This window comes from Dipodomys spectabilis, unplaced genomic scaffold (assembly GCF_019054845.1).
Source record: "Dipodomys spectabilis isolate Male_0828 unplaced genomic scaffold, ASM1905484v1 ptg000219l, whole genome shotgun sequence".
Lineage (NCBI taxonomy): Eukaryota > Metazoa > Chordata > Mammalia > Rodentia > Heteromyidae > Dipodomys > Dipodomys spectabilis.
In genome coordinates this window covers 4247815-4391993 of record NW_024870896.1, presented here as the reverse complement: position 1 = coordinate 4391993, position 144179 = coordinate 4247815, and the positions used below count along the sequence as shown (strand labels likewise).

The 144179-nt window shown below is 43.2% G+C and overlaps 1 non-coding gene across 1 annotated transcript; it reads right to left on the bottom strand.

Moving 5' to 3' along the window:
- Nucleotides 1-34255: 34255 nt before the first annotated feature.
- Trnae-uuc lies at nucleotides 34256-34327 on the bottom strand. The gene has a single exon. It is a non-coding gene; the product is annotated as a tRNA-Glu (tRNA).
- Nucleotides 34328-144179: the final 109852 nt, after the last annotated feature.

Here is a 144179-nt window from a genome sequence, read left to right as displayed (position 1 = left end):
TCTCAGACCAGAGCAGCCAGCTGTTATATTAATTCAGTCCAAATTGACACGATCATCACCCCAAATTCCTGGTTTACATTAGAACTCACTCTTGGTATATTTTACATTCCATAGACTTGGGTGAAAGTATGATTTATAACCACTACTGGAGTGTGATGTCAAATAGTTTTATGGCCCCAAGTTTCCTTGTCCAAACCCCTTGAAAGCCAAGCAAATATCTATAGATCTACATATCGAATCTATATGTTTCTATGTAATCTGTATCTATACCTATCAAATAAATGTGTGTGCGCATATGCGCGTGCGTACACTAGTATCAGAGCTCGAACTCTGGATATTTCACTTGACTCTCTTGTTTCCAGCTACTGCTCTACCACATGAGCCACAGCTCCAGCTCTTTCTTGCCCAGAACTGTGATCCTCATATTGCGTATAGATAGGACTTCAGAAACTTTTTTTTTTTCAGTCGTAGGGCCTGAACTCTGGGCCTGGGTGCTCAGCTCAAGGCTAGCTCTCTACCCCTTGAGCCACAGCTCCACTTCCAGCCTTTTCTGCTTATGTGGTGCTGAGGAATTGAACCCAGGGCCTCATGCATGTGAAGCAAACACTCTACCACTGAGCCACCTTCCCAGCCTGAAACTTTATTTTTTTTTAAATTATTGTTATTATAAAGGTGATGTAAGTCAGATAAAGGATACATTTCTTTTTTAAAAAGATTTTTTTTTTGGTCGGTCGTGGGGCTTGAACTCTGGGCCTGGGCGCTGTCCCTCAGCTCTTCAGCTCAAGGCGAGCGCTCTACCACTTGAGCTACAGCACCACTTCCTTAAAAAAGATTTTATTCTTATCATGTGGTACTGAGGAGTTGAACCCAGGGTCTCATGCATGCTAGGCAAGCACTCTACCACTAAGCCACATTCCCAGCCCCTGCTTCAGACACTTTAGACAAGGACTCTCCCACGGTGTTGCACCCTCAGCCCTACAATAGCACTTGGAGATAATTGGGAACATAAAAAAAATATGAATTGGGTATCATAGGAAGTTAAGGAATTATTGTTAATTCTGTTGGTTATATCATAGCTTGGCTACCATATATATATAATTAATTTAACAAATAATTCAACTGCTTTTGCTGGAAAACAAACAAACAAACACTGACTCCTTGTTTGGGCACATGAGTTCACTAATGGAGGCCTTAGCAGGCTCCATTTGTGTAGAATTTCTGCCTTGGGTTCTAGATCATCTTGAAATCCAAGGAAGGCAGAGGTGATGATGTCATCAAATGCCCCCCCCCAAAAAAAAAAATGGAAAGGAGCAGCAGATAGACCACAGGGCAAAAGCCACAGGGAATAAACCCCAGTTTATCCTGTTAGATGCTGGTGATAAGTTCTCAGGGCCTCTCCCTAAAGACCCACCAGAACACCCCCCCTGTAAGCAGGGCTGTTTATGCAGCTCTCTTTCCCCCTGCCTCTAATTCTTCTAGTTAACCCCAAAGCTCATGTCTATAATCCAAAAAAAAAAGAGACCGAGCTGAAGTGCTTGCTTTGCTTTTCCCCATAGCTGTGCAATAAATCTTCTCTCTCTGACCATCACCATTACTCTTCATTGGTCTCTTTATTTGGCATATGGAGGCAAGTGATGGGTGGTGTGAAGTAGAACCCATAGGGTGTGAGCCTCCTGTGCCTGCTTCAACGTCGACTTTCATCAGATGAGCATAACGTGAAGTGTTTTCACAGGGTGATGTGACATATCTTATAAAAGTCTCTAGCAAATAATCTGACACAAAACTGAACAAACAGGAAATGGGAGTTGAGAAGCAGGTACTGGTGGTTCACGCTTGTAATCCCAGCTTCTCCAGAGGCTGAGATCTGAGGATCTTGGTTTAAAGCCACCCAGGCTCAAAAAAAAATCTGTAAAACTGTTATCTTCAATTAACCAGCAAAAAAGTGGCATTGTGGCTCAAGTAGTAGAGCACTAGCCTTGAACAACAACCACAAAAAAGCTCAAGGGTAGTGCCTAAGCCCTGAGTTCAAGCCCCAGGTCTCTCTCTTTCTCTCTCTCTCTCTGTTTCTCTGTTTGTCTGTCTGTCTCTCTCTCTCACACACATACACACAGAGTATGATCAAATAAAGCTATCAAAATAACATTCACTGTTGAGGCTAGAAGATGGGTGTATAACAGACTTATTATATTGTTTTATCCCTTTCCCTTATTTGAAATGTGTATAACAACAACAAACATTAAGCCATCTAGAAGGAAAAAGAAAAGGTTTCTTCCTGGGAATCTTTCCTAGTAACAGACTTTTCCTGTGTCCCCGTGAATGGTTCTTAGACTAGTTGCTTGGGTTTCCTCATTGCTGAATGGAGTTTCTACACAATCTTGTATCCAGGTCAAGCCTGAGAGCGTACCAAAGAAAACCAGGAATCGTTGCTGGAGCTGGAAAGCCAAAGAGCTACTGTCCCCCTGTGAATGAAATGTTCCCTTTCTTCCCAAAGTCACACAGTCAGGTGAGGTGAGTCGTTCAACGACTGGATCAAATTCAGTTCACAGAGAACTAGAACACTCTAGAATATTCTCAAGTAAATACGACAGGGCTTCATAGCCACAGAAACCAACAGCATATCATAAGGAGAGTGTATAGCTGGGGGGGGGGGCGGTAGGGGGTGCGAGGACTCACATACAGTTAAATAGCTAGGAAAGCACATTTGCTTAAATGGTGATACAATTTGGAATTGTGTCTTAAGTACTACTGTACTGTGAAATTTCAATTAGGAGCTAAGTGCTGGGTAATGGGCTGTGATGAAGGACTTTGGCCAGCTATTAGATTATGCAGAGAGAGAGAGAGAGAGAGAGAGAGAATCAGACAGAACAATGGTAGTGATATTCAGTTTGGATCAAATTGTAAATCTAATGCCTTTCCTAGGCATATGTCTTTACTATACGGGGAGAAAGTTGATCGTACCTCCATACACAAAAGGTACTAGATGTTGTAGAAAGTGTCCATCTGGTTGTCAGCCAAGATGTGGGAAGTTTCTAGAAGCTTGACCCACTTGGTTTCCTCTATGGTCTCTTTCTAAAAGGCACATCATTTGTAACACTCACGATCAGGGTATGCAGGGAAGGCACGCACGTTGGAGAAGCACGTTGTTTTACTGTGGATCCCAGCTCTCCTGGAAGCAGCTGCCCCAGAAAGGAGTGGAAGAGGAAGCAGTTCCATCACCTGGTTCTTTGGCTCTGTCTCTGGCAGTGCTAGAGGTGGAGGGTCATTTCCTCTCAGGAGATGGTGAAGTTTGCTATGATGACATGGCGTGAGCTGTCTCTCAGTGGCAAGAATGCTTACCACTTCCTGTATGAGGGCCTATGTTTGGTCTTTTTTTTTTTTTGGTCGGTTGTGGGGCCTGAAAGCTGGGCCTGGGCGCTGTCCCTCAGCTCTTCAGCTGAAGGCTAGCGCTCTACCACTGAGCCACCTTCTCAGTCCCCCTATGTTTGATCTTAACCCCTGTAAAAAAGTTATTCTCTCTCTCTCTCTATCAATCTATCATTTATGTATGTATCTATTACCCATTTATCTATCATCTATTATATATCTATTATCTAACATCTATCTATAATCCATCATCTGTCTAATATCTATCAATCTTCTATGTGTAGATCTACATTCTTTATCATCTTATTACCTATCATCTACCTATTATCTATCAATCTCTCATCTATGTATATATCTACATTATTTATAATCTATTATCTATGACCCACTAATCTCCATTATCTCTCTAACATCCATCTATCTATTCATCTATCTATCTGTCTGTCTACCTAGTCTTTTTTTTAAAAAAAGAAATTATGTAACATTTTTATTAAAAGTTATACATATTAGTCCCAGAAAAAGCTGTAAATTACATTTAAGGTAATCAGTGTCATGAGCTTGCGTTGCTTATTTAGCTCAAAGATGCTTTTCTTTTCAACTACTATGTTCTAGGGGCCAACAGTAAGAGTTTGTCTGACTAGTCTTTCTGGAATCTCAAAAATGGTATAGCAGAAAGGAAGTTAATTTTGTCGGCTGGTGTTGGGATGGTGAAAATCATTTTGTTGGGAAGTCATGGAAGGCTGTTATATATTGCTGAGATATACTTCTATCCATTCTCTAGAATCTACTATAAATCTGCTCTCAGGATTCATGCAGACAACAAATAAAGCCAGTTTTTTATCGATTTAGTGTTGGTATTGGGGCTTAAACGCCAGGCCTGGCCACTGTCCCTGACCTTTTGTACTCAAGATTAGTGCTCTCACTATTTGAGTCATAGCTCCATTTCCAGTTTTCTGGTGGTTAATTGGAGTAAAGAGTCTCACAGACTTTCCTGTCCAAGCTGGTATTGAACCATGATCCTCAGCTCTCAGCCTCCCAAGTAGTTAGGATTACAGGTGTGAGCCATGGGTGCCTGGCTTGCATTATTTATTTATTTACTTACTTAGTTATTTCTGGCCAGGGTGAGGAGGGTACTGAGGATGACAAATGCATCTCTTAGCAGCTGATGTGGTGATTGGGAGGCGAGGTGAGGCAGGCAGGGTGGAAAGGTAGGAGAAAGGAACGTCGCTCTTCCTGAGTAGGATTAAGTGAGAAGGTGGATGATTGGTCCCGAGTTTCTCATGCTCCTTAGAATGTGGCATTCAACACTTACAAATGGCTGACTTCTGGAAATTTCCCAAGTCAGAGCTTCAGACTACAAAAAGAGAAGGAAGAGGAATGGGAGTGTACATTTTGAGGTCCCTGATTCAGGTCTCCTCAAACAGAACCCCTGCTCATAGTACTGGTGATGCGTGGTACTGACTTGTAAGGTGGTGGTGATTGTGAGTAGGTCTCGCTCTGTGTGAGACTGTGAGGGTCTGGAAGACAAGGTTTACCTGACTTGACTGGGGAAGAGCCAAATAGATCATCAAAGGAAACCACTGTCCCAGGACAATACGAGCAAGAAGAGCTGCAGAGGGACTATTGGGAGAAAATTGAGGTTTGATCTCTCTCTCTCTCTCTCTCTCTCTCTCTCTCTCTCTCTCTCTCTCTCTCTCTCTCTCTCTCTCTCTCTCTCTCTCCCTGTCTTTCTTTCTCTCTTTGAACTGTAAGGTAGTGTCTTGAAGAAGTTACACCATTGCAGTCCTCCTCCAATTTGTTCGTGTATGTATGTGCACACACGATCCTGTATATGTCTTCATACATGTTTAGCATCTACACATCAGAGAAAACATGAGCCCTTTGTCCCTCTTTTGCCTGACATCTGTCATTCAACATAGTTTTTCCCCAAGTCTAACCATATCCCTATAAATGACAAAATATTATTTTTCCTGATGACTAAAACTCTAGTGTGTGTGTGTGTGTGTGTGTGTGTGTGTGTGCATGTGTGTACCTGTTCTTGAGCCATTCATATCTGGGCTATTTCCATAACCTGGCTTTGGTGACTAGTGCAGAGGGCACATGAGTGAAAGTATTTTTTTTAGTTGTTCTCACTTGGAATCTTTTTTTTTTTGTCAGTTGTGGGGCTTGAACTCTGGGCCTGGGCACTGTCCCTCAGCTCTTCAGCTCAAGGTGAGCGCTCTATCACTTGAGCCACAGCACCACTTCCAGTTTTCTGAATGATTTACTGGAGATAAGAGTCTCACGGACTTTCCTGCCCGGGCTGGCTTTGTACCTCAATCCTGAGATCTCAGGCTCCTGAGTAGCTAGGATTATAGGCATGAGCCACTGTTGCCTGGCTCTGACTTGTAATCTTTTGGATAAGTGCCCAAGAATGACATCATTGGAGCATAGAACAGGCCTATCTTTAGTTTTCTGAGGTATCCCCAGGTTGTAAATCCATTTCATGGAAAAAGAGTGATGAAGAATGACATCATAGCAAGGGGAGTGGCGTCTTTCTGTGGCTCTGGTCGAATGCAGGGTTGTATACAGACGTAGGCTGTGTTTGCAAGGAAAGAGGAGTTGGTTGTGGCTAAAACCTTCCCTTCCAAAGGGCCACATATCCCCTGTGTCTGGAGGAGGGGAAAGATCTCTGTTTTAAGGCTACCTGGAGATGCCTGAACAGGTAGGTACCCATGTTTTAAACCACATTATCTGGGTGATCAAGAGCAAGTGCTCGCTGCCTAAGTAACCATGGCGACCAGCAGAGGATGTTAGGCACTGGGGGCATGTGGTAAGTGCTTTACACACACTTCATCCATATCATGTTCTCATGGCAACCCCGGGACAGCCCAAGAATAGAGCCCGAGTCTCCCTGACAACCAGATGAGGTGGCGAAGCTTCAGGAACACCATGGAGGGTCACTCAAAAAGATCCGCATTCCTTTGTCTAAGCAGATGCCCTCCCCTGAGATCCGTCATCCCCACCATCATCCTCACACTTGGGAACACCCTGATCCAGGCACAGTGTTGAGTCACCCCCCCGCCCCCCGCCCCAGGAACCTTTCCCACCAATCACAGATGGCTTTGGCCAGTTCCAGTTTAAGATGGAGATTTGCTCTCTTGTTGGAGAGCCACACAAGGCAAATCAAAGTCTGCCCCAGACACAGATACCAAGATTATCAGAAGGCTGGAAGGATCATCTGGAACTAATAAAATACAGTTGCATGTCCATAATACACATCTGACAAACAGTGTGTGTGTGTGTGTGTGTGTGTGTGCACGCTGGCCCTCGGGCTTGAACTCAGGGTCTGAGCACTGTCCCTGACCTTCTGTGCTCAAGGCTGGCTAGTCAGTGGAGCCACAGCTCTGCTTCTGGCTTTTTCTAGGTGCTTCATTGGAGATAAGAACTTCATAGACTTTCCTGCCCAGGCTGGCTTTGAACCATGGTTCTCAGATCTCAGTCTCCTGAGTAGCTAGGATTATAGGTGTGAACCATTGGCACCTGGTCAACTTATTTTCTTTCTTTCTTCCTTCCTTCCTTCCTTCCTTTTCTTTCTTTCTTCCTTCCTTCCTTTCTTTCTATTTTAAATAGATGATCCATGAAAAATAATGAACAATGGCATTCTGGGTTAAATGGATGTTTGCTTTGTGTTCTGTATTTTACACCAGGAAACATGGAGTTTGTATTTAAGCAGTTTCTTCTGGAAGATAATAGGGTGCACTTTGAATTCCTACCTAGCCTCTTCTGCTTGCTGATGAGAAAAATAGATTATAAGTAGACATGAATAGAGGAAGGCAGCCTATGGTACAAGATGGTGCATTCGTTTATTTGCTTGTAGTTCATTTCTTTGTTATTCAACACATGCATTTATTTATTCATTATTTTATTATTTTATATATTTTTAAGGATGTCAGGGAAGTTTCTAGATCCTGGAAATTCAGCCACAAGCAAATAGCCAGAAAGCCCTTCTATTTTGAGGTGTGGGGAGGGAGGTAGAATAAAAGACTGATTATATACCGAGTCCTTCAATGATCATAACAAGGACAGGGAAGAATGAGGGGTTGATGGAGGATGTGGGGAACACAATTGTCCTGCTAGCTGCTATACATACAGAGATAATCTTGAACCTTGACATTGTAGGAACAGATGTTGAACTCAGGGCCTGGGCACTATCCTTGAGCTTCTTTTGCTCAAGGCTAGCACTATTACCACTGGAGCCACAGCACCACTTCTGGCTTTTCCTGTTTCTGTGGTACTGAGGAATTGAACCCAGGGCTTCATGCATGCTAGGCAAGCATTCTACCCCTGAGCCACCTTCCCAGCCCCAGAGTGGCATTTCTAATGTCAGGGGTCTCTAGCCATGTTCCCCTGTTTCTCTACAGACAGAAAGATGGTAGATCTATTCAGGGATGTTTGATGACATTCTCTAGATTTGATGAGCCTGCATTCAGCCAACACAGTATCTATGAAAAGAAGGAGATTTATGTCCTTTGACACCTTACACAGCGGCTTCCCTGATGGATTCAGTGTGGGGGCAGGCACGTTGTGAATGATCCTAGCCCCCTCCAGCCCCTCTCTCAATCTTCCTTCCTTTTTTTTTTTTTTTTTTTGCCAGCTTCCTGCCTGCTCCATAAATCACGGCGGTATGCAAATTGAAAAATCTGCCTGCAGCTCTGGCGAGATCATCCACCGAAGTGGATTTCCATGGAAACCAAACACGGAATGCAAGTTGGAGAGGGAGGAGAAATTAGACAGGCATTAGCCTTCTTCCCCACATTGTTTTAGTGTGCTCACTTTTAGACCAGAGTGGGGTCTCTCTCTCTCTCTCTCTCTCTCTCTCTCTCTCTCTCTCTCTCTCTCTCTGTTCAATTTATTCAGTTTGGGCCAAAAAGAAGGACGATTTATTTGAGTGCTTACCTTTGTGAAGAAGCTAGTCTAGGGGAAATGGTGGCCATCTCTTTTTTCTTTATTACTAAGGGAAGAAGAGGAATGTTCCTCTCAGGAGGAGAAATGTAGATAAGAAATGTATATGAAAGAAGCATTTCCAATGGGTATTGCTGCCACATACTATGTAAGGATGGATGGATGATATAGTATAGTTTTGTGATCGCATCACATAATGAATCTGCTAGGCTTGCTATAATCAAGTCCCACAGGCTGAGGAACTTAAGCAATAGAAATGTATTCCCTCCCAGTTCTAGAAAGTCCAGGATTAAGATGATGGGTGCATTCATTATTTTTATTTTCTGCAGGTCCTGGGGCTTAAACTTGGGCCTATGCACTGTCCCTGAGCTTCTTTGCTCAAGGCTGGTGCTCTACTACTTGAGCCACAGCTCTACCTCTGGCACTTTGGGTAATATATTGGAGATAAGGGTTTCACAGACTCTCCTGACCAGGCTGGCTTAGAATCGTGATCCTCAAGATCTCAGCCTCCTGAGTAACCTGGATTACAGGCATGAGGCACCACGCCCAGCTTACATTCACTATTTCCTTTCTCTTTGACTTGCAGTCCGCCACTTCTTTACCAGATCTCCCTCTACCCCTCCACCTGTGGTCTTTCCCTCCTGCATTACATACCTGCTGTCCTTTGTGTATCTGTATTTTCCTCTTACATTGACACTGGTCAGCTTCAATGAAGATCTGCCCTAATGTCTGTCTGTTAACTCCATGGTCTTATATTTATTTTTTTTTAAAGACCCTCTACCTACACTCAATTCCATTCTGGGGTACTGGGAGTTAGGGTTTCAATGAATGAATTATGAGAAGATATAATTCAGCCCATAACAGATTCCATTTGGAGATGATGATTTGCAATTTAGTACAAAAGAGCCAAAGAGCCGGAGGTAATCTTTCTCTGAAAATAGGTCTCACAAACAGCACATTGAAGCCCAGGGTTCCAGGAGGCCCATTTGATGGGGGCCAGGTTAGTGGCACTTGGAGGGGGTGGTGCTCCTCCTAGCCCAGACAGTCTACCCTTTGTACTGTGAAACACTCCATAAAAATGAGCTTCCTAGCTGGGCTCTGGTGGCTTCACATCGTGTAATCCTAGCTACTTAGGAGGCTGAGATCTGAGGATTGTAGTTCGAAGTCAGTCCAAGCAGGAAGACTTATTTTTTCTGTCCTGGGACTTGAATTCTGGGCCTGGGCGCTGTCCCTCAGCTCTTCAGCTCAAGGCGAACGCTCTACCACTTAAGCCATAGCACCACTTCTGGCTTTTTCTGCTTATGAGCTGCTGAGGTATCGAACCCAGGGCCGCATGCATGCCAGGCAAGCACTCTACCACTGAGCCACCTTCCCAGCCCAGAGACTCTTACTTCAATGAACCAACACCATCACCACCAACAAAAAAAGCCAGGGACTGTGGCTCAAATGGTAGAACTGTAGCCTTGAGCACAAAAGCTCAGGGACAGTGCGTGGCAGGGCTATAACTCTCTAGAAGAGAAACTTGTAGCTGATACATTGATTCAGTCACTGGCTCTGTGTGTGTGTGTGTGTGTGTGTGTGTGTGTAACCAGCTTCATGTTTACAAATAAAAATCAATACCTCTAATTCTACCAGGAAAGAGAATCACCACAAGGTACAGAGAGATTATTAATTCCCCTCTCTCTGCTTCTGCAGCCATCTTGGAGGCAACTTAGCATGTCTCAAGGAGTGTTATTTGTACTCGTAGGATCATTAAGAAGATTTAGCGACTTCTCACAACATCTGCTCCCCTGGAAGCAGGAAACACAGCCTAACTTAATCCTTAAGGGGGCTGCTGCTGGCTGTATTCGAATCCTGACTCTGAATACATATCAGACACAACCAAGGCATCTATTGTGGTAGCCCTTAACTACCTTAACGCTCCCCAGCAATGGAAAGGCTTTATCTGATCAGCTACACTGTGTAATCAGAGCCTCATTAAATCATTACTTAGGAGCAGATTTGAAAGGAGGATTTTTTTTTTTTAATATCTCACTCTCTGCACAGAGGAGAGTGTTAATGTCAGCTTTCTCTTTTCTGTAGCTTCTCTAATTTTATTCTGCTCATTCTCCTCTCTCCCCTTGTGTTTGCATGGGGCAGAAGTGGGAGTGGCCTATGGTGTTTTTAAATAGCAGTTTCAACATACTCCTCATTCATTCATTCATTCATTTGTTCTCATCTCTTTGTAGCTATCAAGACCAGTGCTAGCAAAGCTTTACCAGACTACAATGCCGATCGGAGAGCCCCCTTTGGAGGCTGTCCTTGGACTGTAGGTCAGCCTCATCTCTAGTGCTAAACAAATGATTTTTCTTTTCTCAGTACCTACTTATACATAACTGGATTAGGATCTTAACCAATGTCTTCTTTTTTTAAAAAAATTATAGTTATTATAAAGGTGATGTACAGAGGGGTTACAATGACATACATCAGGTAAAGAGTACATTTCTTTTTGGGCAATATCCCCCCTTCCCTTTCTCCGAATGTCTTCTTTTTGTTGTTGGTGGTGGTGGTCATGGGGCTTGAACTCTGGGCCTGGGCGCTGTCCCTCAGCTCTTCAGCTTGAGGCTAGTGCTCTACCACTTGAGCCAGTGCCCTACCACTTGAGCCACAGAGCCATTTCTGCCTTTTTTCTGCTTATGTGGTGCTGAGGAATCGAACCCAAGGCCTCATGCATGTAAGGCAAGCACTTGACCACTGAGCTACCTTCCCAGCCCTATAATAATTTGATTCTTTTAAAATGTCCTTTTGGCAATGGGGGTCATGTGCATATTTATGTACATTTTGGTTGGTAGTGTGCATTGAATGTACACAGATGTATTTGGAAAGATTAAGCATCTTAAGCAATATGGCCTCATCTTCTTACCCACAAATAGCACATAGCTCCATTATTTCAGGTGTTTGGTTATGTTCGTATTTGACAGAGGTGACATAGGTTCGTTACTTATTGTAAGCGTTTTGAGATCCAAGGTGTCATTATCTTACTCTTGTTTTCGCTCTGAATTGTAATTTTTTTTTGCATTTTCAAGATCACTCCTTTAATTTGCTGTTGCTGTTAATTTGGCAGTAATGGTAGTTGATTATAGAAAAACTCTACAACTGAAGAACAAAGCAGAAACATCATTATGAAGAAATGCATTCTCTGGGATCAGCAGCCCATTAAAACCTGCTGACTCTTTTAAGTCATAACCCTTTTGATTAACTTACAATAGCCTATCTGATATACAATAAAGTTCTGCTAAGCAGACCATTTCAATCTAAAGAAATTAGGGGATCACAATCTGGCATTCATAACACCGTGCTTTATGAATGGCTAGGTTGGAGAGAAACAAAATTCTTCATTGCAGATATAAGGGAATTGCATTTTGTAGAAGGAGAAATAAATTAGGTGTCAAAAGGCTTGGGTTTGGAGCCAGAGCCTGCTTCCCGCCAGGTGTTTATGGAGTGGGGAAGGGCCTCTGATGATTTGGAGACTGCCTGGCTCTTTCCCTGGAGAGCAATGAGGGGCAGCATAGCTCCAGAATCAATCAACCCCTCCTTGGGGTGTCTGTTTTCCATGGGCCCTTGGGCAAACTATGGACCTACACATACCTGTGTGTTCATCAGTGAGATGCAAATAGAAATAACATCTGAGCCTGGTTTGATCTATATAGTGAAATTCTGACTTTTTTTAAAAAAAAGGAAGGAAAGAAAGAAAGAAGAAAGGAAGGAAGGAAAGAAGGAAAAAATAAAGAAGGAGAAAGAAAGGAAAGAAGGGGAAGGGAGGGAAGAAGAAAGGAAGAAAGAAGGGAAGGAAGGGAGAAAAGGAAAGGAAGGAAGGCAGGGGAAGAGAAGTAGGTAGGCAGGATGTAAAGAAGGAAAAGGAAAGAAGGGAAGGGAGGGAGAAAGGACATCTTATGTATAGGGTTGTAAAGATTACTGGGAGAAAGTGTAAGTCACAAGCTTAATGTAATACCTGGATAAAAATAATAATTATTGTTATTACTGTTAATATTACTTCATATGCTATAACATTCTTAAGGAGAAACATTACTATTTTTTTTCTTCTGGACCTGGGACTTGAACTCTGGGCCTGGGCACTGTCCCTGAGCCTCTTTGTGCTCAAAGCTTTGTGCTCTACCCCTTGAGCCACAGCTCTACTTCTAGCTTTTTCTGAGAAGTTTATTGGAGATAAGAATCTCATGGACTTTCCTGCCTGGGCTGGCTTCAAACTGTTACCCTCAGATCTCAGCCTCCTGAGTAGATTAGGGTTACAGATGTGAGCCACTGGCGCCTGGCTATTCTACTTTTTTATTTTTGTATCAACTATGACTTTTCTGGCAAAATGTAAAAAATTCTAAGACTGTAAAGATGGACTTTGTTATAACCCAAATCTAAGACTGTAAAGATGGACTTTGTTATAACCCAAATCTCTCTCTATCTTTCTTCTTCTTCTTCTTCTTCTTCTTCTTCTTCTTCTTCTTCTTCTTCTCCTTCTCCTTCTCCTTCTCCTTCTCCTTCTCCTTCTCCTTCTCCTTCTCCTTCTCCTTCTCCTTCTCCTTCTCCTTCTCCTTCTCTTCTTCTTCTTCTTCTTCTTCTTCTTCTTCTTCTTCTTCTTCTTCTTCTTCTTCTTCTTCTTCTTCTTCTTCTTCTTCTTCTTCTTCTTCTTCTTCTTCTTCTTTTCTTCTTCTTCTTCTCTCTCTCTCTCTCTCTCTCTCTCTCTCTCTCTCTCTCTCCTTCACCTTAAATTTCTTGGTTCAGTTTCTTTGAGCTCTTATTTTGCTTTCTCTTATTACAGAGGTAACTAAACCTAGAGATGGTCTGCTTACTTGTAAATAAGTCCCTTGTATAATTTTATAAAGCATACAACATTTTGTGATTATTTATTTATTTATTATTTGTTTTTTGGTCACTCATGGGGCTTGAACTCTGGGTCTGGGCACTGTCCCTCAGCTCAAAGTGAGCACTCTACCACTTGAGCCACAGCACCACTTCCAGTTTTCTGGTGGTTTATTGGAGATAAGAGTCTCATGGACTTTCCTGCCCAGGCTGGCTTTGAACCGTGATCCTCAGATCTCAGCCTCCTGAGTAGCAAGGATTTCAGGCTTGAGCCAGCAGCGCCTGGCTTCCTTCTGGTTTTTATGTGGTTAATTAAAGATAAGAGTCTCATGGATTTTCCTGCCCTAGTAGGCTTTGAACCAGGATCCTCAGATCTCAGACTTGTAAGTAGCTAGAATGACAGGCATGAGCCACCAGCCCCCAAGTTATTATTATTATTATTTTTTACCCAGTGTTTAGCTTTGTTTCGCTTTTGTGATAAGACTCAACTAAAAAACAACTTGAGGACAATTTTTGGTGTCATCATGGTGGGAAGAGAGAAGAACTGAGTTTGCTCTCCTTTACACAGTATAATGAGCAAAAGAAATAAGATGAGGGGCAGAGCGGTATGCCATTATTAATAAGATAATTGCTAACGATTACAATAACAGTCATTAGGTTGAATATCATTTTCAAATGTGTCAAAACACATTTTAAATTCTCCAGGTCGTCTGCTCAGGGCTTGTAATCACCCAGTGGAGGGAGAGTTTTTCTTTCTGGAAGATGTGTGGGTCCTATTGAGATCCTGATTATTACAACCCCAGGCTGGCCTCAAACTACAGATCGCCCAAGTCATCTTAGAGAGGACATCACACGGGGCCTCCTCACTCTACACTGGACCCTAGTGCTGTCAAAAAAAATAATTATCCTGCAAGATGGAGTGCTGGTGCATCATGCCTGTAATCCTAGCTACTCAGGATGCAGAGATCTGAGGTGTACAGTTCAAAGCCAGCCTGGGCTGGGAAACTCTTATCTCCAATAAACTACTCAGAAAAGGCCAGAAGTGATATTATGACTCAAGTGGAAGACCGCTAGCCTTGAGCACAAAGAGGTTCAGGGCTAGCTCAGGCCCTGAGTTCAAGCCCCAGGACTGGCAAAAAAAAGTCCTGCAAGTTGAAATGATGCAAAGTGATCATAATAACCAGGAACCTTTAAGACTTTTCTGGAAACATGAAAATCTCTCTTGCTGTAGGTGATAAATGCGCGAGGAAATTTAAAATGGGAAGACTAATATTTATTTAGCATATGGTAATTTGACACCTTAAAAATTCTGAGAATTGAATTTTTTTTTTGAGTAAAGTTTTTCGAAGTACTCGTCATTATCCTGTGGATTCTGTTTATATTTGTTTGGGTTTTTTTTTTTTTTTTTGGGGGTCTGGTCATGGGGCCGGAACTCTGGGCCTGGGTGCTGTCCCTCAGCTCTTCAGCTCAAGGCTAGCGCTCTACCATTTGAGCCTCTGTTTATATTTGTACCTTCATTTTCATTCTCAGATTTTATTCATTTGGGTTAGTTAGATTGGCCTAAGGGATTATCTATTTCATTTTCAGGACAAGGTTTTGATATGTTATCTGGACTGACTTCAAATTCCAGGCTCAAACGATTATCTTGAGCAGCTGGGACTACAAAGGTACATCACTGTACCCAACAAATGGCTCTTTCTTATATGCCAGTCCTGGGACTTGAACTCAGGACCTGGGTGCTTTCCCTGAGGTCTTTTTGTTCAAGGTTTGCTCTACGACTTGAGACACAGTTTCACTTCCTGTTTTCTGGTGGCTAACTGCAGATAAGAATTTCAGGAGCTTTCTTGCTGAAGCTGGCTTCAAATCGTGATCTCAGATCTCAGCCTCCTGAGTAGCTAGGATTATAGGTGTGAGCTACCTGTGCCAGGCTGTGAGTTCTATTAAGATCCAGCCTATAGCCAGAAGGGTCTCTATACTGGCCTTCTTCAGTCTCTCCAATGGATAGCTTCCAGGGCCTCTGTGAATACCCAAGTCCTTTCTATACAACAGCATCTATTGCATGCAACAGGTGTGTGTAAAGTCTACACACAGACTTTATGTCATCTCTAGAGGGCCAATCATCTGAAGAAGGAGAAGAAAAGACCAAAAGGCAAGAACTGGTGGCTCCCATCTGTCACCCAGAACTACTCAAGAGGCTGAGATTTGAGGATCACAGTTCAAAGCCAGCTTGGGTAAGAAATTCTGTGAGACTCTTATCTCCAATGAACCACCAGAAAACCAGAAGTGGATCTGTGGCTCAGAATGGTGGATCACTAGCCTTGAACATAAAAACTCAGAGACAGCGCTTAAGCCCCGAGTTCAAGCCTCATGACTGACAAAACAAACAAAAAGACAGAAAGTGTTGGTGTGTACACGTGATCAGCCACCAGGACACTACAGGTGACACACCCCGGGGCCCCTGCCAGATGGAGAGGAACACCATCTGACACCCCAGGAAAAGACAGACAGTGCCTACTAACACATCAGCCCAAGTAGTTTTGAGATGAAATGCATTTCGGAACTGAGCAATATCGAAGCATCTGGTTTAAAATTTTTTATTTTTTTTTTCTCTTGCTAGTAGTACAAAGTTGCCACCAACGGAGGCTTGAAATGCTTGCCTTTAACAAAGGCTGCCTGCTTGAATTTTTCGGTAATTAATCATGCATAATACCGTCAATTCCACATGGGCAGCTGACTTGAAAAAAAAAAATCCTTCAGGGATTACTGCCAGTGGGTGCTGAAAAGTCAACTCCCACTCATTTAGAGAGTGGGAAATATCAGAGTGACATTTTTTTTTTTGCCTGTTTTTAATGTCAACATCAGTCACTAGGCAAGTGTGTGATCTTTGCTGGGAGCATCCTTCATAGTGACAACAGGAAGTTGTAGATTGTGTGTGTGTGTGTGTGTGTGTGGACTTGAACTCAGAGCCAGACGCTGTCCTTTAGCTTTTTCAATGCAAGTCTGACGATGTGCTACCATGGGAGCCACAGCTCCACTTTCAACTTCTTTATAGCTACTTGAAGCTAAGAGTCTCATGGAAGTATTCTCTCTGGGCTGGCTTTGAACTGACATCCTCAGATCTCAGCCTCTTGAGTAGCGAGAATTATGACTCAGGTGTAGGCCACTAAGGCCTGGCACTATGAATGCTATTTAATGAGGGGTGAGGGGGTGGTTTGAAGACAATGCTAGGACATTCAGAGATGCACATGAAAAAATGATTTAAGATTGACTATGGATATACGCAAACAATAAAACAACAACAAGTTAAGAAAAATGTAAGATATCTGCATGAACTTTCAGGAAAATAGGACATGTTGGGCCTGAGCAACTGCTTGGCCTGAAGCTGGGGGTATAGCTGAGAGGTGGAAGGTCTGCTTCTTATGCACAGAGGCCCTGGGTTTAATTCCCAGCCCTAAAAGAAAAAGAAAAACTCAATACCTCAAAGGGATGATCTCAGAAGCCATCGTTCTCTGACCGTCTGCCCTCTTTCTTCCTCGGAATTCATTCTCCAAGGCAACCCAGAGAAACAACTACTCTTTTCTAAAGTGAGTCCAAGAAACCCAAACTCTTTTTTTCCTCCCAAAGTCAGCCATCCTAGCTAAAAATACGTCTATAACCCTCCTTCACCTTCGTATGGAAGAGTTAGCCATAAAGAAATCCTTGCACCTGTCTTGTTGCTAGGTCAGAAAACCCTCAATCTATAAATGGCTTTTCTCCTACACCCAGAAGGAGGGAATGCTTCCCAGACAGGCCAAGAAGAATCTGGACAGACAGGCCTTGCTAGGAGGCCTTCACTGTATAAATATTAATTGATGCCCTTTTTGTTCAATACTATCATTATACTGCCATACATATTTCATTGAACCTCAGCTTAAAAAGTGATCGTTTTCAAACAGTTTTAGGCCCCAAGACCCCCGAGCTTTGGATTTTTCAGTCTCAAGCTTGGACCCGTGTGGCATAACATTTGATTAAAGTTGGGCACCGGTCGCTTGACAGTGTGTCATCCCGGCAGCTCAGGAGGCTGAGATCTGAGGATCGTTGCTGGAAGCTAACCAGGGCAGCAAAGTCGATGAGACTCTTATCTCCAATGAGCCAGAAAAAAAAAAAAGGCCAAAAGTAGAGCAGTGGCTCAAGTGGTAGAGTGCTAGCCTTGAGCGATAAAGCTAAGGGGAGAGTACCCAGCTCTGAGTTCAAGTCCCAGGACCTGCACATGTGCACGTGTGTGTGTGTGTGTGTGTGTGTCTGTGTGCGAGCATGTGTGTGTGCATGCACATACAAGCACACACAAAAATAAATACATACGTATAAAAAGACAAGCCATACACTGGGAGAAATATTTATGACAGATGTTTAAGAGAATTTGTATACATTATACTTCATAGCTCTATATATGAAACATATGTATATACTGATACATATGTGTATAGACAGATACATATGCATATACAGAGACATATTTCTCATACACATCTATGATATGCTTGATGTATATTTATATAACATATGCTCTCTCTATATGATTTATATATATGATATATCAATATGTATGCCAATACATGTGATATATAGATCGGTGGTAGATATCTATTTACTTACCTATCTCTCCTCCCATTTGCAAATAGTCACTGTCTAAATGCCATGGAAGTCCATAGTCTCAGAGCAAAAATGTCATTGGGAATTGTAGATTTATTTTTATTTGCCAGAACTGGGGCTTGAACTCAGGGCCTGGGCACTATCCCTGAGCTTCTTTTGCTCAAGGCTAGTGCTCTACCATTTGAGCCACAGCGCCACTTCCAGCTTTCATCTGTTTATGTGGTACTGAGGAATCAAACCTAGGGCTTCGTGCATACGAGGCAAACATTCTACCACTAAGTCACATTCTAGTCTAGGAATTGTAGATTTAGTTGCACTGTCTTTAGAACGCTCATTCCCAGGATGCATCTGTGCGCATCAATAGGCAAACATAGCATCTAGCAGAACAACGGATACTTCCAATCTTAAACAATGCCTCAATTTTCTTCCATGCTGTTAAAAAGAACCTCATAAGCCAGAAAATCCAGCAGGGGGTGTAGAATTCTAGTTTATAAGACATTACATATTTCTTCGGAAAGAAAAAAAAAGTGTTCTTTATTGTGACAACTGACAACTCTGATTCATATTGACTAAGGAATAAAGAAATCTTAAATGTTAATGGCACTTGAGCCATTAAGTGGCTTTCTGCTCTGAGAGGGTCGTCAGTTCCTTTCTTGAGTTACTTAAAAAAAAAAAAAAAAGAATGTGTTTCGTGGTTGTCTTACAAGCAGACATTGGTCAGACTGAAATCCCTTTTAAATATTTACAGTGTTTGGGTGAGTCGCCAATATTATTTAAATATTTATGAAAATAATCAAATGCGGCACCGTTTGTTTTTCTTTTTATAACAGCACCAGTTATTTTCAGGGACTAAAGCCTATGATCATTTGCTAGTTTCAAGGTCTCATACACTCTGTTATATGCATGATAATAGTAAGGGCCAGCGGCTCATGCCTGTAATCCCAGCTACTTAGGAACCTGAGATTTGAGGATCATGGTTCCCAGCTCAAGTAGGAAAGTTTGTGAGACTCTTATTGCAGTTAACTACCAAAAGCTGAAAATAGAGAGCTGTGGTTCAAGTGGCAGGGCATTAGCCTTGGGCACAAAAACTCAGGGACAGAGCCCAGGCCCTGAGTTCAAGCCTCAGGATGTTTTATAGCATATATCATAAAATATTCCTTTAAAATAACATTTTCATCCAGGTATTGGTGGCACATACCTGTAATCTACTTATTCAGGAGACTGAGAGCCCAGGAAAGAAAAGGCCATGAGACTCTATCACTAATTAATTAGCAAAAAATCTAGACTAGAGGTGTGGCTCAAGCGGTAGAGCACCAGCCATGAGCATAAAATTTCTTGAGCAAGAGTGTCAGGCCCTGAGTTCAACTCCTAGTGAGGGAAGAAATAAAATGTTCACAATGAAAGTTATTTTGTACAACTACTTAAAGATTAAAAAATTAGAAAAGATTAAGAGATTTCTGGGAGTTAGGCAAAGTAGAAAATTAGTCAATAATGGGACTATTATAACAATTCCTTTATTCAGGTTTATTTGAATATGACACCTCTTGAAAGACTCAAGACAAATCTTAATATTTTCAGAGGGCTGTTGGACATAGAATTACAGAAGCACGGACATCTAAACCATAGAAGGGAGAACACTTCATTTCCTAATGGTTTCCAAATAGTTATTTCCTAATAGTTTCACTTCTTTGATTTTCCCCTTGATCTAATGAAGTTCAGAGATATTCATATGTAGTGTAATGTTATTTTCAAGGAGATAGGCCATTTAGACCAGTGTTACCAATTGTAACATAAAGCAAGTCTATGTACGCAATTTAAAATGTTCTGTGTCGCATTAGAAAAAGCAAAAAGAAACAGGATAAAATCCATTATAATAATATTGAAATATGGCATGTATTTTGTGCTTATAGCACATGCTAATCCTTCCCCCCTCCCTCCTGTCTTCCCTTCCTCCCTCCTTCCCTCCCTTCCTTCCTTCCTTCCTTCCTTCCTCCCTCCCTTCCTCCCTCCCTTCCTCCCTCCCTTCCTCCCTCCCTTCCTCCCTTCCTTCCTCCCTTCCTTCCTTCCTTCCTTCCTTCCTTCCTTCCTTCCTTCCTTCCTTCCTTCCTTCCTTCCTTCCCTTTTCTTTTTGTGCTGGTACTGAGGCTTGAACTTTGCACCTGGGATTTGTCCCTTAGCACTTTCTTAGCTTTTATGCTCAAGGTTGGTTCTCTAACACTAGAGCCACAGCTTCACCTCTTACTTTTGTACTAATTAATTGGAGATAAGAGTATCATGGACTTCTCTGCTTAGGCTGGCTTTGAATCTTGAGCCTCAGACCTCAGCCTCCTAAGTAGCTAGGATATAAGCTTGAGCCACGGTCATCTAGTTTAGCACATGTTAATTTCAAGTAGTCACATTCAAGGGGTACTTTGTGGCTTGATTTCCTAATGGTTTCCAAATAGTTATTTCCTGTTAGTGTAGGATACGTACAGATCCAAGTCAAATGCAAAGTAATGCCACTCATTTAAAAAAATCTTCTTTGTTTTGTATTTAAGAACTATGTACTTTCTCTCAGCACAGACTGAAAAAAAATGTTAGTGCTATTTTGCTCCTATGGGATTATAATGATTTTATTAGTAGCAGGTACCACGTTATTTAAATTTTATCAGGGTTGCCTTCTGTAGCATTTGGTTTTTATGCTTTCAGGGTTTAAAAAAAATTTTCCCATCAAGCTGGGAGCTGGTGGCTCACGCCTGTAATCCTGGTTACTCAGAAGGCTGAGATCTGAGGTTCACAGTTCAAAGCCAGCCTGGGCAGGAAAGTCCATGAGACTCTTATCTCTAATAAACCACTGGAAAACCAAAAGTGGCGCTGTGGCTCAAGCGGTTGAGTGCTCGCCTTGAGCTGAAGAGCGCAAGGACAGCACCCAAGCCCAGGGTTCAAGCCCCACAACCGACCAAAAAAAAAAAAAAAACAAAACCATAGAAAACCGTCCATAGAGGAGATAGATACAAGGTTATTGGTGAGGGAGACCATGGCATTGCTGGTAAAGACGTGATAGATGGGCCCAGGGACAAGCTTGAGGCTCAGTGATGAAGGAGCAAATGAGACGCTGAAATGCCCTCTGAGGGAAGCAGGCCTGTCACTGTCGTTTTGTTAAGTGCTTTTATTGGGATTCACATTTTTTAAATTTATTTTTTATTTTTATTTTATTTTTTTTGAGTCAGGTCGTGGGGCCTGAACTCTGGGCCTGGGCGCTGTCCCTCAGCTCTTCAGCTCAAGGCTAGTGCTCTACCACTTGAGCCACAGTGCCACTTCCGGCTTTTTTATTTTTGCTTATGTGGTGCTGGGGAATCAAACCCAGGGCCTCAGGCATGCAAGGCAAGCGCTCTACCACTGAGCCACCTTCCCAGCCCCCCACATTTTTTTTTTAAAAAAGTGCAGTAGTGGAGCTTTAACTCAGGGCCGAGGCCCTATCCTTTACGATTTCTTTTTGCTCAAGGCTGGAGCTCTATCGCTTGAGCCACAGCTCTACTTGCAGCTTTTTGCTGGCTAATTGGAGAGGAGAGTCTCACAAACTTTTCTACCCAGGCTGGCACTGAACTACGATCCTCAAGTCTCAGCCTCTGAGTAGCTAGGATTACAGGCATGAGCCACTGATGCTAAGCAAACAGTAACAAATACACATATATACATATATATACACACATATGCATGTATATATATCCTTCCTTGAATATATATGTATTTATGTATGCATATTCATACATATGTGTGTAAATACTTATACTCACACACATATGTATATATGAGTATGGTCACAAAGAGAGAGCACAGGATATATGATTGACAGTGCAGGAGCTTAAGGTTTACCCCTTAACACTGTCCTCTCTCTGCAGGAAAGGGCAGGCTTTGCTGAACTTTTCTGTTTTTTGTTTGTTTTTGTCAAAGAACCACGGTAGGTCTGGCCAGTGGCTTGACGAATCCATGATTTCATTCCGGTGGAGTGTTCTAGGGTGGCAGGAGCAGGTGGTTGGAGATGAGCGCAGATTCATCGAGTCCTGTTCCTTCCTGGGTGCTCTTCCCCAGGGTCCATCCTCTCATCCTCCAGGAAGCTCAGTGGCTCAGAGTTCACTGCACAAACCCTTCCTGTGGGGGAAGTGGACAGGACACTTCGGGGAGGTTACACAGCTTCCCAAAGTTGGGTCTGTCACTCCTAGCTCAAATTAGCCCTGGCCAGCTTTGGTCCATCTGCAGTGAGCGATGCACATCTTCTGCAAAAGAGTGAGAGGTGCAGGCCCTTCTTTGAGGCCCGCAGGGCCCTGCTGTGATTACAGTACAGTACACAGAGCCCATCGGATGAGACATCCAAATCAGCGGCAACCACGACGCCATGGAGCAAATCCTTGTAATCTTAATTGTTTAAGCAGTAACAAGTGGCATTTGCTCCACCTGATTTGTCATTTGCACAAAGCCAAGTGGTTGCATTTCAGTTGTGGAAAATTTATATTCGGGAAAGACTAACAGAATAATGACAGTGGCAGAATGTTATTGGAAATCACTAAGCAGAAAGTTGCCAGAAGGCGAAAGACAGGCTCTTCTTCCCTCATCCTACGCTGTGGATATTCTATGGAAACTCCAAGCTGGTGGTGCGAAGCCATGTGGGAGAGGCGAGGGCTGGTCAAGTTTGGCTGCTTCATTAGAGAGAAGAGTCTCTTTGATTTGTCTACTCAGACTGGCTTTGATTCTCAATCATCAGATCTCAGCCTCCTGAAGAGCTGGGATGATAGATGTGAGTCACAGGCCTCACTAAAATTTCAAAGAAGGAAAAACAAGAAAAAGGAAGAAAGAACTACCAAATATATTCCACTCGGTTGTTTACAACAGAATGTGTGGCGAGTTAACTTGACTTCTTTACTCTGTGAGTCGGATGTAGTATCAGTCTATTGACAGTTGCATTGGTATAAACTTTTCATGTGTCATCTTCCAAATCTGACAAACAGAACTGAAGATTCGAATATATAATTTAAAAGTAAGTCTTCTACTAAAACAGCTCGCTTTTGACTTTATACATTTGTTGGCGCTTTGAGACCCCAGAATAACGTATGTAGCCGTCTTTGCTACATGAAAGGATTTATACTTCCCCCCAAAACATTATGCCTTACATTTTTTTTAACGTTAAAAGGGGAAAAAATCAAATGCCAAGGAATTTTTTTTTGTCGAGTATATAACTTTATAGTTTTATGTAACTACACTGCTAGCATTTGCTAATGAATATGGAAAATGTAAAATACATACAGGAAAAATTATTTCCACCACGTGAAATAAAAGCTTGAATGAATGTCTATCTCTAAAGTATGAAGATATAGTTAATGAATCGGATAAGCCAAACTTCATTTAATCCAACTTTAATTTAACTTTAGAATGTGTGTGTGTGTGTGTGTGTGTGTGTGTGTGTGTGTGTGTGTGTGTTCAGTATTGGAGCTTGAACTCAGGCCCTTATATTCTCAGCTATTTCTGCTTGAGGGGAGTGTTCTACCTCTTGAGCCAGACCTCCATTTCAGGTTTTTGGCTGGATTTGTCTTCCCAGACTGACTTCCAATCTTAGTCCTCAGATATCAGCCTCCTGAATGAACCATTGGCACTCAGTTACAAAGTCTTTTTTAAATTGTTACTATAAAGGTGATGTACAGAGGAATTACATAAATCAAGTAAAGACTACATTTCTTTTTGGACAATGTCATTCCTTCCCTTGCTCTCTCCCAATTTTTCCCTCCCATTCCCACCCACAAGTTGTGTTGTTCATTGTCCACATAGTGTCTAGTGAGTAGCACTGCTGCATTTGCTCACCCTTTATCTCTTCATTTTTGTGCCTTCCCTTACCCTCCCAAAGACAGATAAATGAACAAACAAGACAAAACGAAAAGAAAATGAAAATAGCTACAAAGAAAAAAAAATCCCTCTTGTTTCCATTTCCTGGAGTCCACATCAATAAATATTATTTTATATAATCAGAGGCACATAGGCATTGCATTCTTCCCCTAAGAATATCCTCCTTTGGTCTCACTAGGTGTGAATTACAAAGTCTTTCTTAAAAGAAATTGTACTCCACTCCCCATCCTCTTATTTTGGCTGCACTGAGATTTGAACTCAGGGTGTTACACTTGTAACAGGTAACAAGTACTCTAACAGTTGACTTCTTCCACTGACCCTTTCTGGGTTGGTTAATTTTGAGATGGGGTCTTGCCTTTTACCTAGCTGTACTGAGCTCTATCATTCTATTTGTGTTTCTCTGTGCCACTGGGATAATAAGCAGAACTTTTTTTTCCTCGTCCTGAATTGAATTTGAACCATGATTCTCCCCTCCCCTGGTCTCCACTGACCACATAGCTAGAACTGCACCTGTGCCAGGCTCCTTAAGGTTTTGTAACTTTACTTCTGCACTTGACTAACCATGAGGTGTCTTGTGACCATGTTTCACCTTTCAGCTGGTTTATGATGGCTTTGGGTTCAGGGACAAGACATGGTTTATATCATTTTGAAGATACTTTATTTTCCTGGTGACAGTAGTCAGCAATATGTAATGATCATTAGTGGGCATCCATCTTTCTGGTTAGCAAGAAGTAATGTGCATGTAATGGTAGTTTAGCAACTGTGGATTAAGTAACTAAGTTTTAAAGTTTGGTTTTCCTTTGACATAAGAATAGCACGTAGGTTGTAAGATACAGAGTGCTGTTAGCTTAGCTGCCAGGGAATTTGGAGCTCAATCTGGTTTTAGGAGAGAATTGACCCCTAGGAGTGTTCTCCCCTAGGAGTGTTCTGAAGTCACTAATTTCTCATTGTCATTACTGTTGTTTCCTTCCTTCCGTCCTTCCTTCCTTCCTTCCTTCCTTCCTTCCTTCCTTCCTTCCTTCCTTCCTTCCTTCCTTCCTTCCTTTCTTTCTCTCTTCCCTCCCTCCCTCCCTCCCTCTCTCCCTTCCTTCCTTCCTTTCTCTTTCTTTTTTCTTTCTTTCTTTCTTTCCTTCCTCTTTCTTTTTCTCTTTCTTTCTTTCTTTCTCTTTCTTTCTCTCTCTTTCTTTCTCTCCCTCTCTCTCTTTCCCTCCCTCTTTCCCTCTCTCCCTTCCTTCCTTCCTTCCTTCCTTGCTCTCTCTTTCTCTTTATGGGTTAAAGGCTTGTGCTCTACCATTTAAGCCACACCTCCATTTTTGGTGGTTAACAAGAGATAAGAGTCCCACAAGACCTTCCTGTATGGGTTAGCTTTAATCATCTATCTTCAGAACTTAACCTCCTGAGTAGCTAGAATTAAAGGCATGAGCCACCAGCAGCTGGCTGACTAGTCAATGGCTTAATTTGCTATTCTAATTGTTACTAGTTTATAGCTCTTGTATCTTACAATATTGCTTAATTTTACTTGTTTTAGTAGGGTTTTTTTGGAGTGTGTGTGTGTGTGTGTGTGTGTGTGTGTTTGTGTGCGTGTGGATTCCTTAGGATTCTCTTTAGGTGTGTGATTATATCATCTATAAATAGGGTAATCTCACTTATCTTTCAATGCAGGTATCTCTTATTTATTTTTCTTGTCTAATTGCTCATGCTAGTACTTCCAGTAAAATTTCAAATATACGTAGCAAAGGAGGCGATCTTAGTCTTGTTTCGCATCTTGGAGGAAGTTTTCTGACTTTTATCACTGAGATTAGTGAAAAGTTGTGGGTTCTTCATAAATGCCCTGTATGAGTTTGAAGAAGTTCTTCTTTTACCTAAATAGTTATATTTTTAATCATAAAAGGCAACTGGCTTCTGTGAAAAAAATTTTTCTACATCTTCTGAGATGCAGTTCAAAGACTTAATTTGCCTTTGTTCCGTTACCTTGATGTATTTGGTTGACTGAAGTTCACATTCAAACATACTTGCATTCCTGGGATAAATTCCATTGGTTCTCATGCATATTCTATGTAATATGCTTAGATTCAATCTGCTAGCAGTTTTGAGCTATAATATTATTGAGATTTTTTTTCTGGCTTATTAGAGCTAATGCTGGCTTTATCAAATAAGTTAGAAAGTACTCCTTTCTCCTTTACTTTTTGAAACAGTTTGAGAAATATTGGTATTATTTCACTCTTTCCCCGTCTCTAATGCCAGTACTTGGGCTTGAACTCAGGCCCTTGATCTCTTACCTAGATTTAGTGCTCATTGCTGACACTCAGCCACTTGAGCCATACCTCCAGCCTGAGTCTTGCTGGTTATTAGAGACTCTCAAATGTTTCTGCCCAGATTAACTTTGAATTTTGACCCTCTAGGTCTCAGCTTTCTGAGTAGCTAGGATTACAGGTATGAGTTACTAGCACACGTTTAATTCTTGTTTAAATATTTGGTAGAATTTACCAGCGATCTGGTTTAGGGTTTTTCTTTTGTTAGGAGATTTTAAATTTTTTTCTATCTCTTTACTTGTTATGGGTCTAGTTCAGATTTTCTATTTCTTGAGTCAATTTTAGTAGTTTCTAGGTTTCTACAAGTTTTTTTTTCTTCATTTCCTTTGGGTTACATAACTTGTTATAAGATTTCTCAGTATTCTCTTATAATTCTTTTTATTTCAGTGCATTCAATCACAATTTCCTCTTGGTAATTACTGATTTTAGTATTTTGTGTCTTCTTTGGTTCTTCAGCATCACCCTAGCTAAAGCTTGGCCAATTGCGTTGACCTTTGCCAAGAATTCACTTTGGCCTGGGTTGATTTGATATGTTGTCTTTCCACATTTTATTTCAATTTCCTCTGCTCTAATCTTCATTATTCATTCCTTTCTGCTTGTTTTTAATTAAGTTTGCTTTTCTTCCTTTCCTCAAAGTCTAAATTGAGATAATTTATTTGAGCTATTTCTTCTTAACATAAGCAGCACTTAAAACTCAAAATTCCCCTTTGTGCACTGCCTTTGCTGGTTCTTAAATGCTTTTGCTGATCCATCTTAGATGTCTTTGATGATAGGCTGCTTTGTGTATCCAGGACCTTTGCACATATTACTCTGGTGTTTATCTCAATAAGCCACAGAAAATCAAGAAGAATCATTTTTAGATGGGATCTATTTCTAGATTCATGTATTCTCAATTGCCATATATAAAAAATAGTTTCTTTTAAAAAGTTGTGGCCAGGCACCAGTGGCTCACACCTGTAATCCTAGCTACTCTGAGATCTAAAGATGGAGGTTCAAAGTCAGCCCAGGCAGTAAGGCCCATAAGACTTTTACCTGGAATTAATCACCAGACAAAAAGCTAGAAGTGGATCTGTGGCTCGAGTAGTAGAGTGCTAGCCTTGAGCATAAAAGCTCAAGGGCAGTGCCCAGGCCCCGAATTCAAGCCCCTGGACTAGTGCAAAAAATAGTATTGTGTTTTTAAAAATATCATCTAATAGAAAAACCATGCAAGTATTGATGTCTCACATTTGTAATCCTAGCTACTCAGGAGGCTGAGATCTAGAGATGACAGTTCAAAGCTAGCTTGGGCAAGAAGGCCTAATCTCCAAGTAAGCACATACACAAATCAGAAGTGGAACTGTGGCTCAAATGGTAGAGCATGAACCTTGAGCAAAAATGCTAAGGGATTGCTCCCAAGCCTTTGGTTCAAACCCCAGTACTGGCACAAGACGATGAGGGCGGGGGCGGGGGGGGGGGGCGGTAGGAAAGAAACCTAAGCAAATTCAAATAGGTCATCCCCAAGCTAAAACATTTAAACAGCTCTTTCCTGTTCTCCATATGTAACCAAAGTCCCCTTAAAAACAAACAAGGATCTTTAATATACTGCTTTTGTCTACCCCTCTCTCTCTCTCTCTCTCTCTCTCTCTCATCATTCTTGGGGCTTGAACTCAGGGCATGGGCACTGTCCTTAATCTCTTTTGCTCAAGGCTAGTACTCTACCACTTTGAGCTACAGCACCACTTCCTGTTTTCTGGTGGTTTATTGGCAATAAGAGTCTCATGGTGCATTTCCTGCTTGGGCTGGTCTTGAACCATGATCTTAACATCTCAGCCTTCTGAGTAGCTAGGATTACAGGTGTAAGACATCGGTGCCTGACTCTCCTTTTATTTCCTAGTACTACCCATTGTTCTTCCTTATACCACCCCTGGAGTTTCATGTGACCTGATTTTCTTTCTGCCCTTGCCTAAATATCCCTCTGTGTGCATCTGTGTGTGTGTGTGTGTGTGTGTGTGTGTGTGTGTGTGTGTGTGCGCACCTGCGCTAGTCCTGAGGCTTGAACTCATGGCCTAGACACTGTCCCTGAGCTCAAGGCTAGTGCTCTACCACTTGAGCCACAGCTCCACTCCTGTCTCTTTGGTAAGAGTCTCAGGGACTTTCCTGCCCAGCTGGCTTTGAACCACGATCCTCAGATCTCAGCCTTCTGAGTAGCTAGGATTACAGGCGTGAACCACCAGTGCCTCACCCTGACAGCTTATTTTTTTTAAAAACAGAGCATCTTACTAGACAGGTGTAAGATAATAATTTTTTTATTTGCCAAGTATTGTTCCTCTGTGGCTCAACCTATCATTATTATGCCTGACTTTTCACCACATGATGAGTTTTGGGAAAGGGAAAGGAAAAAAAAAAACCCAAAAAACAAACAAACAAAAACCGAGCTTGTCATCCCAATTGGGGGAAAAAAGAACCCAACCACAGAAACAAACCCCAAAACACCAACGACTAAGAAATAAAATAAAAGAATGGAATGTACACGATGGTATCTGTAAAAGCCGCTCGGGGTTGCCAGGACAACCAACGTTCTAAAAATGACAGAAAGAAAAGAACATCAGGTTGTTGTGACAAATGACACTTGAAGTGACAGTTTTCTTGTGGTGCTGGCTTTTAATTAGTGCGGCTGTATAAGGGACATGGGTGGAGAAGAACAGATCAAAGTGGTGAGCAAGGAGCCCGGTGGTGCAGGTTTGCCTCCCCAGAGCTGGGGTAATGAGGAGAGAACCAGAGACGATCCGGGGAGCGGACTGGGCCCCGGGGAGGGTGCCAGGAGGCCCTGGGGGCTCATCGGCACAGAGGACAGTGGCACAAAGGCCATCCATTGTGTGACAGTCTCAGCTGTGGACTGCATTGTGTGTTTTGTGGGCATGTCATTCTGGCTCATGTTTAAATGTCACTGTGCAATAGGGGAACATACATGGATGCATACATGTAAACACACACGGATACATGAGTACACACATATACCCACATACATACAAACACAGTCACCTGAGAGTACACACGGAAACACACATGGGCACCCATGAGAACATGCATACACACAAGCATGCATAGACACCCAAGTGCACACAGAAACACACAAGTACATAATGCACATATGCAAACACACACACACATATTAACACCCATAGGAGCATACATGACCACATGCAAGCACACACTGATACATGCACACATACATATGCACATGCAGGCACACAGACACACGCCTGTAAACACACATTCACTTCCATGAGAACATACAGAGACATGCACATCAACACACAAGCACACCCATGAACACACACACATTTCCTCTGTAATCTATTTCTTTCCGCTCAGGAACCTTCCAGAATGGCCAGTTGTGACCAGCCCTACATTAGAAGCTGGGCAGGTGTCTTGCTCAGGTATCCAACAATTATCCAACTCACAGTCCCTGTCTGAAGGTGACAATCGGCTTTATAAATGATACATATGGCAAATGCCAGCCCAGGACAACGTAACTGAGGTGAACACGTCCGCAGGGCATCCAGGTGGTGAAAACCTTACCCCTCTACCCTTTAGAATGCTCTCCTTACCCTGTGTCTTCCAGATCAGGGTATTCTTGATGGATTTATTTAATTATTTGGGACCTTAGAGCAACTCCCCAAAGGTCAGGAACACAAGCGGAAGGGTTTTGTTGTTAGTGTTATAATTTCTTTTTTGGTGGTAATGGGAATTGAACTCAGAGTCACGTGCTTGGTAAGCCAGCCTTCTACCACTTGATTAATGCCCCTAGAACAAGAAAGTGCTTTTAAAGGAGAATAGAGACAGGAAGAATAACATGGGCCATGGAGCCTTTTCTGAGACAGTCTTCAGTCCGCAGTGTGTTTAGCTGCATGGAGATTTCCAAATCCTCTCTTGCTGCTAGGTTCAATCTCTCCCTGCCAGGATGGATTGGAAGCCTTCTTGTATGATTCCATAGTCCCGCGGTGGAGATGCAGTTCTGAAGATACACTGACAGCCTTCACTTCTGGCTCATCTTCTCCCCCTTTCCCCCAGTCATGGGGCTTGAACTCAGGGACTAAGCACTATCCCTGAGCTCCTTGGCTCAAGGCTAGCGCTCTACCAACTTTGAGCCACAGCACCAGTTTTCCGGTGGCTCATTGGAGATAAGAGTCTCAGGGACTTTCCTGCCCAGGCTGGCTTGGAACCGGGATCTTCAGATCTCAGCCTCCTGAGTAGGGAGGATGACACTAAGCACCCAGCTTCTTGCCCTCGTTTTGAAGACAGTGTCATGCTCGGTAAGACAATGTCTCGCATTGCAGCAGTGGTGAGCTTTGCTTGCTCTCTCGCATGATAAAGATGTCTCATTCCGGATCAGTGCTTGGGAACCGTGCTCTGGGATGACTTTATGGATGTTTGGGGGGTTTCTAAGCTCAGATTTCCTCCGAGGTGATGTCCAATCGTGCTGATTCTGCACTGTGCCTCACTGTACAGCCAGGACAGGGGAAAGTAAGGCATACATGAAGCACTCACAGACTGCTGTGCAGAGAGTAAAAAAAAAGAAAAAAATGCCCTCTCTGACTGAGGTGTTTAAGGCCTCCTGGTATCCAGAAACTAAACAGGCAACTTATGAGAATAAATTATAAAGAACTTTTAGTGTGATTGTTGTTGGTTGTGGGGCTTAAACTCTGGCCCGGGGCGCTATCCCTGAGCCTCTTTGCATTCAAGGCGAGCACTCTATCACTTGAGCCACAGCACCACTTCCAGTTTTCTGGTGGTTCATTGGAGATAAGAGTCTCACAGACTTTCCTGTCTGGGCTGGCTTTGAACCATGAACCTCAGATCTCAGCCTCCTGAGTAGGTAGAATGACAGGCGTGAGCTACCAGTGCCCAGCTACTAGTGATTTATTTTCAGTAAAACAGTAAGCAGAATGAAACATGTCTAGATAAAGCAGCAACGTAATCGATCATCAAATGGTGAAGATGGGCTGGCTGAGCAAGTCTCTGGGATTTTTTTTTTTTTTGCAGTGTTTTAAGAATTAGGAAAACAAAGCACAGCTAATGCTCTCCCACTTTGGATTATATGCCGGGAGATAATTTCAGTTATTTTTTCTCCCTCAAGGAGCATTAGGGAGAAACTTTGAATAAAGAAGGTTTTATTTAAAGGTCAATTGCTTTTTTTTTTTTTAAATAAGCATTTTGCTTTCTCAACAAAAATGAAGTTTCTTTTACTAGAGCTTCCAATGAAGCCACTGTTTACTTTTGCACAAGTCATTTACAAAATAAGGAGCAGGTGACTGGGCCGGGAGATGCAGCTACAACATGTGGTTTTATAGTTGAATATTCACTTTAGCTCCCAGTTTCCCAGTAGCCAAAGCAAAAAGGAGAAGTGGAAATGGGTTCTGAGGATTTCACTACCCGGAGGGAGGAAGGAGAGATCCTTCTTCTGTGGAAGTTATATTTCCAGAACTTCATTAGATGCCAAGCAAAGAATCCAAGCTGGGCACCGGTGGCTCACGCCTGTCATCCTAGCTACTTAGGAGGCTGAGATCTGAGGATTATGGTTCAAAGCCAGTCGGGCAGGAAGGTCTGTGAGACTTTTATCTCCAATAAATTATTCAGAAAAAGCTGGAAGTGATGCTGTGGCTGAAGTGGTAGAGCATTAGTCTTGCACAAAAAGGAGCTCATGGACAGCACCCAGGCTGAGTTCAAGCCCCAGTACCAGACCAAAAACAAAAACAAAAAAACTCCACTAAACAATAACAACAACAACAACAACAAAAACCCACAATACTATGGCACTGGGCTTTGCAAAAGGAGTTTTATTATACTTTGACCCACGGGCTCGCTCAGCTCGGTCTCCTTGAGTGGCCAGTAGCCAAGGAACTTACAAAGCCGGGGCTGAGGAGGAAATGGCGGTGCGGTTGGTTGGCTATAATCAAGAGTCTTGGTGGAGTAGTCTACACACCTAACTCCTGTCTAGGTAGAACTTGTGGATACTTTGCACCTTTGTGATTCTGGTCCATGCAGGCCCAGGACACCCAGTTCCTAGGCTTTAGGTTCCATTCCTCAGAGACACTTTTTGTGTGCGTTTGTTTGTTTAATTTTTGTCAGTCATGGGGCTTGAACTCAGGAACTGGGTACTGCCCCTGAGCTCTTTTGCTCAAGGCCAGCACTCTATGACTTTTGAGCCACAGCACCACTTCTAGTTTCCTGGTGAGTCATCGGCGATAAGAGTCTCTTGGACTTTTCTTCCCCGGGCTGCCTTTGAACCATGATCCTCAGATCTCAGCCTCCTGAGTAGCTAGGATGACAATCGGGGACCACCAGTGGCTGGCTATGAATTTATTCTTTATAATTTTTTAGGGGACATTATTTACCCTGGTGGGGGGGGGAGTGCATTTCGCATCTACATTTCTACTGGTGCTTACAATGTGTTCTGATTAATCTCATCCCCTCTCCCCTACTCTCCACCACCCCCACCCTTCTCCTTTATTTCTTCCCTATTGTCAGTATGGTTGTTTGTGGATGAGTATATTTTGGGAATGTTTTGTTATGTAAGCCCCAAACTAATAAATCCCAGTGTCAGGGAAGTCCTGCAGGTAAACACGCAGTATAGTAAGAAACCTCATGCGCGGCTTGCTTGTTTCCTTTGCCCTGTACTGCCAGTTCATCTGGCCAGCTGGCTTATGATTGGAGATTGGAAAGTGGAAGGAGTGATCTTTTCTTTCTTGTTTTTCTTCTGCATTTGACAGTAAGTGCCAGTCTCTAGGTGCCAGGCCTCTGGCATTCTCGAATTGGTTAGCAGAAGCTGTTGACCAGCCTGGGGAATGGCATGGGCTGAGGCAGGGTAGGAAAAGGAATGGCCTTAACTTGGTCTAGGTAGCAAGATCAGCCTTAGAGGCTTCTCAGCTCTGCTAATTCCACCACCTCTTTCCCTTCTTTGGTCAGGACCTAGTGCTGGAGCTGTGGAGCAGAGCTAGAGTGCTTGCCTCTTTTGCAGCAGGCCCGGGAACGTGCAAAACACTTCCTGGCACTGATTCAAAGGCTCCCCCAAACAAAATAAACAACCCCCAAACAGCCAGCCAGGTGCTGGAGGCCTAGGCCTGTAATCCTAGCAATTCAGGATGCTGAGAATGGAAGGATCTGGGTTTGAAGCCAGTATGGGCAGGAAGGTCTGTGAAAGTCTTCTCTCCAATAAACTATTAAAGAGCTGGAAGTGGAGATGTGACTTATGGCCTTGAGCAACAAAGCTAAGAGATGGCACCAGGGCTCTGGGTTCAAGTCCCAGGGCCAGAAACAACAACAACCACCAAATATACAAAAACAAGAACAAACCAACAGCCTTAGAATGGTGGGCTGGGTATTTCTGACTGCACTAGAGATTTTTAGAGGACTAAGGATCTTGTGTGATTTCCTGAAGACAATCCATTAACCTTTATTGCTGGAAGAAATAAGAAATACAGAGGAAAAGTGGACACTGGTGGCTCCCACCTATAACCCTAGTTACACAGGAGGCTGAGATCTGAGGATCGTGGTTCGAAGCCAGCGTGGGCAGAAAAATCTGTGAGACTCTTTATCTCCAATAAACCACCAGGAAAGTGGAAGTGGAGCTGTGGCTCAAAGTAGTAGAGCCCTAGCCTTGATCTCATAGACAGCATCCAGGCCCTGAGTTCAAGACCTGTGACCTACCATAATAATGATAATAATAATAATCACCTGAGTCCCATTCCGGATAGATCTGAGAAAGTCTCACGGGTCCTTTCCACCTTTGACAATCGGACTTTGCTAGGATTGCTGACTGATTCTACCCAGAGGCTGCCGTGCCTCAGTTTCCCCCAGCGTTACTTTGTTCTCAGCCGAAGCTGTGTCCCCTTTGAGATCGTTCCTGTGGGTCCCCGTGATTTGCCCTGTGACCCCCTCCCGACCCCCGCTCCCCTCTGACCCCGTGCCCAGGGCAGGCTCCCCTCGGCCCTCCTTAACCCCTTCGCTGCCGGAGGACACAGTGGGAGCTTAGAAAGCAACAGGGGAGACCGTGGGAACTGAGTCTGAAAGAATCCGGCCACTGAACACTCACCACCGACGGTAAAATCCTAATAAATCATGGTGCGAAAATGCAAACACAAGCAACTCCTCCCTCCCGGCTTCCCGTGCTGTGGGTAAACTGCTGTTTACCTGGGGGGACCCCGGCCATCCTTAGGGGTTCACAAACCCGTCCCGCGGGGTCCATTTGATCAGGATGCTCAATGTACCCGACCCGTGTTTAAAAACGACTCGCCTTCCCACACCGGGAGTCGAACCCGGGCCGCCTGGGTGAAAACCAGGAATCCTAACCGCTAGACCATGTGGGAGCCGCTGGCGAGGCCGTGCCGCGTGAGCCAATTCAATGTCTCGCGCTAGCTTCCGCCTTCCAGGCGAGGCCCCGCCCCGGCGGCAGGCCCCAAACTCCGCGCCTGCGCGGTTTCTCCCTGCTGGGTTTTCCCCCCCCCCCCCCCTCGGCGGCTGGTGCTTTGCTTTTTCGGATGTGTGCGCGTGCGCCTGCGCGTCCGCGTGCGCGTGCGTGCGTCCCGCCTGGAGGATCCGCAGGCCCCGCGCTGGGGACGGTGTGACGGAGCGCGGTGGGTGGGGCAGGGGGGCGGGGCTCCTGTGACGTCACGGCTGCCCCCATTGACGGGACCCGGTGGGAAGCCAGCGGGGTGCGGGGAGGCCCGGGCGCGAGGACGCCGGCCGTCCCGCGCGCCGCTCCCGCCGGTCCCCCGCTCCCACCGTGCCCCGAGGCCGGGTCAGCCCAGACCCGCCGGAGCTGAGACCCAGACTCTGGAGAAGGAAAAGGAAAAGCCCAGAGTCATTGCTTCAACACGAGAGACAGACAGGCTGAGGGACAGACAGGCAGACAGACAGGCAGACAGGCAGACAGGCAGGCAGGCAGGCAGGCAGGCAGGCAGACAAGAAAACAGACAGGCAAACAGGCAGACAGAGAAAAGGAAGGCAGGAAGAGAAAAGGAAGGCAAGCAGGCAGGAAAGCAGGCAGGAAGGAAGGCAGGAAGGCAGACAGACAGGCAGACAGACAGGCAGACACAGACAGGCAGACAGGCAGGCAGACAGAGAAAAGGAAGGCAGGAAGAGAAAAGGAAGGCAGGCAGGAAGGAAGGAAGGCAGGCAGGAAGGCTTGCTGGGGCAAAAGTGCTGTGAGAGTATAGCTTTAAGGCCGTCTTTAGGGATGACCTTCTATTATTTAAAACAAAACAAACCAGCCAAACACAGGAAGGAAAACACCTGCACATCCAGATGACAACTTGTGGGTGAAGAATAAGTAAGAAATGAAAAGGTGAGCCACTGGCAGGAAGGTGAACACACATGCCACCCTTCTACAGACTGTATTATGTGAAACGTAAGCGTTGATATGGCATCTAGACAGGAAATGAGAGTGAACTTCTTCCAGGACAGGCAAAGCCCAAGGCTAAGAGGCATTGGGAGAAAAGATCTCAGCCTTGCTGATCCAAAAAGCAAAAGCAGGAAAATGTCAAGCTTTGGGTGTGTGTGTGTGTGTGTGTGTGTGTGTGTGTGTGTGTGTGTGTGTGTGTGTGTGTGTGTGTGTGTGTGTGTGTGTGTGTGTGTAGGGTGGGGAGAAACCTCCTTAAAAAACTTGGTATGATCTAGAAATTATAAAGTGGACGTCTTTTTTCAAAAACAGTGTTATTCTGGACATGTGTCTCTGCCAGGGAGCCTGATAAAAAACACCTGTGAAAATGTGAGATGCAGCCTGTTGCTGGTGGCTCACACCTGTCATCCTAGTTACTCAGGAGGCTGAGATCTGAGGGTCTGGGTTCAAACCCAGCTGGGGCAGGAAAGTCTGTGAGACTTATCTCCAATGAACCACCAGAACACTGGAAGTGGCGCCGTGACTCAAGTGGTAGAGCACTTGCTTGAGCTAAAGAGCTCAGGGACAGCACCCAGGCCCAGAGTTCAGGCCCCATGACCAACAAAACAACAACAACCAGGTTAACCAGGTACAGTGGCTCACACCTGTAGTCCTAGCTACTCAGGAGGCTGAGTTCTGAAGATTGAGGTACCAAGCCAGCCCAGGCTAGTTAATGGGACATTAATGTCCCATTAACTAGCAGAAGCCGCAAGAGGTAGTGTGGCTCAAGGGGTAGAGCATGCTACCTTGAGTAGAAAGAACAGAGCCAGATGCATGAGGATCTGAGTTCAAGCCCCAGTACCCACATTAAAAAAAAATAGGGTTGAGAATGTTGGTTAGTGGTAGAGTGCTTGCCTAGCATGCATGAAGCCCTGGATTCAATTCCTCAGTACCACATAAACAGAAAAAACCAGAAGTGGCACTGTGGTTCAAGTGGTAGAGCGCTAGCTTTGAGCATAGAGAGGCTCAGGGACAGTGCCCAGGTGCTGAGTTCAAGCTCCAGGTATGGCAAAAAAAAAAAAAAAATTAGTTTGCAAGCTTTTGCTAGTTCATAATAGAAGAGAGAGATCTAACCACACATTTGAGGTTTACCTTTTCTCAAAACCTTGTAAGGAGCCAGGGAGAATCAGGACCTAGCCAAGAAGAAATCTCGCTGGGGCAGAAATGGTATAAAAACTCAGCTGGCAAATGAAGCTAAATCAAATAAATAAATGACGAATAGAAAATAAGTATTAAGTGTCGGAGGAGATTCAGTTAGAGCCCAAATACAACATTCTCAAATTGAAATTTTCTAAGCCGACTGAAAAGATAATTTCCCCATTTCGGAACGGAAGCACCAATGGAATGAAAATAATGCAAGAAAAGACATTAAACATTGAGCCCTTTTTTTTTTTTTTTCCGGAGCCTTCACAAGCCAATAAGCAAGCAATCCAAAGAGATAGAAATAGCAAGCTCAAAGAGATAATAGTTAAATAATAAAAAGGGGGAAAAAATCTCTGTGAGAGAAAGTGTTGAATGTGCACATTGCAAAGACTTACTGAGGAGAGAAAAGATTCATTTTAAAAAATCAATAAGAAGATGGCTGGCATACCTTTTTTTTGGTAAAATAATTGACATTGTGAAGTATAAGGAGAAAACTCCTTCATCTTTACATTAAAAACAAAAGGCCACTTAACACAAATAAATAAAAATCAAATTACAGGTGTATTCTCAGACAGCAAACCTTAGCAGTTATAGTATAAGATCCTGAAAGGGCTGTCACATTTGTTTTTAAATCTACTTTGCAGGGCTCATGCAGACATCTTTGAAAGCACACTGAGAATATCTCAGTCTTGACTGAGCATTAATGGCTTCTGTCTCTCATCCTAGCCACTCAGGAGGCTGAGATCTGAGGAGTGTGGTTTGAAGCCAGCTGAGGCAGGAAAGTCCACGAGACACATAGTCCCAATAAACTTTGTAGAAAAAGCCGGGAGTGGCTCTGTGGCTTAAGTGATAGAGTGCTAGCCTTGAGCTGAAGATCTTGAGGATGGTGCCCAGGCCCAGAGTTCAAGCCCCATGACTGACAGAAAATAAAAGCCAGAAGTGAGGGCTGGCTTAAGTAGTAGAGCAGCAGCCTAGAGGGAAAAAGCCAAGGGCTGGGAACGTGGCTTAGGGGTAGAGTGCTCACTGAGCACGCAAGAAGTCCTGGGTTCTATTCCGCAGTTCCACATAAACAGAAAAGGCCAGAAGTGGAGCTGTGGCTCAAGTGCTGGACAGCTAGCCTTGAGCTGGAGAAGCTCAGGACCCAGGCCCTGAGTTCAAGCCCCAAGACCCACTAAAAGGAAAAAGCGTATATATACATATATGTGCATACAGATGCATATGTATATATAAGTGGATAATAATCTAGCCTTGCTGCTTAGGGAACCTCACATGGAAAGGATGTCCATCAGTCAGGGTGGCCGGCACCCACCTGCCTCCCACCCCTCGTTGATCCTGACCTTGGTGGGCACCGCCTAAGCAGGTGCAGATAGCTCCTCCCCTCCTCCCCCACAACCTGGGGCAGATGGAGAGCTGCAGGCCAGGCCCAGCTCCCTGGGCTGGGGCTTTCTGCAGGGAGGAGGCAGAGTTCCTCCCTGGAGGAAGGCACACCTCCCTTCTAGCAGTGCATGAAGGCAATCGGTTTCAAAGCCATCAGGGAGCTCAGAATCGGAGAAAGGATGTTCGGGACGTTGGACAGGGGTAGGCGGGGTTCTGGGTGGCTCAGGCCTACTTGGTCCTGAGCTATGCCCTCCCCCCCACACCTTCACCCCACCACCTCCGGGACCCCCTTTTTCACTGCTGGAGACTACTGACTGAAAAGTGTTCTTGCCATAAAATTTTGCTATTCAGGAGGCTGAGATGTGAGGATCGCGGTTCCAAGCCAGCCCGGGCAGGAGAGTCCATGAGACTCTTATCTCCAATGAACCACCAGAAAAACCAGACGTGGCGCTGTGGCTCAGAGTGGTAGAGTGTTTGCCTCAAGCCAAAAAGCTCAGGAACAGCAGCCAGGCCCTGAGTTCAAGGCCCGTGACCAAAACAAAACAGTTTCAATTATTTTTTGTTTTACTTTACTTTTAATGAACACATCATGTTTATGATGTGATGTTTGTATACCCAAGTATACTGTGTAATGATCAAAGCAGGGTGTAAGCATTTACCTTCAGCATTTAGCCTTTCTCTGTGGTGATAAAATTATTTACAATCCTGTCTTCTATTTTTTTTTGGGGGGGGCGGGAAGGGTATTGGATGTGATTTCACTGTACTTGTTTTCTTTCTTTCTCTCTTCTCTTTCTTTTCTTTCCTTTCTTTCTTTTTCTTTTCTTTTTTTAGTTTGTGTCAGTTCTGGGGCTTGAACTCATGGCCTAGGCGCTGTCCCTGAGCTTTGGTGCTCAAGGCTAGCGCTCTACCACTGAGCCACAGCTCTACTTCTGGCTTTTGGTGGCTAATTGGAGATAAGAGTGTCACTGACTTGCCTGTCAGGGCTGGCTTTGAACTGCAAATCCTCAATCCTCAGATCTCAGCCTCCTGGGTAGCTAGGATTCCAGGCATGAGCCACCAGCTGGGCCATTCTAGTTTGAGATACATAATAACTTGTTCATTTGTCTTCCTTTATTCCATGTAACAGCACACCAGGTTCCATTCCTACTCTCTGACTGTAACTCTGTATACATGGGCCCACTTCCCTTCCTCCTCCCACCCCTCCCCTTCCCAGCCTCTGGTGGCCACTCGGCTCTTCTGTCCTCAATTTCTTTGTCGTCATTTTTTTTTTCTTACATTCTACAGATGAGTGGCATTGGTCTTTCTCTCCCTGGCTGACTGCCCTCTAGGTCCATTCATATCTACAAAATGACAGGCTGTATAATATTCCCTTCTGAGCACTACTTTTCACTTACACAGGAGTTCCAGGAAGAGATTCAACAGCTTGTCATGAGCTTGTATTAGAGGAAGTGACTTCTAAGCCCTGTGCTGTGTGTATGTGTGAGAAAGATGGATCTACATACACTGCCTATGATCTTCCTTCTCCCATACTGAGATGGAAGTGATGTCTGCATGGGTTTTATTTTTCCTTTGGCTTGGAAAACCATGGAGAGAAACGCAGTGGAGTCCTGCGGTGTTCTCTTGGCTGCCACAGTCTCCTAAGCAATAAATCACAGTGCTCACCAGCAGAAATGACTGATGACTGCACTCAGGGAGGGTAGGTGCGGGGGTGCCTGCCTTATGCTGAGTGGCTGTGGATCGCAGGCTGCAGCGATCTGATGCTCCACACCTGTCCACAGACCCGGCCACGGTTCCAAGCCGTGGCCCATCTTCTCCTGGGCAGAGAGGCCCTTCCTGTTTGTTTTAAATGTGATCCATGTTCCTTCTTCTCCTGGGTGTGACAATAGGACATTTCGGTATTTTCTCTTTGGCTCCTACCAGGACATCTAAGGTTTCATAATATATATTTTTCATTTGAAGTGTTTTCCGTGGGGATTATCACAGAGGAGGCACAGCGCATGCGTGTTACGTGGTTTTCTGGTTTATGAAAACTACATGCAACTGAGATCCATCACTATTCCCAGACCATTTTAATTGAAATTAAAAAAAAAGACTTAGCTTTCAGTTAAACATAAACCTGTTAGAAGGCATGAATCTACTGTCTTCCTTTCCTTTTCTTTCCTTCCCTTTCCTTCCTTCCTTTCCTTTCCTTCCTTCCTTCCTTCTTAAAAAAATGTTGTGCCAGTCCTGGGGCTTGAACTTAGGGCCTGGGCACCGTCCTTTAACTTTTTCACTCAAAGATGGCACTCTACTACTTGATCCCCACCTCCACTTCTGGCTTTTTGCTGGTTAATTAGAGATATGAGTTTCATGAATTAAAAAAAAATTTTTTTTTTGGCCTGGGCTGGCTTAGAACCACCATCATCAGATCTCAGCCTCCTGAGTGAATCACTGGCACCAGCCATATTTTGGTTTCATTCTTCCTTGGGTCTTTCCTTTTTAATTTTATTTCACAGTGTTGGTTTTGTTGGTGATTTTGGTGCTGCTGAACCTCTCACAGCTGTGTGTGAGCTTCTCTGATGGAAAGAAATTGGTTTTCTTCTTCATTATATTTTCTTCTAATTTCTTTGGGGTTTTGCTTGTGTTTTTTTCCTGGGCTCATGAGTGGAGGCTTCATTTCTAATGATTCGTTGATTCTAATCAGTGCGTTTATCAACGTGTGTTCTGAAAGTTTCTTTGGAACCTCCTTCACCCCCCCAGGATTGAAGCGAGAGCACTCTTACTTATGATTCAGCTGCAACTGATTTGCAATTTCTACTTTGATTTGATTTTGTCCCTAAAGGTTATATAAGTGCCTAGCCTTTTATTGTTTTTTAATTTTTTTCTTTGTGTGTGCATGTGTGTGTGCGTGCACGTACATGTGCACACGTACTGGTACCGGGACTTGAATTCAGGGCCTTGTACACTGGGTTGTTATTGTTGCTAGAGACTCACTCTACCATTTTGGCACACCTTGACTTCCAAGTTTTGGCTGCTCAATTGGAGATAAGAGTTTCACAGACTTTTCTGGCCTGGTCTGGTTTTGCACCATGATCTTCAGATCTCAGCTTCTTGAACAGCTAGGATTATAGGCGTGAGCCACTGGCGCCCAATTTATCTTTTTTTTGTTTGTTTGTTTGGTCATTGTGGGGCTTGAACTCAGGGCCTGGGCGCTGTCTCTGAGCCTCTTTGTGCTCAAGGTTAGCACTTGAGCCACAGTGCTACTTCTGGGTTTGGAGTGGTATTGGAGATAAGAGTCTCATGGGGACTTTTCTGCCTGGGGTGGCTTCAAACCTTGATCTTTAGATCTCAGCCTCCTGAGTAGCTAGGATTATAGGGGTGAGCCACTGGCTCCGGGCTTCATGATGTTTTTGAGATTGAGTGCTTATTAGAATAAATTCTCCACTTGAAATTTCTGAGATGCCTTGAGAAGTATAAAGTTAGCTGTGTCAGCCCTGTGTCAGTCTGTCTGTACTATATGCATATGTATTATGTATTTTATGTATATAACTAAATGTAATATAATATAAATATAAAATACGTAGTATGTATATATAAACATACTATAACTAAAGTATAACATCTAGTATGCACATGTATATTAATATATACATAGTCTATAGTTTAATATAGTTTATATCATCTACAATGTGAACATATTACAGGTAATAGATAATATATATTATATAGATATTGTGCTTATATATTATTTACCCATACTTTTATAGAGTTAACCCAGTGCCAGTCTAACCCCCTGTCCAATAACACTCTTGCAGTTTTAGCTCCCTAATAAACTTCAGTGTGCACCGATGCACATGATCATTTTTCTCTTTTAACTTTTCATTTCTTATTGTCTAGTGAACTATAGCCATTTTGTCAAACTTAAAAAACAATCCATATAATATTGCAGATTCTTTAACCGTGCTCATTTGTCTTAATCTTGTTTCTGGGAAAGAATTGACATCTTCTTTATGGTATAAATAAAACCCATCGGTATTCTTCTTGATAGCTTGTGAGTCTCATGACGTTCATTTTAAAATGTCAGTTGGCTGATCATGAAAATGCATTTGAGTACTCACCTAACATGGGGCATTTGTGGCTCATGCCTGTAATCCCAGCTACTCAGGAGGCTGAGATCTGAGGATTGTGATTCTAAGCCAGCCTGGGCAGAAAAGTCCATGAGACTCTTATCTCCAATTAACCACCAGAAAGCTGGAAGTACAACTAGTAGACCAGTAGACCTGCACCTCTTCCCCCCCCCCCCCAAAAAAAAAAGGTTAATTTTTTTGATTGTTTTACTTCTGCAAAACTTGTATTTCCTCTGGGGTTTATTTGTACCAAGGTGTGAGTTAAGAATGACAAAATCTTTTAGCTCTAAATATTGTTTAAACAAGCTAATTATGACTTCATTTTTTACTCTTTGTACTGATCCTGGGACTTGAACTCAGGGCCCAGGCAGTGTTGCTTAGCTTTTGTACTCAAGGCTGATGCCTTACCACTTGAGCTACAGCTCCACCTCTGGTTTTTTGCCAGTTAATTAAAGGTAAGAGTCTCACAGACTTTCCTACCTGGGCTGGCTTTAAATTATGATTCTCAGATCTCAGCCTCCTGAGTACCGAGGATTACAGGCATCAGTCACTTGTGTCTGGCTAGAATAAATTTTTTTTTTATTGTTATCATAAAGGTGATGTACAGAGGGGGAATACAGTTCTGTAAGTCAAGTGAAGAGTACAAGTACAGTTCTTTTTTGGACAATCTCACCCCTTCCCTGCAGACGTGAGCCACCGTCTCCTGGTTAGTAAAGTCTCTATTTGAACAGCCCCCTCCCCCCCCACAAGCATAACACACAAAACCATATCAAAACGAAACATAGTTCCCCTTTCCCAGATAGGTGACCAAAGATATTTTCTGGAGAGAAAAATAGTAACACCCTACATTACAGAACTCATGGTTCTCAGTATAAATTCAGGGCATTTCATGACCCTGTCAATTTGGGGTGCAGCTTGTTTCTGTGGGTGCCCCTTATCCCATGACTGGTTCAGAAACATCCCCTCTCTCCTCCCTCCTCTCCTACCCCTTGCCTGACTTCCTCTCTGCTACCACATCTCCCACTTGATAGAGAAATAGGAAGTCCTAAGGGGTGGGGTGAAATGTATGCAGATCCCCAACAATGGGGAACATCCCTCACCTTCCCCCGCATCCCCACCTTCAACCCAGTCTATCTGTGTCTATTCTATTCTCCTGCAAGGACATAAACATTCCTATTCTAGACAAAGCCTGGGCCCACCACCAGGAAGACTGGCTCCATCTCTGTCACCCTCTCAGTGAAATTCCAGCACAGGTGTACCTGTCTGGTTTTGCATACCCGCCCCTCTTTCTCTCTGATTGGCTCCTCTCACTCCAATGGCACTGCAGCACCCATGCTGATGTCCCTGAGTCTGATCCAGTCAGCACCCAGATGTAATGACAGGGGGCGTGGCCTGGAGTCTGAGAGTCTCAGAATGGAAGGTGGTGGTTGGGGTATGAACTCTCTGGATTGGCTGATTTGTATTTGGGGGAAAAGAATTGGGTCCCTGTGAGATCAGCAAGGCCCAAGACCTCAGAGCATCAGGTCACTGAAGCCAAAGACCCAGTGGTTAAATCAATTTGTCTTCTGGCCAGGACAGAAAGGCCAAAAGCGCAAAGCAATGGGCGGGGGGGGGGGGGGGGGGGCGGTGGACAGAAGAAAGAGTGTGGTTAGAATAGCAAACCATGGAATAGAATTTGGGGGGGAATGTGAAGAAGAGATGCTTAAATGTAATGTACTTTTTGTAAATAAGAACAGACCCTATTAATCCTGGTAGTAAAAATGGGCACTATGATATGGCAGAAATAAAAGAAGGGACTCCAAACTATCAGAGGCACATGTTAGGGAATGTCAACCATCCTGGGAACTTTCCATGAACCTAAATTAGGATGATAATTCAAGTATCGCTATGTGGGAGAAACATCTGAACAGTGACGTTTCCACTTCCACAGGGCTGTGGAATTACAACCCCGGGAGGCCCTGGGCTCGTCATAATCTAATGTCACTACCGTGCCTGCCAAAGCCCCAGGGTCCTTTGCTGGCCATAAAATTATAGGTGTGAAATACATCTGGGCCATTTTCTCCAAAACATCTCACAGAAATCACCAGAAGATGCCAAGGATGACTTCCTCCCATTGAAATGGCTGAAACAAAAGTGGTTAAAAATAATAATAAAAAAATAGATGGTTAAGAATAGCCACAGACGTGGTAAGGCAACAAGCTATCATTACTCAGAATCTGGCCTGCAATTAAAGACCGTCCAAAAGGTTGCAGTGTTTCTTGCCCACTTCTTCGCCAATTTCAAATCTCCTTGAGGAAAGTGGGCTATTTGGAGGGACTGTCTCTATATTGTAGGATTTCTCCTCCATGAGGAGATGGACTCACTCTGTGTCTATAAATCTGACAAGGGCTACCTTCCAACATCTAGGCCCTCGAAGCTCTCCAGAGCACATTCAAGGGTCAGGTGAGCAGCTTGTACTGTCCCAAGGACTCAACATGGAGGTGATGGATGTGAGACAGACGTGGGCCTGGTGGGTAAAAGCTCTGAGGTGGGGGAGCCTTGCTGTGGGTCACAGGTGACCAGTTAGACCAACTAGGTTTGTGCAGCATTCCCCTGGCTCTCTGCCTCTTGTGCTTTGTGTCCGCTTGAAATTCTCCTAAATGAACACACCCTGGTAAGTCCAAGTCTGAAAGTTCTCCTTAACAATTTGTTTGCATCCTTCACATGCCAGGTAGAAGGTTATTTGGGGACGTTTTATTTCATTTTTAAAAATTAATTGTGCCAGGTGCCCCTGGTTTATGCCTGTCATCCATGAGGCTGAGACCTGAGGGATCCATGAGGTTCAAAGTCAGCCCAGGCAGTGAAGTCCGGGAGACTTTTATCTCCAGTGAACCACCAACAAACTGGAAGTGAAGCTTTTCCTCAAGTGTTAGAGCACCAGCCTTTAATGGGAAAAGCAGGTGTGAGAGAGCTCCAGGCCCTAATACCAGCGCGACGTAAAGATCAAGAGGTAGTGAGGGCACCTGTGATCCTAGCAACTCAGGAGGCTGAGATCTGAGGATCACACTTCGAAGCCAATCTGGGCAGGACAGTTCCTGAGATGCTTATCTCCAATTCACCACCAAAAAGCTGGAAGTGATAGAGCACTTGTGTTCACATGGATAATCCTCCCTACTCAGGATGCTGAGATCCTCTTGAGAATTGAGGCTCAAAGCCAGCCCAGGCAGGAAAATCTGTGTGTGACTCATCTCTAAGGAACCAGCAAACAAGCAGAAGTGGAGGTCTCGCTCAAGGGGGTAGAGTGTTTAGTTTTGAGTGAAAAAGCTAAGGGACAGGGCCCAGGTGCCCTGTACTCCATACAGGCACAAACAAACAAATACATTCAATTAGATGCTGATTCTTTATTTGCCTCCCTTTTAGTTTAGCATCCCACATTCTGTGTGGCCATGAACGCAGCCTTAGTGGAGTGAGGATCTGGGAGGGGGCGGGGCAGAATTGCACAATGGGAAGAGAAGCCATAGCCACATCCGGCTGTGCACAGGTACCCACTGTGCCTTTGGTGTGTGGTGGGGCGAGGGCATCAGCCATGCAGGGGTTGTACTGCCGCATCGTTGCATTACTGCAGATCCACATGTGCTGCACAGCTGCCTGAGCGGGCCGGATGCCTGGTTGCATGCCCTGGTGGTTGCAGGGTTGCAGGGCTGCAAGGCTGATGGTGATCTCTGCACTGCCAGCCCTCCCTTACTGGGATAACCATAACCACGCTTGCCCACGGGCCGGGATACAAGCTGGCTCTTCATGCGGTGGTTGTGGCTGCTCCCTTGGCTGCGTGAATCTCCGTGGGACTCAGGCAAGGCCAACTCTTGGAGGAGTAGCATCTCCTCCTTGACCCTGTTTCCAGACATGCCACAATGAGATGTTTGCAGAGCGAGCTGCCAAGGGGCTGCTTCCTCCAATCAGAGGTCCAGCAGCGGACACCGAGGGCAGAGGGGAGAAGGCTCTTGTTCTTCTGGTGGGCCTGCTGCAAACAGACAGCGGCCTTATCAATGCCAGTGTCCCAGCATCTTGTCCTTTCGTGGATGCCAAGGAGGAGGGCTGATACCCTTTCTACAACTACCTAAAGAGACCCGATGAAAAGAGAAGCGTGAGCCAGGCGCTGGTGGCTCATGCCTGTCATCCTAGCTACTCAGGAGGCTGAGATCTGAGGATCGTGGTTCAAAGCCAGCCCGGGCAGGAAAGTCCGTGAGACTCTTATCTCCAATAAACCACTAGAAAACCAGAAGTGGCGCTGTGGCTCAAGTGGTAGAGCACTCGCCTTGAGCTTAAGAGCTGAGGGACAGCGCTCAGGCCCAGAGTTCAAGCCCCATGACCAACCAAAAAAAAAAAAAAAAGAAGAAGCATGGCTTGATGGCTTGAGCTGGGTACTGGGATCCTAGCTATTCAGGAAGGAGACTAAGATCTGAGGATCGAGATTCAAAGCCAGCACAGAGGCAAACAAATGAAAGGGATTAAAACAAAATCCCCAATTAACCAGAGAAAAACAAAAGTGGAGGTGTGGTTCCAGGGGTAGAACATTAGCCTTGAACCAAAGAGCCAAGCAAGAGTGTGAAGTTCTGAATTCAAGCCCCAGTACCAGCACAAAAAGAAAAAGAATAAAGGAGGAGGGAAAGGAAGAGGGGGAGAACAAGGAGAAGGGGGAAGAGGAGGAGGAGGAGAAGCAGCAGCTGGAGACCCCATTGGGTTTATGGTTTGCTTACCTATGGTCATCAGGCATTGCAAAGCTGGCTCTCTGATGCCACATCTTGGACGTCACATTTCCCATGAGCCACGCAAAGCCCAAAGTGGAGCTGTGGCTCAAGTGTTAGAGTTCCAGCCTTGAGCAAAAAAGCCACGGGATGGCATCCAGGCCCTGAGTTCAAGCCCCAGTGCTGGCACGAAGCAAATCATCAGAATAACGACAAACAAGAACACAACAACACAGCTATGTGCTGTTGCTTTGCTGGACTTTATGAAGATGTCCGGGAGGCAGGGCTGTTGATCTAGTAGACAAGGAGCTGGGCAAAAGCATTTCGAAATTGTATTTCCGGCCAAAAGATGATTTATTTCTGCACCTGGGAAAATGAGTTCTGGATGTGATTGAATTGATTTTGTTTCATTGACTGGTCAGATCGATATAGGAGTTTTATTAATTCCTTTGGAAAATGAATATCAAAAAATAGCATCTCAAAGACTCAGATCATGGCTTTATATAATTGTAGATGGGAATTTCTTAACTTGGCTCTAAAATTAGAATGAGGACTTTCTGGCAAAGTGCACACACACACACACACACACACACACACAGAAAAGCCCGACAAATGTCAAGTGGACTGTTTCCCATGGAGTCTTTTCCAAGAGAAAGAACTTACTCAGGGTTATTTTTAATTGCCTGGCAACATTGTTCGGTTTCTACTATTGAAGTGGATCTCCTTGTGGGGCTCTGGTTTTCAGTCAGATCTAAAATCTCCATATCCATAGTTCCAAGCCCTTACTGCAAGCTGCCCGCCAGTGGATCTTCTTGCCTTACAATTCTGAACACGCATGCCACATGCAAGGTCCCGTGGCTGGATTCCAGGGACAGTTTGAACAGCTGGAACATCATTTCTTAGTTTCAGTGTCATGTTGAAAAGTTAACCCTGAGGTCCCTTCTTTTTCTCCCTCCCTTCCTTTTTCCTGTCTCCTTTGTTCTTCCTTTCCTCTCCTCCTTCTTCTCTTTCCTTCCCTCCTTCCCTCCCTCCCTCCTTCCCTTCCCTCCTTCCCTTCCTCCCTCCCCTCCTTTCCCTTCGTCCCTCCCTCCCTCCCCTCCTTTCCTTTTGCCCCTCCCTCCCTCTCTCCCTCCCTCCCTCCCTCGCTCCCTTCCTTCCTTCTTTCCTTCCTTCCTTCCTTCCTTCCTTCCTTCCTTCCTTCCATCTTTCTCCTTTCCTCCATCCCTCCTTCTATTTCCTTCCCTCCTCTTTCTTTCTCCCTTCTTTCTTTCATCTTTCCTTCCCTCCTCTTTCTTTCTTTCTTTCTCTCTTGCTTGCTTGCTTGTTTGCTTTCTCCCTCCCTCCCTCCCTCCCTCCCTCCCTCCCTCCCTCCCTCCCTTCCTCCCTCCCTCCCTCCCTCCCTCCCTCCCTCCCTCCCTCCCTTCCTTTCTTCATTCCTTCCTTCCTTCTCTCCTTGCTCTGTAGCTCAAGTTAACCTTGAGACCTTCTGTCTCAGTTTCCCAATGCTGGAATTCCAGATGTGCACAACACCCAGCTCCAGTTAGCTTTAATACAAGCATTATTTTAACTCATTAAAAAATGAGCTTATGGCTGGCCTCTGAGAGCCCATTAAGCTAGGTGATATAGCTAGGAAATAAGATCATTAAGGTTCTAGCATCCTGCTTTACCGAACACATTGTGTATTGTAATTGAAATAGACTATGTTCTTTGCTTTATGAATACTGTTGGTGGGGTCCAGACTCCTCACCAGGCTCTGTGTTGTCCATGGTTTCAACACAAACACCTGTGTATTTGGCTGAACCAGGCTTATGGCAGGCACCAGTGGCTCACATCTGTAATCCCAGCTACTCAGGGGGCTGAGCTCTGAGGATTTTGGTTCAAAGCCAGCTGGAGCATGAAAGTCTGTAAGACACTTAGCTCCAACTACACTCTAAAAAGCCAGAAGAGGACCTGTGGCTCAAGTGATAGAGGGCTAGCCTTGTAGCCTTGAGTGAAAAGGCTGAGTCAGAATGCAAGGCTCTGAGTTCAAGTCCCAGCACCAGCACAAAACCAAACCAAACCCAAACTGACTTAATTTGGTCTCATCTAGAGTATTTGAAGACTCAGCAGAATAGTCACAATAGTTACTAATATGAAAGTAAAAGAATTCACAGAATATTCCAGCAAGAGAATCCATAGTTATACTAAATAGGAAAAAAGTAACAATTTCTCCAAAAGTGTCTCTTCTGATATACTTTTTAATTACATCTAAGCTTCTAAAGATTAGCCAAAAAAATCTTCATCTATGTTCAATGGTTTCTTACTTATTCTCTTAGAAGGAATCTTTAACATTTTTTCTTGAAAAGGAAGTCTATATAAATGTGTGAAGCTATTTTTAGAGACCTCTTTTGGAGCTCAGCAAGATCTTCACTTCACAGAATAATTTTCAAGGGAAAACTTGGCCTAGCCACCAGCAGGATGTGAATTCATTGAGATGAATCTGTATAGGGTTTGTATGAAGGCAAGCGACACAGGCTGCAGCTTGCCTGGTTCATACAAAAGGATTTCAATCTCAGAGGATGAATGATAGCGTTGCTATTTCTGAGACTTCACAGAATAATTCATTTCAGTGATTTCTTCCAATGGCAGGTCAACCATCATCAGATTGGTTCCCTGGGCCCAGAAATTAATCCATATATTTTTCTATCAGTAAGAATCTCTTTCGAATAAGTCACCAAACATTTATTTTTTTAATTCAGACTTGTCTATGTTAAAGATTATCATTGGGAAGTCCTGGGAAACAGCTGAGAACACCACTGTAGGACCATATTTTAATTTGCCTTGTTTGCAGATTGCCACACTTCTGTGATCTAGCACAGAGCTGGAACTAAAGACAGGTCTTTGAGTTGATTAATATAAATGAATTCACCTGGAGGAGCATAGAGCTGCAGTTTTCCTTTGTCAAATGCATGCTTGATCTCAACAAAGAAGTCAAGAAATGCTACTGTGAATCCTCTTTTGATTGTGATAAATGATTTAAAAAAAAATACTAGATGTCAGCCAAGTACAATGGCTCATGACTGTAATCCTAGCTACTCATGAGACTGAGACTGGGAGGAGCTTCACTCAAGACCACCTAGGCCAAAGGAAAAAGAAATCTAGAAGCTTTCATATCCACCAGTAAGAAGCTGGGCACTTATCATCCTTGCTATTTGAGAAGGATAAATAGGAGGATCACAGGTTAGGACAGACCAGGAAAAGGGCAAGACCCTACTTGAGAAATAATGAAAATAAAGCCAACTCTGTGTGTGTGTGTGTGTGTGTGTGTGAAGTGGTAAAGCACCTGCTTCGGAAGATTAGGTGCAGATCTGAAATGGAAACTCAAAGATGTGAGTTCAAATCCTGTGTCTGTTTTTCACATGCTATTTGCGCCTGGATGAGTTATTTTATCTCTAAATTCCACTTTGGTCTTCTCTGAAATCCAGTCAGTAACAATCTCTTGTTTGTGTGGTTGGGAGAATTAAATGAACTGTGCCTACAAGGTACTTGCCATGTAGCAAACTTCATAGACTCATGTGGAGAATCTTGATTCCTTTTTCAGTTATAATATTCTGTATTTCCACACCACTTAGCAACTTGAACTCAGAGAGAAACCATCTGGGATCATGATCCTTTTTTTCTCTTCTGTAAGACTCATAACACATAGTCAAACTCTTGATTTCCTTGCATTTTTTTCATTGTTGTTGTTGTCGGTCATGGGACTTGAACTTGGTACCTGGGCCCTGTCCCTGAGCTCTTTTGCTCAAGGCTAGTGCTCTACCACTTTGAGTCACAGCACCACTTCCAGTTTTCTGGTAGTTCATTGGATTTGAACTGTGATCCTCAAATCTCGGCCTCCTGAGTAGCTAGGATGATAGGCATGAGCCACCAGCTGCCCATCTGATCGCCTTGCTTTAAGTGAAGACATAGATGTTTTCTCATTTGAAAGATGGAATGTGGAAATAAGGGTTCATTTCCATTTGTTTTACCGGAACCATTGATCTTTCCAGCGGTTATAGTGAGTCACCCTTTAGCACAGCAAGCAGGGAGGTGGTGATATGGAGGAGGAAGTAATGATGGGATATAATATTTGACTTGGATTGTATAAAATTCATAATGAATGATTTTAAGATATAAATGTAATTTAAAGATATAAGACTTCCCTGGTAACTAACTAGCTATTTTAGCTAGTAACTGTAATTCTGTAACTCGGCTTCTGCTGTTTTCTGAACAGTGTGAGCCCTAACCCAGCTGAACCATCATCACCCTTTGTTCTATTCCCCTGCCTCCTGCCAGCAAAACCTTGCGGGGAAATTTAAACTTAGGGTGTGACTTTCTTGTAACAATCACTGGCTAAAACCAACGCCCAACCTCCCCCTTTCCCCTCCCTAGCTAAAAATGCTTAAAAGCTGATGTGGGCTAGCACTCGGGGCGGTTTCCTGGGATCCTGACTCCAGGTGCAGTCCTGGCACATCAGTACTTTTCACTCAATAAAATCTTTTACATTTTCACTATGGACTGAATGGTCTCATTGCATGTCCACACTACAGTGGCACCTTTGTAAATTGCTCTGCCTTAGATCGGGGGCACCCAGCATTCACGGCCCTTTCCACAACAGTGCCACCAGCTAGGACACGCAGATACTGCAGTGTAGGGAACTTCAGAAATTCTCTGAAATTCACCTGCCAAACCATAGACAATGCAGTAGCCATTCACAAGGAGGTAAGACCTTACCACTAAATGACATGGGAAAATAATTTGGATTTTAGCCTTCTGACTCTCACCTTTCCAACATTCAAATTAGGTCACCTTTCCAGCCAGGCATTAGGCGCTCATTCCTGTAATCTCGGTGACTCAGGAAACCCATATAGGACAGCTGGGTGCTGTCCCTGAGCTTTTTGTTTTTTTTGTTTTTTGTTTTTTTAGCTCAATGCAAGCACTCTACTTTGAGCCATAGCATCACTTCTGGTTTTCTGGTGGTTCATTGGAGATAAGAGTTTCCAGGTTTTTTCTGCCTGGGCTGGCTTAGAACTGCGATCCTCAGATCTTAGACTCCTGAGCAGCTAGGATTACAGACATGAGCCACAGGCAACTAGCTTTTTGGTAAGATTTTTCTTCTAAATTTTTTTGTATGTAAATTTTATTTATTTGCTGGACACGTGGCTCACACTTATAATCCTAGTAACTCAGGAGGCTGACATCTGAGGATCAAGATTTGAAGCTATCTCAGGCAGGAAAGTTTGAGACTCTTAACCTCTAATAAACTATCAAAAAGCCAGCACCCAAGCCCTGAGTTCAAGTCTCATGACTGCCAAAGAAAGAAAAGTAAAGTTTCATTCTTGTCTGGGTAAGAATATTTTTTAAATCATAGTTGGCGTCAGATTTTATTATACTTTAAAAAAGATCTATTGAAAGAACCATACATTAAAAAAATCTGTTGATGCAACAAATGATAGAATTTGTGTGTGTGTGTGTGTGTGTGTGTGTGTGTGTGTGTGTGTGTGTGTGTGTGTACTGGAACTTGAACTCAGGACCTCATGTTCTCACTTGGTTTTCTATCTCAAAGCTGGTGCTCTACCTCTTGAGCCATACCTACACTTCTGGCTTTTTTGCTTGTTCATTGGAGATAAGAGTCTCACAGATTCTTTTGCCTGGCCTGGATTTGAACTGTGATTCTTAGATCTCAGCCTCCTGAATAACTAGGATTACAGATAAGAGCCAAATCACATGCCTTCAGTCAATCTTGAACTCCTGGAATAAATAAACCTGCCTGTGTGAAATTGCTTTTTGGGGTGGTGTCAGATCATACTAGCCATTATCTTGTTGTTGTTTTTTTTCCAGCTAAATTCATGAGCAATTTGGACCTGTAATTTTCTTTTCTACTCATTTTACCCCTGTCAGATTTTGGGATGAAGGTTATTCTGGCTTTATGTTTAAAAAGGGAGTATTTATTTTTCTTTCTCATCCTAGGAAGAATCAGGCAAGATTGGTGGGTTTTATTTCTCAAATTCATGGCAAAATTAACTGGTAAAGCCAGCTGGGCCTGGAGTTTTCTTTGTGGGAAGATTTATAATTATAGTTTCAGATTCCCCTAATAATTATAGGATTGTACATTTTCTATTGTTAGTAGTGTTTTTCTATTGTTTGTCCATTTTACTGAAATTTTCAAACATAATAACATTAGCATTGTATAATTTATTCATATGACATTTATAATATCTTCCTGATGTCCTCACATAATAATCATAATGATCTTTGAAACCATTTTTCCACACTTCCTACTATTTTTCTTTTTCTTTTTTTGGCAAGGGGGGCTGTCTTAGATCTTCAACTCAGGGTCAGGGTGCTGTCTCTGAGCATTTTTGCTCAAGGATATCTCTCTACCACTTGGGCCACAGCTTTACTTCTTGCTTTTTGGTAGTTTATTGGAGATAAGAATGTCACAAACTTTTTCAGGCTAGCTTTGAACTACAATCCTAAGATTTAGCATCTAGGATTACAGGTATGAACACTAGCACCCAGCTTTCTACCACTTTTTTCTTGATCAGTCTCACCTAGAATTTGTTGTTTTTAGCCTTTGTAAGAATTGTTTGATTTTTCTATCACACATTTATGTTTGAATGGAATTGTTTCTGTGTTTGCTGTTATTGCTTCTTCCTTTTCCCCGAAGAATCTTCTTTGGGGGGTGGTGATGGCTATTTTCCTGGAGCTTTTAATTGATTATAGTGGGAACTGAGATTGATGGTGCATGCTTGTAATTCTAGTACTTGGGAGGATGAAGTAAGAGGATTACAAGTAAAAAAAAAAACAATTTGAGCTACACAGCAAATTTTAGGTCAGCCTGGACCACAGAGGAGACTCTGTCTCAAAACAAAGACAAATGCAAATTTCTTAGATGAGAAATGATGCATTTCTGGTGTTCCATTTTTTTCCTGTAAAATCCCCTCTAGGTTTTGGTTTTTTGTCCTTCAAGGTTATTCTTTAAAACTTATTCTGTATGACTGAAGTTTCATGAAGTTAAGAGATCTGCTTTATGGCTGATTTTGTTAAATCCCTGCAAGTACATGGAAAATGTGCATATCCTGTGCTTATCAATGAAATGTCCCATATGTGATTTCATTGAAAATTGTATTTATTAATATTACTGTCCAAATTTTTCATGTGCTCATTGTCTTTCTTTTCTTTTCTTTTAGAATGTAGTTTGTTTTATCTCTCAAAGAGTAACATAATAAATTCTTTCACTAGTAGAGAGGTAAAGGTTTTTCTTGTAAGGTTCTTAATTTTATCTTTCTGAGTTTTTCTCCTTTTCAAATTGTTATTATAAAGGTGATGTTCACAGCTGCTACAATTACGTAAGTCAGGCAAACAGTACATTCCTTTTTGGACAATTTCATTCCTTCCCTCGGTCTCTCCCAGTCTTTATGAGTTTTGAAACTATATTGTAAAATGCCTTTGAGTCTACAATGGATAGACTGTTGTGACAAGCTAGACTTTCATTATTATGATATTTCATCACAAAGCCTTGCTTTTCAGACACTATAATAGATTCATTTCTTTTTGTGTACTGCTAGCATGGAATATCTTTATCAATCTTGTAAATTATTTTCTTAAACTTGGATTTTAGAGCTGGGTGCTGCTGGCTCACACCTGTAATCCTAGCTACTCAGGAAGTTGAGATCTGAGGATCATGTATTGAAGCCAGTCCAGTCAGGAAAGTCCGTGAGACTCATATCTCCAATGAACTACCAAAAAACCAGAAGTGGAGCTGTGTGGCTCAAAGTGGTAGAGCACTAGCCTTGAGGACAAAGAGCACAGCGCCTAAGCCCCAAGTTCAAGTCCAACAACCACCACGAACACCAACAACAGAAAGAATCTTTAGATACTACATTGTCCAAGGCTATCTCCTGGTCTGGGCATTTAACTTTTCAACAACAGAATTAGAGAGAAGAAAACGTAGGCTCTGGCTCAGGGCTGACTCATACTGTTAATTAGTATGTACACACAAGTTCAGAGCTCAGAAAAACTCCTTGTCCAATGCACCCGGCTCTTCCTGCAGACAGATGCACCCGTGTGTGTGCCTGCCATGTGTGGGTATATAGTTAGCGCGGGGGACAGGAAACCACAGCACAAGTGCTGTCCTTAGCAAAAACCTGAAATCACCTCACAGCCTCTGGAGGCAGCAGAGTGGTCCAGCGAACCTGTGTTTATCCATGTCTAACCCACTCAGAAGTGGGCTTCACAGTCTCCTTTCTTCCCCTCAATCTCAGTAAATGAATCCATGTTTCTGTGAGTGGGGAATTCAACAGGCACAGAAGAAGAAGAAGAGGAAGAAGGAGGAGGAGGAGGAGGAGGAGGAGGAGGAGGAGGAGGAGGAGGAGGAGGAGGAGGAGGAGGAGGAGGAGGAGGACAAGAAGAAGAAGAAGAAGAAGAAGAAGAGGAAGAGGAGGAGGAGGAGGAAGAAGAAGAGGAGGAGGAGGAAGAAGAAGAGGAGAAGGAGGAGGAGGAGGAGAAGAGGAGGAGGAGGAGGAGGAGGAGGAGGAGGAGGAGGAGGAGGAGGAGGAGGAGGACGAGAAGAAGAAGAAGAAGAAGAGGAAGAGGAGGAGGAGGAGGAAGAAGAAGAGGAGGAGGAGGAGGAGGAGGAGGAAGGAGGAGGACGAGAAGAAGAAGAAGAAGAAGAAGAAGAAGAAGAAGAAGAAGAAGAAGAAGAAGAAGAAGAAGAAGAAGAAGAAGAAGAAGAAGAAGAAGAGGAAGAGGAGGAGGAGGAGGAGGAGGAGGAGGAGGAGGAAGAGGAGGAGGAGGAGGAGGAGGAGGAGGAGGAAGAAGAAAAGCTGGCATTTCTGGGGTGTGAGTTACAACATGGGCATCCGTGAACCTGTAAAACAACATTTCCTGCTGGGTGCTGGTGACTCACACCTGTCATCCTAGCTACTCAGGAGGTTGAGATTCTGAGGATTGTGGTTTGAAGCCAGCCTGGGCAAGAAAGTCTATGAGACTCTTATCTCCAGTGAACCACTAGAAAACCAGAAGTGGCACTGTGGCTCAAAGTGGTAGAGTTCTCGCTTTGAGCAAAGAAGAGCTCAGGACAGCACCCAGGCCCTGAGTTCAAGTCCAGAACTGACCCCCCCCCCAAAAAAAATCAAATAATAAAAGTAAAATTAAAAAAATTCCCAAGAATTTGCTGTGTTTTCTTGCTATTCCCAGGCGGCCTCTCTGAGCCATACAACACAGCATGCAGATCTTCTTGGCCGAAGTGAGCAGCAGTGCCAGTGTTCAGGAGCAACAGGGAAGATCTGTGACCCGCCCTGATGGTGCAGAGGAGGTAATCAGAACCTGAGACAGGAAGGCCGAATGAGGACATCACAGACCATGAACTGACCATGAACTTGGCCCTCTGGCCAAGACAGGTGGAAGTCCTCTTCTCCAGTAGTAACAGGGAACAGGATCTCTTCCATGCCTGGTGATTCAACCAGCCAAACAAAACATAACAAACCCAAACCAGGGGGCACTGGTGGCTCACGCCTGGAATCCTAACTACTCAGAAGGCGGACATCTGAAAGCTGTGGTCCAAAGCCAGCCTGGGTAGAAAAGTCTATGACATGCTTATCTCAAATGGACCAGCAAAAAGCCAAACAGTAGAGGTATGGCTCAAGTGGTAGAGCACCAGCCTTGAGGGATAAAGGTAAGGGACATCACGCAGGTTGGGAAGAAGTTTGGGTAGCAGTAGCACGTCTTCAGTGCATCAGTGGGTTCCCTCAGGATGCTGTATGGTTTGCTTTGGAGTAACAGACTTTCAGAGATCAGTTGACCTTTCTAACAACAGTCCTGGCCTGAGTTCATGGGGACCTCCTCGGGGCGCGATGTAGGAGGGACCCAGCGTGATCTTTGTCGTTGACCGCTTGAGTGGCTCTGTATCTAAACACATGCAGAGCAGAGCGCACAAAGCAGGGTGGGTTTTTTTTTTTTTCCTTCTTCTGCTGTTATTCTTTGTTTCCAAAAGTTCTGAACAGCTGAAATTGGGGTGGATAATCAAAAGTAGCAGGATAATGCCATTGAGGAGAATCAGATTCAGACCAGGGCAGAAGGGAGTGTGTTAAGCTGACAATCCAGGGACAGAAAGAACACAGTTCTAAAGTGAAATTACACTTATTAGACAGAGACGCTATTTTGGACACTGCACTCTGTTTTAACGGGGAGCCAAAAGCCAGATGGTATGAAGCAGATTGCTGGACTAGAGTTCCCTAAAAGTGGGTCCTGACTTAGAATTTGGAATCCTTCCATGTGCCCCGTGCTTATGATCCATCCTGTCTGCTTTTCTCTGTGGCCTCTGTGATTGCATCAACTTAAATACTAGCAGAAATGGAGTCATGGTAAAAGTGGGTAAGAAATCACTCCTGGATGTGTAAGATCTCTCTCTCTCTCTCTCTCTCTCTCTCTCTCTCAATTTGGGAAGATTAGAAGAGGATGGGGAGGAAAAAGAGATGGTAAGGAAAGGAACAACACAGAAATATATTGTGTCTTGTGAATGAAGAGAGCTAAAGGACACTCACCAGAAGCTGTTGAGTAATACAGGGCAGGGAAAGGGAGATTAAGTAAAGAAGGTCAATCTGATTAAAGCACTGTGTAGGAATAAGGGAATCTCCTTTAAACAATTTATTTAAGAAAAAATGAATGATAGAAGCAGGGCGCTTGTAGGTCCAGCTTGTCATCTTAGTTGTTCAGGAGGCTGAGATCTGAGGATCATGGTTCAAAGCCAACCTGGGTAAGAAAATCTGTGAGACTCTTATCTCTGATGAACCACGAGAAAACTGGAAGTGGGGGTGTGGCTGAACTCAGGGACAGTGCCCAGGTTTTGGGTTCAAGTCCCACAGCTGACCAAAAACAAAACAAAACAAAAACCTCAGGGAAAATGCTCAGGCCCAGAATTCAAGCCCCAGGACACACACACACTCTCTCTCTCTCTTTCTCTCTCTCTCTCTCTCTCTCACACACACACACACAATTTTCAACAGGAGTCTCTGAACATGAGAACAAGAGTAATTGCGCATGAGAACAAGAGTAATTGCGATTCAGAAGTCACATGTCCAAACCTCCTTTATCTGTAGGGCCTAAGTTAGACAGTACTTCCGCTAAGTTCTCTGAATTCCAAATTGTTTTCCCATAGCATCACCAGGCATTAGGACACAAGAGCGCTTTAGTCCACAATGGGCCAATATGTGCTAGTGGTCCCACAGCATGATAATGGAGTTGCAAAATCCCATAGCACGTAGCCACGGTAATTACCTTCACATAACACACATTACTCACGTTGCTGCTTCAAGCAACCCCTCAATCCCACCAGTTGTATGATTAAATTACATCCTATGTATCTATGCATGGAAAGGTCAGCATGACCCTCCTTACCACACACAATCCAACACATGCCCCGTACATAGCAGAGATAATTACATACAATACACTATACTGATCATGACACTAAACGACTGTTACTTGTTTATGTGTTTGCTCTACTTCTGACTGTATTTTAGTCTCCTCCAAATTATAATATGCCCTGTTAGGCAGTCAGTAGTCTCTTATCTTGTGTTTACTGCAGCTCTTGATTCTATCAAGAGCTTCACATTGAGTGACTGACATATTTGTCCTGTCTAGATTCGCAGTGATGAAATTACCTAGGCAAGTGCTCCTCAGAATGCAGTGCGGTTGCTAAGCAACCCGTGTCTGTTTTGGTAAATAAATATGCTCCCCAATGACCTTATATTGGTAATCGTAAAGCTGATTTTTTTTTTTATTATGGAAAAAAATAGTCTGAAGTACAGAAATGTTGAAAGGAATTACAATCATCGACATGTCTTCCAAATCGGGTGTGGGCAACGCTTTTCTGAAAAAAAAAAAAGCTGGGTATTATATATTGTGGGCTTCGTGATATATAGTCTCTGCTAGTCTAGTGCAAAAGCAGGTATAGATGAGCAATTGATGAATGAGGATCAGCTGGGCACTGTTGGCTCATATCTATAATTCTAGCTTAGATCTGATGATTGAGGTTTAAAGCCAGTTTGGATAGGAAAGTTCATAAGACTCTTATCTTCAGGAAAAAAAGCCAGAAATGGAGCTGTGGCTCAATGGTAGTGTGCTATCCTTGATCTAAAAAGTTGAGTTCAAGCCTCTGTACTGGCACTAGATGGATAGATAGATAGATAGATATGCACATGCTTACATAGATACATGGGACTGTGTTCTCATAAAGGTTTATGAACACTGAAATTTCAAATTCATGTAGTTTTTACATGTTGGAAAATATTATTTTTCAGTCATTGTAAATTTTCAATGAATAAAAGTAAGCAATTGGCCAGCATTATTCCAAAGGCCATTGTTTGGTGAACCTTTGTTCTGAGCTTACAGAATGATAGCTAATGTGTTTACCTTCTTTTAGGTAAAAGACATTTAAGTAGAAGATACAATGTCTCCTTAACTGTAAATACATAAGCATACATAGGTGAAGAATTAAGGACATTCTTCTTACCAACTTTAAGATCATGCTCATAGCTGAGATTATTGATAAGGCTTGAATCTTATTTGACTTGTAGAGTAACTTGAATTTTACCCTTTGTCTCCAAAGAGTATTTTCACTCTAGTCAAAATATGCTAAGTTTACTCACCACCTCAGGATTTTATAAGACGTACCAGTCCTAAAACTTGTAATAGTGATAATTTTCTAATTCATGATCTTTCTCTCTTTTTCTTTCCTTCCTTCCTTCCTTCTTTTCCTCCTTCTTTTCTTCCTTTCCTCCCTCCTTCCCCCTTCCTTTTTTTTGTGCTGGTAGTATGGATTGAACTCAGAGCCTTTCACACTTCCAGTTCTTTTCTTTTTTACTGGTTAATTGAAGATGTTTCTCACAGATCTGTTTGTCTAGGTGGCTAAGATTATAGGCATGAGGCATGCTAGTGTTCAGCTACAATCTCTCTCTCTCTGTTTTAAAAAAGTCAGAATACTCATCTTGTAAAATGTCTAACATGTTGGAATTGTAGGGTTTTTTTATGCTTGTTGAGGATCCAATGTGTTTATTTTTGAGCAGTTTCAGAATGACTTTGGAGAGTTGGGTCTAGATAACTTTTGTAGATTCAGCAAACATTTTTGGCAAGAATGCAACATCAGTGATGCTGGGCGTTTCATATTCGACCTCACTTTGATTAACTTAACATCTGCTTGTCCCAGGTGGAGGCTGGCAGCTTCTCCATCATGTAGATGCACCAGCAAGTCATTGCTGTAGGATCTCTGGCAACTGGTAAATTCCATTCCCCATCGAGTCTTAAAAACTTCTTAGCATTCAGCAGTCAGTATTAGAATCAAATACTGCACTGGAGAATTATTTGAATTATTATTTTTTTATGATCCTGTGATTTGAAGAGACTTGTTTATTTCAGAAGATCTAAGCTGAGCACTCGTGGCTCATGCTTAGAATCTTAGCTACAGAGGAAGCTAAGATCTGAGGATTGTGGTTCTAACCCAGCCTAGGCAGACAAAGAAACTCTTATCCTCAACTAACCAGCAAAAACAAAACCACCCTCCTCCCAAAAAACAACTGGAAGGGGAGCTGTGGCTCCAGTGATGGAGATCCTGCCTTGAGCAGAAAAAGCTAAGCAAGAGAGAGCGAGGCCTTGATTTCCAGTTCCAGTAATAGCTTAAAACCAAAAACAAACAAACAAAAAAACCTTACCAAACAAACTTAAAGCAAAGGAATTTTAAGGAGGCACCATTGCTTGATAGAAATGATCACCAAAGTAGGTTCCTATGAGCCATTTTTCCTGGTCTTACCTACTGTGGTTATGAGAAGCTAGACCCATGGATAGGCTTTGTAAAAGATTCAAGGCATTCACTACCGGTCTACAGTCCTTCTGCCATCACCATGGCAACACAAATGAACCTGGCTAGCTCCATCTTTCCATTGCTTTAGGTCTTCTTTAGTTTAGGGGTCCCAGATCCATTGAACGAAACGTGGTATTTCAGGTGTATATCGATGTCAAGTGGATGGAGAATGGAGAACTGGGACTCTGCATTCCTCTAGTGATGTCTTAATCATAGAATAATGAGTTGATATTTGCTGTAATAATAAACACCTTGGTATTTTAAGTGTTTAGGGGGTGAGGGTGTGACTTTGTGGTAGAAAACTTGCCTAGCATGTGCAAAACTGGGTTTGCTCTCTGGTACTGGAAAAGTAATTTTTTGAAAAACTAACACAACAAAGAAAATCCACAAATTCTATTTGGTTTTATGCTCAACTGCATGGGATGTATCTTAGGAAAAAAAAGATTTATTTTCTTGGCTAAATTAAATATCTAAGTAAGGAAAAAGTCAGTCTGGCCAATTGCTAATGCCTCACTCCTATCATGCTAGCTATTCAAGAAGTTGATTCCATAGGAGCTTGGGAAGGAAAGACTTTGACACCCCATTTCCAAAAGAATCAGCAAAATGACACATTGGAAGTATGGCTCAAGTGGTAGAGCACCAGCCAAGCAAGCAAGCTCAGCAAGTATATGAGACTTTTTGTTAAAACCCTTTGTGTGGCTGCACACACAAAATAAAAAAAGGGAAAAGAAAATGTCACTCTGAGAGATGGCCATTTTGGGGACAGGATGGAGCAGGTGTGCAATTCCTTCTATCCTTTGCCAAGAGCCTCTATATTCCCATCCTTGGATCTCACATATACAATAAACACAGACTCAAAAAGGTAGAGAAAAGGCTGCTAGTGACTGATCTCAGCACCTAGACATATTAAGTGCTCAGTTTCTTTGATTATATTATTAATTTTTTTTGTGCCGTCCTGGGGCTTGAACTCAGAGCCTGGGCCCTGTCCCTGAGCTTTCTCCCCCCGCCCCACCCCCAAGTCTAGTGCTCTACCATTTTGAGCCACAGCTTCATTTCTGGTTTTCTGGTGGTTCATTAGAGATAAGAATTTCACAGACTTTCCCACCCAAGCTAGCTTCAAACCTCGAGCCTCAGATCTCAACACCCTGAGAAGTTAAGAGGGTATTTTTTTGTTTGTTTTTTTGTTCTGACTAATATCCAGATTGCTTTCTGGAGAAGCCACTGACCCAGAAACACCAGTAAGCACAGATAAGAACAGCCTGCTTCCTCTAGTCCCAAGCCAGCCTCAGAGAACTTTTGAATGGAAACTTCCAGAAACAAACTCTTGCTAAGCACCCTAGAAAACCTGCAGTACTGTGGTAGTTTCAGCTCCCTAGTGTAAACTAAAGTCCCCCCTGTCCAACTGTAAGGAGGTGCAATCCCTCCATTTTGACTCTATTTTATTGTTATGGGATGTAACCACAGGAGCTAATCAAGTAAAGGATACACTGTGTCTCTCTGTGCTATTCTCTTAAAAAAATAATAACTATCTTGAAATGGAAAACATAAATTAAAACAGCCAGTCAGTGTGATGTTTTCCATTTTGCATCTGTCTTTGATACACTTAGTCTGGATTCAGTGTCTAGCAGAATGAATAGCCGCTTGCCTACATAATTCTAACATGAACTCCTTAATGTTGAAGCTAGGAAGGAGTTTATCCTAGCCATAGAGAAAGCCATGTTTAAATGAAAGCTCCTGCCAGGAGCGCAAGCCTGTCATCCTAGCTCCTCAGGAGGCTGAGATTTGAGGATCACAGTTTGAAGCTTGTCTGGGCATCAAAGTCTGGCAGACTCTTCTATCCAACAAACACCAAATGAAAGCCAGCAGTGGAACAGTTGCTGAAGTGGTAGAGTACCAGCTTAGAGGAAAAAAAAAAAAAGCTAAGAGAAAATACCTAGGCTTTGAGTTCAAGCCCAGTACTGGAATACACACACACACACACACACACACACACACAAGCTGGGTGCTAGTGGCTCATGCCTCTATTCTTGGCTCTAACTCAGAAGGCTGAGAACTGAAGATCAAAGCCAGCTCAAGCAGGAAAGTCTGTGAAATTCTTGCTTTGAATTAACCACTAGAAAACTGAAAGTGGGGCTGTGACTCAAAGTGATAGAGCACTAATCGCTCAGGGACAGCCCCCAAGCCCTGAGTTCAAGCCCAATGAGACACACACACACTCACACACACACACACACACACACACAAACACACACAGAGGCACCCAGTCTGCAACAATAAAGCTTAAGACAGTAGATTCAGCTCTGTGAACCCATTTTCATGATACAACACTTTGCTTACACATTCCAACTCTACCAATTTTTTTTTTCTTCCAGTCCTGAGGCTTGAACTCTGGGCGCTGTCCCTCAGCTCTTCAGCTCAAGGTGAGCACTCTACCACTTGAGCCACAGCACCATTTCCGGTTTTCTGGTGGTTTATTGGAGATAAGCATCTCACAGACTTTCCTGCCAAGGCTGGCTTTGAACCACGATCCTCAGATCTCAGCCTCCCGAGTAGCTAGGATGACAGGCGTGAGCCACTGGTGACCGGCTCAATTCTACCAATTCTTTCATCAGGCTACACTTTGATGCGAATAGAGCTTAGAAGACACTGGAAGCCAGCTTGGCGTTTATGAAAGTTTGTTGGCTAGACCCTAGGTTCAAGAGAAAAGCCAATATGGAGAGTTTAGGCCTGAAGTGGATGTAGGATGCTGGACTTGTCTCTTCCTTGCTGGAGGAGGGATCTGCCCACAGGCCACTGGCCAGCAGCAGGGTGCACTGCCAGGGTACCCCATCCTCCTCTTGGGCTTCTGAATTTAACACATCCAAGCTCAGGAAGCAGCAACTGCAACTTGGATGATGGAGGTTCTGGGAGCAGCGAAAATCCCCATCTACTCATTATCTTCATATAATTATCTCCCTGGAAGGATTTTTATTTTATTTTATTTTTTGCCAGTCTTGGGGTTTGAACTCAGAGCTTGGGCACTATCCCTGAGCTTCTTTTTTTTTGCTCAAGGCTAGCACTCTACCACTTGAGCCACAGCACCACTTTTGGCTTTATCTGTGTATGTGGTACTGAGGAATCGAACCCAGGGCTCCATGCATGCGAGGCAAGCGCTCTACCACTAGGCCGCAGTCCCAGGCCTGGAAGGATATTTTCAAATGCCTTTAGCCGTTAGCTTTCACCCCTCTTGTCACCAAAGGAATTCCAGGAAACTTCTGAGGCAGGGCTTGCTGGTGCCCACCCTCATCACCTCCCCACTGTCCGGCAGTAACCAGTAAACAAAGATTGCGTTTGCCATAAGTGAGGAGTTGGAAGCTGTTAATGGAAGCACAAAGCCCTGAGTAGACTCAGGAAGAAGGGCATTTATCACTGGCCCAGGAGAAACTCATTTGAAAAGAAAAACATTCTCCCCAGGAGGTGGAGGGAGGAAATTGAGGAATGCTGTGCAGTGATTGGATCCAAGTTCTGGGAGGTGGGGCGCCCATTGGAGCCACCTACATACAGATTCTCCACTAGGGGACAAGATACCCAGCCTGGATTTCTCCTTTCTTCCTATTCCTTGTATTCCTGCTGGTAAAATAGCTGATCTTTTTTTGTTGTTGCTGTTAATTGTGGTCATTTCCCCCCTGTTATCAGCAGAGTGGGCTTTTCCTGCTCTTGAATCAGTGCTGAGCTAGGCAGGTGCCAATCAGAAACAAGCAAAATGAGAGAACTGCAACTCCAGGAAATGTATATCTCAAGTATTTTAATATACACACATATGTAGGACATGCATATACTTACGTGTACACATATGTGGGCACACATGCACATGCACACACACATATCCATACATGCATATAACACGTACATACATGTGAACACACATATAGATATACATGCATGCCTATACATAATCACGCATATACATGTGTTTATATACCTATATGTGCCCATGTACACATACACATATTTACAATCATTCATATCCCCATATGTATGCATATATGCATGTGTGTATGTATATGTATATATATGTGCATTTAATATATAACATTTTCATTTACTGTATTATTATCCTATGCATTGTATGGAGAAGAAAGTCAAGACCTCAGGTCCTTTAGGTAGAGAGGTGATGGATGGATCTGAGCTTTTAACCCCTTTTGTCTGTTTAAAAAGCCCCATCCATTAGTACCCATGGCCTAAAACTGTCCATCTAGCCAGAAGTCTCAAGATGGGGCTGTTTCAAGGTTGTATTGGCAGCCCGGTCTGTTTCAGCTTCTGTGGTTGATTTGTACATTTCACTGGGGATGTGGCTTAGTGGGAGAGTGCTTGCCTAGCATGCGTGAGGCCCTGGGTCCAATTCTTTGGTACTACATAAACAAATAATAATAACAACAACAACAACAACAACAATAATATCCCTAGTCTGTGTGCAGTCCGGGCTTCTCTGAGTTCCTGCACCCTGCTTCTGCAAAAGGTAGAAGATGAATGGAAGGTTCTCTGGTACACAAGACTTCTGCTGATGAACTCATTAGACGGGAAGAGCACCTGGCCTTGCCTGCGCTGGCAGGTTAAGGCCATTCTCCCCAGCAAGGCAAGCATCCAGCTTATCTTCAGCCCAATGTGTTTGTTACTTCATCAAAGACAATATTGAATACGAACGGGAACAAAACATTCCCTGCCCTCCAAAACCCTATGTGTGTGGAATATTGTCTGAGCGATTACTTGCATTGATGAGGCTGTTTTTTTTCATATCCAGCCATAGACACAGAGATGCAGAATCCCAACCCATTTCTTGCTCCCATGCTATGGAAACTTGTTTATCTTTATTCTATTCTATTCTTCTTCTTCCTTTTAATGTGTGCTCTCCACTCTCATCCAAGGCTGCATCATGCCGGTGACTGACCTACTTTTGCTGTGGTGTTAGATTTGTTTTTAATTATAGCAATTACAGTACCCTGATCACTGGCATCATCCACAGGGTATTGAGTTTTTTCCTTTTTCTTTCCCCCCCTTCTCTCTCTTAATGTGATTGTTACTTGGATTACACAGCTTTGGTGCCAGCATGGGGCCTACTAATGACCCAAGGATGGGGTGACAGTGCATCAGAGGTCAGCACAGCTGGGCTGCAGTCGGTCTCCTGTCTGCTAGGCCAACCTCTCTGGGGTGATGGAAATTGCTACTCCATAACAAAGCCTTGGGAGTCTTCGACCTCCCTAGGAGAAAGATTCTTTTAGGTCACTCTAGGGAATAAGACATTCGTATTTTAAAGAAGAGAGTTCCTTCTTATCTCCTCCCTCTCCCCCCCCCCCTCTTTCCTTCCTTTCTGGTTTTCCACTGCTCCACTCTCTGTTTTCTGGTGGTTAATTAGAGATAAGAGTCTTCCAGACATTCCTGCCCAGGCTAGCTTTCAACCAAGATCTTCAGATCTCAGCCTCCTGGGTGCCCAGGATGACAGGTATGAGCCATTGGTGCCCAGCAGGAAGGAAGAGTTCCTTGATCGGGAATCGAACCTGGGCCGCAACAGTGAGAGGCCTGAATCCTAACCCCTAGGCTACCAGGAAGTTTGAGGTCACTTGGGCTACTATAAGAAATACATCCTGACTGGTGGTGAGACACATTCCTCACAGTTCTGGAGGCTGGAAGTCCAAGGCCAAGGTTCCAGCAAGTCAGGTCCTCCTTCTGGTTCACGGATAATCTGTCTTCTCATCCTATCCTCTCTCCCAAGGTGAAGAAGAAGGAGGAAGGAGGGATAGTGAGACAGAGAGAGACAAAGACAGAGACAGACAGAGAGACAGAGACAGAGAAAGATAGAAAGAGACAGAGAGAATCAAGCTCTCTCCTGTCTCTTCTTCTTCTTTTTTTTTGCCAGTCCTGGAGCTTGAACTCAGGGGCCTGGGCACTGTCCCTGAGCTTCTTTTGCTCAAGGCTAGCACTCTACCACTTGAGCCACAGGGCCACTTCCAGGAATCGAACCCAGGGCCTCATGCATGCTAGGCAAGCACTCTCACCACTGAGCCACCTTCCCAGGCCTCCTGCCTCTTCTTACAGAGGCACTGATCCCATTTGCAGGGGCTCCCTCCTCATCAATTCATCCCCCTCAAAAGGCCCAACTTCTTATCCTCCTTCTACCAGGGATTTCATCTCCACATCTGCATTTCAAAGGGGCATGGACATTTAATCCGTGACATCTCATGACCGCAACCCCGAAGGGGATTACTGGTGGCGGTGAGGACAGGGTACTTCTGATGGAGACTACTCTGTGTGCAAATAGTAATTCACCTTTCCTGGCTATTCAAAGAAGCAGAGACTCTGTCTAACTCTTTTCAGATAGCAAAACCATGGCGTGGGAGGGGCAGAGACTGGCTTTGCCACCCTCTGAGGTGTAAGGGATGGGTTTTGGGTTTCAATAACAAGACCCTCAACCCCCCAGACACCACCCCGAAGCAGAAGCCCTGGGAACAGATGCCTGCGCAAATGGCTCCAGGCCTTCCAGTCTTCAGAGGCCGAAGCTGATGTGAGGAAGCTTTGCTACTCTTAGAAACCAACCCCCTGCCAGGCTCCTGTACTCCTAGCTACTCAGGAGGCTGAGATCTATCTGAGGATCATAGATCAAAGCCAGATCAGGCAGGAAAGTCCACAAGACTCCTATTTCCAATTAACCACCCCTCCACCCCGCCCCCAAAGAAGCCAGTGGTGCTGTGGCTCAAGTGTTGAGAGCCCTAGCCATAAGCACTGAAGTGCAGGGGTAGTGCCCAGGCCCTGAGTTCAAGCTCTAGGACTAGCAAGAAAGAGAGAGAGAGAGAGAGAGAGAGACAGACAGACAGACAGACAGACAGAGACAGAGACAGAGAGACAGGAAGGTAGGAAGGAAGGAAGAAATGAGGAAAGAAAGAAAGAGAGAAAGAAAGGAAGGAGAGAGGGAAGGAGGGTGAGAGGAAAGGAAAGAAGCAAGCAAGGAAGGAAATTAAACTTAATTGACAATATAGCAAAGGTGGTGATTAATGCACTCTTCTGCTTGGATGAAGTGCATACAGTCAAATCTAATTAATTCTCATCTCTAGAATAGAACTGGGATGACTCAGAAGGAGAGGCACCAGCTTAACCTTCTTACTGAGCTCAGAGCCCCACCTAGCAGAGCCCAGTTTTAAGCCCCCTCTACACAGAGAGATACTAATTTGCTTAGAGATTGTTGATATACTAATTACAAATCACTCTCACCTACTCATTAGAGTAACTCCCCCAAGGATTTCTCTCCTCCTTTTCGCTCTGTGCTAATTACAGGTCTATCTTTGAATTGCAGCAGAATGCTAAAGAACGAGAGACCTGGATTGGAATCCAGACTATTCTGCTTACTGATTGTGGATGTTTATGCTTAGCTTTTGGGGGAGAAGGCTTCAGATTTTGGGGTGTTTTTGTTTGTATGTTTGTGGACCGTATGCTTAGCTTTTGGGGGAAAGGGCTTCAGATTTTGGGGTGTTTTTGTTTGTTTTGGGATACTGGAATTTGAACTCAAGGTTTTATGCTTGTTAAGCAAGCAAGTACTCTACCACTTGAGCCATTTCCCCTGGCCTCAGCCTCAGGGGTGTGTGTGTGTGTGTGTGTGTGTGTGTGTGTGTGTGTGTGTGTGTGTGTGTGTGTGTCCATCCCTGTGGGCATGTTGTAGCCCACGTTGTCCCTGGACTTTGCAGGGTCCCTACCACCACCACCACCACCACCAAAAATCCCAGGCAGGAAGGAAGTCCATGAGACTCTTTTTTTGGGGGGGGGGATCCGGTCGTGGGGCCTGAACTCTGTGCCTGGGTGCTGTCCCTCAGCTCTTCAGCTCAAGGCTAGCGCTCTACCACTTGAGCCACAGCGCCACTTCCGGCTTTTTTCTTTTTGCTTATGTGGTGCTGAGGAATGGAACCCAGGGCCTCAGGCATGCAAAGCAAGTGCTCTACCACTGAGCCACCTTCCCAGCCCTCCATGAGACTCTTATCTCCAATAAACCCCTAAAAAACTGGAAGTGGCACTGTGGCTCCAGTGGTAGAGCACTTGCCTTGAGCAAAAAGGGCCTGGGAAAGCACCCAGGCCCTGAGTTCAAGATCCATGATCGCCAAAGGAAAAAAAGAAAAAAGAAGTTTGTTAGGAGCTTTGACTCCTTCCTCTCTGTCTCTGTCTCTGTCTGTCTCTCTCTCATAATGGAGCTTGAACCCAGGGCCTGGGCACTGTTACTGTTTGCATTCAAGGTGCCTGAAGTCCTACCACTTAAGCCACAGTTCACTTCTAGTTTTTGGTGGTTCAATGCAGATAAGAGTCTCATGGACATTCCTGCCCAGGCTGGCTTTGAACCTTGATCCTCAGATCTCAGCCTCCTGAGTAGCCAGGATGACAGGCAGGCGTCACCAGTGCCTGTTTGTGCCTTTTTGTCCCCACTCATCATTTGTTGTTCTCTGATGCTCAGATGAATTTCCTTACTTCTTAGAATATGCAAATCACATTCCCTCTTCACCGAGTGGCTCATTTGACCATTCACCCAAGCACACCTGCGTACTTCCAATGCAGATGGGGTAAAAGACCTTTGATGAAGGTAGAGTTCAGTTCAGTGAGTCTCCTGGGAGACAAAGCATCAACCCCTGCTAAGAAAATGAGGGAGAAACCAATGGAAAAAGCTTAGAGCCAGACTGGAAAAGTGAGGTTTCTCTGAACCTGGAAAGGAAGTGGTGGTGGTGGGGAATCTCAGAACAGAAACAATTCTGATATGGAGAATCTGGAATGTGAGATTCCACTTGTAAGAGTCCTTAGTCCATGAACAGATGTTGACAGCTGTCACTCCATGGGTGGAGACATATCCCCTGGGCCATGTACTTCCCACTCTCTCTGAGAACAGTTTTCAAGATGTAGTGAGCAAGGTAGCAGATTCCTGGGAGGAGAGGATAACCACCACTTCTCCAACTTCTCATTTCTGTTGAAAAATCCTTCGTAGGACGAGGTGGAATGAGTTGGTCTGTGTAGATGGTTAGGAGGAAGTAACTGAATCCCATAGGTAAGGCACCAGAAGATCCAGGCACCAGGGCAAGAACCAATCAGAGAATAAATTCAGATTGCTACTTGTGCAAATGGATGGATGGGGGCTAGCCGTTTGCTGTGGTCCAGTACAAATGTGCACAGGAAAATAGGGGCATATCGTTGAAGGTCTGTGATCGGTTTCATTCTGGGCATGACCAGCTTGAGGTGTGTGGGATTGTCAACAGGATGTTGAGAGAGAGAGAGATACGGAGCTGGGAGCCAAGGACCACACAGGCTGGAGACCTATTAGCTGATTAGATGCGAGTTGGACTGAGAAAAGGCGGAATGCAATCCTTGGAACAAATCTGGGACTCCTGAGACCCCCACCCCACTTCGCTCTGGGCTCTTCCTACAGCTGTGATGGAGTGTTCTTCTGCTGAGATGAAGGGTCTGTGGTGGTTTTCCTTGAATTGAAATCTGTGCTGTGACTTCTCCTTTCCGGATGGACAGGCGGAAGTCATCCATGTGCCTACAAAGTCAGAAAAGGAATGAGACCTCTGACAGTCTCTGTCTCTCTCTGCTTGCCCTTGACACTCATCTGCCGAGAAAGCCAAAATAGAACACCTAAAGAGACCTCATGGAGAGGACTGTGAGGAGAGGTACAGAGGCTCCCATGAATAGCCGAGGTCTGTGGTCAGATGCTCAGGCGCACAGCATTTGACATGTCCAGTCCTACTGCTAGCTGAGGGCTGAGGTGGAGGAGAGGTAATCATCTCTCCTGTGTGCAGTTCCAGCTCCTGACCCAGAACAGCTGGTGTAATAAATGCAAGATTTATATGGTCTTTGAAGATGGGTTGCTAAAGTGGGAAACGATATAGGCACATAAAATTTACCGTGTCAATCATATGTAGTTTGAACATATTAAGAGCATGCATGAAACCTTCATTCCCAACCATTGACAAAAAGTCTGCATCTTTGTGTGTGTGTGCATGTATGTGCATGAGTGTGTGTGTGTGTGTGTGTGTGTGTGTGTGTGTGTGTTTATGGGCCAGAAACTAATAGCTGGTAATTTCTGCATTTGATCTGCTATCTGTTTATTCCCCAACTCCCTAGCACAATAAGAAGCTCTATTATAATTAACTGTTTATGTCACTTATACTGTGACGAACATGATACTTAATGTCACGGTAAAATGTCTATATAGCAATGCAGTACAATCTCCAGGAATTGTGGTTCACTTCGGTAACATTGGATACTGAAAACTATGCTTCAGCTTCTTAACTTGAAGGTCAATGTATTTATTTTTTCCCCTTTTTTGTGCTCTGTAATTTCAAGACTCAATGACTCACTGGAGAAACTTGGTTAAAATTCAGTTTTTCAGATCCTCCATGTAGTGAGCAAGTTCAATAAGCTTGAGCTCAGGTGAACGGATGGATGGACGGATGTTTTTTTTTTTTAAGTGTAATGTGTGTACATGATGGAATTCTATCTAGCCATAAAAATGAAGTCCTGTTATTTGTGACAGCATGGATGAGTTGGGAGGCCAGGAAGCGAAATAGGATAAGCTCAGTTCAGAAACATACACCACACAACCTCCCTCAAATATGGAAGCTAAAAATTGATCTCTAAAGTAGGGAGCAGAATAGTGATAATCAGAGGAAAGACAAGGAGAGGGAAATGTGGGGGAAGCTGGGGAACAGGTGCTGAGTTCTAATTAGGAGCAAGAAGCGCAGTTATTAATATGGAAAGTTGGAATGTGAGTGAGGAAAAACTATGAAAAGAGTGTATCTTGAGAAAAGAGGGATTTACTATTAGCATAATTCATAGGCAGCCAGAGCAAGAATTCAGCACGTCTTTGTAAATCTATGTTCATAAAATGGAGAATTCTTCACAGCAGGCTAACCAGAGACCTAACCAACAGAGGAACAGCAAGACAATGTCTAGTTCAAGATGATCTTACCACAAAGAAATGGTAAAAGTTCAGCATGATGAATGCACTTTGGTTCCATCCTTGTACAATGTGAGCTTGTCTGGAAACATGACAATGTACTTCAAAAAATACCCAGTGATAATGCATCTGCTAAGAAGAAACACAACTGTGCATGACCCTTTCTTCATGCCTCATGTCTATAAAGGGAAGGGCCACCTTTTCCTCTCTGTACATCTTCCGAACTCCTGGCCTTCAGTGGGTGAGATCTGAGCACTCTAAATACAATTAGGAGTGTTTTGAGCCAGGCTTTCGTGGTTCATGAGCTACTCAGGAGGCTGAGATCCGAGGACTGCAGTCCAAAGCCAGCTCAGCCAAGACACAATTTATGAGACTCTTTTTTTTTTTTTTTTGCCGGTCATGGGGCCTGAACTCTGGGCCTGGGTGCTGTCCCTCAGCTCTTCAGCTCAAGGCTAGTGCTCTACCACTTGAGCCACAGCGCCACTTCTGGCTTTTTCTGTTTATGTGGTGCTGAGGAATCGAACCCAGTGCCTCATGCTTGCAAGGCATGAACTCTACCGCTGAGCCACCTTCCTAGCCCCTTTATGAGACTCTTATCTCCAAGTAATCCACCAAAAATAAAAGCTGGAATTGGGAGGTGTGGTTCAAGGGATAGAGTGCCAGCCCTGCGGTACAAAGCTAGGTCCTGAATTCAGGCTCTGGTGCAGACACACACACACACACACACACACACACACACACACACACACACACACACACACACACATACACACACACTCCCTCAGACTCTACTACTGCCAAAAAAGTACACCTGATCATAGACTGAAGGTTGACTTAAAACAGACTTCATTTTTAAGTGTGTTTGTAGAACAATCTGAATGGAAGAAGTAACCTGAGCTTGGAGCTGCTACACCCAAGGAAATTAATAAGAAGTCAATGACTTTGAATTGCTCGAGCCTGAGGGAATCAGGGCAGGTAAGAGCTGGTTATAAAGGGATGATTTGCTGTTCGTTTCCTTTCTGGGCAGCCAACACATGGATCCAGTATGCCTTTGTAAATTTCTATTAATAAAATCAATAGCACTTCATGGAAGCATATTTTTAGCTTTATCCTTTCTCCCGAAAGGCAACTTTATCCCATTTGACTTGCATTACTTCATTTTAATCCCTCCCCAGGTCTTCCTCTCATGAAGGCTCGGCCGTTACTATGGCAATGAGGGTGTAGGAGATGTGGAGAGAAGATGGCTTTACCCAGAGCTCCAAACGAGACCATTTATATACATACCCGGCGAACACGAGAGCGTAGGAGAGGCAATAATTAAGGCAGCCGTTTCTAGAAATTTCCCTTTGCAAAGGATGTGATCGTTTCACTCAATTATCTGAGGAAGGCGTTGAAAGGAGACCACTCTGACTTACACTCGAGAGGTGTCTCTGACTATTTAATATTTCATCGTGAGACCGTCTGAAACTCGGATGCGGTATTTCCACTGGAACCCATTTCTGACGGTACTAGGAAGAACGTATCTTTTCAGGCTCAGATTTATGTTCTTTACTTAAGAAAATGCTACACACGTGGAGGTCAAAGGCGTTCACGTGGATTTGTGTTTTATGGTGTAGAAACTTTCAGAGTCGTCAGGGAAGCTCTAGCTAGAGGCAAGAGCAATTTTCTTCTTCTAGGATTGTGCCCGTAGCCCGTTCTCTTCCCTGAGCTTGCCTACACTCTTAGGAACCTGTACATGACACATCTTGTCCCCTCCCTCAATTATGATGACATAAAAGGCATCAGAGTGAAGATGCTTTGAAAATGCATACTATTTAATAATCATCTCTTTATCCTTTATGCTTTTGGACAAGCATTCTTCCAACTCGTTTTGTTTATTCCCTGGACACTCCCAGGTTTTCTCTCTCTCTCTCTCTCTCTGTCTTCCATTCCTTCATTATCCTTTCTACTCCTTCAAAAAGCCTTTCAGGCTGGGTACCGGTGGCTCACACCTGTAATCCTAGCTACTCAGGAGGCTGAGATCTAAGGATTACAGTTCAATGCCAATTCAGGCAGGAAAGTCTGTGAGACTCTTATCTCCAATGAATCAATTTTTAAAAAGCTGGAAGTAGAGCTGTGGCTCAAATAGTAGAGCACCAGCCTTGAGAAAAAAGAGCTAAAAGGACAGCAGAAAGGAAGGAAGGAAGGAAGGAAGGAAGGAAGGAAGGAAGGAAGGAAGGAAGGAAGGAAGGAAGGAAGGAAGAAGGAAGGATGCATGCAAGCAGGCAAGCTTTTCTGCCCTCTCTGTTACGCCAGGGAAAACCTATAATGATGTTTCTTAATGGTTGTTCTGGAGAAGAGGCATTGGGTATTTTCAAAAATTGTTCCCATGTCAAATATGTCAAAGATATTCCAAGTTAAATTGAGTGAGTAACTGGCCTCGTGCTGAGGGGTTGGTTTGATTCTCTTCTACTCCTAGTCTGCGGATGCCTCTCAAATGTCCATCAAGTAGTGAGAATGGGCAGTGGCACAGTCAGTATTCGGCCTCACATTCCTTAGTTGCTTCTAGAAGCTTCCTACTCCTCTCATGTCACCTCCTGGGGACAATCTCTGTGAAATGGTTTTGGGGAAACTCCACTCTCTGTGATAACTTCTTTCTGACCAAGCTTGTGACTTCCTGGCAGTCACAGGAAGCTTGCACCACAGAAACACTGCGAGAGGTGTTGCTTGTAGCTACATGGTGTAGACTGGGAAATTACTGCAGCCCCAGGTCCCATCCAGCTTCTTTCTAAGGAGATTGGATCATCTATCCCAAAATACAGTTATACAGTAGGAATAGGGTCTGATATTCTACAATGGGGGCCGGGGTGGGGTGGGGGAAGCCTACTGTTTACAATTTTTGTTAACACCTAGAAGAATTCATAGGTAACCCACAGGAAGTGATGGATTCTCTGCTGAGCAGCCACCTTGGCCTTGGGCCCAACAACCCTGGGTTCATCCTCATGATGACTACTTCTCCCCAGGAAGACTGGCAGCCCCACTCAACCCCTGGCAATGTGGTGGTTGAGGACCTTGTTCTCAAAGGAATGACTAGATGGTCTGGATGGAAAAGAGATTCAAAGACAAGTCACCCTAAGGCCAATCAAAACAACTCTGAGAGGTCATCTCACCCCAGTTAGATGGGCCAATATTGTGAATTCGAACAACAGATAGTGGCAGGGATGTGGGAGGAAACCCTTACTGCACTGCTGGTGGGAAGGTAAACTGATACAACCACTCTGGACAGCAGTCTGGAGGTTCCTCAAAAACCTAAACAATAGATCTTCCCTACGACCCAGCCATACCACTCCTGGGCATCTACCCTGAACATCAAGAGCCAGGATACTGTAAAGACACTTGCTCATCCATGTTCACTGCAGCACTCTTCACGCTAGCCCAGTGTGGAAGCTGCCTAGATGCCCCACAATAGTTGAGTGGATCCCAAAAAAAATGTGGTGCCTGTACACATCGGAATTTTACACAGCCATTAAAAAGAATAATATGTCATTTGCTGGGAAATAGATGGACCTAAAACAAATCATGTTTAGTGAGGTAAGCCAAGCTCAAAGAGACAAATGGCAGAAGCTAGATCTAATACACTGGGGCATAATAAATTATACAGGTCTCTAGGCATTCATACACAGTGAGACCAAAGGATGATACTCTAAGCAGAGGAACAGAAAGGCACAATGTCTATGTACATCTGATCATATAAAATAATATTTATGGAGATGATCTTCAGGAAATGAAAACAAGAGGTTTTCTTTTCTTTTTTGCTGTCTTTGTTTTCTTTCCTTTTTGTTCTGCATGTTTGTTTTTCTGTCTTTGGGAGGGTAAGGGGAGGCGCAGAAATGGAGGGACAAAGGGTGAACAAATGCAGCAGTGATACTCACTGGACATTATGTGGAAAATGAACAATACAACTTGTGGATGGGGATGGTAGGGGAAAACTGGGAGAGAGTGAGGGAAGAGGTAACATTGTCCACAAGGAAATGTACTCCTTACTGACATATGTAACTGTCATCCTTCTGCATATCACCTTTATAATAACAATAAATATATATATATGTATATTTTTTTGGGGGTCCGGTCGTGGGGCCTGAACTCTGGGCCTGGGCGCTGTCCCTCAGCTCTTCAGCTCCAGGGTAACCCTCTACCACTTGAGCCATAGCACCATTTCCGGCTTTTTTCTTTTTGCTTATGTGGTGCTGAGGAATTGAACCCAGGGCCTCAGGCATGCAAGGCAAGCGCTCTACCACTGAGCCACCTTCCCAGCCCTACAATAAATATATTTTAAAAGCATCATCCTGCCGGTCTTAGGAATTCAAGAAAAGTAGAAGTAGCACTAGGTCTTTTACTTAATGATTAACTTATCAATGGTTTAGAAATGTGATCATTTTATATTATCAGCATCTAAACTTAGGTGACTAAAAGTGTTATCAGAAAAAAATGTGTTTCCTGGGACTTTGGATGAAACTTTAGCATCAACTCTCCCAGATGGAATGAAGAATTTCTATCTCCCTCCCTACAGATGGCCAGGGTCTGACTTTGATCTTTTCCAGCTCATTCTTCTCTTCCCTTTCACATTGACCTTTACCAACCCAGGCCCATCCCCCACCTCCCAGAAATACCACTGGTACATATGCCTTCTGTTCCCAGGAGCAGATGGCTTAAATATATATATATATATATATATATATATATATATATATATATACTTGATATATTCTTGACCTTTCCCATTCTCTCCATTCAGCCAGGTATGACTTTATTCTGGAAAGGGGGTGAGGGGTGTCTTAGAAGAAAGGCAGAGACAGTGTGAGATCCCATTTCCTAGTTTTCCCAGTTCCTGAGTTCATTAGCATTTCTCACTCTGCTCTGCAACAGGTGCACAGTTAATGGAATGAATATCAATATGGAGATTAGAATTGTTCGGCTGATGGGCAAAAACACTGCAGTCTTTTGAACGCTCCCCCTCCCCCTCCCCCCCCTCCCCCCCCCCACCCCCCACATCCAGTTTTTGGACACACTCAAGGAAAGCTTGTGGCGGACAAGATAGACAGGCATTGGCTAATGCTGTCTGTGTCTTACCCCAAGCCAGGCTATAGAAGAGAGGGTGATCCTCCCTCCTGAAATGGTTGCCTGATCGCTGTCCTTGGTGCTGAACATTCCCATCCATTACTAGATACTATGTAGAGAGCCTTAAGGTCAGAGCACCTGAGATTTCCCAGAGGGAGGGAGATGCGGTAGCCACCAGGAAGCCCACGACTTATGTCATCCTTTGTAAAAGCTAGGCCATGTATTTATAGCCTCTCCTCTACAAAACAGACCTTTCCTGACGATCCATGCTAATTGCTTCAAGCAGGAGGGCTGGTGAGTTGGTCTCCATGGCGATGATTGTACACTGGGGTCTCCTAGGAGACAATGACTTGTGTGACAGATTTTGGATTCATTAACTGCCAAAAAGGACAAAAAAAGAGTTTTTTTTCCCCTTTCCATACTGAGCCATGATGAGACGGCTTCAGTTAAAATTTAATTATTTCTACCCTTTAATTTTTCCTTCCTATGGGAGGAAAAGATGAGTTATTCCAAGAAAGAAAGAGGCTCTTAAGGGCCCATAAGGGGTAAAAATACTATTTCATGAATTATATTAAACATATACCTGAAAGAGCTGGGTGCTGGTGGCTCACGGCCTATAATCCTAGGCACTCAGGAGGCTGGGATTTGAGGATCGCCGTTCAAAGCCAGCCCGGGCAGGAAAGTCTGGGAAACTCTTATCTCCAATTAATCACCAATAAAAGCCACAAGTGGAGCTATGGCTGTAGCAATAGCTTTGAGCAAAAAAGCTCAGGGACAATATCCAAGCCATGAATTCAAGCCTCAAGACTGGTGTGTGTGTGTGTGTGTGTGTGTGTGTGTGTGTATGTGTGTGTGTGTATGGGGAGCATGCACACACACACACACACACACACACACACACACACACACACACACACTACCTTAAAGACAAAGTGATGAGCCAGAGATAAAGTTCTGGATGTCACTTATAATGTCTTTGTTCTGCTGGATTGTGTTCTTTGCCGACACTGAACAATAACTTTGTTTTAATTTTTTATGATTTCTAATGTACATCTCCTCATTCCCCTGAGCTTAAGAACACATGGGCTGTTCTGTATTACAAAACCTTCTTTCAGGCATGGTATGAATTAAGGACTCCCCTCCACCCACATGGGAGTTGCTGATGACCCATCATCATAGCTCCTCAGTTCCTGGCTAGAGCATACAGATAGATCCTTGCAGCCCAAATGCTCCATTCATCTCAAAGCCTAGAAACCTGCCAAGCCCTCGTAGATGATGTAGCACTGCTCTGGTGAAGGGTTGTTTCTTGAAGCAAGAAACTAGGACAGCTGGGTGCCAATGTCACACCTGTAATTCTAGTTACCCAGGAAGGTGAGATCTGGGGTTCCTGGTTTGAAGATAGCCCGGGCAGGAAAGTCTGTGAAATTCTTGTATCCCATTGAATACTAAACAGCTGAAAGAAGGGTTGTGGCTCAACTGATTGAATGCCAGCCTTGAGCAAAAATCTTAGTGCCAAGGCCCTGAGTTCAAACCCCAATACTGACACCAAAAGAAAAGATTAGAACTATAAAGAAAGAAGGAAGGGGGGCTGGGAAGGTGGCTCAATGGTAGAGCGCTTGCCTTGCATGCATGAGGCCCTGGGTTCGATTCCTCAGCACCACATAAGCAAAAAGAAAAAAGCTGGAAGTGGCGCTGGGAAGGTGGCTCAAGTGGTAGAGTGCTAGCCTTGAGCTGAAGAGCTGAGGGACAGCGCCCAGGTCCAGAGTTCAGGCCTCATGACCGGACCCCCCCCCCCCAAAAAAAAAAAGAAAGAAGGAAGGAAAGGAGTGAAGAGAAAAGAAAAGAAAGGGGGAGAGGAAGGTAAAGGAAGAAAAGAAAGGAGAGAAGAAAAAGGAGGAAGGAAAGGAAGGAAGAAAAGAAGGGAGAAGAGAAAGAGGAAAGAGGAAAAAGAAAGGAGGAAGGAAGAGAAAGAAGAAAGGAGGAGGAAGGGAGGGATGAAGGGAGACGGCAAAGGAAGAAAAGAAAGGAAAAATGAGCTAGGGACTGGTGGCTCACACCTGTAATTCTCCAATTAACCATCAGAAAACTGGAAGTGGTGCTGTGGCTCAAAGTGGTAGCTAGCCACAGCACTCAGGTCCTGAGTTCAAGCCTTACAACCAACAACAAAAAAAACGGGGCGGGAGGAAAGAAGGAAGGAAGAAAGGAAAGGAGTGAGGGAGGGGAGGGAAGAAGGAAAGAAATGAGGAAGTGAAGGAAGAAGAAAAGGAAAGAAAGAAGGAAAATATTCCTTTTTGGCTTGCCTCCATTTTCCTAACAATTCTTCTTATTAAAAAAAAAAAAAAAGTAGCACCTCTTGGTAAGTCTACTCAAGACTTTCCTGCCTTTAGGTCTGTTTCCTCAATCAAGATTTACATTTGATACCCATAATTGAGGAAGCATCACCAGCACTGATGTGTATTTTGTTTTGTTTTGTGTTTCTGGCTGGTCCTGGGACTTGGATTCAGGGCCCGAGCACTGTCCCTGAGCTTTTTTTTTTTTTTTTGCTCAAGGCTAATGCTCTACCACTTTGAGCCACAGTTCCATTTCTGTGTTATTTTGTTTGTTTTATTTATTTATTTTTTTTAGGTTAACTGGAGGTAAGAGTCTCATGGACTTTCTTGCCTGGGCTGACTTTGAACCATGATCCTCCTGAGTAGCTAGGATTACAGGCGTGATTCCCGGCACCTGGCTTTATGTGTCTTTTATGTTTTGTCACTTGATTGGAGCACTTCTTGACATAGAAGTTGTCAAGATTAATTATTGAGACATCTTGATAATTCCATTTCAATTCCATTTGTTTAGGGAGTAATGTTCCAATTTTTCAATTAAATTTGTGCTAAATGTAGTAACCAGTTCTAAACAATTGGCTGAGGGGACACACACACACACACACACATCCTTTTTTCACAAAGTTTTCTGAAGTCTTTATTATTTTTATAAGCAGATATCTTAATTCATTTTAAAATTGGACATCTTTCTTAATCTGGAAGGAAAACAGCAACAGCAACAACCTCAAAACACTATCCTTTTATGAGTGTCCTGAAGGAACACAGACTGCTAATGATACCATGAGGAGAAAAATGCATTGGTCTGCAGCAGAGAGAAGAGGATCGTGTTTCAGCATTCAACTGATTTGGCATGCCACCGATCTCTAAATTGTGTTAGAATTGGACCAGAAGCTAGTTCATTATTACAGTGATTTGCATACTAATTGCATCATCAAATTTTACATTTAGGAAAGATCATCACGATTACTTTAAAGAAAAAAAAAGTCACCCTTTGGAGCTGAACTGAGCCTTGTGTTGAAATATGGTTACTGGGTCTGAGTAATGCCATCTTGTCCTCATTCCCATCCTGGTGTCTTAATGGACCACCAGGACTCTTCACCCAGTTTGGAAGACTCTAGAGGTCAAAAAGGTCATTTCTCGGCATTGCAGATGTTGTCATGGGCTGTTTGGCTTCAGGAAAGTTTTTCTGCAGAGAATACTTGTCCTTGATTGGTCCCCCTAATTGTTCTCCTTTGCTTCTGTATAGCATGCTTTAGTTTCCCACCCCAATCGTGTGCTTTTGGTCCTGATCAGCTTTGTGCTGGCTACATCCAGGGCGGGTGAGTGTTTTGAGGACGTGAGTCTACCTGCCGTGGCTGGTGTGGTAATAAAGACTCCGGATTTGACCTCTCAAAATGTGGCTCCTCTGTATCTTGCAGATGGGATTTCCATCTAAGGGTGCGAGGAGATCTGGGGTTAAGGGTGTTCTGTGGGAAGTCAATTGCAAGAAACAGAGAAGCCACATCTTGAGAGGTCGAATTGGGAGCCAGTGACTGTAGGTAGATACATATCCCCCTAAACTTGCAGCCTCAAATATACTTAATACTGTTAGGAAACTGAGCCACCAGGGTCAGAAAGAGCAGAAAAACAACCCCAACAAACCAGATAAGCTCGAATGGAGAGCTGAAGAGGGACACCATGGTCATCCGGGGAGTCAGGAGACATAAGGCATGGCACAAAATGGCAGCCGAGGTGGTTGGGGCCCAAATAGGGTCATGGTCAGGGGGCAGGGTCACAAGGGAGCTCGAGAGTTCAGAGTCTTGCAAGTTCATGACCCAGGTCTGACAGACCCAGTAACTTGTTGTCCAAGTCTCTGCCCCTGCCTCTAGGAATTCAGGCACGCCCAGCATCTGGGGGTAGGACTCCACCATCATCACCAAGATGTCAAGATGGTGCCAGTTAGACCCCGTATCTATAGTTCACCATGCCATTGATATCTGTCCATTTTGAGTCTTCCTTGTATATTCCCCCTCCCTCCAAAGTGGGACTCAGACCAAAGTTGTGGTATTTTTCTTGGCCTGAAAGCTTCCATCTGGCTTGTTAGCATCTTTGGGGGGATTGCTTTCTTCTCCGAAGGATTGCTGGGCTATTGAAATGAATGAACATGATTTTATAACTGACTTCCGTAGTGTTAAGCCCGTACACAGGAATTAAGGAGCACCTACTCCCATCGCCATGATCCTTGGTGGAGATGAGCATTTTAACATGGAGTGCTGCCTGTTACATTATGGAGAACCTAGCCCAAGGTGAGGAGACACATTGGGGCAAAGGAGGAAGTGGGATTTCTAGGTTTGAACTTCTGTCTTTATGACTGTGATTTGGGGTAACTGCCTAGGTTTGTTTGGTCAACAGTGTTGAAATCAGCCTTCCATTTTTGCTTCTGAATTTTGATCCTGGTTCAGTAACAGTTCCATGACCTTTTGTAGTGTACAGAAATTGAAGGCATGGTTAAAAGATTTTAGGCACAGTGTCTCCAGAATGATTGATTGTGCTTGAAGCAGTATAGTCTGGACCAGAGAAGTAAAAACTAGGAATTCAAAATTGAATGTTTTAGGCCTGGGAAGGTGGCTCAGTGGTAGAGCGCTTGCCTTGCATGCGTGAGGCCCTGGGTTCAATTCCTCAGCACCACGTCAGCCGAAAAAGCGAGAAGTGTTGCTGTGGCTCAAGTGGTAGAGTACTAGCCTTGAGCTGAAGAGCTGAGGGATAGCACCCCGGCCCAGAATTCAAGCCCCATGACAGACCAAAAACAAAAAACAAAAATTGAACGTTTTAGAAGGAACTGTAATCCTTTCGTACAACTACTGAATAATAACAATAAAAAGAACTGCCAGGTGCTGGTGACTCACACCTATAATCCTAGTCACTCAGGAGGCTGAGATCTGAAGGTCAAGGTTCAAAGCCAGCTTAAGCAGGAAAAGTCCAGGAGATTCTTATCTCCAGTAAACCACCAGAAAACTGGAAGTAGAACTGTGGAACACTAGCCCTGAGCAGAAAAACTCAGGGACAGAGCTCAGGCCCTGAGTTCAAGCCCCATGATGGACAGAGAGAGAGAGAGAAAGAGAGAGAGAGAGAGAGAGAGAGAGACAGACAGACAGACAGACAGATACAGACACAGACAGACAGAGAGACAGAGACATAGAGAGACAGTGACAGACAGAGACAGAGACAGAGAGACAGAGAGAAAGAGACAGAGAGACAGAGAGAGACAGAGACAAAGACAGAGAGAAGAAATTGTCTCAAGACATTGTACTTTTTTTTTCATTGTACTTTTTTTTTTTTTATTACATTGCAGCTAAGATTCTCAACTTCAGACTTGCTGAGACATACAAACAAATGCACGACCTAGAACTGGGAGAAATGTGAAATTCTTAGAAACCCAGAGAATGCTAGAATGGGACCTTATATTTGAAGAGGAAAAGGAAATAGAATAACCTCAGCCCCGTCTACCTTCAGATCATTTTCTGCCCTTCAAAACTCTACGTAAACACCTGTTCAGCCACACTAACCAATGAAGGCACTTCAAATCACTGTATTTTAAAGACACTTTGAGAGAAGATTCTAAAATCATTTAAAAATCTAGGGCAGCTGAAGGTTTTTTTTTTCTGGATCTACGTGTGAGTCTTCATTTAATTCATGACGTTCCCAGCCTCTTCTTGTGCGTCTGTGCCAGAAAACAAAATCTGCTATTAATGAGAGAATCTTGTCCTCCACCAACATAAAAATACTCAATGAAGAAGAGCCTTGCCCATGAATAAATGCAAAATGCTATTCCTTTGAAAGCCAAGCAGATGAAATTCAGAATGACTAGAGATATATTTATGCTACAAGTCAAACATTATACTTGTAAAAATGCAGAGCGCTTTCTGTGAGCCAGTTACACAGAAAAGTTAACAAGAGGCCTTGGCGTTATCCAAAATTACACATCTTTTGTCTATTATATGAAAACCTATATGATAAAACCTGACTGCCTCTTTAAAATTAATCAAATTTCATTCCTTAAAATTAATCAAATTTCATTTCTACAGTGATAGATTTAATTGAAGTTGACATAAAAAAAAACCCTAATGGATTCCTTCATTTTAGGCAACTATAAATAATCATTTTGTGTGCGTGCGCATGTGTGTGTGTGTGTGTGTGTGTGTGTGTGTCTATATGTGGGCTTGAACTTAAGGACTGATACTCTTATTCAGGTTTCTTGCTCACAGCTGGCTCTTTACCACTTAAACCATGCCTCCAGTACAGCATTTTGCTTGTTAATTGGAGATGGCATCTTAAAGAGTTTTCTTCCCAGGCTGGCTTCAAACTAGAGTCCTCCAGCTTAGAGTCTCCGGGGTAGCTAGGTTTATTTTTATATTGGGTACTTCCACAGCCAAAGTTGTTTGAGGAAGTGCATACTATTTGGTAGAAAAGACTGTTTGCAGGGGAGAAAGTCCTAAATCTTACATGAGAATACTAAAGAGCAACTTTGATTCCTAATTTCCTTTTGAAATTATAATGCAATACTTTATGCATCGTCTTTTGTTCTTGTTATTTTCTTTTTCTTCTTTTTATGTAGCAGCTCAGGCTGCATAAAAGAGAAGTGTGCTAGGCACCGGTGGCTCACACCTGTCATCCTAGTTACTCAAGAGGCTAGGAAGTGAGGATCCATAGTTCAGAACCAGCCCAGGCAGAAAATCTGTGAGACTCTTATCTCCAATGAACCACCAGAAAACTGGAAGTGGAGCTGCGGCTCAAGCAGTAGAGCACTAGCCTTGAGTATAAAAACACAAGAGACAGAGATAGCACCTAGGCCCTGAGTTCAAGTCCCAGGACCAACACACACACACACACACACACACACATCAGAAAGTTAAAAAAAAAAAAAGAAGAGAGACACAGAGGGAAGGTTTCTTACGTATTCTGAGAAGTACAGGGGCTAGGGAGATTTGACTATCTTAACCTCCGAGATCTGATTGGTTCAGACAAAAGCCAAGGAATGCCAGCAGCCTCCAGAAAGCGAAGAGGCAGGGAATCATTCCTGAACCTGCCCTTAGGGCCACTTAGACTGAACTCCTGTGGCTCCGATTGCTGAATTTCCGGCCACCAGAACCATGATGGTACATTTCTGTGGTTCTCAACCAGTAAGTGTGTCCGAGCCACGACAGGAAATAGGTGCATCCGTGCGGCACATTTCAAGGTCAAATTAACTCATTCTGCTGAGGGATGAAGGCTGCATAATGGATGCCTAACCAGCTCTCTGATCTGATCCACCAATGAAGAGTGGAGGATTGTTGCTTGTAGACCAGTGCTTTCATTGGAGAGGAGGGCATTGGACAGTGGTGTTCCGGGGCTGGTGATGGGTCTTTAAAGAGTGGCAGAGATGTCAAGGCCACTGTGTTCCACACTGTCACAGAGCTGGTCTCCGTCTAGGGCCCTGGGTATGGATAACTGTAGAAACAGGCAAAGTCCAGGCTGAGATGGAACTTGTGTCATGAGTGAAGGAATCCTAGATAGGTCAGAAAATGAAAGATGCTCTAAAGAATAAAAGAATAATAGAGAGCTCTGGGAAGGGTGGGGCTGGTGGAGACTGCACACCCATTTGACGTGCAAGGACTAGCAATCCCACTTTTGGACATTTACCCGAATGATCACAAACAAGACCATATTAAAGCTACCAGCACAACTATGTTTACTGAAGCATTATGTACCATAGCTAACATATGGAACCAACCCAGATGCCCCTCAGTAGATGAATGGATCAAGAAAATGTGGTATATATACACAATGGAATCCTATGCCTCCATCAGAAAGAATGACATTGCCCCATTTGTTAGGATATGGAAAGACTTGGAAAAAATTATGTGAAGTAAGCCAGGCCCAAAGAAACATAGATCCCATGGTTTCCCTTATTTACAATAACTAGTATAGGTATGAGTCAAGCAGAAAAGGTCAAATAAGATGATGTTAAGCGAAATGAACCCCAAGATAAGGACACAAATGGATTTTTCTCTCTTGCTATTGTTTCTAACATATTTATAAGATGCCAAGTGATTTTTTGTTGCTTTGTATGACCCTCCCCCACAGTATAACCCCTGTTTTCACTGTATTTGATGTTGATATAATTTGGGGAAGGGAAGGGAAAAAAACAAATTGTTTAAATAGGGATACAGGTGGACCCATTGCAACAATGAGATGTACAAGATGCTATGTCGAAAAACAAACTTTACAATTTAGGTGGGGCGGGGGAGGAGTGTAGTTGTGGAGATGGGAGGGGAAAGCAAAGGAGGAGGCAACAATGCGTGATGAGAAATGTACTCATTACCTTGCTCATGTAACTGTAACCCCTCTGTACAGTATTTTCACAGTAAAAAACTTATTAAAAAAAAAGAAGTGCAAGGGCTCACAATGGTTTCTTCTCCTTCTTTTCCTTTATTTCCTTCCCTCCTTTCCCTTCTCTTCTCCTTCCCTTCCTTCCTTCTTTCCTTCCTTCCTTCCTTCCTTCCTCCCTCCCTCCCTTCATTCCTTCCCTCCTTCCTTCCTTCCTTGCTTCATTTCTCTCTCCCTTCCTTCTTTTCTTTCTTTATTCCTTCCTTTCTCCTCCCTCCCTTCCTTTCTTCTTTTATTTCTCTCTCCCTCACTTCTTTTCTTTTTAAATCTTTCCTTCTTTCTCCTCCCTCCTCCCCTCCCTCCCTTCTTTCTTTTTTCCTTCTTTCCCTCCTTCCTTCTTTTATTTCTCTCTCTCCCTTCCTTTTTTTTTCTTTATCCTTTCCCTTCTTTCTCCTCCCTTCTCTCTTCCATCCTCCCTCCCTCCCTCCCTCCCTCCTTCCTTTCTTTCTTTCTCTTTCTTTCTTTCTTTCTTTTTTTCTTTCTTTCTTTCTTTCTCTTTCTTCTTCTTCTTCCTTTCTTTCTCACTCTTCCTTAGCTTTTTCTCTCAAGGCTGGCATTCTATCATTCCACTTCCAGACTTTCGCTGACTTAATTGGAAGTAAGAACCTTATGAATTTTCCTGCCCAGGGCTGGCTTCAAAGCATGATCCTCAGTTCTCAACCTCTCGAGTAACTCAGATCACAGGAGAGAGCCACCAGCACCAGGCTCAATGGAACAAGTGTCTTCATAAATGGCTAGGAGGAGGGAGAGCCTTCCAGAAAGAGGTGGTGAAGGGCCGGTGGCTGGCACATGCGTGGTGTCTCGTGTGTCTGGAACATATCGAGTGACAGGGACTGATGATTCCCAAGGGTGAAGAGCTGCATGGGGCCAGCTTCTCAGAGCCTTGCAGTCCACGGCAGAAGTTTGTGTTGCTTTCCCGGGAAGCATTTGAAGAACAAGAGGACCGTGCCTCCTGGCTGATTTGAAAAGGGAGGACACACTTGATGCCATTTGTATCGGTAAGTTCTGCATAACCCACAGTGGTGGGAAGCAATGGCACCTTTTTCTCTGGCACTACCCACCTGGAGCTCCCACCCCAGGATGAGGGTAGCCCCCCCCCTTCTCAGGCTAGGTGGTAAAGCAAATAATTCTCTCTTCCATGGCATGTGCCACCCAGCATTCTCCTATAAGTTAGAAGGACTGCTGCCCTTGGGGGCTTCTGTGTGTGTGTGTCTGTGTCTGTGTGTCTGTGTGTCTGTATGTGTACTGGTCCTGGGGCTTGAACTCAGGACCTGGGTATTGTCCCTGAACCTTCTCCCCCTCTCCCACAGCTAGCACTCTACCTCTTGAGCCACAGCTCCCTTCCAGCTTTCTGGTGGTTCCTTGGAGATAAGAGTCTCACAGACTTTCCTATCTGGGTGAACTTTGAACCACGATCCTCAGATCTCAGCCTCCCGAGTAGCTAGGATGACAGGTGTGGGCCACCTTTTGTGAAGCACGTTTTGAAAAGTCGTCTGTAGATCAGGGTTTTGGAAGGCTGCTGGATCTTGTGTTTTGCTTGTGAGCTATTGGAAAGACTGAACTCCAGAACTGACACCTACACCTGTGTCAAAACAGCAGGAAATAGATTCTTTCATTTCTTTGTGCCTTGGGGCTTCTGTGAGGGTTGTGCCAGCTCTCTGGAAGACAGGATTTCTTTCATGTAACGGGGGGGGGGGGGGGATACATAATGTTAAAAATCTTCTGCAGCAGTCCTGAAATACCTCTCAAAATGCAGAAAAATGCACCTACCTGTTTTCATGAAGCCCAAGTCCCTGGGGTCTGGGACTGAGATGCTGCGGTTCTCCCGGACTTCCTCCAGGTGGCGCCGTTGCGCGACAAGCGGCAAGCAGGAAGACCCTGGTGGTAGATGAAGATCCATTTCTATTTCAGAGGAGAGGCAGAAAGGACAGAAGGCTTCAGCCCAAATTAAAAGAGCGGCTGCTATTTTGAACATGGTGTTCTTTATGCCTTTCACGGCATTTTTTTTTTTTTTGGTTATTCTTTCTTTCTCTTGTCTCCTGAGCTATTTTGTTGGTTCAACATAGGCTCTTCCCCCTACCCCCATCCCCATCCTTGGTTTTGATTCATTGTTTATACATCTCACTTTGGTAACCACACAGATCCCCTGTATTTATAGACGTATATTAAAAAAACATTCCATCAAGAGCAAACATGAGTGACGGATGATGGACACGTTTCTTATATACACGACATGGACCAGATGTCAGAAAGGGCTGTGTTTTTGCGTGGCTCCATTCTTATTTTTTTGTAGTTGCTGGTATGTATTAGTATAATGGCGTTGCTCAGATTTTACTCCCTCCATCTTTTTACATGGAAACTTTGACAGTATCTTTGATGTGCATAGGCTGGTTCTGGGGTTGAACTCAGACACCCTGAGCACTGTTCCTTAGCTTTTTCACTTGAGGCTAGTATTCTGCTGCTTAAAAACCAGTGCTCCACTTCTGGCACTGGAACCAAGAGTCTCACAGACTTTTCTGTCCAGTCTGGCTTTGAACCTTGGTCCTCAGATTTCAACTTCCTGAGTAGCTAGGATTACAGGCATGAGCCACCAGTCCCTCTCTCTCTCTCTCTACATATCTACATATGTATATATATACATATATACATACATATATATACATATATGTATATTTTGTTGTAGTTGTTGTTGGTTGTGGGGCTTGAGCTCTGGGCCTGGGCGCTGTCCCTGAGGTCTTCAGCTCAAGGCAAGCACTCTACCACTTTAAGCCACACTGCCACTTCTGGTTTTCTGGTGGTTAATAGGAGATAAGAGTCTCACCGATGTTCCTGCCTGGGCTGGTTTTGAACTGAGATCCTCAGCCTCCTGAGTAGCTAGGATTACAAGCATGCGCCACGGGCATATATATATATATAGCTTTCATGCAAAGAAAATATGGATGTGCTATGTGGGCAGGAAATGGTTCAGGAAGAATGCCCGAGGGTCTCGATATCTCAGTAGGCAGGAGCAGAGCTTGTGAGAGCCTACAGGTCCTGGAAAGCCTTTATTGAGGAAGCTGGCTTTGGAAACCATGTAGTTCCCCCATTCCCACTCATACGGTTGAAGTTCATATTAGCAAGAACTTTACCCAGAATTGCAATGGTTTGAATCTAAGCCTCAAAAAGAATCCTATACCTGTTGGCCATCTCTGTAATCCTAGCTACTCAGGGCACTTGAGACCTGGAGAATCTCAGTTCCAACCCAACCACAGGCAGAAAAGTCAGTGAGTCTCCACCTGCAAATGAACTCGTAAAATGTCTGACTGGAGGCACGGCTTGGGCAGGAGAGTACCAGTCCTGAGCAAGAAACCAAGGTGAAAAGTCCAAGACTCTGAGTTTAAAAATTAAAAAAAAGAAAAGAATCCAATGATGTGGAATTATCGACTTGCCCTCGCTCCTGACAGGGCTCGTCTCCAGCACTTTCTTCAGCTGTGACTGGGAACAAACATGAAAAATGAAGACCCTCCAAGGGCGAGCCAGGAAACAGGGACACAGGAAGAGACTGCTCTTGGTTTTCTCTCATTATGTAGTTGTCAGACCAAAAATATGAACAGATACCTAAGCACCTGCAAGATCGTACATATCTGTGTCACCTGCGTCTGTCACTGGTCTTTTATCATCTATATCTATCGATCTCAATAGATGGGTAGGATGGATACAATCCACCCAATGGAAGTACGATATGTGCATGTGTAAGATACCATCGAACCATAAACATGCACTTTAGCAAGACTACCAATTAGGAAGTTGAAATAGATCTGGGGTGTGGGCACTGTGGGAGGGCAACAGATGAGCAGAAGGGAGAAAGGAGGGGAAAATACAGCAAAAGACGCTCTGTACATTTGTGATGCTGGAACAAGGAATCTTGAGGCGACTCATTTGGGCAGGGAAGGAAGAGGGAAAATGATGGAGGGGGATGACTCTGCTTAAGATGCCTTTGTATACGTAAAATGTCAAATGATAGAATGAAACACTCTTATACAACTTATCGGTGCTAATGAGACCATTGAACAAAGACTTCTGAGGAGTTGGATGGAGAGCTCTTCTTGGGAGAGGAATTAAACCAGGCTGATCCACCATAGCTCAGGGGACTAACACCCTCCCCACCAGAACTCCCTGTCTCCATACTTCCTATGGCCGGCCCAAGGGCGTTCACAGAGACGCTGGACCAGTGGCTGGGTGAGTCCCATTCTTCCCCTTTCTACAGGCGTGTGTGTGCACCGTGGCATCCTGCCCCAATCTAGGGGATCAGGTTTTGTTTTCCGTGCCCATTAAAGAATTAAAAGGCAAGGAGATGTTTCAGGGGCACAGAGTAAGTTGATTTGAAAGGGAAAGGAAAACCACGAAAGTAGCAGAAAGTCTCCATCAGGAGGGGATCCTAAGGAGGAGTCCAGTGGAGTTCTCTGGAAGAGTGGTTGTTATAGGATGGGGCTCCTCCCATAGTTCCCCTTTTAGGCTTTTGCATGGATTGCTTGATGGTTTGTGCACACGCCGCCCCACATCTCTTCATTGGTTGAGCAATCATCCAGGGCATTATGGGAAGAAGAAGCATTTGAGCCGAAGCCTGAGGCACCTTGGGAACAAGAAGAGCTACAATGAGGCATATGTTATATGTGTTACGGCCACTACTTTTTATCCCCATCTACCTACACCACCACCATTGTATTCATCTCAACAGGAACACAAACATGTTTTATTTTCCTGCTTATGAATTGTTGGATTGAAGCAAAGCTGCATCTACACCGGATGAAGACACCTCTGTGAGCCACCCTGGGAAAAGTGCCAAATGGGCTTTGGAGAATCTTCTAGAAAGAAGGGGCTGAGTGTCCACTAGCTTTGGGTGAAAAGAATCATAATAGATCCAAATGGATCCTTGATTATCCCTTCTTCTACCCCTGGAGGTAAAGGGAAGCCTTGTGGCTTGCTCTGATGAATAAAATGTGAGCGAAGGGAAAGGTGTCACTTCTGAGGAGGATAAGCTAAGGAACTGGTGACAAATGCTCCACAGCCTCTTCTCCATCATGGTGCAAGCCTGAAGCCTGAGTTTGACTCTGTAGCAGGGGAACCTCTCTTGGCCTGGATACCCAACGAACAGCACTGACATCAGCAGAGACCTCCTGTGAGTGGCAAGTCTTTGTTGTAAGCCATTTGGGGTTTGGGTTGTTTGCTCCTGCAGAATGACCTGTGCACCTGCCTAATCCACCTCTCCCATAACACCGTGTCAGAGCAACTTGTCAAAACAGGTGCTAAATTCCCAGCAATCCAGCTTAAAATGTGAAATGTCAGAAGGAAATGTTTATGTCTGGAGAGGTTTGTGGTCGGTGACATTTGTTGGCTCAGTTTTTTAACTTTCCATTGAATTTTTTCACTCTCTTCTCCATCCTGTCGATGACTATGGTCTCAAGGGGATTTTTTCCCCACTGTGCTTTAGAAAAATATTGAATACACAAAGCTAGAGTATCATCTTTCTTAAGAAGAAAAGGAATCAGAGAGATTCAAGGAACTCTGAAGTGCTTTCTCTTCCTAGAGAGGATCTTCCAGATTGAGATACACGCAGAATAAATATTTGGAAATGACGTGGGTAGGGCTGAGATGGAAATGTTCTCCACCGTAGCTCGCGGTTTCCTGCAGGCAGGGTTTGTTGGGTCAAGCTGTCTGCAGGACTTCCAGGTGGAACTGGGCTTAGGGCCATGGAAGTGTCCGCATTGTGTCTCAATTCCCTACCGCTTTCATTGGCCATCACAGACTCTCAGTCCTGAATGAGAAGCTCACATTATTATCTTGTTTGGTCCTCTTCACATCCTTGACATGTGAGAAATGGAGTCTCTGCATGACAAAGATGGAACCTGTGACTCTAAGAGAATGGTGCCCTTGTCCAGAATTAAAAAGAGATATTAAGAGAGAAAAGAGATATTAAGCCAAGATTCTCACTCAAGAATACCTCGTGTGTGTGTGTGTGTGTGTGTGTGTGTGTGTGTGTGTGTGTGTGTGTGTGTGTGTGTTCATCCCAGGGGCTTGAACTCAGGGCCTGGGTGCTGTCTCTAATCTTGGGGTGATTAGTTAAAGGCTAATGCTTTCCCACTTGAACCCCAGCTCCAATTTCTGGCTTTTTGGTAGTTCACTGGACATAAGAGTCTCATGGACTTCCCTGGCCGGGCTGGCTTAAGAACCACAATACTCGGGCTGGGAAGGTGGCTCAGTGGTAGAGCGCTTGCCTTGCATGCTCAAGGCCCTGGGTTTGATTCCTCAGCACCACATAAGCAAAAAGAAAAAAAGCCAGAAGTGGCGTTGTGGCTCAAGTGGTAGAGCACTAGCCTTGAGCTGAAGAGCTGAGGGACAGTGCCCAGGCCCAGAGTTCAGGACCCACGACCGGACCAAAAAAAAAAAAAAAAGAACCACAATACCCAGATCTCAGCTTCTTGAGTAGCTAGGATGACAGGGATGAGCCACCAGTTCCCAGCAGGAATGTATCACTTTTAACTTTCTATCATTTATTTGTATATCTTTATGATTCAAGATTGTAGAATGACTGGGTGAGGTAGATATAGCATATATTTTAATATACAGGAAGGCATGGAAAGGCCAGTGGGTATTTCCCATACTGTACAGATTTAAGAAGATGATATTAATTTCTTTGTTTCCTGGATTTTTGAGTTTGGGTATCAAAAGGTAATCCAGGTTGGCCTGGAACTCATGGTCCTCCTGCTTCTGTTTCTCCTGGTCCTGCCTCCTGAGTGCTGGGGTTACAGATGTGTCCCAACATGCACATCTAAAAAAAATAGCCTTTTGGTTGAATTTAAACAAATTTAACGTTCTAATTGGGTGCCAGTAATCCTAGCTACTCAGGAGACTGAGATCTGAGGATCAAGGCTTGAAGCCCGTCCAGGCAGGAGAATCTGTGAGACTCTTATCTCCAATGAACCGCCAAAAAATAGTTGGAAGTAGAAAGTGGAAGAGCATCAGCCTTGAGTAAAAAAAGTAAAAAAAAAAAAAAAAAAAGCTAAGACAGCTGGGCATTGGTGGCTCACGCCTGTCATCCTAGCTATTCAGGAGGCTGAGATCTGAGGATCACAGTTCAAAGCCAGCCCAGGCAGAAAACTCTGTGAGACTCTAATCTCCAATAAACCACTCAGAAAACCAGAAGTGGCGCTGTGGCTCAAGTGGTAGAGCACTCACCTTGAGATAAAGAGCTGAGGGACAGCACCCAAGCCCAGAGTTCAAGCCCCACAACTGGCTAAAAAATAAACAAATAAATAAACAAAAGCTGAGACATAGCACCCAGGCCCTGAGTTTAAGTTCTGTGTCTAAGAGTATTTCAATTAATACCAAGTGTCTACAAACCTTACTTCCTTGTTAACACGTCTGTGTGGGTCAGGGAGAAGTCTGTGGTCACCACATGAATGTGGCCATCTCCTCATATCCTCAGATCCCAATTTCTCTTCTCTAGCCTTTCTTCCCTGGAGAGACAGATTTTTGTAGGCAAGCAGAATGCCCTCCATCGAGACCTCTGCACATGCAAATGTTTTAATTGGGGCAAGTAGGTCACTTACAGAAAGAGGACACCTATTTTCGGCAACATTTAAAATATATTGTGATGAGTCAAGGCTAATGCAAGGTGAGCCCTTCTCTGTTCCACCTTCTGCCTGGCCTCCTCAGTTCATCTGCGGATTAAAAACTGGGTCTCTGACATTGATCAAGATATATTGTACTCATACACTGACATGTTGCATTGAACCCCTGTGTGCAACTGCTTAATTATATATATATATATATATATATATATATATATATATATATATATATATATATATATATATATATATATAAATGTAAACTGGCTCTTTGAACAGTTAGTTGACAATCTGGTAAACAGCTCATGTATAGTGCCACCAAGCTTTTCCTAAGTTTTTGTGCCTCTTCAGAAGGGAGTGCAAGTTGGGCAGTGGTGGCTCACTCCTGTCATTCCAGCTATTCAGGAAGCTGAGATCTGAGGATCACGGTTCAAAGCCAGCCCAGGCAAGAAAGCCCAGTAAACTCTTAACTCCAATGAATTAACCAAAAAAGCCAGAAGTAGAGCTGTGGCTTAAGTGTTAGAGTGCTAGCATTGAGCAAAAAAGGTTCAGGGAGAGTGCCCAAGCCCTGTGTTCAGCCCCAGGACAGTCATTCTCCCCCACTACCACCATAAAAGAAAAGAAAAAATAAAGAAAATAGGAGTTAAGGAAGGAGACAAGGTGAGTTCCTAGGTCTCTGCCCCTTGTTCTCTGGGGATTTCAAGTTAACCACACCCTCTGCCTCCATTTAATCTCACAGGGTTATCCCTGGGGATATGGTAGATCCTTTTGTCCCCAGATTCATGGCTCATTATCCAAGAATAAAGATCAGCCCCACAAGACCTTCAGTCCACATGCTGTCAACACAAATGCAGACAACTGGTAAACCTCTCTTCTGGAAGGCCTTCTAGAAAGAAGCTCTGCTCAGCTTCTTCCTTATGATCATAAGTCTTTTAAGGATTTGAGGCTCACAGTGAGGAGATGATTCAGACACTAAGGAGAAAGGGAGATCTCCAGTTATTTTAAGTCATTTTGGTCTGGTGAGAAACACCCAGCAGGATTTGTTTTCATCTCTTTATGACAAACAGTGATGGTAATCCTTTCTATGATTATGCCATCAGGTTTCCTTAAAGGGTTCTGGGAGACATGCTGCCCATTTTCTTCAAGTTGAGGGAAAGGATGGCTGGTGTGAAGGGTGGAGGCAATAGAGGAAGGAGGTGTGGGTAGACTCGAAAAGGTCCACTGTGTCCATACATACCCCAAGCTCAACCACACGGGAGCATGAGGAAGTGTCATCTTCCTGAGAGCTGGACCTGGATGTGCCATCAAATTTGGGAACTATGTCCAGTGGACAGCACCGTCACACGCACGTTAGTCTTCTTTCCTTTGGATCTTCTAATGATTTATGTGTATCTATTGCTGCTAATTTCTGAAAGCTTGCTAATAGCCCAACCTCATTCTTTTCTGGCACCATTCTGGTTATTTTACGTATTTTTAAGCCAAATAAACAACATATATGTATATGCATACGTCTGTATGCTTCCATATGTATTTGTGAACATGCATGTTAACTTATATGTATATATGTATATGCACATGCCCATTTATATGTACTTGCATGTGCATATACATATATACTCATACACATATACATTTATACATGGACATATCTATATATACCTATGTGTAGGTGTATACATGTGTGTACAGACATAAAGATGGTGCATTCAAGGCAGATTGCATGAGGAACTTACCTCATTCAATATAAAAATTTCATGCCAATTGTGTATGTCTGTTTTGATATGGGTATTATATCAACACCTCCATTTCTAAAACATTTCATACATTTCTTCACTTGTGTGTTCTTTGCTTACACTTCCATCTGCCTATAATCCCCTTCAATTTTTCTTAGAGCAGAATTATCCAAAAATCCTATTGAGAACTCTCAAAACCCCTTAGAATTCATTCCTTTCACTCTCAGTGGGCCAATAGCCGACATTTAGTAGCTTTGTGGGTGACACTTGAATGCCATTTGTGTTTGGTTTTGTGCATCTGCTTCTTAATTGAGATGCATCTTAGAATGACCAAGGAAGCTTTAAACAAATCAAAATCATTTGCATCAGGCTCTGGATCAACTGGATCAGACTCTCTTGAGGTGTGGTCCAGGCAATGCATTTGAATAAAAACAAGATCAGCAAAAAATAACAACAAAAACAGAAGCCCTCCTGAGTAACTCTAGTGTGTGTCCAGCACCAAGTTAGTCCAGTTATGGTGTTAACAGGCCAAATGCTAACCCTCGCATATAGCATTTATCTTGTTCACAGTGACAATCTAACCTATTGCCTCTTTAAAAACCCTTATATCAGAGCTTAAAAGCAAAGTCACTTGTCATAAGTCAGAGGAGACACAAATAATAGAACCAGTTACCATTACTTGGATGAGTATAACACACAGATCCTCCTCATATATCATGACAAGATTCTTTTGCTTTGTGATGGTCATTTATGATTCCAAATTGTGGACTGGGGAAATTAGACATGGGCCACTCAAATCAATAATCAGGATGGAAGTTGGGTTCATAAAAACTAGGCTGTCTGACCATAGGAAGGAATAAAGGTGAGTCGTGCGTAGGACAGGTCTTCAGGAACACAGGATTTGAAACTACAGAGTCATCTCCTGTAGGAGGGAAAGGTTGATTGTGAAGGCCAATATAAGATCCCCTTTCAATGTGAAGGAGTGGCCAGAGCAGGTGAGGAATAGAGATAAATAGCAGAAATAAAGCTTCCAGCAGGTAGGCAACTCATGTCAGATAAGTCAAGGGATGATTATAGAAAATCTAGACCCTATTCGTGGCTTTGAGGTTGAACTGCTATATCAAACACAACATGCTCAGTTTAAATTTTAATTTAAAACATAAAACTTTTTTTTAGTATAGGTATGTCTCTATTTTTTTAGTGCATGATATCCACTGGTGAAACTAGTGAGCGACTCCTGGCCATTTATCCAATAGAACACAAACAAGGCCATACTAAAGCCACCAGCACAACCATGTTCATTGCAGCATTGTGTACCAGAGCCAAGATATGGAATCAGCTCAGATGCCCCTCAGTGGACAAATGGCTTAAGAAAATGTGGTATATATACACAATGGAATTCTATGCTTTCACCAGAATGAATGATGTACCATTCATAAGGAAATGGAAAGACTTGGGAAAAAATTATATTAAGTGAAGTAAGCTAGATCCAAAGAAACATAGGTTACAGGGTTTCTCTCATTTGTGGTGACTAGAATGTGCCTATAAATCTACAAGTAAACACACTGGGTGGTAAAAGACAAAAAATACATTGAGCCATGATAAATTAAACAGGTCTCTAGGCATTCACACAAAGTGAGACCCAAGGAGGATAATGTTAAGAGAGGATCACTTGGGCACAATAGCTATGTGTATCTGACCATATAAAATTATATTTATTGAAATGAACTCCAGGGAATGGAAACAAGAGGGTTTTTTTCTTTTTCCTCCTCTTTGTTGCTGTTTTTGTTCTTATTACTTTTGTCTTGTTTGTTTGTTTATCTGTCTTTGGGAGGGCAAGGGGGGGCACAGACATGGAGAGACAAAGGGTGAACAAATGCAGCAGTGGTGCTCACTGCCCACTTAATGGACAATGACCTCTACAACTTGTGGGTGGGGATGGGAAGGAAAAACTGGGAGAAAGTAAGGGAAAGAGTGACATTGTTCCAAAGCAATGTACTCTTTACCTGACTTATAAAACGTTGATCCTCTGTACAGCAGCTTTATAATAAGCATAAATAAATTTTTAAAAATACTGGTGAGCTGGTGGAATGGGAGGAACTGTTCGGTAAATTCACTCCTGATGGTCAAATCCTTCCTGCAGGAGATCCTTCCTCTCTTCTTCATGTGTTTCACGTCCAGCTGGCTGTACCATCTTCTAGCTGCTTCCAATCTCATCAATTCAAATATCCTAGGAATTCTATTAGTAACAGATGGGCTCGAACACTTAGTTGTGGGAGTCTAGCTTCATTTTTCCAGTGAGAGGAAGTTAAAAAAAATAAAGACAAGAGCAATGCTGAGCTGAAATCAGATCTGGCGGAGTATCTAACATTTACTTACGCAAATTTTTATATAATTCTGTGGGGAAAAAATAAGAGATTAATTTTTTTGCCATGGATTTCCATGTATAAATCTGAAGGAATGATTCTGTTATAATATATTTTACATTTCTACTGGTGACAAAAGGCCTTTTACACCACAGGACTCTTTAATCAAGACAAATGGACAGAAACGATGTTTCTCTTTCTATTGATTTAGCACTAAAATTTCCATCTGATCAAAGCTCATAGGAGTTTAGCTTTAACCTCTGTCAGTTATTTATAAGGAAACCCTAGACTCCTTTGGGAAATGTTGGTACAAGGAACACTAGAAGGTACAAGGTGTCATAAAAAAGACTTTCATGTGCTAATAGGGATACATAAAAAGGACCCAGGGGTGATATTGTCCTGGAAAGGAACACATTTCATCAGTGAAATACACAAGTTCATTGAATACAGAAAAGAGTATTCCAGAACAAAATAATTAAAATAGGCTGGGTACTGGTGGCTCATGCTTAAAATCCTAACTACTCAGAGACTGAGATCTGAGGATCACTGTTCAAAGCCTGCCCAGGTAGAAAACTTTGTGAGATTCTTATCTCCAATTGACTGATTAACAACAAACAAATGAATAAAAAAGAGCTGGATGTGGAGCTGTGGCTCAAGTGGTAGAGTGCCAGCCTTGAGCACTGGCTAGCACTCTAAAGAAGAATATGAAGCCTTGAGTTCAAGCCCCAGTACCAGCACAAATAACAACAACAACAACAACAACCCCCATGCTATTATTTCAAAAATTAGTTCTTTATGTTGATTTTCCAATAGAAACAGTAGGTGAGGCGGCCCATAACTCTAAGTAACAAAGAAATCTTTTTGTTGTTGGTGGTGGTTATGGGGCTTGAACTCAGGGCCTGGGTATTGTTCCTGAGCTTTTTCTACTCAAAGCTAGTGTTCTACTACTTTGGGCCACAATATCACTTCTGGTTTTCTGTTGGTTAATTAGAGAAAAGAGTCTCATGAACCTTCCTGCCTGGACTGGCTTTGAACCATGATCCTCAGATCTCAGCCTCCTGAATAGCTAGTGGCATGAACCACCGATGCCTAGCAAGAAAACTTTTCTGTTATATAACACAGCTAATATGGGTAGAACACATATGAACAAATAGAAAAATCATCATTATGATACCACTCAGGAGGAGGATTATTAAGTGGTATGTAAACAATTCAGCATATCGTTTATGGGGGAACTGGGTGTTTTCACATTGATGGATTACTCCACCATCTTGTTTGAAGATTGAGGGAGGGAAAACTGAACTCTATGTGGAATGGTCAACTGCCATTGTTGGATGTCATTAGTGACTAACACGGGGTCAATCCAGTGTTTTGCCATCTGACTATGATGCATTGTGAAGCCCACAGAATCACAGAAACAAAACGCTGGCCGATGTTTTCTATGTTAACCTCTCCATGTTCAGCGCTTACTGCCAGTTTGTAAAAGCCCAAAAAAGACCACAAAGAACATAGTCACATAAATCAGCTTCTTAGGTTTTGTTTTTTTTTTCCCTCCAGTCATTTGGCATTCTGCAAAAGGCAGGGTGGGAAGAAGACAGACTGTAACAAATGAAGAGAAAAGAAAATGAGATGCACAATTGTGGGTCTGGTTGGTTCCTTGATTTGATCAGAGGATACAGCTGCAGAAGAGACTTTACAGGTAATTGAGGAAATCTGTGGTTGAATAGGGCTTTGTTTTTTTTTTTTTTTAGAGAAAACTATACATTACTAGCTTTAGGATATTCACAGTATGACCCCATTTTGGTAATATTTATATATTTTATTTTGGTATATCTATAAATATATTAAAATATATACTATAAATATATAAATATGTAAAACATATTATATAATATATAAATATATAAAACATATATATATATATATATATATATATATATATATATATATTGAGCATATGATGGAAATGATTTTATAGACTCATCCATAGAGGACAAATAGTGCATCATCTATAAACCTTACTCTACAGGGGTTAAATACTGAAACAGTTTCTTACTATGTGTTTTTTAATTTTCTCTAGGAATCAGACAGCTTTTGACATGCCGAAAACCTATTTGTAATTTAAAAAGTTCAAAGTTAACGATTGGATTTTTATTTTATTTTTTTACTTTCCAGAACTTTGACAGTAGGTTTTTTGAGCTGGATATGTTTGACTTCGAATTTCTGAAAGGCTCAGAAAAACATGTTCTTTTTCTTTTTGATTCCCCAAAGTTTCCAAACCTAACCTAGAAGAAACCCTTTCGAAATCTCTTGAGTAAACTCCGCTTTCACTGAACTTTTGATCCCACTAGAAGCAATGTTTGTAAAGAGAAATCTTTGCTTCTCCTTACAAATTCAGTCTGATGTCAGATCAAAGAAATCCTGGTAAACATTGGGGCGAAACGTTTCAAGTTCAAGATAAATTTCTAATTTGAACTTCTGAAGAAGTTTAGAAGCTTTGCCACAACTATAACAAGAGCTTCAGGAGACAGAAGGAAAGATAAGTTTCATAGTGGCAGGAAGCACTCTTGTAAATGTATCCAAAGTCTTCATGGGCTGTTTTAAATGTAGTTAATAATGGCTGGACACTGAGAAAAGGCTGTGACTGGATTCAGAAATGCGAAAATGAATCACAGATTTCAGATCTAGGCAAATCTTTCTGGGTGGGTAATGATTTTTGTTTTGTTTTATTTTATTTTTTGCTGGTCCTGGGGCTTGAACTCAGGGCCCTGAGCTTTTGTGCCCAAGGTTACTGCTCTACCACTTGAGTCACAGCTCCACTACCCACTTTCTGGTGGTTCATTGGAGATAAGATTCTCATAGTTTTCCACTTTCTGGTGGTTCACTGGAGATAAGAGTCTCATAGTTTTCCATGGGTCTTTTGGAAAATTGTCTCTGTCTGTCTGTCTGACTGTCTATATGTATATGTATATATTGTTAATGAAAATAAGTCCTTAGTGGTCTGAGAGACATTTAGCAAGGGACTTTCCAACCTCCTTTCTAATTTCTTCCCATTTCCTTCTGCTAGAAACTAGAAAACTAAAATTCACCTCCCAGATTCTCTTGTACTTAGAGTTGTCCATGTGATGCAGGCCAAGGAGGTCTTAGGGTCTTACTTCCTGCAAGTGTCATGCTGGGGAATGCAACAGCAATGAATAAAGATGGCCAAACAGAAAAGGGAGAAGGAGAAGGAAGGAGGAGGAGGAAGAGGAGGAGGAGGACGAGGAGGAGGAGGAGGAGGACAAGGAGGAGGAGGAGGAGGACAAGGAGGAAGAGGAGGAGGAGGAGGAGGAAGAGGAGGAGGAGGAGGAGCAGCCATCATTGTGGTCTTTCCTTGTCAGAAATAAACCATCTAATCTCTCACCTCTCACCTTCCATGTTTATTGGGAGTTTTCTTTCCCCTGGACAAAAATCATGACCACTGACTTTGGTAACTGACCTTCTGCTGTCTCCAGAGGCTCTCTAGAAAAGGCTGTCAAGGGGAAGCAAATGTTCAGTAAACATGTGTTATGTCCCCACTGTGTGCCACATGCACAGAGGACAGAGGCTGAAGGAGAGATACTTGTCCATACAAGGCTGTCCATCCAAATAAAGGAGGCCTACACAGAAAGGACAAGTAAGAAGAGCAAGACCGGAGTGACCATTTGTTCTATTTAAATGCTGTTCCCCATTCACATGCATTGATAGCCTATTGCACCTATATCAAGGAGATTGGTTTTGTGGGTGTCGGGCAGGAGGAAAGCCTGTTTCCAGGAGAGTTTCCTGGAAGTTTCATTGCTGTCATAAGAACGGACGTAATTAGGCATGCTACATTTCCTCCAGATGTGCCCAGCAGCAGCTGCTCTGGGAAGACAGCTCTGCCCCTCCCTCCATGGCCTCTCTGCAGCTGCAAACCAGCATGCCACCAATCGGGAGGGAGGTGAGGATTTCCCACTCACAGAAATGTTAGCGGTGCCCCACAAACACATGCCAGTGCTGATAGGCCATCCCTCGGCTCCACATCCTAACACCGAGTAGAGCTGCCTCGGTGGTCTGTTCTTAGTGTGCGTGTGTTTTTATTTACAAAGGGGTTCCAAGTCAGCATGTGGGTCTGTGAGTCCCATGCATCTGGATTCATCTGGATTCATGTCACCCTCCCCCCATCATTCTTCCCTTCCCCTCTTCCAACCCATCTATCTCCTCAACTTTCCTCGTTCTGTTTCCCTAGTTCCGTTTCCTCTTGGCCCTTGTCTTGTTTTTGATGCTTTCATTACATCAAATATCATACATCGGAGAGTACAACTGCATTCAACCATCCTTCTTCTCTTTATTTGTCCCAGAGTTTGGAAACATACTAAGAAAATGCAATTTCTTTAGATACCAGCAAAAAAAAGATCTGAAAGACACTAGCTTAGCTTACTGCATTTCAGAGGCCCATGGAAGAGTCTTTCATATATCTATATCTATATAATATGCAATAATGCATATATGTATAAAATACAATACATATTAAATGTATTTATTTTTCCTTAGGTAGTTGTACAGAGGAGTTGCCCTTCAACAAAGTCGTTTATCAATACAGTGCCTCTTGAGCAATGTGACTCCTCTTCAATATTCTTACCCATCCCTTCTCTCACTTTTCTTCATTTTTAGGTTATGTCTTGAATTAGTTTTTGCCAGCTAACAAAGCAGTTAATGTATACAGTGCATCTTGATCCATATCATCTCTTCAACATCTTCCCCCTCCCTCTTCTACCCATCCCTTCCTTTATTTTTCTCAGTTCCATGGCATAGACAAGGCACTGTGTAAGATTTGTGCTAACTGATAGCAAAATAAAGAACACCTGGTTGTCAAACTGTTCAGATGTCTTCTAGCAACATATGTGTCTTCTGGGTTTGATTGTGACCGTAGACATATTCCCTTCACCTCATTCTTTTCAAATTCCTTTGACAACTCTGATGAACCATGCTCTGGACATGTTGGCCAAGTCTTCCTAATTTTCATAAACAAAGCATCTATACTCATAGCAAGACAAAAGAGAAAGCTAAGCTCAAGTCAGTCCTCAAGCCACAGCTCCTTTGCCAACTTATTCATATGGCTCACATCTTAGGAGAGAGCCAAGATGGTCCTGTCCTTGATCCTCCAGGGAGCTAGATTTCCTCCTTGAAATCATTACTGGAAGGTTTTGCTGTAAATGGGCTTTTCCCCCAGGACCCAAGATTTGAGCTGTGCAGAGAAATCTCTAAGTTCATGGCACAGATGTAGCGGAGAAAGGGCAAAGGTAGAGAGTAAAGAACAAGACAAATGGGAAGCATACAGCCAAGTACTCCAGTAGTAATTATGCAGAAAAGCCTAACTTTTTGAGTCTCCCAAGCTGCCCATAAGTGCAAATTCTCTCCTTCTAAATCTTTAGTAGTGGATCTCTGGGCTTCCGTGATCCTGGTGGGTGTTGGCACTGGTTTCTATTTCTGTTTCAAGTCAGTTTTGTTAATTGGTCAGGAAGTGCAGTACATCCTATAGAAATGATATTATGCACGCTGCATTAAAATGGAAGCGTTTCTGGTAACCCTGGAAATCCACAGAAGAACCCAAGCTCTCAGCGTCAAGTAGGCTTCTGTCTAAAATAGCTTGAGATGGCAAATCTCTGAAAGTTACATTGAGGAGAAGTCATACACCCTTGTAAAATTTGATTTTTCCCTGTAGAATTCTAATGTTCGTCAGGTACCAGGGCCTCATGCCTATACCCCTAGCTACTTAGGAGGCTGAGATCTGAGGATGGATGTTTGAGGCCAGTGTGGCAGGGAAGTCAGTGAGACTATTATTTCCAATTAACCAGCAAACAGATGGAGATGGATCTGTGGCTCAAGTGGTACAGCACCAGCCTTGAGTGAAAATGCTAAAGGATGATGTCTAAGCTCCAGTGCACCTACCCACACGTACCCACACACACTTTTTTGTTTGTCAGTCATGGGGCTTGAACTCAGGTCCTGGGCCCTGTCCCAGAGCTTTTTGTTTAAGGCTAGTGCTCTACTACTTTGAGCCACAGCACCACTTCTGGTCCTCCAGTGGTTAATTGGAGGTAAGAGTCTCATGGAGTTTCCTGTCTGGGCTGGCTTCAAAATCTCAGCCTCCTTGAGTAGCTAGGATTATAGGTGTGAGCCACAGACACCTGGCTCACAGAATTTTTTTTTAATTAAATTATTTTTAAAGGGACACATATAAACATCAAGCCTGTATGCACCACTGGGTAAGCATGGGATTTCTCTACACATGCGTACATTGCATCGTAAGATACCAAACCTTCTCATGGCTACAAGAATCTTTCCTGGTACTTTTTCACAGCCCTCTCCCTCTCCCCTCCCCCAACCCCATGTCATCTCTCCCTCACCATCCTAAAACCGTTCCTGACAGTCAATGACCTGCTTTCTTTCTTTTGTTTAGGTCCGAGATGGGGACTTGAACTCAGTACCTGATGCTTTTGCTTATGGTGAGTGTTCTACCAATGGAGCCACACCTCCAACCTCTGCGCTTATACATATACATATATACATATACACATATATACATATACCTACATATATATATATATATATATATATATATATAATTTCATAAGGTTTTCCTATCAGTGGACTCCTACAATGCCTGGCTGGTCTGAGCCAGATGGACAGGTGTATAACTCTGAAGGATCAGCAACACCATTTAGCATACCAAGGGTCAAAGTCTTTTCGTCTGAGGTATAGCTATCATTCCATCACCTCTGCCAAAGAAGCCTGAGGGGGTCCCGGGCCCAGGCAGCTCCCTGGCTCTTCCTGGGACACTGGCCAAGCTTGTGGGGGATAACAACAGGCTGAGCCCCCTGCCATCTTCTTGCCTTTCATCTCTCCAGCCCCATGTCCCTCCCAACCAATCCTTTCATTATGTTTAGATGCCCGGACGTGGGGCTGGAATTAGAAAGGAAAATACCAGCTGCTTTTGTCCTGCTGCAGGCACTGATCAGTGGGACAGCCATCCTGATCCCCAGGCAACGGAGAAACGTGTGCAGACTGATTACCAGCCTGTCGCCTCAGACCCAAGCACCTGCGTGGCCGGGGCTGGAGTATTTTTAGGAGCTGGAATTTCCCCCTGGCCCTTGTCTTGCCTTTGATGCTTTCATTACATCAAAAATAGCTTTCCGCATTGGACCCTGATTTTCTAGCCAGTCTCTCTCACTCCAAACAGCTAAATCTTTTCTCCCTAAAATGCAGTCCTAATTGTGTCATTTCCTTACCCCAAATTTGACAACATGAGCCTCCCGCTGCCCAAAAGGCCCTAAAGGCATTCTCTCTCTCTCTCTTTCTTTCTCTCTCTCTCTGCCCCTTAACTCCCCCCTTTCCCTTATGGGTGGTGGGAGCTGTTTGCAAACATAGCATTTGCCATTGCTTTAAATCCATGTTTAACTTTCTTAAGAAATGTGATTACTTGTTTTAAAAAAAAAATCAGGGAAGCCCTGCACTAGTGGCTCATACCTGTAATCCTAGCTACTCCAGGAGATTGAGATCCTCAGGGATCGTGGGTGGAAGCCAGCTGGGGCAGGTAAGTCTGTGAGGCTCTTATCTCTAGTAAACTACAATAAAGAGCTGGAAGTGGAGCTGTAGTTCAAGTGGTAGAGTGCTAGCAGTGAGCACAAAAGTGCAGGGACAGTGCCCAGGCCCAGAGTTCCAGCCCCAGGACTGGCAAACCAAACCAAACAAACAAACAAAAGAAACATTGAAAAGTCTCCCAGCTGTCTGCTACTCTAAAGCCCACGTGTTGATTCACTTGCTTTGGTGCGGGCAAACAGCAGCTCTGTCTGTGTCATTTCTCTCCAGAAAGAATCTCTGGACCCAGAAGCCCCACGATTTTAAGTATAGCAGTCAATTAGGGGCTCTCTGCCTAGGTCTGCTTCCCCTATATGTTTAGATCCATATTTCCTCCCTTAAAAAGAATAATGTCAAGAATTCTCATCCTGGAAGTCTGGGTCTTATCATTGCCCTGTGAAATCTATATATCCATCTATCTGTATAAAACAATGTTCATGAATTATTTTTATTTCTTCAGCTTTTCCTGGAGGATAGCTTTCTCTTCTGGAATTCTATCCAGGATCTCACATGGCCTTGGGTTCCCATTGGCTGTGACAGATTCTTGCGTTTGCCTTGTTTTTGATGGTGCCGATAGTTCTGAGAGATACTGGCCCTTATATAATGTGTAATGCTCCACAGTTTGTGTTTGCTTTCTATTTTTTTTCCCTTCTCATGGTTACATTGCATTTGTGGGTTTGGGGAAGCAAAGACCCATTTCCATCATCTGGTATCTATGACAATACAATCTGCATGGCGTATTGTTGGTGTGGACTGCATTATGGAAGGAAAGCCACTTTTAAAGAATTGAGGAGCTGGAAGTGGCACTGTGGCTCAAGCGGTAGAGCACTCGCCTTGAGCTGAATTGCTGAGGGATAGCGCCCAGGCCCAGAGTTCAAGTCCCACGACCGACCAAAAACCACAAAAAAAAAAACAAAAAAAAAATTGAGGAGCTATGTTCCACCTCTTCAAGGGTAAAATGGCTACAAAAATTACCCAGAATCCTTTTGTATGGAGATATTCCTATTGTCTCCTATTATGGACCCAATCAGGTATTTGTAATAGTGTGGACTCATGGATATTGGTTTTATGTTCTAGGTTATGATATAGGATAGTGACATTCATTTTGTTGTCCACATTATTTCAGTCCTGATTATTGAGGGCTCTTTAGATTGGATTATTTTTCTCTTTGACAAGCCCATACATTTGCCTTTTGCTGATTTTTTTTTTGGTGGGGGAAGAGGTGTCAGTATTGAGGTTTGAACTCAGGGCCTGTGGCTCTCACTTGGCTTTCTTTGCTTAAGGCCCTTGACTTACATCTCCACTTTTGACATTGTGCTGATTTCTTTGGAGATGAGAGTCTCATGCACTTTGATTTCTGGGCTAGTTTTGAACCAAGATCCTCAGATCTCAGCATCCTGAGTAGCTGGAATTACAGGTATAAGCTATCTGGTCTTGATTCTATTTTTATTTGTTTAGAATTTCTTTTCCTCAGCATAGTGTAAGATGTAAGATGTCCTGGATTATCTATGTATCCCATGGCAACCTTAGTACTCAATATTTTTTTCTAAGGAATCCTGCTAACTTCCACTGGGGGAAGGTGTTAGAAATCAAGAGCCTGGTATTAAGTGTTTTTGCTCCTCCTAAAACATGGCATTCTACAAGAAATTGGGCTACTTTCAAAGTACTTTTCCAATATTATTTCCTCTCAGTTAGCTCAAAACAGAAAAGATGGGCTTCTCTCAAAGCATTAAAGAAGTTATTTATATTTTCCAACATTCCCTTTTGTTACATTAATAAGATGATGTTTTCTCTAGGTTTGCAAATAAGCACTTCAGATCATTTTTTTCCTCTTAAAAATGTATTTGTGATTTCTAATGCATGGCTGGATTCTGATATTTGCTTTATAAGTTTGGGTTTCATGTCCTTATAGATCCCCTATTCTGAAAGTGTCAGTTTCTCCTTTCTACTAAATGTCTCCCTATGGGCAATTATTCAAGCTGATTCTGGTACTGATGAAACTCTCTTGTTCTGTCCAAGAGCTAGAGTTGTAGATTGCTGTACAACTGAGGGATGGCAGATGCCATTCTTTTGCCCAGAGACCATAGGAAAGCTTTCTAGGTTGTTTTCTTATTGAATCAGAACATCTGTTTGATCTTTCTGGCAATAGCAACCACATATCTAACTAGTCTTCAGTAAATGGTACATAGTAAATCTTAGGTTGATTTCTTAGATCTCAGTCAAAAATCCAACCGGCTCAGAACCTTACAAAATCGCTGGAGCTCTTCCCATTTCTTGTTTTCTTTCTTCTAGATGCATTAGTTTGCTCTTTTTCACATTAATTTTCATCTGCCATTTCCCTGGTGCATCATTACATGAAATGTCTTTCAAGACGGTGTTGAATGATGGGCTTTCCCAGAGAGGATGGTATGTCTTTATGTGCAGTAGCAAAAATAGGCCTGCTAAGGATGAGACTTTTCTAAAGTAGAAAAGGACTTTATATTTCTGCATTTAGGTATGAGCAAGGGCTGGACACCCTGAGAATACCTGTGTAACCCTGATTTTCAAGTTCAGGATGGCTGAACAAAATAAAGAAAGTGTTAGAATTTCTCAGCACTGATTTCCATCAATGGGACATGCTATTATTTTTCTTTAGACCGCCTAAGGTCAATGAGTGGGAAAAAGTTAGAGAAAGGAGAGAGTGTCAACATCACCTATTTATTAGAGTTATTTTGTGTGTGTGTGTGTGTGTGTGTGTGTGTGCTGGTACTGTACTAAGGTTTGAACTTAAGGTCTGAGTGCTGTCCCCCAGCTTATTTTTTTTGCTCAAGGCTGGTGTTCTACCACTTGAGCTATAGCTCCACTTCTGACCTTTTGGTGGTTAATTGGAGATAAGAGTCTCACAGACTTTCCTGTCCTGGCTGGCTTTGAACCACAATCCTTATATCTCAGTGTCCTCATTCACGGGGATGACAAGTGTGAACTACCAATGTCTGACCAGAGGTGATTTTTAAAAAAAAAATCAACAGCAGGTTATTTTCCCAGGTATATATGCATGATCCTCTCTCTCTGATTTTAAGTCAACAGATTGATTAGGCTTAGATTCATGAACTAGCTATTCTGGGCCGTGTGAATACTAAGGCTGATACAAATTAAAACTTGGGGAGCACAGGTCCTCTCCCCAGAATGCATCCCTGAGGCTTTGCACCCTCAGACCTGAAGGCCAGCTCCAGAATCTTGATCTGAATTGTAGCATCTGCCTTGAAAAAGCTAGAATTTCTGCGGTCTGGCTATATCATAATTTTTATTTTATCTGTTTCCTTGACACATCCCCATTCTGTGGGAATGTATTTATCCTTTCTTACTTCTCCTCCTCCTCCTCCTCGTCCTCCTCCTCCTTCTCTTCCTCCTCCTCTTCTTCCTCTTGTCTTCCTCCTCTTCTTTCTACTCTCTACTCCTCCTCCTCTTTCTACTCCTTCTCTTTCTACTCCTCTTTCTACTCCTCCTCCTCATACTGAATTAAACTCAAAAAGTAGGTGCCATCCCTTAGCTTTTAAGCTCAAGGCTAGTGCTCTACCACGTGAGCCACAGCTCCACTTTTGGCTTTTTTTGGTGGATAATTGTGAAGCATGATAATGATGGAATCTGAGGCCTGGTGTAGGCAACTCAAAAATATGGTATCTAGAAACTTAGAAATGTTAACTTTTCTTTAAAGAGAGGCGACTGCTTGCATTCTTTCCCAAGGGATGCATTTCTCACCCAAGAATTCACAACTTCCTGACAGGATGCCCCCAAATGCACATAGCAGGGTGTCTCCTTGTTTTAAGGATCTGTTTTATGGCAGGACACATTCTTACCTAGAAACTCAGAGAATAACACCAGGTGTACTTAGAGCAAAGGCAAAGCAACGAGCTTTGTCTAACTTAAGCCAGACTCCCTGCATTCACCCTATAAATACCCAACAGCTCAAGGAGCTGTGTGTCTCTCTGGGCATCTCCTTGTGTGTGTCTGTGTCTGTGTCTTTGTGTCCCTATGAGAGCACCCACACTCTGCTAGAGTGTGCCCCTGACCTTCTGTTTGTCTCCTTTTTTGTCTGTTTCCTGGCTTGTTTACTTGATAAAGCTCTGCCAAGTTTTCTTACCATTGTGACTTGTCCAGAAATTCTTATTCTGCGATCCAAGTCAAGAACCCTAAGTGAAGAGTTCCTATATTTAAAAAGGGGAGCTTCAGTAAACCTCACCTCTGTCTGGCGACAATTGGAGATTTTAAAAAAAATGTCATGGGCTTTCCTAGCCAGACTGGCTTCAGCTGTCTTCCTGCTGAGCAGCTAGGATGACAAGCACCAGCCAGTGCCCACCTTCATCAGTTTGGTTTAGGTTTGCTTGGTTTCTGTTTTACTGTAATCACTCCTTGCCTCATTTTTCATGTTGAAATACACTCCGTGAGGGACTATGTATGAACTTCACGTTGTGATGCTTCCTGCCTGTGGGGTGTGAGCCTGTGGATCTGATATTTAAAAATTTTAAGCTTCATGCCAGACACAACAGCCTAGAAGGGAAGCCAGTGTTCGCCATGGTATTCAAGGACAGAGTGCTGAATGCCACCAACGGAATGCCACCACTTGCCCTCATACCGGAAGGAATTGGGTTGGACTCATTATTTTTTCCTTAAGTTCAAAACTTAGGAATGTAAAATATAACTATAGATACATAGATACATACTTTCAAATTAAACCAAATACTTTTCAGGCATTAAAAAAGTACCTTTTATTTATCCATCCGGTAGAACTGAGTTTTTTTTAAATATATATTTTTCATTGTAAAGATACTGTACAGAGGGGTGACAGTTACATGAACAAGGTAATGAGTCCATTTCCCATGGAGCATTGTTACCCTCTCCTTTGTTTTTCTCCTACCATCCCTTCCCTCCCCACTTCCCTGCTTCTGTTTTTGTCCATCATGGGGCTTGAACTCAGGGCCTGGGCTCTGTCCCTGATCCTCTCTGTGCTCAAGGCTAGCGCTCTACCACTTTGAGCCACAGCTCCACATGTGGTTTTTTTGAGTGCAGATAAGAATCCCATGGGGACTTTTCTGCCTAGGCTGGCTTTGAACCACGATCCTCAGATCTCAGGATTATAGGCATGAGCCACCAGTACCTGGCTAGAACTGATTTTGACCAGATAGGAATGGTGTCTCTGTGTGTGTTGATTTTGGGACCAGCTCTAGGCTCTTTCTTCCCTGGGCACCAGGGTTGTAGTGCAGCATTGGACCAGCAAATTGGCTTGAAGATTGCAGTGGCTGTTCAGAGAATGCTGGCAGAAGCCAGTGTGCCATCAGGGAGCCTCATTGGTAGCCAGCTGGGTCCAGGAACAATCTAGCACCAACCTGGCTTTGACGGGCAGAAATACCAAGTAAGGATCTGGTTCCCCAGCCCAAGGCCCAGTTCCAGGAAGCTGGGTAAGATCAGAAGGGCCCAGCCTTGTTGGCATCCAGGACGGCCCATTCAACACACGAATCTACACATACTCCAAGAATTAGTTTTGCTTATCTTACCTTCATAGTCAACCGAGCGTCTTAGTATTATGATAGCTGGCCATCTGAATGACCAGGACAACTCTCAGCTGGCAGCAGAGAGATGGAGAGAAAGGAATGGCGGGAGACTTTGTACCCTGGAGCCTGCCGTGTGAGGCAGTGCGCTCAGACTGACAGCCAAAGGAGGCAGAGAGTGGCCAAAGAGAAGGCAGGGGCCTCCTCAATTGCTGTGTTTTTGTTTTGTTTCTTTGCTGGTACCAGGATTTGAGTTTAGGATCCTCTTGCTCTGACTGGCACTGTGCCCCTTGAACCCCACCTCCAGCCCCAAGAGTCTATGTTTTATCTTCTCTGAAAAGGGCAACATCACATTTTTTTTTTTAAAGAGGCCAAACAAGACCTCTTTGCTCCAGGATTCCAGATGCTTCTTCCCAATGCCAATTCTTCTTTGGGTAAAGAGCCTTGGGCTCCCCCTAGAGGCCAAGATGGCTCACAGGCCTTCTACTAGGTGGAGCCTCACTCAGGGACAAGCAGAAAGAGAGATTGTACCACAGAGTGACCCCCCATCCCACCCCACCACCACCAGTAAAGAGGACCTGAGAATATTAGTAATCAGGAAACTTAGCAAGTGAGGACGAGGTTGGTAACGGTTGCTTATGCGTATGTCTAAATGGACTGGCCATGGCTTCGGTCCCAGGTGTTGCTGGTTCAATGCCATCACCCGTGGTTAGGGAGCCAGCTGAGGGAAGGTAACATCCTACAGTCCTGCAGTAGAGCGGAGAGGGAGGCAGGAAGCCCCATGTCTGACCCCATTACACCGGGTTGCAATATATCTTTTGGTGCTTGAACTCTCCGGGCCTGGGTGCTGTCTTTTAGTTCTTTTCTCTAAGGCTAGAGCTCTACCACTTGAGCCACACCTCCACTCCTGGCTTTTTGCTGGTTAAATTGGAGAGAAGAGTCTCATAGACTTTCCTGCCTGCGCTGGCTTCAAACCTCGATCCTCAGATCTCAGCCTCCTGAGTAGCTAGGACTGGTTACAGGTGTGAGCCAGGGATGCCTGGCTATATAAATCTATATATAGATATTGCTCCCTCTCCCTCTCCCCCCTTCCCTCCCTCCTTTTCCTTCCCCTTCTTCCCTCTCCTGATCCAGGCGATCCATTATCACACGTGAAGTAAATGCCATCAGTCAGTATCTTTGAAGGATTGATTCTAAGGCTCCTGGGATATAAAAGTTTACAAACGCTCAAGTTACTAATAAAATGGCATCGTATTTGCATCTAATATCTCCCATATCCACGTGTGTCCTTTAATCTCTAGATGTATCACATGACTATAATGTCAATACAATGCGTATAGATTCTGTGTTTGGGGAGTAATAAGCAGAAAGAAACTCTTGTTCATGTTCAGCACAGAAAAAAATAGATTTTTTTCACCTGTTTTTTTTTTTTTAACTCCTGGAGTTGGTTGAATCTATGGAAGCAGGACCCACAGATATGAAGGGGTGATCACATACAGAAGAGAAGAAACACAATAAAGAAAATAAACGCAGGCATCCCTTTCATCCATGAGCATTTGAAAGCTGATTTGGTAGAAACAGATCAGAGAATTGAGTACATTTTTTTCCCATTATAAAAGTTTCCATAATGGTGCACTCCTCCTAATAAAGCCCCATCCTGGTGCAGGTAGGTTTCCTCCTTTTTGCTACATTCATTTTGGATCCAAGGTAAAAACAAATGTTTTTTTTTTCTCCAAAAGCAGAGACAATGAAACCTTGAAGTGAAGAGAGGAACTGAAGCATGCGTGACCGTTGAAGGGGTCATAGAAGTAAGTGCAGCTGGGGACAATTAAACCCTAAGCCCCAAGTGAAAGTCAGGTGGAAGGACCCTCTGACACAACATTGGAGAAGACCTGACCCCCTAATTTCCATGTGAAGGGGATTTGGATGTGTTTTTCCCATTGGAGAGACAGCCCTGATTTGGATCATGGTCAGGAATTTAAGTTTTTACCCATTTCCTCTATACAAGAGGATGCCCAAGGATAAACTTACCAACAAGGATGAAAATGGCTATGGTGGTCACAGCTTGTGTTTTAAAGAGGAAAAGCTAAAAAAGATAACTACTAATCATCCCCAAGGACAAAAAGCGCTTGAGAAGCTCTCATGTTCCCTAACAATTGCAGATGTTGATACTCCAACTGTTGACTCTCCTGACCCTCCCAGTCCTGGCAATGGCCCTAAGGAATCTACATGAACCTCAATGGGTAACCTGGGGAGTGATCAGTGCTGGCAAAGGAGAAATCATCAATAGCACCAGGAGAGAAGCTGTCCCTTCGACCTGATGGCATGACCTTCATTTTGTCCTCTGTGACCTGGCCAGAGGATACTGGGATGTTGGAGATTGGACTCCCCTTCACCAAGGATGGCCTGAGTGTGGTGGCCCACGAGGATGCACCGTGCCCCATATATGGGACCCCAATACCCAGGCTGCTCCCATGTTTTAAAGAGATTAACCTTACGAGATACTGACCTTTATATATGCCCCGGAAGTAATCAAACTGCTTCGGACATTTCTAACTGTGGGGGTGGGGGGGCTGACGTTTATTACATTGCTAGATGGGGATGTGAGGTAACTGGGACAGTTTCTTGAATCATGCACAAAGGCCCTAACCTTGTATGGTGAATTTCGCTGTCCAGACTGGCTTCAAACCCCCTGCATGGCCGATGCTCTTCTTACCAATGTAATCCTGTTAAAATAACCTTTATAGAGGAGGGAAAAAGGATAACTAACTAGGAGTTGGGCAGCAAAAATGGCGCTGAGACGAAGTTGAGTGGGCAGAGCCCGAGTTGTTTATGTTAAAATATGACTGGATACCACAATCACGCAAAGTGACATCAGCGAGTAAACAGCTCGTGGACAGCAGGGAAAGTATAGAAACTTAGGCGCATGATAGGGTGACTTCTACAGGGAGTGGTTGGTTCCTTTTCCTCTTCTTTAATGGTGCATGGGGTTTTATTTTGCTATAAAAAGTACTTGCTTTGGGCTAATAAATGAGTTCCTGTTTGAAAAAAAAAAAAAAAAAGAAGTAAGTGCAGGTATATGGAGCAAGGGAGGGTGGGTGCAGGCAGCCATAATGCTCAACGTTACCCAGGTGAAGACAGAACTAGGTGTCCCGAGGGGTTGGATGGGGTTGGGAGAGAATGAGGATGGGGCTGACATCCATCAAGACACATTGTACTCACAACCCAACGTGTTGAACTGAACTCCCTTCGTTCTACTACATACGGCTAATAACAAAAGGACATTTAGAAAAAGTGCTGGCCATCTTTATAACTCATCAAGGGTGGTGCTGATGCTTCCTGTCTATCATCCTAGCTACTCAGGAGGCTGAGATCTGAGGACTGTGGTTCGAAGTCAGCCCCGGTAGGAAAGCCCTGGAGACGCTGATCTCCAATGAAGCGCCACAAAAGCGGAAGTAGATCTGTGTCTCAGGTGATGGCGCGCTAGCCCTTGAGCACAAAAGCTAGAGACAGTGCCTGGGCCTTGAGTTCAAACCCCGGAACTATTACCCCCCCCCCCAAAAAAATCATCAGAGGTTAGAGGACACACCCTTTCACACAGACAAGTAGGAAGGACTGAGTATTTCTCTAGATCTCCTGGAATGTTTGAGGCATTAATTAGAGCAATGATTATATATAATTCACATGGGAGCAATGGCATTATGGAGCATTCCAAGGTGGTCCCTTCAGCCCAGCCACTGAGGTACAGGAAGCATCATTCCACTACGAAAGCCAGAGGAAGCTCCCTGACCCCAGGAATGTGTGCCAAATCTCTGAAAGAGAGGACATTGCTGTCCATGGGTCTCCTGTCCATCTAACATGCTCCAGGGAACTTTACGCCCCAGACTGTCAACCCAGGAGGCACAAAAGCTGTTTTATCATGGGAGAAGTTTCTGCAAAGGTCTTTTGTTTTTCTCCTAGAAGTGAATACTAGTGCACTAGACACACACTTCTGCCCTGGCTTTTTGTACGTGACATTTTCCGAGGACTGCTTGAAAATCGCAGTCAGTTCTTTTTTTAAAAAAATTTTTTTTGCTGGCTCTGGGGCTTGAACTCTGGGCCTGGGTACTGTCCCCGAGCTTTTGTGCTCAAGACTAGCTCTCTAATGATTGAGCTATAGCCCTACTTGCAGCTTTTTTTGGTCGTTTTACTGAAGAGTCTCAAGGACTGTGGCTTTGAACCCTGATCCTCAGATCTCAGCTTCCTGAGGAGCTAGAATTCCAAACATGAGCCACTGGTACCTGGCTGCTTTTTTTCCCCCTATTTATTTGTGAATGATGCTGAGTTTGATGAAATCTGTCCGAGCTACAGTCTGGGCTGGGGGACTGGCCACCAGAATCGCATGCCTTGCTGCCTCTCACGTAAACTATCAAACTCTGTGAATGCATCCAAACGCACCAAGGATTGGATCATCTGACTACAGGAAAGAGAGAACTCCATCTTCTTTGGGGGAGCGGATTTGACATGAGCAAGTGTGAATTGGGAACAGTTTAGCATCATTTCTTGAAAGAGAATAGCATTTGGTTATTAGTCATTTTTAACTAACCCCCCCCACACCCCCTTTGCTGGACCTTAGGCTTGAACACAGGGCCTGGGAGCTGTTCCTGAGCCTCTCTGTGCTCAAGGCTACTGCTCTACCACTTGAGCCACAACATCACTTCTGGCTTTTTCCACGTAGTTTATTGGAGATGAGTCTCACGGACTTTCCTGCCTGAACCATGATCCGATCGGCCTCTTGAGTAGCTAGGATGAGCCACTGGAGCCCACCTTACATTCCACTATCTGTCCTTTATAAATCCCCCAGCCTGTAAGAGAGGCACTCTTTCTATCTAGGTAGAGACAGTCCTCAAGTTTGATCCAAATAAACCTAATCTGATTGTTGAGTCTGTACCTATTCTTTTTCCATTGCCATTCTTCTATTTTTCCTAACAAAGGTTATACTCATTTGGTGCCTAAACACTGGATGGATAATGCACACATAGTCATGTAGAGTTTCTCAATATGCTGTCAGCTGTTTCTGGACTCTATTCCATTCCATCAGTTGGCTCTTCATGCTTCAATAAGCCTATTTAATCACATTCTACGTAAGCTAATATTCATTCATACCCTCACTGCACATGCTTTATCATATGGGTTTATATTTGGAAGAACTAACTCCATTCACTGTTTTTCTTTAATGGTTGTTTTAAACTATTTTTGATTGTTGGTTTTGGCTAGGCCTCCAAAGAAGATGAAATGATACTTGAAGCTGAGCAACTGGTCTAAAAACAGCATACAAACATATATAGTATAAAATATTTATATATACATAAATATATTCCATATATTTATATATTTGTTATATTTATAATATAGCTATTATAAAATATTATAAATATTATAATAAAATATAATATAAAATATTATAAAATAGCTATTATAATATAAAATACTTACAAACATATTCCTATATAAATATAGAATATTTACAAATATATTTCATATGTTTTATATGAATATATTTCATATATTATATATAGATATATATTAAAATATTGAGGTAATTAAAAAACATAATATCCAACATATAAATATCTTATATTCTGTATATACATATTTATATACTTGTATATAAATACATTATCATGTATAATATTACAAATATATTCCATATAAGGATCTATTTTCATATATTATATAGTCATGTAGTTAAAATATTTACATATGCAAATATTTAAAACATAAAATATAGTACAAATATATGATGAATATAGTTATTTATATGTTTATATTTTATGTGAACATAAAATATACAAAATATATGTGCTTTTTCTTGTCTTGTACAAAGAAGTTGCCATTTAACAAAATAGTTTATGGATACAATGCATCTTGATCATTGTCAAACCTCTCATTATTTTCCCCCTACCATCCCCCCCTACCATCCCTGCCCAAACCCTACTCCTTCCCGCAATTTTCTTAGGATAAGCTTTGATTTTAGGACTGTATTCCCCCCACTTCCTCTCTTTATTTGTCTATCCCTTTCTGTCGGCCCCTTCCACCCTTTCTGGTACTGGTTTTCTGGTGTTTATTCTGCTGGATTTAAGTTAGCTTTCTAAGGAATGACAGCCTTTGAGTTCTCCTCCCAACGATACCACGTTTCAGTGAATGCATTTGTGTACACTTGCATAACACCCCAAAGTGTTCAACTATCCGTTTATAAGGGAATTCTAGCTTCCAGTTATGAGAGAAAGCATGCACCCTTCATGTCTCTGGGCCTGACTTACTTCATTTCACGTGATTTTTTTCCCCCAGGCCCTTCCATTTCTTTGCACATGATGTAATGCCTTTCTAACCAGCGAGTAAAATTCCATTGTGTATATATAAACCGCATTTTCTAGATCCATTTGTCCGTTGAAGGACTTCTGGGCTAGGAATTGGTCTTGACGGACTCAAATGTCAATTCTGGCCCTTTCTCCACGAAAGATGAAATTCTAATCTTGCTGGATGTTGCATCTGTACAACTACGACATTATCTGGTTTCTGAGGTATCGGCTTTCATTGACCTTACACTTACCGCAGCAGTGTGAGCCAAGCATCTCTGTTCAGTCAACCTAACATTGCACCTCTTCCTGCTTGCTGGTGGCCAGGTTGGCAGGAGTCGGTTATGGCTCTGCTTATAGCATCAGCATCTAGGCTGATGTCAGATTTCTGGTTAAATGCATTTGCTTTTGTCCAACAAATGAATGAAGACACAGGCTTCCCATTGATTGACTTTAACATCTTCTTTCTTTCTTTTGTCTTCAACATCTCTGAAAGGTTTGGAAGTGCAGGTCAATAAGTTGATGGCTCAATTGGCAAAGGAATGCATTTGAAATAGAAGCCAAGTCATTCCTTACTTTTAATCCATTCACAATTATATGCTGATTTTTTTAATGACTAAATTTTATTTTTACCCATTATTAAATAAGTGGTCAGTGGAATATCAGGATATTCAATTGTAAATCAAAAGGCTTTCATTTAGAAAATCCTTGAAGTAAAAACCAAGAGCCAGGCACTGGTGGGTCATCCCTGTAATCCTAGCTACTCAGGAGGCTGAGATCTGAGGATCTCAGTTTGAAGGCAGCCCTGGCAGGAAAAGTTAGTGAGACTCTTATTTCCAGTTAACTACAGAAGTGGAGCTGTGGTTCAAGGGGTAGAGTGCCAGCCTTGAGCAAAAAGGCTTAAGTCCCTGAGTTCAATCACCAGGACTGGCACCAAAATAATAATAATAAATACAAAAGAATCTATAATTTTCTGATAAAGGATAAAAGTAATTCCTATGTATAGATACTTTGACCAACCCCCTAAGTAACTTTTTTTGTACATTTTTTTTCTCTCTAAGTACATCCAATCATTTCTGCAGCCAAATTGACTTAGTTTTTAAATTAAAACCGTAAACACAGACACAGACACACAGACACACAGACACACAGACACACAGACACACACACACACACACACACACACACACACACACACACACGAAGTGAGAATTCTTTTCAGGAATCATTTGGATATAATTTATTGACTCTATGACTTGTTACTCTTAAATAGTTGCAGATTGACTGCTACAAGCAAGGTGGTTTGCTGGAGATAAGAGTCTCATGGACTTTCTTGCCCAGGCTGGCTTTGAACTGTGATCCTCAGATCTTCCTTCACTCTGAATCTGTCTCTCCTCTCTGGGCTGCTTCTGACACAGTTTGTCTCGTCTTCTTTTCATCCACTAGGAGGTTTAAAGTTTTGGGCATAATATTCAATGTATACATGTGAAAATGGAACTAGGAAAGTGGAAGGGACGGGTGGGGTTGGGAGAGGTGGAGGAACATGACCCAAGGGGTAACATTGGTCAAAGTGCATTGTACATGTCAATTGATCTATTGACTCCATTTAAAACTACTAAAGAGAATAAAAAAATGCAAACTCACTCATAAAAGTACTCATCACGTGAATCTTGTAGCAAGAACAGCGAAAATCTATTCATTTAGCAGAAGTCACCACTATAGCACAATTTTATTCACAGAACTGTCTTACTTGACGTTGGATCTTTCTTTATAGCCCTACTAACATACTAATATATCTATCTCTTTGCATCCTCTACATGTCTTCATTCCTATATTCCCTTGTCTGTTCAAGAGACCACTGTTTTAGTCCCAATATATGTATATGTGACTTTTCTTTTTTAAAACAAGATTATACACGTTAAGTGGAATCATGCAGTATTTTTCTTCCTAGGTCTGGCTTATTTCACTGCACATAATAAATATCCTTTGACGTCATGCATGTTGTGAAAAATGGCAGAAGCTCTTTTTCAATGATTGAATTATATTCTACTTTTTGTAAAATTTATTTTTTGCTGGTACTGGAGTTTGAACTCAGGACCTTCGACTTTTCACTCAAGGCTGGCACTCTGCTATTTTGAGTCACAGCTTCCTTTCAGCTTTCTGGTGGTTAGAGATAAGTCTCACAGACTTTCCTACCTGAACTGGCATTGAATCACGATCCTCAGATCTCAGCCTTCTCACAGTAGCTAGAATTACAGGTATGAGCTGCCAGCCCCTAGCAGTATTCTCTTCTCTTTATCTATTAAGTAGACACTTGGGTTATTTCCAGACGTTGGCTTTTATGATGCAATGAACACAAAAGTAAAAATATCTTTCTGGTCTTTTTACAAGGTATTTGTCTTTAAACACAGGGCATTAGAGATAAGATAACTCAAATTTATATTCCTTTAAGAATTGCCAGACTGGTTTTCATAATGGTTGTATCAATGTGTATCTCTATTAGCCAGAATGCATGGATCTTTTTTTCTTTACATTTCCATCATTTGTTACCCTTGGGCTTTTTGACAATAATTAACTTAATAGATGAGAGGAAGTATCGCTGAATCTGTTGACCTTCATGTTTTCTTCGGAGAAATGTTTATTCAGGTTCTTGTCCATTTTTAGTCGAGTCATTTGTTTTCCTGCTAATCAAGTTGCATAAAGTCTTCATCCATATTAAGTATTTACCAATTAACAGATACATAATATGCACACAGTATTTCCTGCCCATAAGCTGATATTTCTTTTTTGTGGAATATTTTCTTGGCTGTGCAGAAGGTTTTGGGGTTGACACTGTTTAGTTTTTTTGTGTATGTGTCAGTTGAGAGGCTTGAACTCTGGGCCTAGATATTCTCCCTCAGCTCTTCAGCTCAAGGCTAAAGCTCTACCACTTGAGCAACAGTGCCACTTCTGGTTTTCTGGTGGTTTATTGGAGGTAAGAGTCTCATGGACTTTCTTGCCTAGGCTGGCTTTGACCTGTACTCCTCAGATCTCAGCCTCCTGAGTAGCTAGAATTACAGGTGTGAGCCAATGGTACCCGGGGACACAGTTTAATTTTATTTAGTTTTCTTTTTTAATGATTGAAAATAAAAATCTTTGTGCTGGTCCTGGGGCTTGAACTCAGGGCCTGGGTGCTGTCTCTGAGTGTTTTGTACTTGAGGATAGTGCTCTACCACTTGGTCTGCAGCTCCACTTACAGATTTTTGTAGATAAGAGTCTTCCTGGACTTTTCTGTCCTAGCTGGACTCTAACCGTGATCTCCAGATCGCAGCCTCCCGAGTAGCTAAGATTTCCAGTGTGATACAGGTGTGAGCCATCACTGCCTGGTTTAACTTTTGGTTCTTTTTTCAAACAGCTGCCCAGCTTAATTTTTAAATTTTTTATTTACTTTGTTCCAATTTTTATTTCCTTTCTTCAACTGACTGGACTTTAAGTTGTTCTTCTATCTTAGTTTCTTAAAATGACAATAAAATGATCGATTTGAGACCTTGGTTGTTGTTGTTGATAGCTACACATTTTTCTCTCATAGCTTGCAGCCACAAGTTCAAGCACAATGTCTTCTCATTTGTACTAATCTCAGAAAAGCTTCTAACTGGCCTTGTGTATCTACTTTTATCTTTTGGATATTTAGGCATGCCATGATTAGTTTCCTGTTTTTAAAAATTTCCCTTAAATTAATTTTAATTTCCAAATCTTACATTTCCCAAATTCTTACATTTGTTACTGAAATCTATTGTTTGATTACTGTTGGAGTACCTTTTTGTAGGACTTTCCAATCTATTAAGATTATTGTATGGCTGAGCACACGGTCTATTCCAAATAAGTTTGTTCTGTTCTTGAGACCACGTTCTCGACTGTGGTTAGATTGAAGTATTCCACAGATGCCATTTGGAACTTGTAGCTTTATACATTGTAGCTCAAGTTATGTATACCTTTCTTTGTGTCCCCCACCCCTCCCTGCCCACAAGTTGCAGGTTCCGTTTTCCCCTCAGTGTCTACTGAGTTACCACGTCTGCATTTGTCCTTCTTTCCTCCACTTCTGCATGCCCCCTTCCCCCCTTCCAAGACAGAAAAAGGAACAAATAAAACAACATAAAACAAAACCCCAAAAGCAAAAACACCACCACCACCACCACCACCACCACCAATAACAGCAAAAAAAAACCCATTTTCTAGAATTCATTTTGACATAGTATTTTTTGTTGTTGTTGTTGGTCGTGGGGCTTGAACTCTGGGCCTGGGCGCTGTCCCTCAGCTCTTCAGCTCAAGGCGAGTGCACTACCACTTGAGCCACAGCGCCACTTCCAGTTTTCTAGTGTTTTGTTTTGTTTTGTTTTGTTTTTGAGATTAGAGTCTCACGTACTTTCCTACTGGGGCTGGCTTTGAACCTCGATCATCAGATCTCAGTCTCCTGAGTAGCTAGGATTACTGGTGTGAGCCACCAGGGCCCAGCTGACAAATAGTATTTTAAGTGTTCAGAGTCATTACACCTTTGTGTTTCCCCTGAAGAGTATCTTCCTTTAGTCTCACTGTTTCTGTGTGAATGTGTAGAGAATTGTGTGATTTATCATGCCCTGGTGTATTTTGGATCTATCCTCCGCATACGAGAGAGAATATATACCATTTTAGACTCACGTCTTTTAAAGAAGAGCATAATTATATGTAGAGGTCGTATCTATCTACATTTCCTTTTTCTTTTTTTCTTTTTTTATTGTGAAAATACTGTACAGAGGGGTTACAATTGCATGGGCAAGGTAATGAGTACATTTCTTATCAAGCATTGTGGCCTCCTCCTTTGTTTCCCCTTCCCATCCCCCCCCCGCCCCCCACCCAATCCTCCCCGCCCCCCCTCGCCTCCCCTCCGCACCAAAGTTGTAAAGTTCGTTTTCGACATAACGACTTGTAGATCTCATTGTCGCAATGGGTCCACCTGTATCCCTATTTAAACGATTTGTTTTTCATTTTTACTGTTTAATTTTTATCTTGTGGAGTCACAAGTTACTGCAATAAAACCGTATCCCATTCTCATTGGTCTATGTGCTCTTGTAAAAAAAAAGTTACTGTTCATATATATATATATATATATATATATATATGTAAAAATATTGTTCATATATATAATAAGTCAAACAAAAAGCAATAGCTTATGTTTTGTGCATTCACTTGTAAAATAAGTTGAGAAAAAGATAAATACATCATTATGGTGTATTTTATTATTACTTCCATCAATTATAGGAACAGTGTCTTCTTCATGAGGATTCAAATGATTATTTTCTGGTGTCCCTTCCTTCCTTCCTTCCTTCCTTCCTTCCTTCCTTCCTTCCTTCCTTCCTTCCTTCCTTCCTTCCTTCCTTCCTTCCTTTCCTTCCTTCTTTCTCTGCCTTCCTTCCTTCCTTCTTTCCTTCCTTCCTTCCTTCCTTCCTTCCTTTCCTTCCTTCTTTCTTTGCCTTCCTTCTTTCTCTGCCTTCCTTCCTTCCTTCCTTCCTTCCTTCCTTCCTTCCTTCCTTCCTTCCTTCCTTCCTTCCTTCCTTCCTTCCTTCCTTCTTTCCTTCCTTCCTTTCCTTCCTTCTTTCTCTGCCTTCCTTCCTTCCTTCCTTCCTTCCTTCCTTCTCTGCCTTCCTTCCTTCCTTCTCTGCCTTCCTTCCTTCCTTCCTTCCTTCCTTCCTTCCTTCCTTCCTTCCTTCTTTCCTTCCTTCTCTGCCTTCCTTCCTTCCTTCCTTCTTTCTCTGCCTTCCTTCCTTCCTTCCTTCTCTGCCTTCTTTCCTTCCTTCCTTCCTTCCTTCCTTCCTTCCTTCCTTCCTTCCTTCCTTCCTTCCTTCCTTCTTTCTCTGCCTTCCTTCCTTCCTTCTTTCTCTGCCTTCCTTCCTTCCTTCTTTCCTTCCTTCCTTCCTTCCTTCCTTCTCTGCCTTCCTTCCTGCATCCACCCTTCTCCTTTTCCCTCCCTCCTTCCCTTCCTTTCTTCCCCCTCCCTTGTTCTCCCTCTCCTTCTTCCTTCCCCCTCTTCCTTCCCCCTTCCCCTTTTCCCTTTTCCCCCTCTACCCCCCTTTCTTCTTTTTGCAATGCTGAGTATGAGAACCCTAAGCCTCCCATATACTAGCAAGAGCTCTATCATTGAGCTTCCCCTGAAGACCTTTTTCGTAGAATTTAAGACAACGTGCCCAGGTTGGCCTCTATCCTGCTGTCCTCTGTCTCTCCCTCCCAAGCAGCAGGGATTACAGACATGAGCCATTGCCCTTGGCTGTAATGTCATGTTCTTCCAGCATGAAGAACTGCCTTTACTATGGTTTTACTTTTGTTGTTGTTGCTGTTTTGTTTTGAAGGCAGATGTACTAGCAATGAATGCTTGGGTTTGGCTTATCTAGAAATAACCTTTACTTGATCTTTGATTTTGAGAGCTAGCTTTTCTGCCCTGCCACGACTTTGAATATTTCCTCGTGTCTTCCCACCCAAGGTACCTTGCACAAGATGAATGTCATGTGTGGCTCTTCTGTTTATCGGATTCAGACATATGAACGAGTCCTATGCTTTTAAGATTTCCTCTTCATCTCTGGCTTTCAACATTTTGACTTTGATGTGTCTGGGCAAGGATCTTATCATGTTTAAAAATAGATTTTCCTGCTTGGAGTTCATTCTACTTCTTTGATATGCTGATTAGTACTTTACATCCAATTTGGGGAGACCTCAGCCATTCCTTCTTAACATATTTTTGTGTCTTTTCCTCTCTCTCCTTCTGCTTTTATTATGTTTTTGTTGTGTTTATGTGGTCCCACACATCTCATCTGAAAGGATTTTACTTTACTTTTGCTCCTTTGTGTTTTTTTTTCTTTTTTTCATTACGTATAACTACTGTCAGTCTGCATGTCAGCTGATTTTCTTCTGTCAAGTTTTCAAATCAAGTTTTCATTGAAGCATTTTTATTCTAGAATCTCTATTGTCTTAAAAATTATTTTCCATCTTCCTGTTGAGAATCCTTCTTTAGGAAGTCATTCTTATCTTGCCTTTCTTATTTTTGTCTGTTGTAGGGCTTGAATTCTGGACTTGGGCACTGACTGTCCCTCAGCTCTTCAGCTCAAGACTAGCACTCTACCATTTGAGCCACAGCGCCACTTCCGGTTTTCTGGTAGTTCACTGGAGATAAGAGTCTCTTGGACTTTTCTGTCCAGGCAGGCTTTGAAGTACAATTCTCAGATCTCAGCCTCCTAAGTAGCTAGGATGACAGGTGTGAGCCACCAGTGCCTGGCTTTTTCTTCTTTTCATGCTAGCTGGAACTCTGGATCTTCATGGGTCATTTGTATGTGGCAGGTTGCACACCAAGTTCCTTGGGCTCTTCAATGTTCACCCCTTGGCATTTGCACATGTGGGTGGCTGGCACTGGACTACCTCCTTCTTCGCTGCCCTAAGACTTCACAATGCCGTCCCCTGACCACCCCTTCCCTTGGAGCTGGTAGTCCAGAGCATCAGTCTCTGGTTCATCCTGAAATAGCTCAGCCTGGAATGCCTGCAGGGTCTCTCAGACCACTGAAGATTACGGTGGTATTTCATTTGAAGCGGAACACATTAAGCATCCCTTTGGATCCTGGGAGGTTTGTGATCCAAGCCTCTAGGGCACTCACTCTTGGGCTTCTGCGTGCCTAGGAGAATCCTGTCTGATGGTTCCTTGTCCGGCCCTGAGTGCAACCAAGTGGGTCTAAGCAAACACCTGGGTTCCTCTATCTATTGCTGGAGGAGGTAGCATAGAGCTTCCTCTGAGTTGGTTATTGGTGGCTCACACCTGTCATCCTAGTTACTCAGGAGGCTGAGATCTGAGGATCACGGTTCAAGGCCAATCTGAGCAGGAAAGGCCTTGAGACTTGAATGAACCACTCAAAATGGAAAGTAGAGCTGTGACTCAAAGCGGTAGAGTGCTAGCCTTAAGCCAAAAAAAAAAAAAAAAAGAGCTCAAGGCCAGTGCCCACACCCTGAGTTCAAGCCCCAGGACTGACTGAAAAAAAAAAAAGCTACCTCTGTCTTAAGTGCTCACCTCTAACATCGGTGTTGTTGTTTGAAATAAATGGACTCAGACACAAACTTCTCCAGCTCTGTTTCTGGTGAAATCTGTCCCCTGAGGAGGTATTTTGAAGGCTCCCTGTCTCTCAAGCTATGGCTTACACTAGGGATAAAACCTCTGTCCCCAATCTGCCCCTGGAAGCATTTATCTTCTTTCTCTGGAGCAACACCCTGAACTCTCTCACAGAAGATGGCCCTGGCTGCCTGGCTTATCTCCTCTGCGTGGAGTCGGTCTGAGCTCGCTGGAGAGGGAGCAAGTGGGACACAATATTCTCAGCCCATCACACCATGCCTGCTGGCGGGTGGGGAGGGAGGGGAGGGAGCCACCGTGGGCTTGCTTGACTGCAAAGGCATGGAACAGCATTTTCCTAACATGGGCTGGGAAAGAGGAGAGATGGGGAAGCTCAGCCCCGTTGGCACAGAACTGCAGCCAAAGCTACAAATGGACAAAGATAAGCTGGATCTTGGTGGCTTCTGCATTTATGTAAAGTCTCTAGGCTGGGTGGTGGTGGCTTATGCCTTACAATCATAGCTACTCAGGAGGCTGAGATCTGAGGATTGTGGTTCGAATCAAGCCCAGGCAGCAAAGTCTGTAAGACTCTTCTCTCCAATGAACCCCTCAAAAAACCAGAAGTGGCAGTGTGGCTCAAAGTGGTACAGTGCTAGCCTTGTGTGAAAGAGCTCAGGGATAGCACCCAGGCCCTGAGTTCAGGCCCCCATAACTAACCAAAATAAATAAGTAAATAAACAAACAAGCAAACAAATAAAGTTCCTAGAATGCTGTCTGCAAGTATTAGCGTGTGGCAGGCTCATAGATCAAGACTTGTGTATCATGAGACCCTTGGGTCTACTGTCCTCACTGACCTTGGAGTGATAGCCTTTTCAGAAGACCAGGATTCCTCATCCAGAAAGACACACCTACCCAAAGGATGAATCTGGGGGAACTTATTTGGGAAATTCATTTTCCTGTGCTCTAAGACAGGCAACAGCTGCTGAGGCTCCCTGCCCAAAATGTATTCACTGGCCCATGGTGTTGGCAGGGCAGGATTCCAATGGCGCCACTTCCGGGAGTCATGAACTTCCGGTTTAAGGAGAAATGGGATCATTCATAGAGAATTCCCGTGGCTAGGCCTCTCTGCCCCTCTGCTGTCAGAATTCATGAGCCTGCCTCGTTCTTTCTAAAAAGCAAGAGAAAAAGTTCACCTCGCTTTCCTTGGAGGCTTACCATGAAGATGAGAGGAAGTGAGAAAGGGAGATAGTCCTGACATGGTAAGTAGGTGTAATTTCAACTCATCTCAGGAAAAAAAAATACACCAAAAAAACAAATTCCCCATTTTCTAATCTCCTGAGCCTGCAATTAGAGCCTGCATCTGACAAGCCAAAATCTCTCTTGAACTTGCTGCTAATTATGAAACTGGCCTTCTGTAACATTTATTGATGTTGTTTTCTGGGATTGATCACAGAGATGTGGGTGTTTGTCCATCAGTTCTCCAGCTCAGCCACTTCTGTGGGTCTCCAGAACCCCCCTCCGGACCTCTGTAGCCAGTAGAGTTTTGCATAGTTTTAAGACATTCATCTTAACCCTTCTTTATCCTACAGCCTCCAACACAAACACAACCTGGTCCCACTCTGTGTGTGTGTGTGTGTGTGTGTGTTGTGTGTGGGGGAGCACACACTATTTGATGATTTGTAGATTATTTGGTATAAAAGTTAGAGAGTTTTACAGTAAAAATGTGGCTGGGTGATGGTAACTCCTGCTTGTTATCCTACCTGTTCAGGAGGTTGAGATCTGAGGATCACAGTTCAAAACCAGCTCCAGGTAGACAACTCTCTGAGATTCTTATTTCCAATGAACCAGCAAAAAGCCAGATGTGGAGCTGTAGTTTAAGCAATAGAATGTCAATCTGAGAGGGAAAAATGCTGAGAGAGCAAGAGGCCTTGAGTTCAAGACCCAGTACTGGCACACACACCAAAAAATATGTATTAGCCTGAACTAAAATATTAATATAATATAATAATTTGTATAAATATAATATGAACATAAACTGAAACCTAGCAAGAGTTGGTCAGGGAAGAGAAAGAGGTAGGCAGGCAGGCATCATGAATTCCTCAAATTCTTTGGAAAAACAACCTGAAAAATGACAGGGAGAAAATTGATGGTTGCCCGGGAGTTGGGAGCAGAAGAGAAACCAAAGCAGTAATATGAGGAATTTTCTAGGCTGCTGGAGGTGTATATATTTTGATTATGGTGCTGGTTGTCTGAATCCAAAGCTCATAGAACTCATAGAATACCCTTTTGTATTGTACGTAAAGTTTGGAATTTCCATCACTGTTAGTTCCCTGTGCTATCTAGCCCACATTTTGTATTTCCAGCCAATCATATAGTCCAGTGACTCAAGAATCAGAAACTCAGACTTCTGAGTTCTTTGCTCCTGCCCAGTGGTGAAATCCCCAGGGACTTTTTTGGTTGCATCTCACGAAACATCTGGGCAGCCCAAATTTCCTAGGGCTTTGCCTATCTTTAGTTCACACAGAGTTTTCTTTTCCTGTCCCAAGTGAGCTTTTGGCCGATGCCTGTGGCTGGGCCAGTGTTCAGTGGTTGATACACATGCAGGCAAACCGTGAGGTTTTGCTTAAGGAGTTTTCTGTGAATTAATGAGTCATCACAAAGGTGTGGGTTTTTTTTGTTTGTTTTTGTTTTTGTTGTTCTTTTGCTATGACTTTGGATTGAGCGATTTTTGTTTCCCCTTTTCTTGTTTCTACCTTGTTATATTTTCTTTAGGCCTAAAAGGTCCTGAAAGCTGTTTTCATTAATATCTCCGACATTCATACTCACGAGCTTCTGTTATATAAATTTGTTCCTTAATAGCTTTCAAGTGTGGCCTAGGAAGCAATGCCGGCTGCTATTTACCAGATGAAACCAAAAATGCCTTGCTTCTTGGAATTCTGGAACCTTTTGTTTCCTGAAATTTATAAAGAAAAAGTTCTGCTGAGCTCTGGAAGGATGCAGGAAGGAAAAAGAAAGAGAGAAAAACTGCTTTTAGAATTTAACTGTTTTCCAAAAGCAAAAAAAAAAAAAAAAATTAAAGATAAACCAACCAAAGGATTGAGCATTGATTCTATTCTTAAGTTGGCAACGGATAGATTTCATAGGACAAAAGGAAACCTCAGGTCCTTAAAGCAAAGGAAATGTCCAAACACTATAAAAGCAGAGATATTTAATTCAAAAAAATCAGCCTATGAGCACAGCACATCTTGACCAGTGTCACGCATTCCATTGGTTTTCCTCCATCTCTTCCAATCTCAACGTCCTCTCAGATTACCTGGTTCTGTTTTCACCTATATACATTGAATATTATGAGTTTGCTCCCACTCTTCCTCTCTCCCTCCCCTTCCTCCCTTGCCTCCCATTGACACCTCCTCCTCTCCATACAACACATTTGTCAGTTTCTTGGTATCCACTCTGTTAAAGTTAATTGCTAGAAGGAGTTCTGTCATTTCAATTCTCCCCTGTGCATTTCATACTTTAGTCAATTTGCTTATAAACAAATATATATATATTCACATGACCCTGTATATATTTTCATATGTGTGTATAATTTAGATCTAATTTTCACATGAGGCAAGGATGCATTCTTGTCTCTCTGAGCCTGATTTAAGCTAATTTTAACATATAATTTAGATCTAACTTCTATCTATGAGAAAAAAAAAACACGTGTCTGTTGTCTCTGAGCCTGATTTAACATCATTTTTCTCTCCAGGTCCATCCATTTCCACGAGGATGACACACCATTACTCTTCCTGACAGATGAGTACAATGCCATTGTACGTATGTACCACATTTTCTTGATGCACTCATCTATTGTAGAGTAGATGTAGGGCCTCTGGGCCGTTTCCATAATTTGCATCTATACTGAGCATGTGTAGACTTTCTTTCTAGTCATTATTCCCTAGACAATACAGTATGAGGTGTGTAACATTTACATTGGATTAGATACCATAAATAATCTAAAGATGACTTAAAAATACATGGGCACTGGTGGCTCAGGCTTATAATCTTAGCTAGTTGAGGATCATGGTTTAAAGCCAGACTGGACAGGAAAGTCTGTGAGATTTTTTATCTCCAACAAACTACCAAAAAAGTCAGAAATAGAGCTGTGGCTCAAGTGGTAGAGTGTTATTCTTGTGCAAAAGAAGTTCAGGGACAGCACCCAGGCCCTGAGTTCAGGCCCCAGGACTGGCAAAAAGAAACAAATCAACAAGCAAACAAACAATCATAGGAGGGTATGCTTAGGTGTGTAGATACCATGCTATTTTTTTTTTAATACAAGACTTGTACAACAAGGGTCATGGTATGTGGAAAGCTCTGAAATCAAAACCCACTCCTCTCCCCACTGAGAATGTCTGAGATATTACCATTTTTCTGACCCATACAATTAACAGTATTTCCTATCACCACCTAAGAGCCAATCAGTGTACAAATGAGTCTCTTTGAGCCAAGATACTACCACAGAGCCCATACTTACCTATGGTTGCTTGACAGGCCTCCTGTTCCAGCTCTCCTCCATTTTGCTACTGTATGGAGAAAATTAAGAATTTAATTCCTTTTGGTTTCATTTATTGCTTCCTCTTTCTCCTTGTTTCATTGAGCACAGGCCTCTGCTCCCTGCAGGTGATGAAATTCATGATAAGACAGAGCACCAGATTCAAGCTCAGCTTTGGATTTAGAAATACTTTGTGCCAGGTGCCAGTGGCTCATGTCTGCAATCCTAGCTATTCAGGAGGCTGAGATCTGAGGATCACGGTTCAAAGCCAGCCTGGGCAGGAAAGTCTTTGAAAGTCTATGAGACTCATCTCCAATTAACCACCAGAAAACCAGAAGTGGCGCTGTGGCTCAGGTGGTAGAGAACTAGCCTTGAGCTGAAGAGCTGAGGGACAGCGCCCAAGCCCAGAGTTCAAGCCTCACAACTGACACCCCCCAAAAGATTTTGTAAGTCCTGTGTACCTTAGAAATATACTGTGCCAAGTTGTCCCATATTTCTTCATTGTAAGAACTCAGCCACTAGTGGCTCACTTTGGTAATTCTAGCTACTCAGGAGGCTGAGATCTGAGGATCAGAGTTCCAAGCCAACCTGGAGGAGGAAAGGAGACTCTTACCTGCAACTAAACAGCAAAAAGCCAAAAGTGGAGCTGTGGCTCAAGTAGTAGAGCACCAGCTTTGAGTGAAAAGAGCTAAAGAAAAAAACCACCTAGGCCCTGATTTCAAGTCCAGTTCATGCGCAATATGAATAAATAAATAAATACATATAACAAGTAGCTGGTTTGTACACATCTTTCATCCATGATAATGTTCACTGTGACTTTTTGTCTAATAGATTGTCAGCCATTGATCTTGCCTAGTTCCTTTATTTCACTATATGTACAAAATGCTATTATATTTTTATCTATAGTCAATGTGCATGCCATATATATCTATATATCTATAGCTATACTATATATTTTCCCAGGCATCTATTAACTGCCATTCTTCCATAAGGAATAGCTTTTACCTACTCCAGCCTGCTCAGGAAAGCTTTTATTTATATTAAAATTACTATTATTAACATGGAGATTTTTATGTCTGTGATGTCATTTGATTTATTACAGTCATTTACCTTTTGTATGGTTACTGGAAGATGTCTTTGTTTCAACTTGCTTTTATTTGAAAAAATAAATAGGAAAATTTCCAAACAAAATCCACAGGGTATGTCCCCCATGAGCCCATCCAGTTTGAATATCTCTCCCAGCTCAGATTTTTGCCCACAGTGCCCACATATCATGCAATATTACATTCTGTGAACGTCATCATTTGATTTAAGTATCCATGCTAGAAACAATTCATGGTAATTCTTTTTTTTTTTTTTTTGGTCGGTCATGAGGCTTGAACTCTGGGCCTGGGCGCTGTCCCTCAGCTCTTCAGCTCAAGGCTAGCGCTCTACCACTTGAGCCACAGCGCCACTTCTGGCTTTTTCTGCTTATGTGGTGCTGAGGAATGGAACCCAGGGCCTCATGCATGCAAGGCAAGCGCTCTACCACTGAGCCACCTTCCCAGCCCCACATGGTAATTCTTTAGTATCTCCAAGTGTCTCACCCATGTGTAGATTCCCTTAATGGTCTCTGTACTTGGAATCATAGGATGAGGTGGAGATCTTGTGACTGTTTGATATGTGTTCATCAGTGGGATTCCTTCCTCTTTTTTTTTTTCCCTTGCAATTTCTTCCTTGAAGAGCACAATCATTTGCCTAATAGAGCTTCGTATAGTTTGCATTTTGCTGATTGGAGTCATTTTATTGTGTTTCTCCATTTCCCATGTTTTTGTGTGCATAGACAGGTAGATCAAGAGACTTGATTAGATCCATAGTTAATTCTTTCCTTTTTCCACTAGGAACTGTTTGCTTTCCTTGAGCGTTCAAATGGGAAAAGTGCTTCAAAAATAAGTCACTGACCTTCTGCTGTGCAGTAGGATGGCTGTAGATAACAATAATGTACTGTTGATTTTTTTGTCAAGTAGGAGAAGGTAATTTTTATGGCAAAGGAATGATCAGAGCAGGTGTGTGGTGATACACACACACAGACATGTTGGTGTATCTGTAATTTCAGCACTCAGAAGGTTTAGGCAGGAAAATGGGAAGTTCAAGGCCAGGCTAGGCTGCCTGGTGACAATCTGTCTTAATCCACCCCAAATATTTTATAGTATGTGATATATTATATTGTATAACATGCAATAATATATTGTATATATAGGCAATAGCTTATATTGTATAATATATACTCTATACCACATATATGTACATATGCATGCATGTATATATACATATATTTTATATTATACAATATTACATATAGCATAACATACAGCATATATTATGTATTATATAATATATTAATATACATTGTACTACATATGATATAATATGTGCATATATGATGTGTAACATATTATAATATATACTATTAATATATCTGTGGATGTTCCAGTATTACATATGTGTGTGCATGCCTGTCTTGATCTATGACTACTCACATGCACTACTAGCATCTACTAACCCATGAACAGATTCATCATATTACTCTGGAGAAAATAATCTTGTCCTCATGGCGCTGCTGGATGTCAGCAGGGCAGCGTTCTGAAGCGATCTGCAGCCGCGAAGGGCGCGCTGGCGCCAAGATCCAGCACCATTTTTCACAATTATCCTAATGGTGCAGCTGACCTCAACACCCAGGGTGAAGTCAGTGGGGGAAAAAGACCAAAATGAGTCAACACAGAACAAAGCTAGATGGGTACTTTCCACTTCGGAAGCACATTTTCCTAGAAGCTCCTGTACACCTCTGAAATGGATATGTAGGTCACCGTGATTCCTGTTCCGTTGGGTGTTTTTGTATAAATACATTGATCTTTTTTTAAAACGAAGACTCCTTACATGATTACGTCTCTTTCAAGCAAAAGAGGTGAGCTGTTCACCTGTGCCATGGAGAGCACTCTGTGAATTTTTCATTAAGCTCTAATTAACTCACCCTGTGGGAACGGAATTGCTCAGGGAGATCAGCCTTCTGGAATCTTCTGCTCTGCCTCCAAATCTGATTTGGAAGTCCCTCCCTTCACTTTCCTGAGTGAACAGAGATCACACACCGATCTCCTCATGCCTGCCACATTCCTCTTCATTCTTTAGGAAAAATGTCGCAGGTGAGATGTTTCTGATATGAAAGAAAGATGTCTGTCTCTCATGAAGCTGTCTGTGGCCCTCTCTGACCTCAGTTTCTGGGGGCCAGCAAGCCAAACATGGCACGCTCGGCGTGGCAACCCTCTGTAACTCCATCGTAAGGGTTTTGATGGCTATCATTAATCCCCTTTTAAGATTTAGTTTTGTATTTTGTAACTGTTATGTCGTTGTACAAAGAGATTACCATGCTGTAAGTTAAGTTAGGAACACCATGCTTCTTGATCAAGGTCCATCATTCAGATGAGTGTACTTGGGAGCAAGGATTAGCCAATCTCCACCAAATGAAGAATTGGGAGGCAGAAAAGGCGGGAGCAGAGGCATTGTTTCTTTTTGAAAATGACAGCAAGGTAGCAAAGAAGGTGCAAACAGCCACTTGGCCACTGGCAGGTGAGCGTAACTTCCAACGCGGACTCCAGGCTGGACAGGCTGCCTTGTCATGTGAGCATCTGACCACCGGCTTCCGGGGCAAGGAAGAGAACAGATCCTCTCAACAAGAGAGTGAGAAAGGGACCTCGAAATTTTTATTCTGCTTGCAGTACTCATGGGATACCCCCTTCCCCCTTTAAGTCCCTTTAGGGAGAGTCCCACCTTTTCTGGCATCTGGATCATTGTCCAACTCATCCCAGGGGGAGGGTACCCTTTCCCACTGTGAGGGTCTCCTCCAAGGCCTCTGTTTCTATTTGCCTAGTTTTCCCCCATGACATTCCCTAATATCCATTCTCTTTCTCTTTGCTTTCTCTCCCTCCCTGCTTCTCTTCTTCCCTTCCTTCCTTCCTTCTTTCCTTCCTTCCTTTCTGCCCTCCTTCCTTCCTCCTTTCTTTTTCTTTTGAGGCAAGGTTTCATTAGGTCTTATTATGTAGCCTAGATTAGCCTTCAACCTTCTATTCCTCTGCCTCAGTCTCTTGAGTGCTGGAATTACAGGTGTAGCCAACCATGCCCACCTGGTTCAATACACTCTTTTTTGAATGACTCCTATTGGCCGTGATTGGCATATGATTTTTAGCAATGGTCACTGTTTTAGTTGGAGTTCATTGTCATGGAAAACAATAGGCTGAGTTGCTCATATAGCACTTACACTCACTACTGATTCTGGAGCCTATGAGTCCATGATCAAGGCATTGGCAGATTGGATGTCTAGAAAGTGCTTCCAGGTGCATAGATGTCCACTTTCTTCTTCATCCTCATCCTTGTAGGGGTGAGGGAGATCTCTGGAGCCTCCTGGCACTGTTCACATTCTTGAACACATTAGCCCCACCTTTAAAATCTGTTGCTATTCACCAGGCCCAACCTCCTAATACCAGTTCCTGTGGGAGCTAGGATTTCACCATATTAATTTTTAGGACCACAAGCAACAGCTACTACAATCTCACTTGGCTTTGGCTTTTTGCTCAAAGCCAGTGTTCTGCCACTTGGGCCGTCGCTCTGACTTTTGGCTTGGATTAATTGAATGAGTCTTGCAGACTTTCCTGCCTGGCATGGCTTTGAACAGTGATCCTCAGATCTCAGCCTCCTGAGTAGCTAGGATTACAAGCATAAGCCACTAGCACCCTGCTGTACAGTAAGCCATTCTTATGTCATTCATTTCCCTCTTTTTTTTTTGAGTATAATGTGTCTCTAAAAATATTTTTAGGGTGATACTGTCCAAAAAGAAATGTACTCTTTACCTGACTTATATAACTGTAACCCCTCCATAAATCCCTTTGTAATAACAATACATTTTAAATAATCTTTAAGTAGATGTGCAAAGGATTTGGCATTCAACAAAGTAGTTTATGAATACAGCGCATCTTGATCAATGTCATATCTTTCAACATTCTATATGCTACTTATTTCTAACCAAAAGGAATAGTAAGTATCCCAACAAATCTTCTCAAGAATGGAGAATGGGAAGCCAGGCATGGTGGCTTACGCTACGGAGGAGGCTGAGATCTGAAGACCACAGTTCAAAGCCAGCCTGGGCAGAAAGGGCTGTGAGACTCTTATCTCCAGTAAACTACTCAGAAAGCCAGAAATGGCCCTGTAGCTCAAGTGGTAGAGAGCTAGCCTTGAGCTGAAGAGCTGAGGGACAGCGCCCAGGCCCAGAGTTCAAGCCCCATGACTGACCAAAATACAAAAAAGAATGGAAAATGGAAGTCAGGTGCTAGAGACTCAAGTTTATCATCCTAGCTACTCAAAGGGCTGAAATCTGATGATTGAGATACAAGACCAGCCTGGGCAGGAAAGTCCATGATACTCTTATCTCCAATTAGCCAGCAAAAAGCTTGAAGTAGAGATGTGGCTCAAGTGATAGGACGCCAGCCCGGAGTGAAAAAGCCAAGCAAGAACATGAGGCCCAGAGTTCTGTCCCCAGTACCAACACACACACACACACACACACACACACACACACACACACACACACACACACACACACAGAATAGAGAATGGTAGATTTTTATATATCTTAACCTAAGAAGTGAAAAGTTCAGGATCATATATTAACTATCAAGAACTGGTACACACCTGCTTAACTTTTTACAAAGCAGGGACATTTATCCTAGGATGTGAATGATTCCCATCACCCACTTAATAGCTATTGAATACAGCATGTTCCATATTCTCCATTTGTTTTTCTTCATCACACCTCACAGATGCTTTGTTTCTCCTCTGAACTTTTCCCTGGCAATGCAATGCTCCTTTCTCCAGCTCTGGCAACCATCAGCTCAGCCGCTTAAAATAGAAGCCAGTCTCAGCACTGTTGCCTTCCCCCTGGGTGTCAAGCGAAGAATTCACAGAATAATTGTCTCCGCACTTGGCACCGTGTCACCAGTGGTTATGAATATGCAAGGAAATCTTTGCAGAGCTGTGATTTAAAAAAAATAAACACACCAAATCTTACACAGCACATCTAGTACCTTTTTTTTTCTTTAATATTACAAATGGAATTAAAAATGGAAGAGGAAAACAATGCCAGTACATAATGTAATGAAACACAGCCTTGCCGGGTACTGTCATCTTAGTGACTTACGCAGCTGAGATCTGAGGATCTCAGTTCAAAGCCAGCACAGAAAGAAAAGCCTGTGAGATACTTAACTCCAGTGAACTGGGATGTTAATTGGATGTGGGGCTGTGGCTCAAATGGTAGAGGAACTGCTCTGAGAAAAAAGCTTTAAGCAATAGTGTGAGACCCTTGGACTAGGAATGTGGCTTAAATGGTAGAGTGCTTGCCCTAGCATGCATGAAGTCCTGGCTTTGATTCTTCAGTACCATATAACAGAAAAGGCTGGAAGTGGTGCTGTGGCTCAAGTGGTAGAGTGATAGTCTTGAGCAAAAAGAAGATTAGGCACAGCACTCAGACCCAGAGTTCAAGCCACAGTATGGGCACAAAACAACAACAAAAATGTCCTCATTTGCTGAATATTGGTGGCTCACACCTGTAACCCTAGCTAATCAGCAGGCTGAGATCTGAGGATTGGGGTTCAAAAGCCAGTCCAGGTAGGAAAGTCCAGGAGACTCTTAACTCTGATAAACTACTCAGAAAAAGCCAGAAGTGGTTCTATGGCTCAAGTGGTAGAGTGCTAGCCTTCAGCAAGAGAAGCTCAGGAACAGCACCCAGGCCTAAAGCTAAAGCCCTAGGACGAGGACCAAAAAAATTTTTTTTTTAAATTGTTGTCTTAAGTCTGAAGTCCCTATAGATCGCAAGAACAGCAGGGACTGGCACCCAGATCACCCCAGGGTGTGACCACCTCTAAACACAAGCCACCATCTCTTTGGGATGGAATTATCTCTTCTACTCAGCAGGGCTTCTTCAAACCATTGCCAAACCAGAACTGAGCAGATAACTAGCTACAACACACTTTCCCTAGGACTCCTTAGAAAATGAAAACTTTTCTTCCCCTGCCCCGGTTCTTCCTCTATTTATTTTTGTTTGTTGGTTTTTGTATTGTTGGTCCTGGGGCTTGAACTCTGGGCCTAGGCACTGCCCCTGAGCCTCTTTGTGCTCAAGGCTAGCACTCTACCTACCACTTGAGCCACAGCGCCACTTCTGTTCCTCTATTTAAACCAAAACTCTTCTCATACCGGAAAGCCAGTCTCCTTTGATCCCATCCCTTCCTGAATTCACAAATCTACTTCCTCTTCTCTTCCCTCGGTCTTTGTCATTGGTTTATTGAAGTGAGTGGCCAGACATGATAAGTTGCAATTCCACCTGGTTGGACTTCTGATCTAAGACTCTGGTTAGAGCACCATGAAGTGAGAAACTTGCCCAAACTCCCTTTCTGCTCTTACTCAGAATATAGTACCATCTTCTTACTTAGAGTAGAAACATCTTTTTCGAACAAAGCTCGGTGTAAGTTCTAGCCCTGTGTCAAGGGACGGTCCAAAGGAAGCCAGAGAATTTTACCACTCAGAGCATTAGACAACATTATTGGAGGACTTGAGCCAGCAAGATTATTAATTTTTTCCCCCAGCTTCTCCTTTCCCTCTTCTTCCAAACACATCCATCCATCTACCTTGTCTCTTTGGGGAAAAACAAATCAAATCCAGGCATTTCAAACAGTGCAAGCTACATAGAAGGAAATGTCAGCCAGCAATCCAATGCTTTATCCTCACAGTGATGGCCAAGCTTGAAGCCCAGTGGTGTGTATATACTCTGTATCATATGCTCTGAGAAGATATGGGAGCTGTTGATTAAGTGAAGGAGCTGGCGATGACCCTGGGAACCCCGATCGAATCCCAAGAGTCATTCAAACAGAGAGGTTTGCTGGCTGCCCAGAGAGACAGAAACGATTGGAGTAGAGCTAAACGTTGCTTTCCTGGTAGTCTAGTAGACACAGATCAGAGTCAAGCAGAGTCCTCCATCTCAGAGAGTTGGAGAGAAAAGGATATTCCTTGACTTTGTCTTAATGGATGCTAAAACTGGAGTCTGTGAATCCAGGACCAGACCCTAGGAATCCCACATTAGGTCCAGCCACTGGCTCCTATGTGAAAAATAAAGCAAGGAAAGCCCTTGAAGACTGGAGCAGACCCAGGCAGGAGACAGGTGCCCCTCCCTTTAAAGTTAGGGGGTCTGTGATTCAACCAGATGCCAGCACAGATGAGACCCACCAAAAGGACGGTAGAAGAGGGACTTTCACGAGCCTACAGTGGGGCATACTGATTTCTGGGCCATTCTTAACCCTCTTAGCTAGTGGTGGGTTGGTATAAGATGTCATCATGGACTCTTGATTGGTGGGACCCCCTCATGCCAGATAAGGTCCTATGCAGCTGGGAGAAGGAGGAAGAGAAGGAAGAGGAAGAGGAGGAGGAGGAGGAGAAAGAGGAGGAAGAGGGGGTAGAAGAAGAAGAGGAGGAGAGTACAGATTTATTGTTATAACAGAGCAAGAAATAGCGGGATGTCAGTGGCTCACACCTGTAGGTCCAGCTACTCAGGAGGCTGAGATCTGAGGATCCAGGTCTGAAGCCAGCCTGGTTGGAAAGGTCTTGTCAGACTCTTCTTTCCAATTAACTACCCCGACATTTTGGAAGTGGAACTGTGGCTCAAGTGATAGAGCACTAGCCTTATGCAAAAAAGCTCAGGGTCTGCTCCCAGGTCCTGAGTTCAAGCCCCAAAGACTGGCCCAATAAACAATCCAAACAACAAACAAACAAATGAACAAACACCAAAACAAAATGGAAAGTCATCATTCCCTGGTGCTTTGTAGGTCATGAAGCAGCAGTTTGTTTCTTAAGGGTAGTTTGGGTCATTACAAATACTCTTTCAATCAGCCATGTGCTTCCAAGGTAATTCTAGAGTGATGGCAAAGAGGCTACAGAGGGAAAAGGCTTAAAGCAAAATGGAGGCAGAGTTGCCAAGCCTTTCTCCTGCTTTTAATTAATTTGTGGGGCCAGAAAAAAGCAGCAATTAAGTGTCTTTTATGCCTTGTTTTTAGTGAAGAAGGCTGGTGGTGGACTTCTGACCCGTAGAAATGTAAGACAGCTAATCAAACGTTGTTTTAAGCCAATAAACATTGCCATAATTTCTGAGGACAACGACAGAGCATGAATAGAGAACTTTGCCACCAGTTCCGTCATTTCTAAGGATAAATAATGATCCTGACACAGACGGAGGATCGGAGGAGGAAATACAGAGCTAGTCCCCACATGCTAAAATCACTTCCTGTAGGTAGGCATTACGGCAGCCGTTGATTGAATTATTTGTCACTTCAACAACATCTCTTGTCAAAATGGAAAGTTGGCAGTCTATAGTTCTGTGAAAGTTTTATTAATGTATGCATTGTGTGTGTGTGTGTGTGTGTGTGTGTTGGTCTCAGGGCATGAACTCTGGGCCTGGGCCCTGTCCTGAGCTCTTCAGCTCAAGGCTAGTGCTCTACCACTTGAGCCATAGCACCAGTTCTAGCTTTTTCTGCTTATGTGATGCTGAGGAATCTAATCCAGGGCCTCATGCATGTGAGGCAAGCACTCTACCACTGAGCTACCTTCCCAGACCTTAGTGTATTCATTTTAAAAGTCTAAACCACTGACAGCATGTTTAGGTAGATAAGATCATGTATTTCCTCTGTGTGTGTGGGGCATGTTTAGGTAGATAAGAACATGTATTTTCTGTGTGTGTATGTGTGTGTGTGTGTGTGTGTGTGTGTGTGTGTGTGCCATCTTGGAGCTTGAACTAAGAGCCCAGGCATTGTCCCTGAGCTTTTATATACAAGGCTAGCGCTATATCATTGGAGCCACAGCTCCACTTCTGTTTTTTGTTTTTTGGGGGGAAGTGGGGTGGTGGGTAGTTAATTGGAGATAAGAGTCTCACAGACTTTCCTGCCCAGGCTGGCTTCTAACTGTGATTCTTAGATCCTAGCCTCCTGAGTAGCTGGGGTTACAGGCATGAGCCACTGGCTCATGTATTTTTGTTTTTACCAGAAGAAAAATGAATCTGCTTCCTACCAAGCATATACAAATACCCGCCCCCCTCCCCTCCTTACAACACTAAAAAGTGTGAACAATTCCACAGTTGTGGCTTTGACAGAAGCCATTGCAACAAATAGGTAAAGGTGAACCGACGATTGAGTACCAGCCTCCTGCACAGTGCCACAGCTTTGTGGGACTCTTATCTCCAATTAACCAAGAGAAAACCAACGTGGCACTGTGGCTCAAAGTGGTAGAGTGCTAGCCTTGAGCAAAACAGAATTCAGGAAACCAATGACCACCACCAACAATAAACAAACAAACAAATAAATAATATATATACATATATATAGGCATATAGCTATATATCTGGTGAATGACATAACTGTTCTAGATCTTTCTTTTTGTGGGGGATGGAAAAGAATGTCTATGGCCCCTGGATCCTCCTCCTCTTCACCCCAAGTTGTTTCACACTGTCAGAGATGTAAGTCTTTGACGCTATTGTTTTCAGGCTTTACTTTCCACAAACTGTCTTGGGCTATGAAGTACAAATCCGTGAAAATTGACAACATTCGTGGGATATACTTTCCAGGCAGAGTGTTAGGTCAGTTTGCAGCTCTAATGACGAAATGTGGAAAATCTTTTACAATCCAGGTTTTTGTAGAAACACAACAGTGGTGATGATAAGTGTCATTGATATATATATATATATATATATATATATATATATATATATTTTGGTCAGTTGTGGGGTTTGAACTCAGGGCCTGGGCGCTGTCCCTGAACTTTTTCACTCAAGCTAACGCTCTACCACTTGAAGCTACAGTGCCACTTCTAGTTTTCTAGTGGTTAATTGGAGATAAGAGTCTCACAGCCTTTCTTGCCCAGACTGGCTTTGCATTGTGCTCCTCAGATCTCAGCCTCCTGAGTAGCTAGGATTATAGGCCTGAGCCACCAGTGCCTGGCATTGTATTTCTTAATCTTGGGAAGAAAATGAAAAAATTGCCAGCCACGCAGAATAACTATTACAAAACCACTTTTACAGTCCCGTGTCAATAACAGTCATCCTCTGTTTTACTAAGGGTTTAGTTTGTCATTTTGATTGCCCCCGTGCTAGACTTCTTCAAGGGACAAACAAAATGAAAACGTAGTCATTTCATCTCTACACAAAACTGCTGACTCCGAGGGAGGGAAAAAAAACCCCAAAACATTCAGCAGATTTGGTTTCCAGCAGCCCCAGAATTCATCAGCAAATCTTAAGAGAGGCATCTTCTGATCGGGCATCCCCACTCCCTGGCCACCTCCAGTGCCGCACAAGGTCAGTAAATCAAGAGAGAAGTCGAGAGAATCCAGTTAAAGACTGGCATTGATTTGTTAAGGTGACAACAACTGTGAATGAAGCTTTGGAAAGGAAATGGCATTACTCCAAGGACCCGCTGGTGCTTCTCTGGAGAAGAATACCATTTCTGGAAAATGATGGCGTATGGCTCATTATCAGAAGAAAATTTGCAGTTACAGGATTCTGCTTTCTGGTTTCATTGGTTGGAGTTGGGGATAGCTTCTTTTTTTTCAGATTGCTTTTTTTTTTTTTAATTGTTGGTAATGGGGCTTGAACTTAAGGTGCTGTCCCTGAGCTGTTTGCTACTCAAGGCTAGCACTCTACCACTTGAGCCACAGCTCCACTTCTGGTTTTCTGGGGGTTCATCAGAGAAAAGGGTCTCATGAATTTTCCTGCCTGGGCTGGCTTCAAACTGCGATTCTCAGGTCTTGGCTTCCAGAGTAGCCAGGATCATAGGAGTAAATCAGCGGTGCCTGGCTCCTATTAGTTTTAATGAAGGTACATTGTGATATTATACATGAGAGTCCTGGCTTTTGTATTTTTGCAGAGTTGTATAATGAAATATTCTTTATTTTTCTAAGCTTTCTGGGGCAGGTGCTCCCAAGCTAGCAGGAGATAAAAGAAGATACAATAACACACCAGCGCTGTCTTTTTCTACCCAGTTTCAAACCTTTGTTTGAGCTTATGTTTTCCTTCTGAATCTCACTCTGTGACAATATAATGAGTCTTGATGGTTATATTGGGTTTGCAAAGATAGAGTATGTGCACAAACAATCCGAGTCAATAGATAACCTTTCAAGAAGCCCATGCTATGCTCACCTGTGAGAGTTTTCTCAAAGGGAATGTTCATCTGAAGAAATCACTTCTCCACCTGCATCCTGCTTCATTTCTGGTTCAGTTACATGGGGAGTATCATTCCAATAACACCAACTCTCTCTCACCTGAACCTCTGATGGTCTTGGGCAAAAATTATTGCTTATACCGTGTACTGGTGGCTCACACTAGTAATCCTAGCTACTCAGGAAGCTGGAGGATTGTGGTGCAAAGCCAGCTCAGGTAGCAAAGTCTATGAGACTTGGAGCTCCAATTCACTACCAAAAAGCCAGAAGTGGAGTTGTGGCTTAAGTGGTAAAATACTAACCTCGAGCACAAAAGCTCAGGGACAGTGTCCAGGCCCTGAGTTCAAACCCCAGGACTGGTACAAAAATAATTGTTGCTCACTTCATAGATATTACTATTTTCAAAGTTCCATTGTTAATTCAACTCTGAGATCACAGGGAATGTTAAATCAATAACAACTGTCCCTTTTTAAGAGGGAAACACTTGCTTAAGAATATGATAAAGCAAGTATTTTTGTATTGTCCTGAGAAATAGCTATGTCAGGGAAATAAGAGCTTGCTTTACATAAAATCAGCACAACTTGTTTTTCATTATTTTTGAAAAGAAACCAATACTTCATTCTTAGTCTCATCTTAACATACCCTGTGTACCATACCGTCTATTTAAATTTCACCAATTGAAATGGGAAAAATCTTTCTACGTCCCTAAAATAAAACCCCACACATTTACTTTTACGTATGGTTTTACTGAATTCATCTGGATGTAAAGAACACTGGTTGTGAACTCATTACTAAAGATGACCACATAAATGGTTTGAGGTAAAGAAAGGATTCTGACCCTATCTCTACCTAAATGAGATATATTTTAGAAGTTACAATGATCCATTAAGTATCCGAGAGACTCCCAGGAAAAGCTAGGGTATAGAGAGGTCAAAAGCAATCTCCATGCCCATTTGCTTTAACACAAAAGAGATGTATTTCTGGTGAATGTTCCCTGTCTGCAGCCAGGTGGTAGGGAGACCAGATTTTTGGTTAACCAGATTAGTTCTGGTAGGTCCCACAGGGGAAACCGAGTCTCCAGGGCACCTCTCCCAGTGTCCAATCTTTAAGAAGCTGGACAAGAACAATCTTATTCCTGGGCCAGGAAGCCAACAGCTGGAAATAGTCAACGACCTTCTCCTACTCTACAGGAGGCAGAGGGAGAGTGAGAAAGAAGTGTGGGACGAAGGTCAAAGTGCGGGTCCAGACGCTCATATGAGAAGATGGACGTTAGCAAAAAGAAGAGGAGAGCCTTGGATATTGAAGACATTACCTGGCAGTACTCCAGGTCATACCTTAAAGGCAGATATTATAGGATTCTGATGTATCTATATCTATATCGAGAGAATAATTCACATTTGGGGGATAATTGAACTATGATACAAGGAAGATCAGTTGATCTGTCTTAGGAAGAGATAAAAAAAGCAGAAGCGAGACATTGAGAAGGAAAATCCACCAATAAAGTTGGATGCAGGCATCTGCCATCTTGCAGGCTACAGAGAATATCTTTCCTGACCTTGTTAGCCAAAAACAAGAGCATCAATGGGCTCTGTGCGCTCCTGCAAACATCCTTCTAGAGTGTGCAAATGAATTTTTCTTTTTTTTTTTTCTGTAAGTTTTGCTGCCAATCCTGAGACTTGAACTCATGGCTTGAGTACTGTCCCTGAGCATTTATTTATTAACTTATTGATTAATTTATTTCTGCTCAAGGTTAGCCCTTTACCACTTACATCCCAGCTCCACTTTCCTTTTGCTTGGTGGATCATGGGAGATTAAGAGTCTCAAAGACTTCCTTGCTGGGGCTGGTTTTGAACTATGATCCTCAGATCTCAGGCTCCTGAATAGCTAGGATGACAAGCATGAACCATGGGTGCCTGGCAGCGTGCAATTATAGCTTTACTTATTAAACTCTGTTCTTAACGTGGCATGCACTACGCATTTCATTCATTCCACAATACCTCCCATACAGCTTTCTCTCAGAGACAGGTGACTGCTGCAAGGGTGAAGACATCAAATAGCCTCATTATACATAAACGCAATGATGAGATGAAAACCAGGACTGTGGCGTCTGAGGCCAGGCTTCACGATGAAGGTAAATAGGACAAAAAGGAAACATTTGCAAACAGAACAAATGCTAAGAAGCCCTGTGCGTTCATCTACCCTGAAGTGAATTGATTAGAAATGCCTTGTCCGGACTCCATGCTGCTTCGGGAGACACTCAGGGCCCTGTCTCACCAAGAGGGGAAATAAGGTTCAGTGTAATGCAGTTAATTTTAGACCCTGATGATTATGCTTGTCAAAATTGATTGATACGATGTAGGAGGTTAACTGCTTTACTGATATTAATCCTGGTTTAAAGGAGCAAAAAAGGGGGGGAAAATCACCTCCCTTCCTTCCCTGCAAGGGTCATTTTAATGATGCTGTGTAATTTCGCAAGGCCAGTTCTAATATTTGATGAGAAGGGGAGGAAGCAAACAAAAAAAGAGAGAAAATCCCAAACAATCAACTTGTTTTGTGTTGTGCTTTGGTTACTCAAGAGGAGTAATTGACGTCCAACAACCAAAAAAGTGCACTTAGTTCTTCGCTTGCTGGAAAGGAAGAGAACCAGGCTTTGGC